The following is a 144,179-nucleotide window of genomic DNA, read 5'->3' as shown; positions in this document are numbered from 1 at the left end:
ATACAACAAAAGACATGTGTCCTAACAATATGTATTATAAGTGCTGTCAGATTTATATATTTTTTCGGGGCCTCGGTGGCCGAGTGGTCTAAGTAGTCGAACTACTGTATCACTAGCCTGTCAACACCGAGGTTGTGAGTTCGAATCACGCACGGGGCTTGTGTACTCAACTCTTATCTTTATTGACTAGGATTGTCAGTTTTCCAACCGAAGGTCGGTGATTCTCTCCAGGCACTCCGGCTTCCTCCGTCAATAAAAACTGACCGCCACGAAATAGCATAATAGTGTTGAAAGTGTCGTTAAACACCAATCAATCAATCAAATTATATATTTTTTCAGCCAGCATTGTACACGAAAAATCAAGTATGAAATAGAAGGAGAATCAGATGAGAATTATACGTCAATGGAACAGCAGCCCAACGACAGAAACGAATAAAAAAAACCATCTTGATGTATACATACAGTCTTCGACAAATAAATATTCTCTAAATAAAAGGGGGGGGGGGGAGCATGACGATATAAAATACGACCAATAACGAAAAAGTTCCTTACTGACGTGGGACACAGACACGTTTACGAAAATAAAATGTATCGGGGTTAAACTAAAGTCTTTTGTTTACATCTCAACCATCCACCTTATATCTTACAACATTACTAGGAGAGAAAAGGGAAAAAGTTACATCTAAGATTTAATCCCGTCGCCTCAGTGTGCGTACGGGTTTCACTCAGTCCCAACGAGGGCTAAGTTCCCAACAGAATAGACTGTAATTACTAGACTGCGGTTAGATTAGATATTTTGCGTTGAAAACTTATATGTAAAAATTGATTCATGAAAAAGGTATAATAATACGGAATTATTTCAAAGTTTTGCAAAATTTGTCTTTGTTATCAGGAAGAAACCATGATAAAGACTCGTTTTATCATTGAGTCGTTGTTTAAATTTTTTTGGCACTATTTAATTTTAATCTGTGCAGATCACAACTTCAAAAAATACGAAAAATGCCAAAAACCCTACAAACGTATATAATACGTATATAAACGATCCAGATCTTTGCCAATACCTTCTCTGAGGAAATTTTGCAAATTGTGTACTATAAAAGGGTTTCAAACCCTATACATCATATGCTAACCTCTGAAAGAAGTAGCTTGTTTTGTTTCGTATTATGCATGGAAAACCTTTTTTTGTGTTTTTTGCATTGTTTCGTGTTTTGATTTTTCTTTTAGAAAAAAGGGGGTGCCGTGAAATAGATTTGTTTTTAATGTAAAACATTAGCTATCAAATGAGATAATATTTTCAATGTTTAGTAAATAGGTAACAACTTTTTGACACATCAAAAATAAAATATGAATAGAAGAAGATGCAAGGTATACATCAATAAAACACCTACCCAACATCACACAACTGAACGGCATGCAATTCGCTGTTTCTACTGTATAATATTGTCAGTTCAAATATACACCACTTTTCGCGTGCAAGGGGTTGAGTTTTGGTTATAACGGAATTATAGTGAAGTATATTAGTCAAAAACTTTGATTTTTAGCGCGTGACTTTCTTCAGCGCAGGCTTACGTAAAATAGGCGATCGCGTTACAGTGTTGTACAGTGCCATTAATCTGAGTAGATGTACATTTTATATCACAGTATAATATCGGCAACAGACGAAGCATCAGCATGATTTCATCGTATACGATTAAAACTGCTAAAGTCTGTTTTCAGTCGAAGTCAGAGTAACACTGGCATAACCGTTCCGTGAGGGAGAAAACAGTCGTAAGACGATGTTGACATCACAATGGTACCAGATTTAACTGGAATGTGGAGAAACAATCCACTAAGTTGACGTCAATTTACAGGGAGAAGATGTGAGAAATCGGTCTACACTGCAGTATAAGAGGAAGAATTAACAGATAACACTGCCGAAGAAGCAGTTTAAGTGATAGCACCCAGACAGACTATTACAGAACAAAGACAATTGCATATTGAAAACGGCTCTTTTTAGAGCCACACAATCATTTCAAAAAGAGTATGACTATTGTTGATATGAAAATATATAAAAACAAAAGAAGGAATTTTTTTTTTCATTCCCTCTTCATTTACATTTTGCTTGTTTGAATTTGTCTCCAGAAAATTAGTAAGACTTAAATAGAGCGTGTAAGGACGTTTGTGCTATTTTCCTAAAATGGTTTGTGTGTAAATTCTTTTATTTTGCGCTTGACTTGACTACCAGAAGGTATAGAACGACTAATTCGGGGCCGGTCACAAAGAACATACAAGAAAGTAGTACATATGTTTAACAAAATAGTTCCTACGCATAACTGCAGTAACTTTGTCACAAAGTACAAAAACATGGGTAATTTTGGTATCAAATGATGCTCAAAGTCTTGGGATTACTGTAGAACTCTTGAAGAAAGTTTCTCATGAATAATAAAATACATATATGAAATTATGATAGAGGACATATTTGCCCTGTTGCTCACATCAGAAGTACCTGTTTTTTTATTAGCCAACTTCCGGGAACCAGTGCGCTCTAATATGAAAATAAAGAAATGTTAAATTTGTCAGAACAAGTCAGGATTACGTAAAGTTTTACTATGAAATGATTGCCACTTTATTTGAACTTAAGACAGAATAGCTTTAAAGGCTTAAGAGTGCCTAATAGAAAGTAATGGGCTATGAATTAGTGGATTTATTCCAGAAAACACATTTGAAGCAAGTGCGTATGTGCGTTTCAGGAGCATTCTTTCTTTCTTCGCTCAGAAAATACCAAAACAAGAAAGCAAATAAGTAGACTAGACACATTTGTAATAGCTTTACGATTTGATTTCCTGACATAATGGCTGTAATATGCATGAAATATTTGCTACAAGACTTTAAGTAGAAAACTTTCAAATGAATCCGCTATATTTGATATAAAGCAAAACTGGCAATGCTATCAGATTTATATGATAGTATATTTTTTTCAGCCATCTGCGCACACGGAAAATTAATTGATGCACGAATAAAAGGAGATGTGAGGTACTAGAATACGTCAATGAGACAGTAACCCAACTACAGAAATAACCGAAAGACATCTAGAGGGAGACGTGTAATACAACAAAAGACATGTGTCCTAACAATATGTATTATAAGTGCTGTCAGATTTATATATTTTTTCGGGGCCTCGGTGGCCGAGTGGTCTAAGTAGTCGAACTACTGTATCACTAGCCTGTCAACACCGAGGTTGTGAGTTCGAATCACGCACGGTGCTTGTGTACTCAACTCTAATCTTTATTGACTAGGATTGTCAGTTTTCCAACCGAAGGTCGGTGATTCTCTCCAGGCACTCCGGCTTCCTCCGTCAATAAAAACTGACCGCCACGAAATAGCATAATAGTGTTGAAAGTGTCGTTAAACACCAATCAATCAATCAAATTATATATTTTTTCAGCCAGCATTGTACACGAAAAATCAAGTATGAAATAGAAGGAGAATCAGATGGGAATTATACGTCAATGGAACAGCAGCCCAACGACAGAAACGAATAAAAAAAACCATCTTGATGTATACATACAGTCTTCGACAAATAAATATTCTCTAAATAAAAGGGGGGGGGGGAGCATGACGATATAAAATACGACCAATAACGAAAAAGTTCCTTACTGACGTGGGACACAGACACGTTTACGAAAATAAAATGTATCGGGGTTAAACTAAAGTCTTTTGTTTACATCTCAACCATCCACCTTATATCTTACAACATTACTAGGAGAGAAAAGGGAAAAAGTTACATCTAAGATTTAATCCCGTCGCCTCAGTGTGCGTACGGGTTTCACTCAGTCCCAACGAGGGCTAAGTTCCCAACAGAATAGACTGTAATTACTAGACTGCGGTTAGATTAGATATTTTGCGTTGAAAACTTATATGTAAAAATTGATTCATGAAAAAGGTATAATAATACGGAATTATTTCAAAGTTTTGCAAAATTTGTCTTTGTTATCAGGAAGAAACTATGATAAAGACTCGTTTTATCATTGAGTCGTTGTTTAAATTTTTTTGGCACTATTTAATTTTAATCTGTGCAGATCACAACTTCAAAAAATACGAAAAATGCCAAAAACCCTACAAACGTATATAATACGTATATAAACGATCCAGATCTTTGCCAATACCTTCTCTGAGGAAATTTTGCAAATTGTGTACTATAAAAGGGTTTCAAACCCTATACATCATATGCTAACCTCTGAAAGAAGTAGCTTGTTTTGTTTCGTATTATGCATGGAAAACCTTTTTTTGTGTTTTTTGCATTGTTTCGTGTTTTGATTTTTCTTTTAGAAAAAAGGGGGTGCCGTGAAATAGATTTGTTTTTAATGTAAAACATTAGCTATCAAATGAGATAATATTTTCAATGTTTAGTAAATAGGTAACAACTTTTTGACACATCAAAAATAAAATATGAATAGAAGAAGATGCAAGGTATACATCAATAAAACACCTACCCAACATCACACAACTGAACGGCATGCAATTCGCTGTTTCTACTGTATAATATTGTCAGTTCAAATATACACCACTTTTCGCGTGCAAGGGGTTGAGTTTTGGTTATAACGGAATTATAGTGAAGTATATTAGTCAAAAACTTTGATTTTTAGCGCGTGACTTTCTTCAGCGCAGGCTTACGTAAAATAGGCGATCGCGTTACAGTGTTGTACAGTGCCATTAATCTGAGTAGATGTACATTTTATATCACAGTATAATATCGGCAACAGACGAAGCATCAGCATGATTTCATCGTATACGATTAAAACTGCTAAAGTCTGTTTTCAGTCGAAGTCAGAGTAACACTGGCATAACCGTTCCGTGAGGGAGAAAACAGTCGTAAGACGAAGTTGACATCACAATGGTACCAGATTTAACTGGAATGTAAAGAAACAAGCCACTAAGTTGACGTCAATTTACAGGGAGAAGATGTGAGAAATCGGTCTACACTGCAGTATAAGAGGAAGAATTAACAGATAACACTGCCGAAGAAGCAGTTTAAGTGATAGCACCCAGACAGACTATTACAGAACAAAGACAATTGCATATTGAAAACGGCTCTTTTTAGAGCCACACAATCATTTCAAAAAGAGTATGACTATTGTTGATATGAAAATATATAAAAACGAAAGAAGGAATTTTTTTTTTCATTCCCTCTTCATTTACATTTTGCTTGTTTGAATTTGTCTCCAGAAAATTAGTAAGACTTAAATAGAGCGTGTAAGGACGTTTGTGCTATTTTCCTAAAATGGTTTGTGTGTAAATTCTTTTATTTTGCGCTTGACTTGACTACCAGAAGGTATAGAACGACTAATTCGGGGCCGGTCACAAAGAACATACAAGAAAGTAGTACATATGTTAAACAAAATAGTTCCTACGCATAACTGCAGTAACTTTGTCACAAAGTACAAAAACATGGGTAATTTTGGTATCAAATGATGCTCAAAGTCTTGGGATTACTGTAGAACTCTTGAAGAAAGTTTCTCATGAATAATAAAATACATATATGAAATTATGATAGAGGACATATTTGCCCTGTTGCTCACATCAGAAGTACCTGTTTTTTTATTAGCCAACTTCCGGGAACCAGTGCGCTCTAATATGAAAATAAAGAAATGTTAAATTTGTCAGAACAAGTCAGGATTACGTAAAGTTTTACTATGAAATGATTGCCACTTTATTTGAACTTAAGACAGAATAGCTTTAAAGGCTTAAGAGTGCCTAATAGAAAGTAATGGGCTATGAATTAGTGGATTTATTCCAGAAAACACATTTGAAGCAAGTGCGTATGTGCGTTTCAGGAGCATTCTTTCTTTCTTCGCTCAGAAAATACCAAAACAAGAAAGCAAATAAGTAGACTAGACACATTTGTAATAGCTTTACGATTTGATTTCCTGACATAATGGCTGTAATATGCATGAAATATTTGCTACAAGACTTTAAGTAGAAAACTTTCAAATGAATCCGCTATATTTGATATAAAGCAAAACTGGCAATGCTATCAGATTTATATGATAGTATATTTTTTTCAGCCATCTGCGCACACGGAAAATTAATTGATGCACGAATAAAAGGAGATGTGAGGTACTAGAATACGTCAATGAGACAGTAACCCAACTACAGAAATAACCGAAAGACATCTAGAGGGAGACGTGTAATACAACAAAAGACATGTGTCCTAACAATATGTATTATAAGTGCTGTCAGATTTATATATTTTTTCGGGGCCTCGGTGGCCGAGTGGTCTAAGTAGTCGAACTACTGTATCACTAGCCTGTCAACACCGAGGTTGTGAGTTCGAATCACGCACGGTGCTTGTGTACTCAACTCTAATCTTTATTGACTAGGATTGTCAGTTTTCCAACCGAAGGTCGGTGATTCTCTCCAGGCACTCCGGCTTCCTCCGTCAATAAAAACTGACCGCCACGAAATAGCATAATAGTGTTGAAAGTGTCGTTAAATACCAATCAATCAATCAAATTATATATTTTTTCAGCCAGCATTGTACACGAAAAATCAAGTATGAAATAGAAGGAGAATCAGATGAGAATTATACGTCAATGGAACAGCAGCCCAACGACAGAAACGAATAAAAAAAACCATCTTGATGTATACATACAGTCTTCGACAAATAAATATTCTCTAAATAAAAGGGGGGGGGGGGGCATGACGATATAAAATACGACCAATAACGAAAAAGTTCCTTACTGACGTGGGACACAGACACGTTTACGAAAATAAAATGTATCGGGGTTAAACTAAAGTCTTTTGTTTACATCTCAACCATCCACCTTATATCTTACAACATTACTAGGAGAGAAAAGGGAAAAAGTTACATCTAAGATTTAACCCGTCGCCTCAGTGTGCGTACGGGTTTCACTCAGTCCCAACGAGGGCTAAGTTCCCAACAGAATAGACTGTAATTACTAGACTGCGGTTAGATTAGATATTTTGCGTTGAAAACTTATATGTAAAAATTGATTCATGAAAAAGGTATAATAATACGGAATTATTTCAAAGTTTTGCAAAATTTGTCTTTGTTATCAGGAAGAAACCATGATAAAGACTCGTTTTATCATTGAGTCGTTGTTTAAATTTTTTTGGCACTATTTAATTTTAATCTGTGCAGATCACAACTTCAAAAAATACGAAAAATGCCAAAAACCCTACAAACGTATATAATACGTATATAAACGATCCAGATCTTTGCCAATACCTTCTCTGAGGAAATTTTGCAAATTGTGTACTATAAAAGGGTTTCAAACCCTATACATCATATGCTAACCTCTGAAAGAAGTAGCTTGTTTTGTTTCGTATTATGCATGGAAAACCTTTTTTTGTGTTTTTTGCATTGTTTCGTGTTTTGATTTTTCTTTTAGAAAAAAGGGGGTGCCGTGAAATAGATTTGTTTTTAATGTAAAACATTAGCTATCAAATGAGATAATATTTTCAATGTTTAGTAAATAGGTAACAACTTTTTGACACATCAAAAATAAAATATGAATAGAAGAAGATGCAAGGTATACATCAATAAAACACCTACCCAACATCACACAACTGAACGGCATGCAATTCGCTGTTTCTACTGTATAATATTGTCAGTTCAAATATACACCACTTTTCGCGTGCAAGGGGTTGAGTTTTGGTTATAACGGAATTATAGTGAAGTATATTAGTCAAAAACTTTGATTTTTAGCGCGTGACTTTCTTCAGCGCAGGCTTACGTAAAATAGGCGATCGCGTTACAGTGTTGTACAGTGCCATTAATCTGAGAAGATGTACATTTTATATCACAGTATAATATCGGCAACAGACGAAGCATCAGCATGATTTCATCGTATACGATTAAAACTGCTAAAGTCTGTTTTCAGTCGAAGTCAGAGTAACACTGGCATAACCGTTCCGTGAGGGAGAAAACAGTCGTAAGACGAAGTTGACATCACAATGGTACCAGATTTAACTGGAATGTGGAGAAACAATCCACTAAGTTGACGTCAATTTACAGGAAGAAGATGTGAGAAATCGGTCTACACTGCAGTATAAGAGGAAGAATCAACAGATAACACTGCCGAAGAAGCAGTTTAAGTGATAGCACCCAGACAGACTATTACAGAACAAAGACAATTGCATATTGAAAACGGCTCTTTTTAGAGCCACACAATCATTTCAAAAAGAGTATGACTATTGTTGATATGAAAATATATAAAAACGAAAGAAGGAATTTTTTTTTTTCATTCCCTCTTCATTTACATTTTGCTTGTTTGAATTTGTCTCCAGAAAAATAGTAAGACTTACATAGAGCGTGCAAGGACGTTTGTGCTATTTTCCCAAAATAGTTTGTGTGTAAATTCTTTTATTTTGCGCTTGACTTGACTACCAGAAGGTATAGAACGACTAATTCAGGGCCGGTCACAAAGAACATACAAGAAAGTAGTACATATGTTAAACAAAATAGTTCCTACGCATAACTGCAGTAACTTTGTCACAAAGTACAAAAACATGGGTAATTTTGGTATCAAATGATGCTCAAAGTCTTGGGATTACTGTAGAACTCTTGAAGAAAGTTTCTCATGAATAATAAAATACATATATGAAATTATGATAGAGGACATATTTGCCCTGTTGCTCACATCAGAAGTACCTGTTTTTATATTAGCCAACTTCCGGGAACCAGTGCGCTCTAATATGAAAATAAAGAAATGTTAAATTTGTCAGAACAAGTCAGGATTACGTAAAGTTTTACTATGAAATGATTGCCACTTTATTTGAACTTAAGACAGAATAGCTTTAAAGGCTTAAGAGTGCCTAATAGAAAGTAATGGGCTATGAATTAGTGGATTTATTCCAGAAAACACATTTGAAGCAAGTGCGTATGTGCGTTTCAGGAGCATTCTTTCTTTCTTCGCTCAGAAAATACCAAAACAAGAAAGCAAATAAGTAGACTAGACACATTTGTAATAGCTTTACGATTTGATTTCCTGACATAATGGCTGTAATATGCATGAAATATTTGCTACAAGACTTTAAGTAGAAAACTTTCAAATGAATCCGCTATATTTGATATAAAGCAAAACTGGCAATGCTATCAGATTTATATGATAGTATATTTTTTTCAGCCATCTGCGCACACGGAAAATTAATTGATGCACGAATAAAAGGAGATGTGAGGTACTAGAATACGTCAATGAGACAGTAACCCAACTACAGAAATAACCGAAAGACATCTAGAGGGAGACGTGTAATACAACAAAAGACATGTGTCCTAACAATATGTATTATAAGTGCTGTCAGATTTATATATTTTTTCGGGGCCTCGGTGGCCGAGTGGTCTAAGTAGTCGAACTACTGTATCACTAGCCTGTCAACACCGAGGTTGTGAGTTCGAATCACGCACGGGGCTTGTGTACTCAACTCTAATCTTTATTGACTAGGATTGTCAGTTTTCCAACCGAAGGTCGGTGATTCTCTCCAGGCACTCCGGCTTCCTCCGTCAATAAAAACTGACCGCCACGAAATAGCATAATAGTGTTGAAAGTGTCGTTAAATACCAATCAATCAATCAAATTATATATTTTTTCAGCCAGCATTGTACACGAAAAATCAAGTATGAAATAGAAGGAGAATCAGATGAGAATTATACGTCAATGGAACAGCAGCCCAACGACAGAAACGAATAAAAAAAACCATCTTGATGTATACATACAGTCTTCGACAAATAAATATTCTCTAAATAAAAGGGGGGGGGGGGGGCATGACGATATAAAATACGACCAATAACGAAAAAGTTCCTTACTGACGTGGGACACAGACACGTTTACGAAAATAAAATGTATCGGGGTTAAACTAAAGTCTTTTGTTTACATCTCAACCATCCACCTTATATCTTACAACATTACTAGGAGAGAAAAGGGAAAATGTTACATCTAAGATTTAACCCGTCGCCTCAGTGTGCGTACGGGTTTCACTCAGTCCCAACGAGGGCTAAGTTCCCAACAGAATAGACTGTAATTACTAGACTGCGGTTAGATTAGATATTTTGCGTTGAAAACTTATATGTAAAAATTGATTCATGAAAAAGGTATAATAATACGGAATTATTTCAAAGTTTTGCAAAATTTGTCTTTGTTATCAGGAAGAAACCATGATAAAGACTCGTTTTATCATTGAGTCGTTGTTTAAATTTTTTTGGCACTATTTAATTTTAATCTGTGCAGATCACAACTTCAAAAATACGAAAAATGCCAAAAACCCTACAAACGTATATAATACGTATATAAACGATCCAGATCTTTGCCAATACCTTCTCTGAGGAAATTTTGCAAATTGTGTACTATAAAAGGGTTTCAAACCCTATACATCATATGCTAACCTCTGAAAGAAGTAGCTTGTTTTGTTTCGTATTATGCATGGAAAACCTTTTTTTGTGTTTTTTGCATTGTTTCGTGTTTTGATTTTTCTTTTAGAAAAAAGGGGGTGCCGTGAAATAGATTTGTTTTTAATGTAAAACATTAGCTATCAAATGAGATAATATTTTCAATGTTTAGTAAATAGGTAACAACTTTTTGACACATCAAAAATAAAATATGAATAGAAGAAGATGCAAGGTATACATCAATAAAACACCTACCCAACATCACACAACTGAACGGCGTGCAATTCGCTGTTTCTACTGTATAATATTGTCAGTTCAAATATACACCACTTTTCGCGTGCAAGGGGTGGAGTTTTGGTTATAACGGAATTATAGTGAAGTATATTAGTCAAAAACTTTGATTTTTAGCGCGTGACTTTCTTCAGCGCAGGCTTACGTAAAATAGGCGATCGCGTTACAGTGTTGTACAGTGCCATTAATCTGAGTAGATGTACATTTTATATCACAGTATAATATTGGCAACAGACGAAGCATCAGCATGATTTCATCGTATACGATTAAAACTGCTAAAGTCTGTTTTCAGTCGAAGTCAGAGTAACACTGGCATAACCGTTCCGTGAGGGAGAAAACAGTCGTAAGACGAAGTTGACATCACAATGGTACCAGATTTAACTGGAATGTGGAGAAACAATCCACTAAGTTGACGTCAATTTACAGGAAGAAGATGTGAGAAATCGGTCTACACTGCAGTATAAGAGGAAGAATCAACAGATAACACTGCCGAAGAAGCAGTTTAAGTGATAGCACCCAGACAGACTATTACAGAACAAAGACAATTGCATATTGAAAACGGCTCTTTTTAGAGCCACACAATCATTTCAAAAAGAGTATGACTATTGTTGATATGAAAATATATAAAAACGAAAGAAGGAATTTTTTTTTTTCATTCCCTCTTCATTTACGTTTTGCTTGTTTGAATTTGTCTCCAGAAAAATAGTAAGACTTACATAGAGCGTGCAAGGACGTTTGTGCTATTTTCCCAAAATGGTTTGTGTGTAAATTCTTTTATTTTGCGCTTGACTTGACTACCAGAAGGTATAGAACGACTAATTCAGGGCCGGTCACAAAGAACATACAAGAAAGTAGTACATATGTTAAACAAAATAGTTCCTACGCATAACTGCAGTAACTTTGTCACAAAGTACAAAAACATGGGTAATTTTGGTATCAAATGATGCTCAAAGTCTTGGGATTACTGTAGAACTCTTGAAGAAAGTTTCTCATGAATAATAAAATACATATATGAAATTATGATAGAGGACATATTTGCCCTGTTGCTCACATCAGAAGTACCTGTTTTTATATTAGCCAACTTCCGGGAACCAGTGCGCTCTAATATGAAAATAAAGAAATGTTAAATTTGTCAGAACAAGTCAGGATTACGTAAAGTTTTACTATGAAATGATTGCCACTTTATTTGAACTTAAGACAGAATAGCTTTAAAGGCTTAAGAGTGCCTAATAGAAAGTAATGGGCTATGAATTAGTGGATTTATTCCAGAAAACACATTTGAAGCAAGTGCGTATGTGCGTTTCAGGAGCATTCTTTCTTTCTTCGCTCAGAAAATACCAAAACAAGAAAGCAAATAAGTAGACTAGACACATTTGTAATAGCTTTACGATTTGATTTCCTGACATAATGGCTGTAATATGCATGAAATATTTGCTACAAGACTTTAAGTAGAAAACTTTCAAATGAATCCGCTATATTTGATATAAAGCAAAACTGGCAATGCTATCAGATTTATATGATAGTATATTTTTTTCAGCCATCTGCGCAAACGGAAAATTAATTGATGCACGAATAAAAGGAGATGTGAGGTACTAGAATACGTCAATGAGACAGTAACCCAACTACAGAAATAACCGAAAGACATCTAGAGGAAGACGTGTAATACAACAAAAGACATGTGTCCTAACAATATGTATTATAAGTGCTGTCAGATTTATATATTTTTTCGGGGCCTCGGTGGCCGAGTGGTCTAAGTAGTCGAACTACTGTATCACTAGCCTGTCAACACCGAGGTTGTGAGTTCGAATCACACACGGGGCTTGTGTACTCAACTCTAATCTTTATTGACTAGGATTGTCAGTTTTCCAACCGAAGGTCGGTGATTCTCTCCAGGCACTCCGGCTTCCTCCGTCAATAAAAACTGACCGCCACGAAATAGCATAATAGTGTTGAAAGTGTCGTTAAACACCAATCAATCAATCAAATTATATATTTTTTCAGCCAGCATTGTACACGAAAAATCAAGTATGAAATAGAAGGAGAATCAGATGGGAATTATACGTCAATGGAACAGCAGCCCAACGACAGAAACGAATAAAAAAAAACATCTTGATGTATACATACAGTCTTCGACAAATAAATATTCTCTAAATAAAGGGGGGGGGGGTCATGACGATATAAAATACGACCAATAACGAAAAAGTTCCTTACTGACGTGGGACACAGACACGTTTACGAAAATAAAATGTATCGGGGTTAAACTAAAGTCTTTTGTTTACATCTCAACCATCCACCTTATATCTTACAACATTACTAGGAGAGAAAAGGGAAAAAGTTACATCTAAGATTTAATGCCGTCGCCTCAGTGTGCGTACGGGTTTCACTCAGTCCCAACGAGGGCTAAGTTCCCAACAGAATAGACTGTAATTACTAAACTGCGGTTAGATTAGAAACAAATGGAAGTTTTTAACGACCTTGACTGGATATACATCCCTCGCACGGTCGGCTCGGTGCCCGAAGGCGTTTGGTGAGCGTTTAAATAATTTTGTGCCATCGGTCAGGAACAGGTGGAGGACGCCATTTTGGTAGGCCGCCATCTTGGTTTTGTGAGTTGTTTTGGTTTTTCTTTTGTTGACTATTTTGATGTTATGTCTTCACAACGGCTGCTTTCAGGGCCAGATTGGTCAGCTTGGCAGCCCGCTAACCTCGATGATGGAGTACTGGTAGATGAGTCTCGGACGTAGTAATAACGATGACAGGAAGCATTATCAGGACCAGAGTCGTGAGACAGTGAAATGGCGGTCCATCATCTAACACCTAGGATACAGCCCTCGGACGTCACTCGGCATACCACTCCCCCATCCATAATGGGTTTTGGAGTGTATGTTGACGCGGGAATTTGCCCCTACGCGGATTATAGCCTAACGTAGTCTGTACAGCGTTGGATTGGTTTCTGTCATCGAAAGTAGTAAGTCGTTGATCCATCTAACTGTAAACCCTCATCGAAGATAGCGGGTAAAGGAGAGCTGACCCAGCACGTCCGTTCAGTTGTAATGACAGACGTGACTGTGTGTAATGATTAGATTAGATATTTTGCGTTGAAAACTTATATGTAAAAATTGATTCATGAAAAAGGTATAATAATACGGAATTATTTCAAAGTTTTGCAAAATTTGTCTTTGTTATCAGGAAGAAACCATGATAAAGACTCGTTTTATCATTGAGTCGTTGTTTAAATTTTTTTGGCACTATTTAATTTTAATCTGTGCAGATCACAACTTCAAAAAATACGAAAAATGCCAAAAACCCTACAAACGTATATAATACGTATATAAACGATCCAGATCTTTGCCAATACCTTCTCTGAGGAAATTTTGCAAATTGTGTACTATAAAAGGGTTTCAAACCCTATACATCATATGCTAACCTCTGAAAGAAGTAGCTTGTTTTGTTTCGTATTATGCATGGAAAACCTTTTTTTGTGTTTTTTGCATTGTTTCGTGTTTTGATTTTTCTTTTAGAAAAAAGGGGGTGCCGTGAAATAGATTTGTTTTTAATGTAAAACATTAGCTATCAAATGAGATAATATTTTCAATGTTTAGTAAATAGGTAACAACTTTTTGACACATCAAAAATAAAATATGAATAGAAGAAGATGCAAGGTATACATCAATAAAACACCTACCCAACATCACACAACTGAACGGCATGCAATTCGCTGTTTCTACTGTATAATATTGTCAGTTCAAATATACACCACTTTTCGCGTGCAAGGGGTGGAGTTTTGGTTATAACGGAATTATAGTGAAGTATATTAGTCAAAAACTTTGATTTTTAGCGCGTGACTTTCTTCAGCGCAGGCTTACGTAAAATAGGCGATCGCGTTACAGTGTTGTACAGTGCCATTAATCTGAGTAGATGTACATTTTATATCACAGTATAATATCGGCAACAGACGAAGCATCAGCATGATTTCATCGTATACGATTAAAACTGCTAAAGTCTGTTTTCAGTCGAAGTCAGAGTAACACTGGCATAACCGTTCCGTGAGGGAGAAAACAGTCGTAAGACGAAGTTGACATCACAATGGTACCAGATTTAACTGGAATGTGGAGAAACAATCCACTAAGTTGACGTCAATTTACAGGAAGAAGATGTGAGAAATCGGTCTACACTGCAGTATAAGAGGAAGAATCAACAGATAACACTGCCGAAGAAGCAGTTTAAGTGATAGCACCCAGACAGACTATTACAGAACAAAGACAATTGCATATTGAAAACGGCTCTTTTTAGAGCCACACAATCATTTCAAAAAGAGTATGACTATTGTTGATATGAAAATATATAAAAACGAAAGAAGGATTTTTTTTTTTCATTCCCTCTTCATTTACATTTTGCTTGTTTGAATTTGTCTCCAGAAAAATAGTAAGACTTACATAGAGCGTGCAAGGACGTTTGTGCTATTTTCCCAAAATGGTTTGTGTGTAAATTCTTTTATTTTGCGCTTGACTTGACTACCAGAAGGTATAGAACGACTAATTCGGGGCCGGTCACAAAGAACATACAAGAAAGTAGTACATATGTTAAACAAAATAGTTCCTACGCATAACTGTAGTAACTTTGTCACAAAGTACAAAAACATGGGTAATTTTGGTATCAAATGATGCTCAAAGTCTTGGGATTACTGTAGAACTCTTGAAGAAAGTTTCTCATGAATAATAAAATACATATATGAAATTATGATAGAGGACATATTTGCCCTGTTGCTCACATCAGAATTACCTGTTTTTATATTAGCCAACTTCCGGAAACCAGTGCGCTCTAATATGAAAATAAAGAAATGTTAAATTTGTCAGAACAAGTCAGGATTACGTAAAGTTTTACTATGAAATGATTGCCACTTTATTTGAACTTAAGACAGAATAGCTTTAAAGGCTTAAGAGTGCCTAATAGAAAGTAATGGGGCTATGAATTAGTGGATTTATTCCAGAAAACACATTTGAAGCAAGTGCGTATGTGCGTTTCAGGAGCATTCTTTCTTTCTTCGCTCAGAAAATACCAAAACAAGAAAGCAAATAAGTAGACTAGACACATTTGTAATAGCTTTACGATTTGATTTCCTGACATAATGGCTGTAATATGCATGAAATATTTGCTACAAGACTTTAAGTAGAAATCTTTCAAATGAATCCGCTATATTTGATATAAAGCAAAACTGGCAATGCTATCAGATTTATATGATAGTATATTTTTTTCAGCCATCTGCGCAAACGGAAAATTAATTGATGCACGAATAAAAGGAGATGTGAGGTACTAGAATACGTCAATGAGACAGTAACCCAAAACAGTCTCCGGGACAAGTTTGCACTTCCGCTGAGTGCAAAAGTTGTCACCTTAATTTTTGGAGTCAAGTCAAAATGAAGTTGATAACTTGGTTGGTATTGGTTCCCTGATATTTGTCCTAAAAAATTTTGGCTCTAGCACCACTGTTGAAAAATTTATGCCCCTTTTTTCAACAATTTCCTCAGAGGAAAAGTAGTTTTCCTCAAGGGAAATCAAATTTCCCTAAAGGAAAAATATTTTTCCTCAAGGGAAAAAGATTTCCCTTAGGGAATTTGCTGCATTAATATTTCCTTTGAGGAAATTCTATTTCCTGTGAAGAAATTTGCGGCTTCAAATTTTCCTTTGAGGAAATTCTATTTCCTCTGAGGAAATTTGAGGCTTCTAATTTTCCTCTGAGGAAATACTTTTTCCTGTGAGGAAATTTGCGGCTTAAAATTTTCCTTTGAGGAAATTTTGCCAACAGCAATTTCCAGAGAGGAAATTTTTGACAAACACTTTTCCTTGAGGGAAAATTCAAGACCACAAATTTCCTCTAAGGAAAACATTGTTCTCCAAATTTCCTCTATGGAAATTTTTGTTATTCAATTTTCCTCTATGAAAATTTCATAACAGTTAAAACAGTATGAATATAATTTTTCCTGAGACTGAATAATTGATACAAAATATAATTAAAACTTTAATAAAATTTTCACTGATGAGTAACATGACATACAAAAACAATAGGCTAGCTGTTTGAGACAATACAATAATAAGCAAAACGCTATGAATATCATACTATTTGTGATGTTATTAATATTGTGCTCATATTTGCAGATTAAATAAAATAACCACTTTTCATGTTAATTTAACTTTTCTTTTGTTTAAGCTGCTGCATACAATTATTCAATCCCCTACATAACAGTTCAGTGCATAAATAATTCCATCCACCAGACATCTTCCTTCAATTGGTAGAGAATACATTAATTTTTTGCAATTTGTTCTTCAAACATCTTCCTCTGTATATTTGATGTGACAGAGCAATGTACATGAATGGATAAAGCAGGTGTTTATTTCGACAACAAAAAATACTATTTTTTCTACATTTCTCCATAATCCTTCAGTGAATATGTAGGTTGTTGCAATTACACAATTGTGTTCTTGTGCATCTATGATTGTACTCCATTTTGTTTACAACCATTTTGTAGAAATTTCCTATTTTCTTTTTCCAGGTAAGCACACATTTCATTTCACATTAATCCAATTAGCACACAATGTAGAAAAGTATCAACCTTAAGTTTCCTCTTCTGTATAGACCTGTTGATGATCATGAAAACCAAGAAGTCTCACCTATAAATACACAAAATATAAATTGAGAAAAAAAAAAAAACAGCAATATGAAATAAGCTTATTTTATCATGTTTAATATGAACATTTTGAGAAACTTAAATTTGATATTCTTACTAATCATGATTATGAGTTCTGTTATTTCAGTGCTTTGTGTCCACGACTTAATATCAGTCGTTTTAGTGCCTTGCAGTGATAATGAGTTGAGCCACTTGCAACAGTTTTTACAGTTTGTTCATATGTTGTGCTATTTGAACCACTGTCCTAGATTATGGTTCCGTGGAGTGCTCACAGACATGATTTTTTTATTAATTGTTATTGGCTTTGAACTAATTTGGATTGTTTAATTTTTTCATGTTGGGGTCTTTATTGGCTGAATTATAAGGTATGGGTTTTCTCATTATCGAAGACCGTCATTGGTCTTTAATTGCTTGCATCCACTTCATTAAACTCTGGTGGATAGATAACTCATTTACCATACCACATCTTCTTATTTTTATAATAGTCATCATTCAAGGGCAATCACTTTTATTATATAGGAGTGGTCTTACCATTTAGGCCTTGTTGTCTTCTGTTTATCTTGTTTTGCCGATCATTTCTACTGTACAGTTGTAATTGTTTATATTTTTCTTTATCTTCTATATTTCTTGCCCTAAACTTAAAAAAGGTAAAAACTATAATTTAATGACTATAACTATTATTATACATCAGTATGTGTTTTTCTATATACCATGATATAAAAAAGGAATGAAATATTTGTGCTATTTCATTTCACAAACTATTTGCCAATCAACAGTTTCAAAGACATAACCATGGTCAATAGTTTAACAAACAAACATTCCTGTACTTTTTCATCGTGTTCATACTAATTTTTCAATGGACAAAAATGACGTGATTAACTATTCTTCTATGATTTGTGTGCTTGACAACATTAAACTCTGAAATATTGTTAACGGTATAATCTGTATGTGTCAGTCGTCAAAATTTCAAATTAATATATTACTTACAGAAGCAATTAAAACAAGAGGCTCACAAAATGAATGTGGTCTAAGAACTTAAATATTTCAAATTTACCTATTCAAACCATATCATTATTATTTGCTTTTATATATAAATCAGAATTAACCAATTTAAAATGGAAAATTTTAAAGAAAACAAAAGGAAAAAAAGGAACCCCCCCTAAATTTTTTGAACCCCCTTATGATTCATCACCCCCAAACGCAATCCCAGCCTTCCCTATGTGGTATGGTACCTTGCAGTACAATTTCAGAGAGATCCATACACTTGAACACAAGTTATTGTCTGGTAACTAGAAAAATGATTGTTTTTTTTGCCCCTTTTTGGCCCCAAATTCCTAAACTTTAAAGGCAATTGCCCCCAAACTCAATCCCAGCTTTCCCTTTGTAATATGGAACCTTGTAGTACAATTTCATAAAGATCCATACACTTACACACAAGTTATTGTCCTAAAACTAGAAAAATGCTTGTTTTTTGCCCCTAATTCCTAAAACTTTGAGGCAATTACCCCCAAAATCAATCCCAGCCTTTCCTTTGTGGTATGGGACCTTGCAGTACAATTTCAGAAAGATCCATACACTTGAACACAAGTTATTGTCTGGAAACTAGAAAAAAAACTTATTTTTGGCCCCTTATTCCTAAACATTTTGGGCAATTACCCCCAAAATCAATTCCAGCTTTCCCTTTGTGATATGGAACCTTGTACTACAATTTCAGAAAGATCCATAGACTTAAACACAAGTTATTGTCATGAAACTAGAAAAATGCTTCTTTTTTGCCCCTTTTTTGGCCCCTAATTCCTAAAATTTTGAGGCAATTACCCCCAAAATAATTCCCAGCATTCCCTTTGTGATATGGAACCTTGTGGTACAATGTCAGAGAGATCCATACACTAACACACAAGTTATGTCTGGAAGTTACAAAACTGCTTATTTTTGGCCCCTTTTTGGCCCCTAATTCCTTAACTTCAGACATACTAATATTTGATCTTTTCAAACTATACCAAATCACTACTTAAGGATGTTCGCTACTCTGTTTCAAAATAACAAGCTTTTAAAAGACTGTTATAAATTGAAAGTATATGAATAAAGGAACTAAAAAAACAGAAAAAATGAAGAGTCTGTGTGCTTGTTTTTAAGATATAAGCCATTAAAAATTTGGCGGGAAGTGATTCTCTCTAGATTTTTCATACACTTAACACTGGCACCTTTTTCTTTCAAAAGCTATGGAAAAATAACAAGGGTTTTATAAGATTTTCAAATATGGCTATTTAAACTACGTTATAAAAATATGAAAAGAAAAGTAGGGGTTTGCGGCCAAAATGTTTTAATGGCACTGCATGGATAAAACCAGAGGATTCCGAAAATTCAAAATCAAGAGGAGTGAAAATCCCTAACCTAAAAAAAATTGCCACATTTTTTTCCAATGTAATTTCATCCGTAATATTTAAAGCAATAAAATTTGGAAGGAGTATGAAAATAAATTGCAAGTTATACACTATCCACACTAGACACCTAATAGAGTAGAAATACTAATTTTAATCAAACTTGGCATGAACTAAGATTAGGGAATTATAAGACAGTTTACCTAGTTTCATGGCAATAGCATATATACATTAAAGACTAGAAGTTCATTCTCATGTTTGAACTTTGGGTGTTAATTTTTTGCCGTTTAAAGTTTAACGTTTAACTATCAAGATTTGGGCCTACATAATTTGCAAAAAATTGCTTTTTAAATTGTCTTTATAACTATTTATATATAATTGTGTATGTCACATGTATGTACATGATGTATTTTAATGTAAAGCAGCTGAATACTCATTTGCTGTCTCAGATTTATTTCAATTCATCAAAAGTCGAATTTATATGAGCCTATGTCTGAAAATAGAGATTTCAAATTAAGGGGGTGGGGGGTGGGGGGGAGGAGGCTAATATAAAAATTCTTCATGTATATTTAAAAAGTTATTTGTATTTCAAAAGGAAAGAAAGTGACTTATCTGCTTATAGCATACCACATGAGTAGAACAAGGTCCCATTAGGCCATGCAAGACTGAATAACATTTAACTTAAGGTCAATATAGGCAGTAACACATTCTTACATGTATATGAAAAGGCATACACATAAGCTAGAGGAAATAAAAATGTGTTTCTTTTTGGTAATTTGTAGGCTGAGCTAGGTGACATCATACAAGAAGTATGAGTGATTCTCAAACTAAAATAAAATAATTTCATCCCCCTACTTGACGGTACTTCATTGTACTTACTTTTTATGCATAAATAATATAAATAAATAAATTTTGAAGTAATACATGGTCCACACTAGGGAATCTTTTTGTAAAAAATGAAAATCAATGGATGATAACTGTGTACTTGGACTAACAATTAAGATTTCACATGCTGAAATGTCTCGTCAGCCTAATCTCAATCAGTGAAATAAATTATTGTTTGTTTTTTTTAAAGTCATATGAAAAGTAGTCCAAATAATTATGACGCATTGCAAGGCTTTTTTTTTTCTCTGACGCCGTAGGAAGGAGAAGTGAGTTGACATAACATATCATGCAAAATCAACAGTAATGAGTATACCTATGATTGTCATCGTCACTGCAAATGGATCATTAATACTAAAAACATCTCGTGAGATTTGAAGTGTGAAGACGTACTTTTGGTGGCGGGATAACATTTTATGAAACATTGTGTTTTATCAGGAATTTTTAAATGCCACAGCATTTTATGTGACCAATTGACTTTCTTAAAACCATATATTAACTTTTAGTGCGAAATTTTATGGTTTTAAATTGATAAACTTTGTATCACTGCCAACAAGCATGGCGACCGACCAATGAAAAAATGGCCGCCATATTTTGAAAAATATTTTGACCGTCTTGTGCTGAGTCCCAAACATAACCATCCAGCTTATCTACATTCATATTAGTATTCATATTGAGTGACTGAATAGTAAATAATAACATTTTCTGTCTGCAGTAACAATAACATTGCTTTTCCGCTTCATGCATATATAGTACGCCGCTTCATGCATACAACACTAGCTATGCACGCATAGATATCTGAAATATATATATATAAACATTTTAATCTAACATATAGTTCTTAGTCATCAATATTCATCGTACTTAGAAAGCTTTAAACTGTAAAATATATATGTCCGAGACAAATTAGTAAAGTATCTTCAGAGACCTATTGCACCTGTCAATGGTAGTTTAAAATACACACCTGTAATCTTAGCAGATAGCAAAGGATTTTGTTTAAGAAATCAAGTCACAACTCCAGAAGATAGACATATAAAATGGTGGTGTAAAAGTGGCTCCAAAATTCAAGACAGTTATAGCTGGCTCAATAACAACATTCATAGTAGAATTAAAAATATTGGGAAAATTCACATCTATATTTGGCTAGGCACCTGCAATCTAACTACTAAATGCAAGAAAAAGATTACACTGAACAGTCAAGGAGATCAAACAGTTGATTATATTGTGCAATACTTTAACAAATTTATTGAACTGTTAAGTCAATATCCAAGCTCAAAGTTAACATTTTTAGAAGTACCAGTATATTCTATAAAAGGGTATAATAAATCAACAGATAACAATCTAATACAAGAATATAAAACATTAGACAAAGAACTTGAACGCCAAATATTTGTGCTCAATGGACATATAAGACATTTCAACACCCAACTTAACACAAGCTCCCCTAATTTCTCCATTCATCTGAAGGTTTCTTCGAAACGTCGTACTCGCTCTCGTACGGAAACAGTCCATTACTATAACTACTCATTATACAGTGACGGAATCCATCCAAAACAAAATTTAGCATTAGTCTGGCTACGTGAAATCTCAGAGAGAGTCAAAACTGACTGCTGGTCGTGAACAGTGGAGTAATAAGAAATAGCAACTGAATAACTGCCGATAGTGTTTCAGTACAGTCTGCATGGGAACTCCAAGCTAACTGTATCTGAACACACATACTCAAAATCAGTTATTATGGCGCTAACTACAAAAACTCCCAATACCAACACTAGTAACAAAGTTATTGATCACATACACGACTCTGACACCATCACAAAATGCTACAGCTTGAATTTTGAAAAAGCCTTGAAAAAGAAACTTGATGCTACAAAACGCACAGAAATATCTTATGAAATAACGGGCGGTGGTCTGACCGCTGAGCTTGACGCAATATCATTTGAGCTTCTTCTATTTGCTTGCAAGACTCTTTACAATGACATGTCAAATGTTCGCATTGACATAAGCAAAGATAAAGGTGGCAACATAGTACAATATACATTCATGGTTAAAGATGACAATAATGGAGGTTATACAATCAATCTATATACAACTAGATGCTCTATGTTAGTCAATGGCAAAAAGACAAATTACTTTATTCAGGAAGATCTTGAAAAAATCCATACAATCATGAGGAAAACAAATCTGAAAGGCATAAAAATAGACAAAGATAACCTCAATAAATTACTGGCAGATAAGCTTGAATATATCCTAAGCAATGTAGAGGCTAACAATACAACTTCTGTTGACTCTAACCCTGTTAAATGCTTGAAATGTAAACGTAATTGCAAGACTAGGGCAGTACAGTGTATAAATGGTCACTGGGTACATTACTCTTTTGAAAAATTATCCCTCACAGAAATTCAAAACCTACCACATATTGACTATTGTTGTAAAACATGTAGCAAGCAACCTATCACTGTACCGTATGCTATCACGGCTGCTGTAGTTTTATTAAGAGAGGAGACGATAGATGATGAAAAATGTCTAGTGTGCAATGATGAAATGACGGTTGACAAACAAGCCTGTCCAACATGCAACCACATTTCTCATAACAAGCGCTTTAACATAAACTCTGATCAATGTTACAGCTGCCATGCAATAGAAGAACAACGAACTCTTAGTGTAAATCAAACACGGGTAGAAAATAAAAGTAATATCGACGAATTTATTGACCACCAAACAGATGTAAGTCATGATGACACAACAACCATTATAGCATGCAATAACAACTTCTGCAGTGGCCTACAACAGACTATACAGACAGCAAGTGACCAAGTGAACAATACACCACAAACAGTCACATCAGAGAAAGAAAGTATATCTACTACGCCAATGTTAACCAACAAGCAAGAACAACAAATTAAGCAAAAAGAATTAAAGCAACAAGAACTTAAACTGAAAAAAAGAGAGGAACAACTACGTTTAAAAGAAGCTGTCGTAAATGATCAACCCAAAGACAAAACTAGACTGTACGACATGATACATAAACTTGAAGCAAGAAATAATGAGCTTGAAAAAACAGTCAAGTCCCTATATCACAAGATCAACAATGAAGACAACACAATGAACAGAAACAATGTAACACAAGAGAGTAGTAGGTCAGACTCAAACTCAACAAGAAGCAACAACGATAATCTAGCCAATGCTATAAAGGAAAAAGTCTCGGGCTATATATTAAGAAAGGTAGACAAAGAAATAGATCATCTAATAAGACTAGAAGAAAGTGTAAACAATACTCCTGCTGAAACATACAACTATGGATACTATGACTATCCCTCTATTCCTACTCATAGTCAACAAGACATTTACTATAGCAGTCAGCAGCAGAGTTACCATTACCCCTATTATCAACACGATAACTGGTCATACAACCATCACTACTATCCTGATTGTAATGAATATCAAGAATATCAAGAATATAGTAATAATAGCAACCTCATAACAGTACAATTAGAACAAGAAATAGGAAATATTGATAAAGGAAGGAACCATTCACAACAACAGAACGAAAGAATCAACAAGCACAAACTCAAAACAACTCAGAACTCCACACATGATCATAATATACAAACAGCCCGTCATTCAGAAACTCCACAGTGTGGTTTTACAGGATTTAACAAGTACAACGCTCTACATACCGAGGGACAACCGATTTTTTACAGAGACCAAAGCAAAAATCAGAAAACAAATTTAGAACATTTATTAAACCAAAAAAGCCTCAGACACCCGCCATTCTGATAAAAAGTAGCGAAGATGAAAAGACAGATGTAAATAGTAAACAGTGCCTGAATGTTTTATCTTTTAACTGTAAAAATGTAAATACTTGCGGACTATTATTTAATGATGTAAATAAAATTGCGGATATATGTTTGCTACAGGAAACATGGCTATTTAGCTGTCAAATGGATATGCTTAATGAATTGAACCAAGAATATATTGGAATTGGTAAAGCCGTCGACTCAAAAGATCCAATCCCACCAACACATATGCCTAGAGGTCACGGAGGTGTCGCAATCATGTGGAAAAAACAACTTGATAGTTATATCACACAACTTCCAGATGGGAATGAGCGTATACAATGCATTGAATTCAGGGGAGCAGAACCACTTCTAATTATTTCAGTATATCTGCCTTGTAAGGGGTCATCAGACTGTATAGAAGAATTTCAGGAGTGTATAGATCTACTACACGAAATATACTCAAAATTTAAAGATACTCACATCATACTACTTGGAGGAGATTTAAATGAAAATGCAAACCAATTTTCTAATAGTAAAAGATCAAAACATCTTCAGGAATTTATGAAAGAACATAATCTTTTAACTAAAGACCTAGGTCCGACCTTTATACACCCAAATGGTTGTGACTCGACTTGCATTGACTTCTTCTTATATAGCGAAAATTTCAGCAGGAGTATTGTTAAAATCATCAAGCTTGAAAACATACCTGGAAACATCTCAGACCACTACCCTATCGTAGCAAGAATTAAATATGACTATTTTATACATAATAAACCTAACAAAAGGGTATGTCCGACTCCGAAAATCAACTGGGACAAAGTAGATATTGAGAAATATAATTCAACAATAGAAAGTGGCATATTAGAATTGAACAAAAACCTCCAATCTATACAAGATATTGAACTTGCTTATATAGACTTAAATCAACTATTATCTAAGGCGGCATCAACTTCAGGACCAACCAGACGAATAAGGAAGAAGAAACCAAAACTACAAGTAATGACACCAGAAATTCGTAAAGCTATAACTGACAAGAAAAATGCATACTTTGATTGGAAACAGAACAACCGACCTAATGATCCCAATAATCAGTGGTTACAGAAGAAAAAAGTAACAACTTGTAACCTAAGAAAAGAGTGCAGGTTAACACTAGCAAAACAACAGCTAGAAAGGAAAACTGAACTGATTAATGCTAAAAGTAACAACTCCAATTTATTTTTCAAACTTATCCGACGTCAAAGAGGAAGATCTAGTATGCATATTGATGAGCTAAATGTAAACGGACAAAAATACAACACTGAAGGGGGAATCTTGGAGGGCTTTAGAGAACACTTTGCAAATCTAGCTGAACAAAGTGATAATAGTCAACTCGACCAAACATATATTGAACAGGTAGACAACGAATATGCTACTATTATAGATATATGTAAACATGACTTCAAGCACATTCCAGTGAAGAAGCAAGAGGTCAAGGATGCCATTAAAAGCCTTAATCGAAACAAGACCCCAGATACCTATGGAGTCACTGCTGAAAATTTAATTCATGGTGGAGAAATACTTGCCTCATATATACAAACTCTACTAAACAGCTCCTTTAAATTCTGCTTTATACCTGATATTATCAAATTTGGAATATTAACACCAGTCTTCAAAAATAAAGGCAACAAGAATGACGCAAAAAATTATAGAGGCATCACAATAACTCCAACTCTATCAAAAATCATAGAAACTGTACTTAAATTTCGCATCAACCCCAAAATTATCTGTCTACAAAATCCACTCCAGCGAGGCTTTACCAAAAACGCATCTCCTTTATATTGCTCATTAATTATGGAGGAATTTCAACGAGAGAACAAAGATCTGAAAAGAGAAACAATATTTGTCATGCTAGATGCTAAGGCAGCCTTTGGCGTAGTAAAACACTCAAGCCTTATACGTAAATTATTTCATATGGGACTCACACCGCAAGAAGTACTCATGATTGATGATCTATATAAAAATGCAAAATCCAGTGTCAAATGGAACGGTGAACAATCCAATGCATTCAATATTGAACAAGGTGTTCGACAAGGCGGCACACTTAGTGCCGACCTTTACAAAGTTTATGTAAACGATCTATTAAACGAAATATGTAACACCGGTTTTGGGGGACATATTGGAACGATCAACTGTAGTGCGCCTACTTGCGCTGATGATCTTACCATAACAAGTAACTCTCAGTTCGAAGCGCAAATACTAGTCAACATAGCTAACGACTACAGCAAAAGAGAATCATATATTATACAACCTACTAAAAGCGTTGTACTACCTATACAAACCAACACCATCACCCACAATGATATGACACTCCTTATGGATGAGAGGGAAATGCCTACGGTTGATAAAACCACACATATTGGGATACAAAGATCAAACTGTAACACACAACTAGTAACGGCGGAGGAAAATATTTAGAAGGCAAGAAGAGCATTATACAGTTTAATGGCAAGTGGCTTGCATGGAGAAAATGGACTAGACCCATCTACATCTATATCCACTTTCAGAACCTATGTTATGCCCATCCTACTATATGGACTGGATGTTATAATGACCAACAGCAAATCTTTGAAAATATTACAATCTTTCTACAAGAAAATGATTAAACAAATCTTATCTTTACCAATATCAACTGCAGACCCAGCTATATATTTATTATCTGGATTACTACCCATAAATGCTGAAATAGATATTAAAATTATTACATTACTTGGAAATATTCTATGTTCTGACAAATCAACCGTTGAATGGAAAATCGCCAATCGTCAATTAAAAATTAAATCGTGCAAAAGCAACAGCTGGTTCATAGAGGCAAAGAAAATCTGTATTAAATACCAACTAACAGATCCTGTAGAATTTTTGGATACTGTAACAACTAAATAAACATGGAAAAAAAACATGGTCAACAAAATTAAAACATACTGGCATAGAAAGATCTTGGATGAGAAAGAAAATTTCAATAGCTTACAATACTTAGCTCCAATATACAGACTTGGTCATTGTCATCCGTTGGTCAGTATATCCACTTCTGACCCTAAACTAGTACAAAAATTGCCACCGCGAGTGAAAATCGCTACAGGAGGAAACATCCTACAATCCCAAAGAGCCAAATATAATTCTAATGTAGTGGACCCAACATGTCAACTATGCAAAAATGGAGAAGAATCATTATCTCATTTCCTGCTTACATGTGTAACTTTAGATGCTATAAGAAAACCCATATTAGAAAGAATAATGATAACGGCTAGTAGAATTTTCTCTCAGAACAATAGTGTCAATAACATAGAACTACTAAGACTGGTTTGTGATCCTTACAACTACTGCAATAATAACAACGATCAAATTTTGGATAATATTTCGAAAATTCTTGAACCGCAATGCAGGAAAATGATCCACCTACACCATACAACAAGATATAGACTACTAGGTTTGGGCAGTAAACAACCGAAAAAGAGAAGGAAAGTTTAAGACTGTTAGTTAAAGTGTTGTGTAAGTGACTCAGCTTAAGACGGTCCAAATTATCAATTCTTATTTAGATAATTTTAGATTTTAAAAATTAACCTATTGCGTATATTATAAACTGACAGTTTATGTATATAATACTCTGGTGGATGGAACTTTTATTTGTGTGATATTTATATATATTCGTGTTGGTGGTGGATATCACTCCAGCTAGACTTGGAGGTGTGCCTTGACTGGCAGAATTTATTATACAGATTACAGATTACTAGGGGGAATGGAACCAATAAATTGATCGGATCCATATGAAGTTCCCAGTAACGGAGAACCTCTAACTTTGAGGTAATATTATTAGTGTCGGTGGTCTCACAAATGAATCAGGGTGAATTGCAGGTACATTAATTAGCAGAGAATAGACAATTATTAACTTTTTATTCATTATCTCGCAGTAATTTACGGTTAATTAGCTGTATATATCCCAAAACAGGTGTTCGCAGCTAGTACTACTACTAGTCTATGACTTTTAGTAACAATTATATTTATATTCACACTCAGTGGCGGATCGAAGGGGGATGGGATCCGGGGTTTTGACTCCCCTTTTTGTGAACGATCAATGCATTTAATGGAAACATATATTTGGACCCCCTTTATCCTGGCTGGAATCGCCCCTGATATTACATGCAAATCAAGTCCCGGGTTACTGTTAGCATAATAGCATAACAGTAATCACAAAGAGTGTGGTAATTTTATAAAGGACGAGGATTTATAAATATACAATTCTTGAAGAGGGGGAGAGTGCACTTCACGATGATCGAAAAAAAGTGCCTTGCACGTTATTTTCTAGTCCTATAATATATGAACTCGGGGGCATTATTTTCTATTTCTATTTTCTTTTTACTGATTTTGCTATTTTTCTTTTTTTTTATTATCAATGTGCCACCCAAAAAATAAAAAATGAAAATATCTGCATGAAAACGTTAAATAGTGAATATATAATGCGAAGGCATATATTATAGGACTAGTTATTTTCATCATCTTGTCTGAAACAGTCTGAATAATGAGCTTCAAGGCGAAGCGCGAAAACAATAAGTCATGTGAAATACTAACGACAAACACGTTGTACGGACAAACCCTTAAATCCCTCAATGTTATGTCAAATGAATTATAGCGAGGAAAGGTAAATTTAATTTAATACCAAAACTAAATATTTGTTATATTTCTCAAGAAATCATAGAATCAATAAATGTATAAATTTTAATGATGCATGTCTGTGTGAGATCCATTTCATGAGACCATGGTTCTATAAAATCCTTGATGGGACCCTTTATATATACAGTTTTCTATTTTCCCCGGAAAAATTAAAAAAAAATATAACCTTTTGGGAAATAATCCGATTTTGTTGAATTATTTCTCTTCATAATTATGATAAATCCCTTAAGTTCTTCAATTTTAAATTAAAATAAATATTTCATTTTGATCTAACGACAACCTTTTTAAATTGTAGTGGCATGGTCAGTCAACTGATTAGTTGCATGGCTGATTACCAGTTTACTGGTGAGCCAGTAATTTTCCATATGACAGTGGCGTGTACCCTTGGGGTGTGTATAACTTATTTTGAATACCTTAATTTTCTGGGGAACATCCTGTCCACGTGTAATACTTAGTATATATTGCAACAGATGACATTAAACAAATTTTCTTTGTAGCATCGGTGTCCATTTCATGTTCAACCACTCAAAATTTTCACAAAAAAGATAATATTATAAAATCATTAAAAAAAAAGATTAAAAAAACTCTAGCTAATAAACTTCGCAATGAGTAAACGGGGATTTGTGTTTTAAAGGGCTTATTTCCAGTGGATATATTTCAATACTAGATAACTAGACCTGAGATAACTTTTTTGTAATATATATTTTATTATTTTCCTATCATTCTCAAATCTCGATCATCTTAAATAAAGATGTACAAAAAATAATTTTGTTATAACTCATAAATATATGGTTAATCATAATTGTTACAAATTATAAAATGGCAAGTCAATGACCGATGTGCCGCCGTCTGTTGCAAAACTACGATTTAATCTTTTAAATGAAAGACGTGCACTGCCTTCAGTCGGAACAGAGAAAAGTCCACCTAGTGTACATTAAAGAGTTGTATCCGTTTATTATGCTGAAAAAAAAGAGATCATCATAAACTATTTAGTAAAAAAAAAAAACTTTTAACTGAATTAAAAAAAAAATTATCAAACAAAACTCATTAGAACACTCATAGTAACATTTTGTTTAGACCTGAAATAACTTATAGTAAGACAGTAAGATTATTTATATGTCTCTGCTATAATGAACAAAATTTTGAACAGCTTCAAATATATGGCCTTATCATTGGTAATATATCATATTTGTATCAGTTATTGCTGAACGTGTAACCAAATTAAAATGAAGAAATAGACTCGAAACCGCATTTTTTAAAGATATTTTTTTCAATCCCAAAATAGATAATAGATATGCAGATTAAAGTCCAGATGAGAAGATTAACTTTCTTTTCTACCGAAGTAAATATATTAACAAGGATTTAGGATATCAATAAATTATTAAATTCATCAATAATTTATTAAATTTGAACATGTAAACCAAACAACGAAAAAAATAAACGGGAAATTGGCTATACCTTTTTGGTATTAGCCATGCAGCCATGTATGTACCAGCCATTTTAACTTATTGTTTTCTTAACCTTTAAAGAATACATTTTAAAATGAACTACTTTATTTATAGTAGTTCAAGAAAAAAAAATTATATATATATATATATATATATATATATATATATATATATGGTTTGAACGTTGTTTTCAATATAGACTTGTATATATATATATATTAGATAACTCTTTCCTTTATATTCAATGGAACAAGAAGCGAATTCGTTAGCGAACTAGAGTAACTATAGAAATAGCGTCGTTACAGGTCTTCTTCTGACCGGCAATAAATCCTTAGCTGTAATGATAGTGGAACGTCCATTCGGCTGTGCTCAGCCACGTCCGAATGGGGACGTTGAATCCTTGTAACAACTCTTCGAGTTGACAGTAAGTAGCCTGGTATTAGGCTAATTTTCTGTCCCTCCTTTTTCATTGGCAGTCGAAATTTTCCGACCGTATCACGGGCGGTCTCAATTACAAGACCTACATGCACCTATCATATATTATTCCGTACGTCAGACACACTCAACACTAATCAACCAAAAACTCAATATTTTACAGTAGGGAATGAATATCTCCCACGTTCACTTGTCCCTTGAAGGATCAATATTGAATTTCTTCCATCGCCCCCCCCCCCCTTTTATAAGATTACATTATGACGTATGTTTTCTTTTTAATTTTACGAAAGACCAACAAATCGACTTTTATCACCAAATTTGTCCTTTGCTGAGATTAACACTAAAAAAAGTATAACAAAACGTAACGATTGAAAACTCACAGTTCAGTTTTTAAGATATTTTTTTCTTTGGAAACTAACAGACTAATTTTCAAAAAGTTTTTTTCTTGAACCATTATTTATTAAAACGACTTAATTTTGTAAACAAAAGTTATTCTTAAATATTAATTATGATCAATGATTGTAAAGAAAAAAATCCATCATAGTAGTTTGTTAATTTACTGGCTCCATGGTGTTAAACATGTCACCTTTCTTTTACAAATAACTGATTAAAAATATGAAGCCTTTACTGTAAAATAAATCATTCTAATAAAAATAAATTCATCCAGATTTTTCGCTCATAACCTTTTAACAGTTATTGTAAACTAATTTGTTCGAACTATAATAGTCCTATGACTTGCTGTCCGTTTACCAATATTTATACTTTATAAAGTGTTTTCATATTCATTGATCATTAACTTCATCAGAGACATATAATACAATATTGTATTATATGTCTCTGACTTCATGTTTTGCGAATACTTATATAAGGGGGTAATTATTATAGCCAGTATAATAGCTAACAATTTATCTAAAGAAAACGAGATGCTATATTCAAATTCTGAGATATAAATCTATAGTGTTCTTTAAAAAAAAAATTCTCAACAACAAAATTCTACACTTTCATTTATCTGGGTCTTTTTGTCTCCGCTTCGAAGCCGCCATCCCGTACCAAACATATCTATTCGTTTGGCAATATACAATCATGTAAGCAATATACAACAGGCAGTAGATCTGAATTTGTTAATTGTTATTTTGGATTTTACCTGATTAGGACGTGTCTCGTTGAATTTTCTAATAAACTTACACACACATAATCTGTCTTTTAATCGTAATGTTATGAGATCTATAAGAACATAGAGCTACTGTATAGGCCTAGTTGCATGCAAGTCTTTACAAATTATATATTTTGGTATGCTATAGTTTGTTTTTATAGACTATTTGTCATTTGGTCGGTTTTTTTTTGTTTTTTTAGTTTTTGACATGGCGTTGACTCGAGTTTGATATATTATGCATCTTTTGTGCTGTACTTTAACAATTATTTACAAGCATGCTGCATGTTTACACATTCATCACTATACCGCACCTAAATATAGCTTTATTGTAAAAAAAAAAAAATAAGGAGATGTAGTATGATTGGTGATGAGACAACTATCAACCAGTATTTAAAATACCTGATATAAGCAATTGTGACTTACTTTCTTTACTCAGAGTGGAGGGGGCGGACAGGAGGGTACGTTTCTCCTTTCTCCCGCCCCTTCTCTCCTTTCTCCCGCCCCCTCTCTCCTTTCTCTCGCCCCTCTTCTCCTTTCTCCCACCCCTTTCTCTTGTCTACCGCCCTAAAACATGAAAAACTAATGTATAGGAAGCTCATTTTCATAAAAATCGATCAAATATCTTGGTTTTATGATGGCTCGTCCCTGTCTTATCCTTTCATTAGATAGAAGTGTTGTTTTTTCGCTGCAAGAACCTCAATAACTTTTTCACTGACTGTTAAGCTGTCTGTTTGCATTGAATATGTAAGTCTGATGCACGCCGTTTCCAGATGATTTATTTTGTAAGTATAAATCTAATTATAGCAACGCAGGATAATGTTGAAAATATGGTGAATTTTTGTGCCACTCTTAATGCAATTTCGTTAAGAAACCAATTTGTTTTAAAATGGTTGCCGAAAAACGCTGCTTGCAAAATAGAAAAATAAAATTCATTTGGAAAAGAATATGGGATTTGATTTAGCAAAAATGCATAGTTCAAGCAGCCGTGGAAAATAAGGCAGAAAATGGTTTGTCGGAATGGAATTGACAAAGAAGAATAATTAAATTGTCGTTGAACTTGTCTTTTTTGCCGCACAACTTTCCCTATGTTCCAAGTGTAACTGGCCAGTTTCGGAATACTATTAAGACTGTACAGGAAATATGGTTCCGGAAAATGTAAAATATAAATTGCCAACACTGTAATCGTATAAGCGCAGTTTACACGGGACAGCAACATATCTGAATGATGAAAAAGTTAACGAAGGCTCGACATTTTGGGAGTTCAAATAAGAATGTTTAACTTTCGACGCACACAACCCACACGTTTACATCATAGAGTATACTAGTATACTGTATTAAAAATATATATGTATTATTTTATCTATCATTTTTACAACTGACGGAATGATTTTTATTAGTAACCTTTTTTTAATGGCTGCATTAAAAATGTGTCTTTTAGACACAACTATTTCAAATTGTATTGTATCGTTCTGAACATGCTTGAGATATTTGCCATCGGACATTTTGCAACCTCAAATCAATCAATTTAAATTGAACTTGAAAATCACTGTTTACTTAATCAAATTTTTGAAGCACTTTATTCATGCATGGAAGTAGCGGTGGCATTACCTTTGTCTAGTTTGGTAGGGTTAAGTTAAAGATATGTTTTTTTTCTAAGCTGAATGTGCACCCAGTTAGTTCGAAATAAAATTAAATCATTAGAATTATTAGGAAATTTACGAAACCAGACGGGGGAAATGAAAACAAAATAACAAACACCATTCAGATCATCCTGTTACATATTTTTTCAATACCTCTGAGTAAAAATTACGTTACTCTGTATTCAGTCACGTCATCCTTTTTCTGCAAAATTATATATATATATGCATATCGGTCAACTTTAAAGCAACTTATCTAAAAAACAAGGATGGTGACATGTGTCTCTATGCCGTATACACGGACTCCCTATAAAATCCTGCAAAACTTAGTGTTTTGTCTTTCTTAGTTTATAAGAGATCGTAATGAATTAGTGACGATGCTCGGAGTATTTATGAGGTCGTTTTCATTGCTATGACATTTTATGGAATTTTATGCGACTGTCATACAAGTCAGAGGTTTGGCTAGCTATAAAACCAGGTTTAATCCACCATTTTCTACATAAGAAAATGCCTGTACCAAGTCAGGAATATGACAGTTGTTATCCATTCGTTTGATTTTGCCATTTGATTACGGACTTTCCGTTTTTTCCTTGAGTTTGGTATTTTTGTTATTTTATTTTTTGTTAGCACTTTCTTGAAGCTTTATAACTTATTTGATAAAATAATTGTTTTCCAGCTACATTTTAATAATTTTGATATGCATGTTTGTCTCCCCTTTTTACTCCATTTCTCCTTTCTCCTGCCCCTTCTCTCCTTTCTCCCACCCCCTCTCTCCTTTCTCCCTCTCTCCTTTCTCCCGCTCCCTCTCTCCTTTCTCCCTACCCCTCTCTCCCAGTCGGCTCCCTTTACCCTGTCCGCCCCCTCAGAGTGATCGTAAATTAATCAGATAAGCCGGAGGAGGGGTGGGGACTTCATATTAAAAGAAAAGAAATTAGCATTAGTTTTTTGTGATAAATATATAATAAACTCACAGTAACAGAAATAGCTCTTGAAAGCTCTGTCAGATCCCGGCACTTTTAACTGTTTTTTGACGCGTGCTAGAAAATGCAGCACCTGGTTACAGGGGCTCATTTGACAAATTATCATCTTTCGTAATTTAAGTTATAAAATCTAAATTTTAAGTGATCCAAAATGTTCATGACTAACGAGTATTTTCACTTGTACGATTTTTTCAGTGAAATGAGTCTAAGAGTATATACATGTATATCGGGATACTGACTGCATAGTAAAATATTTATGTACCTATTAGTTGCGGCTCATTTTGGTCTTTTAAGTAAGTTTCCTTCCCCGCATTACTTGATCGCTTTTGTAAAAAAAAACCAGCACAACAACAACAGCACTCGACGTCAGCAGAGACATATATGTGTATATATGTCTCTGACGTCAGTATTGTACCAAAAAATGAAAAATATATTCAGAAAGAAGGCTCATAAAATTCAAATATTGGTAAGCACACACACTAACTTGTCACTACAGACATGATCTTTTTGTTAATGCGCCAAACTCGTTTCTTCCACAGGACGATGTCGATGGTGGGGAAACATAGTCCAAATAATTATGACGTCTTGCAAGGCTATTTAGGCGTCCCAGAAAAAAATTAAAATAGGCATGCTAGGGAAAACCCAACAAATCATTAGTTCCCCAAATGAGTATCCTCATTGGACCCCACTGGAAATAAGTTTTACTAACTTTTGTGGGTCATCCTAAGATATTAGGCTACAGTGTAAAATCTAGTCAAGTTAAATTTCACTCATTTTTAATCTAGTCTAATCATATTACCAAAATATCATGAAAATTTTCATAATTTTATTTTTTATTTTCTTAATTTAAAATTTTTAGTAAACATGTATATCATTTTAGTGTCTATAAACTATGAATGTCTAGTGCTGTATCTATGTCTTTGTAATATTTTGTATCTGTCAAATTCATGTCTTTTATCTTGAATAAATATATATATATATATATATCCTAGTTTAAAGGTTTTTTTAATATATACATGATCTGGGAACAGTATATCCAGAGACATATAATACAAGAGATTGTAACTCGGCGAAATCCCGTAAAAACACGGCCACTAGTTAAACCTCGCGAGATCTCCTTAGGTAATAAAGTCATGAATACAAGTATTAAAAGTACTTGAAGTAAGGACGAATGTTTAAGCATAACATAAACTGTTTCAGTGTTAAATTTATCATAATTAATTAAATAATTTGAGTTCATATATAATTATTTATTTTAATGTAAATTCTGAATTTAATTGTATTATATGTCTCTGGTATATCTAACCTGACATGATATAGCTATTTCATATTGGAATGGCACATGTTCATGAAAAATCAACAAATGATCTGAAAGTCGGAAAGATGAATATAGTCCTCTGACTTCAAAAACTTGGAAACAGTTGTGATGTTGCTTCGCTGAGCTATAGATAACTGTACGACCATCAACAATGAGCAAAATTCACACCATATAGACATAGGTGCTTGAGGACAGGAATCGAGGTTCACGTTGATAGTAAACATGCATATTAAGAGAAAAATATGGTATACTAGTATATATATGGTACAAATAAGTGATATATATTGAAAAATCTAAGATTTATGATAATAAGGGGGAAGGGGAGGGGGGGCTCAAAACAGGATCCTGTCCTCGAGCACCTATGCATATAGAAAGCTGTAAATATAATAAAAGGCCTCGAAATGACAAATGTAAAACAAATCAACAATTAAGAAGCCTAACATTTATAATAAAATTTAAAATAAAATTGAAAATAGCAATGGGAATGTGTCAGAGAGACAACAACCCGCAAATAACAGTCGAAGGTCACCAATGTGACTTCAATGCAGCGAGAAAATCCCACAACCTGAGGCGTGCTTCAGCTGGCTCCTAAACTAAAATGTATACTAGTTCAGTGATAATGGACGTCATACTAAACTCCGAAATATATAAAAGAAACTAAAATTAAAAATCATTCAAAACTGACAAATGCTAAAGGCTCCTGACTTGGGACAGGTGCAAAAATATGGTGGGGTTAAAAGCCTATATACTGTAAATTTCAGAAATTATTGCATGCATTTATTAATATTGACATAATCATGATAATTTCCCTTTCAATTTTTAAAAATTCTAATTTAAGTTTTTGTTGTATATTGGGACTTTGGATAGTCTCAAGAATGCTTTCACCAATTTTTATGAAAATTTGGTGAATTGATTTTATATATTAACATAAACTCCCTGTTCATTTTTAAGACCCATTGTGGGTCAACCCTTGACCATCTGTCCGTCTGTCCCAAAGTCTGTCCCAAAGTCATTGGTTTTTGTTCTCTAATTTAGTTTGCCTCAACCAAATGTTATGAAACTTTTACAAAAGCTTATTACCACAATACTCAGATCAAGTGTGAATTTTGGTGGTGTCAGTGTTACCGTTCTAGAGTTATGCCCCTTTACAAATGGAAACATTGCTGAATTTTTGGTTTCCCGCTCTCTAACTTTAACTTTAGTTTGCCTCAACCAAAGTTATGAAATTTGCACACAATATTTATTACCACAAAAAAAAGTTTGAATTTTGGTGGTGTCACTTTTACTGTTCTAGAGTTATGTTCTTTACAAATGGAAAAAATGATAAATTTTTTGTTTCCGTCCTCTAAATTAAGTTTGCCTCAACCAAATTTTATTAAACTTTAACGCAATACTTTTTACCACAAAATCAGATCAAGTTCAAATTTTAGTAGTATAAATTTTACCGTTCTTCAGTTATCTTCCTTTATAACTTTATATGATATGCAAGCCGGAGTATCATCCCCTATTTATTTTTATATAAGATGCAGAGTTATGGAATATTAGTTGTCCGAAAATTGTTTTTTTCACACTTTTGAAGGTTTTAGAATTGTATTTGTTCAAAAATCACGGCCTTAAACTTATATACACTTGCGATATCCCTAATGGAGCCAAATTGTTTTCATGTTTTGTTTCAATGAATACCACTCTTTGTGCATGTCCTTTTTTAGCTCACCTGGCTCGAAGGCCAAGTGAGCTTTTCTCATCACTTGTCGTCCGTCGTCGTCGGTCCCCTTTGTTAACTTTTTACATTTTGAACTTCTTCTAGAGAACCACTGAATGGAATGGAATCAAACATGGCATGAATGTTCCTTATGAGGTGCTGACCAAGAGTTGTTACTTTGTTGCCGATCTATCATCCAAGATGGCCGGCAGCGGGGGACTTAGTTTAGGATAGGACCCTATAGGAAATACATACAAATGTCTTCTTTTAGAGAACCACTGAATGGGATGAAACCAAACATAGCATGAATGTTCCTTATGAGGTGTTGACCAAGTGTTGTTACTCTGTAGCTAATCCATCATCCAAGATGGCCGCCAGCGAAGTAGGACAATATTTAACCAAATATGGCCTCAATCATTATTAAAGTATCTGTTATATGATTTCAAAAACCCAAATAGAGTCAGGTGAGCGACACAGGCTCTTTAGAGCCTGTACTTTTGTTTTTTTTTAGTTACACAGTGCTCACAGTTTTTCTATAATGTAGTTGATCATTAAAATTCATTTATAGCATAAACCCAAGCTTATCAAGCACTCATGGTACAGCTTTTTATTAAACACGCATTGATATATTCATTAAACAGCAAAATAATTATTGATGCAAGATGTCATTAAATAATAATTAAGTCTCCCAAACGAAGTTTGGGAAGACTTATTGTTTTTGCTCAGTTCTTATTATTATTATTATTCTTCTTCTTCTTCTTCTTCTTCTTCTTCTTCCGCCGCTTTTAAATTTGAACTTGTCCGCACCCGTTCTCCAAAACCGCTTGTCGGATTAACTTAGGGTTTCACAATATGTTAGACTAACATGTCTAGTGGTGCAATCAGGGTTTTGTTTTTGCAATGGGGTTTATAAAGGGGTACTTTGAGGGGCAAAAAGAAAAGAGGGTTTTACTATAGAACCCTATGGGATTTTATTTTTTTAAATTTTCAAATGATTATAAATTGAAAACCGTTCGTGATAGACACAAACTTTTTAATTGAAAATGTTCTAAATGATAAAGCCCATTAAATGAAATACAGGGTTAGTCCCCAGGGGTCACCCCCACCCCCTGCCATTTAAGAAAGTTCTAATACCTTGTAAGTGGTCAAGATCCCCACCCCTAAACCATATATATTCTGGTTTGTCATGCTAAGATGGTTTGAATGATATACAGGGTTAGTCCCCAGGGGTCATCCCCACCCCCTGTCATTTGAGAAAGTTCTAATATCTTGTAAATGGTCGAGATCCCCACCCCTAAACCATATATATTCTGGTTTGTCATGATAAAGCACATCAAATGTAATACAGGGTTAGTCCCCAGGGGTCACCCCCACCCGCTGCCATTTAAGAAAGTTCTAATATCTTCTAAGTTGTCAAGATCCCCACCCCTAAACCATATATATTCTCGTTTGTCATGCTAAGATGGTTTGAATGATATACAGGGTTAGTCCCCAGGGGTCATCCCGATCCCCTGCCATTTGAGAAAGTTCTAATATCTTGTAAATGGTCGAGATCCCCACCCCTAAACCATATATATTCTGGTTTGTCATGATAAAGCACATCAAATGAAATACAGGGTTAGTCCCCAGGGGTTACCCCCACCCCCTGCCATTTAAGAAAGTTCTAATATCTTTGAAAGTGGTCAAGATCCCCACCCCTAAACCATATATATTCTGGTTTGTTATGCTAAGATGGTTTGAATGATATACAGGGTTAGTCCCCAGGGGTCATCCTGACCCCCTGCCATTTTAGAAAGTTCTAATATCTTGTAAATGGTCGAGATCCCCACCCCTAAACCATATATAATCTGGTTTGTCATGATAAAGCACATCAAATGTTATACAGGGTAAGTCCCCAGGGGTCACCCCCACCCCCTGCCATTTAAGAAAGTTCTAATATCTTGTAAATGGTCGAGATCCCCACCCCTAAACCATATATAATCTGGTTTGTCATGATAAAGCACATCAAATGTTATACAGGGTTAGTCCCCAGCGGTCACCCCCACCCCTTGCCATTTGAGAAAGTTCTAATATCTTGTAAATGGTCGAGATCCCCACCCCTAAACCATATATATTCTGGTTTGTCATGATAAAGCACATCAAATGAAATACAGGGTTAGTCTCCAGGGGTCACCCCCACCCCTTGCCATTTAAGAAAGTTCTAATATCTTGTAAATGGTCAAGATCCCCACCCCTAAACCATATATATTCTGGTTTGTCATGATAAAGCACATCAAATGTTATACAGGGTAAGTCCCCAGGGGTCACCCCCACCCCCTGCCATTTAAGAAAGTTCTAATACCTTGTAAGTGGTCAAGATCCCCACCCCTATACCATATATATTCTGGTTTGTCATGCTAAGATGGTTTGAATGATATACAGGGTTAGTCCCCAGGGGTCATCCCCACCCCCTGTCATTTGAGAAAGTTCTAATATCTTGTAAATGGTCGAGATCCCCACCCCTAAACCATATATATTCTGGTTTGTCATGATAAAGCACATCAAATGTAATACAGGGTTAGTCCCCAGGGGTCACCCCCACCCGCTGCCATTTAAGAAAGTTCTAATATCTTCTAAGTTGTCAAGATCCCCACCCCTAAACCATATATATTCTCCTTTGTCATGCTAAGATGGTTTGAATGATATACAGGGTTAGTCCCCAGGGGTCATCCCGATCCCCTGCCATTTGAGAAAGTTCTAATATCTTGTAAATGGTCGAGATCCCCACCCCTAAACCATATATATTCTGGTTTGTCATGATAAAGCACATCAAATGAAATACAGGGTTAGTCCCCAGGGGTTACCCCCACCCCCTGCCATTTAAGAAAGTTCTAATATCTTGAAAGTGGTCAAGATCCCCACCCCTAAACCATATATATTCTGGTTTGTTATGCTAAGATGGTTTGAATGATATACAGGGTTAGTCCCCAGGGGTCATCCCGATCCCCTGCCATTTGAGAAAGTTCTAATATCTTGTAAATGGTCGAGATCCCCACCCCTAAACCATATATATTCTGGTTTGTCATGATAAAGCACATCAAATGAAATACAGGGTTAGTCCCCAGGGGTTACCCCCACCCCCTGCCATTTAAGAAAGTTCTAATATCTTGAAAGTGGTCAAGATCCCCACCCCTAAACCATATATATTCTGGTTTGTTATGCTAAGATGGTTTGAATGATATACAGGGTAAGTCCCCAGGGGTCATCCCGACCCCCTGCCATTTGAGAAAGTTCTAATATCTTGTAAATGGTCGAGATCCCCACCCCTAAACCATATATATTCTGGTTTGTCATGATAAAGCACATCAAATGTTATACAGGGTTAGTCCCAAGCGGTCACCCCCACCCCTTGCCATTTGAGAAAGTTCTAATATCTTGTAAATGGTCGAGATCCCCACCCCTAAACCATATATATTCTGGTTTGTCATGATAAAGCACATCAAATGAAATACAGGGTTTGTCTCCAGGGGTCACCCCCACCCCTTGCCATTTAAGAAAGTTCTAATATCTTGTAAATGGTCAAGATCCCCACCCCTAAACCATATATATTCTGGTTTGTCATGATAAAGCACATCAAATGTTATACAGGGTAAGTCCCCAGGGGTCACCCCCACCCCCTGCCATTTAAGAAAGTTCTAATATCTTCTAAGTGGTCAAGATCCCCACCCCTAAACCATATATATTCTGGTTTGTCATGCTGAGATGGTTTGAATGATATACAGGGTAAGTCCCCAGGGGTCATCCCGACCCCCTGCCATTTGAGAAAGTTCTAATATCTTGTAAATGGTCGAGATCCCCACCCCTAAACCATATATATTCCTATTTGTCATGTCTTGAACATTTGAATGACGTATACGGTCAGTCCCCAGGGGTTCCCCCCACCCCCAATGTTCTAATATCTTGTAAATGGTTGAGATCGCCACCCCTAAACCATATATATTCCTGTTTGTCATGTAATGAACATTTGAATGACGTATAGGGCCAGTCCCCAGGGGTTCCTCCCCACCCCCAATATTCTAGTATCTTGTAAATGGTTGAGATCCCCACCCCTAAACCATAAATATTCTGGTTTGTCATGCCAAGATGATTTGAATGATATACAAGGTTAGTCCCCAGGCATCACTAATGCATATAACTTTACTGGACCAAACCAATTTTCAATGGACGTTGCCCAATGTCAGGCGACCCTGGGAATTACGAATTATGGGAGCTTCGTTTGGGAGACTTCGTAACAGCATCCTGTTACAATCATTTCTTGTTTTTACTCTTTTTATGTGTAGGACAAGAACTATAGAAGATACAGAGAAATTATAAACAGCAGAAATGATAGGCAATTTAAAATTTGCAGAAGTCAACAAAACCTAAATGGTAAGTAAACTCATCATAGATACCAGGATTAAATTTTGTATTTACGCCAGACGCGCGTTTCGTCTTCAAAACATTCATCAGTGATGCTCGATAAGACTCAGAAGGCCACTTATAAAAGTTATTGCCCTTGAAAGATGATTATCATGATTATTATAAAAATAAAAAGATGTGGTATATTAAATATGAAAACTATTGATCATAGCTCTAACAAAGCAATTATAGGCCAGTGACGGCCTTCAATAATGAGAAAATCCATGCCCTATTGTCAAAGTAGTCAGCTATAAAAGGCCCTCAGATGAAAAATTGAAATAATCCCAACTGTAGAACTAATTGCCTAGTTTATAACAAAACAAATTAAAAAAAAAAAATATGACAGATATGAAACAACAACCACTAAATTTTAGTGTCAGAATAAACTACAGGCGCCGAACTTGGGACAGATACAATCAGAATATGGCAAGGTTACATGTATATAAAAATAAGAAGATGTGTCATGATTGCCAATAAGACAACTCTTCACCAAACAACAAATGACATACCGGTAGATTTCCTGCAAAAAAATAATCAGTCTGGACTAAGCAGGAAATTTATACCTTTCCCTTTATCGAAAAGACACAAAGATCTGTTAGTACTCACAGTTACTGACAGCTAGTTAAAAATCAATAAAAACTAATACATGTAATAAAAAAATCAGGTTTGTGAGCACTCAACCCTACCTTAACTTTGGACAGTGGTTTAACAGTTCAACATATAAAGAACAAACTGTAAAATAACCGTTGCAATTGCCTCAACTCGAAAGATTGATAAAATGCACAAAATCAACTAATATAAAAACCCATAGAAAAAAAGCACGGAATAAAGAGAACTTACAAGTAAGAAAGGAAATATTCTTAAAATGTTCATAAACATGACAAAATAAGCTTTTTTATTGCTGTTTCTCTCTCCATTTATAACATTTTATTTGTTTATTTTGTGTATTTATAGGTGATCAGACATCTTAGTTTTCATGATCAATAGGTCAATACTGAAGAGGAAACTGAAAGTTGATATCTATCTACATGGTGCGCTAATTGGATTAATGTGAAATGGAATGTGTGCTTTCCTGCAAAAAAGAAATAGGAAATTTCATCATAATCACATGATAATGGCTATAAACAAAATGGAGTTCTATCATAGATGCAGAAAAACACAATTGTATAAATGCAACAACATATTATATATATTTGTCAAAAGAAGGGAGAAATGAAGAAAAAAATAGTATTTTGTTGTTGAAAGGAACACCAGCTTTATCCACTCATATACATCGCTCCCTCATATCAAATATACTGAAGAAGATCTTCGAAGAACAAATTGCAAAAATGTTTTCCCTAAGAATTGAAGGAAATTGTTAAGTGAATGGAATAATTTATGCATTAAACATTTACGTAATGGATTGCATAACTGTACACAGCAGCTGAAACAGAGGAAAATTAAAATTTACAAGAAAAGTGTTTATTTTATTATTTAATTTGCAAATATGAACGCATTCTTAAGAACACCACAAATGGTATGACATTCAAATTGGTTGCTTATTAATGTGTACAATTGAAACAATAACAAAGAAAACAGAATACTGTGCTACAAAAAATATTTTATAAATCAAAGTTAAAGTCATATAAAGTATGTACAATACCTTGACCTAAACAGTCAGACTCACTGTATTGTTTTTGTATGTCATGGTAATTTTGAGTCAAAAATTTATTAAAGTTTTAAATATCATTTGTATCATTTATTAAGTCTTGTAAACATTATGTTCATACTGTTTGTATAGTGAAGAAATTTACAATGAGTAAAAATAGGGGAAAACATTTCCTACAGGGAAAGTTGATGTACAGAAATTTCCTTAGAGGAAATTTGAAGAACAATGTTTTCCTTAGAGGAAATTTGTGGTATTGAATTTTCCCTCAAGGAAAAGTGTTTGTTAAAAATTTCCTCAAAGGAAATTGCAGTTGACAAAATTTCCTCAAAGGAAAATTTTAAGCTGCAAATTTCCTCAGAGGAAAATTTGAAGCCGCAAATTTCCTCAGAGGAAATAGAATTTCCTCAAAGGAAAATTTGAAGCCGCAAATTTCCTCAGAGGAAATAGAATATCCTCAAAGGAAATATTAATGCAGCAAATTCCCTAAGGGAAATCTTTTTCCCTTGAGGAAAACTACTTTTCCTCTGAGGAAATTGTTGAAAAAAGGGGCATAACTTTTTCAACAGTGGTGCTAGAGCCAAAATTTTTTAGGACAAATATCAGGGAAACAATACCAACCAAGTTATTAACTTCATTTTGACTTAACTCCAAAAATTAAGGTGACAACTTTTGCACTCAGCGGAAGTGCAAACTTGTCCCGGAGACTGTTCCAACTACAGAAATAACCGAAAGACATCTAGAGGGAGACGTGTAATACAACAAAAGACATGTGTCCTAACAATATGTATTATAAGTGCTGTCAGATTTATATATTTTTTCGTGGCCTCGGTGGCCGAGTGGTCTAAGTAGTCGAACTACTGTATCACTAGCCTGTCAACACCGAGGTTGTGAGTTCGAATCACGCACGGGGCTTGTGTACTCAACTCTAATCTTTATTGACTAGGATTGTCAGTTTTCCAATCGAAGGTCGGTGATTCTCTCCAGGCACTCCGGCTTCCTCCGTCAATAAAAACTGACCGCCACGAAATAGCATAATAGTGTTGAAAGTGGCGTTAAACACCAATCAATCAATCAAATTATATATTTTTTCAGCCAGCATTGTACACGAAAAATCAAGTATGAAATAGAAGGAGAATCAGATGGGAATTATACGTCAATGGAACAGCAGCCCAACGACAGAAACGAATAATAAAAAACATATTGATGTATACATACAGTCTTCGACAAATAAATATTCTCTAAATAAAAGGGGGGGGGGGCATGACGATATAAAATACGACCAATAACGAAAAACTTCCTTACTGACGTGGGACACAGACACGTTTACGAAAATAAAATGTATCGGGGTTAAACTAAAGTCTTTTGTTTACATCTCAACCATCCACCTTATATCTTACAACATTACTAGGAGAGAAAAGGGAAAAAGTTACATCTAAGATTTAATCCCGTCGCCTCAGTGTGCGTACGAGTTTCACTCAGTCCCAACGATGGCTAAGTTCCCAACAGAATAGACTGTAATTACTAGACTGCGGTTAGATTAGATATTTTGCTTTGAAAACTTATATGTAAAAATTGATTCATGAAATAGGTATAATAATACGGAATTATTTCAAAGTTTTGCAAAATTTGTCTTTGTTATCAGGAAGAAACCATGATAAAGACTCGTTTTATCATTGAGTCGTTGTTTAATTTTTTTTGGCACTATTTAATTTTAATCTGTGCAGATCACAACTTCAAAAAATACGAAAAATGCCAAAAACCCTACAAACGTATATAATACGTATATAAACGATCCAGATCTTTGCCAATACCTTCTCTGAGGAAATTTTGCAAATTGTGTACTATAAAAGGGTTTCAAACGCTATATATCATATGCTAACCTCTGAAAGAAGTAGCTTGTTTTGTTTCGTATTATGCATGGAAAACCTTTTTTTTGTGTTTTTTGCATTGTTTCGTGTTTTGATTTTTCTTTTAGAAAAAAGGGGGTGCCGTGAAATAGATTTGTTTTTAATGTAAAACATTAGCTATCAAATGAGATAATATTTCCAATGTTTAGTAAATAGGTAACAACTTTTTGACACATCAAAAATAAAATATGAATAGAAGAAGATGCAAGGTATACATCAATAAAACACCAACCCAACATCACACAACTGAACGGCATGCATTTCGCTGTTTCTACTGTATAATATTGTCAGTTCAAATATACACCACTTTTCGCGTGCAAGGGGTGGAGTTTTGGTTATAACGGAATTATAGTGAAGTATATTAGTCAAAAACTTTGATTTTTAGCGCGTGACTTTCTTCAGCACAGGCTTACGTAAAATAGGCGATCGAGTTACAGTGTTGTACAGTGCCATTAATCTGAGTAGATGTACATTTTATATCACAGTATAATATCGACAACAGGCGAAGCATCAGCATGATTTCATCGTATACGATTAAAACTGCTAAAGTCTGTTTTCAGTCGAAGTCAGAGTAACACTGGCATAACCGTTCCGTGAGGGAGAAAACAGTCGTAAGACGAAGTTGACATCACAATGGTACCAGATTTAACTGGAATGTGGAGAAACAATCCACTAAGTTGACGTCAATTTACAGGGAGAAGATGTGAGAAATCGGTCTACACTGCAGTATAAGAGGAAGAATCAACAGATAACACTGCCGAAGAAGCAGTTTAAGTGATAGCACCCAGACAGACTATTACAGAACAAAGACAATTGCATATTGAAAACGGCTCTTTTTAGAGCCACACAATTATTTCAAAAAGAGTATGACCATTGTTGATATGAAAATATATAACAACGAAAGAAGGAATTTTTTTTTCATTCCCTCTTCATTTACTTTTCGCTTGTTTGAATTTGTCTCCAGAAAAGTAGTAAGACTTACATAGAGCGTGCAAGGACGTTTGTGCTATTTTCCCAAAATGGTTTGTGTGTAAATTTCTTTTATTTTGCGCTTGACTTGACTACCAGAAGGTATAGAACGACTAATTCGGGGACGGTCACAAAGAACATACAAGAAAGTAGTACATATGTTAAACAAAATAGTTCCTACGCATAACTGCAGTAACTTTGTCACAAAGTACAAAAACATGGGTAATTTTGGTATCAAATGAAAGCTCAAGGTCTTGGGATTACTGTAGAACTCTTGAAGAAAGTTTCTCATGAATAATAAAATACATATATGAAATTATGATAGAGGACATATTTGCCCTGTAACTCACATCAGAAGTACCTGTTTTTATATTAGCCAACTTCCGGGAACCAGTGCGCTCTAATATGAAAATAAAGAAATGTTAAATTTGTCAGAACAAGTCAGGATTACGTAAAGTTTTACTATGAAATGATTGCCACTTTATTTGAACTTAAGACAGAATAGCTATAAAGGCTTAAGAGTGCCTAATAGAAAGTAATGGGGCTATGAATTAGTGGATTTATTCCAGAAAACACATTTGAAGCAAGTGCGTATGTGCGTTTCAGGAGCATTCTTTCTTTCTTCGCTCAGAAAATACCAAAACAAGAAAGTAAATAAGTAGACTAGACACATTTGTAGTAGCTTTACGATTTGATTTCCTGACATGATGGCTGTAATATGCATGAAATATTTGCTACAAGACTTTAAGTAGAAAACTTTCAAATGAATCCGCTATATTTGATATAAAGCAAAACTGGCAATGCTATCAGATTTATATGATAGTATATTTTTTTCAGCCATCTGCGCACACGGAAAATTAATTGATGCACGAATAAAAAGAGATGTGAGGTACTAGAATACGTCAATGAGACAGTAACCCAACTACAGAAATAACCGAAAGACATCTAGAGGGAGACGTGTAATACAACAAAAGACATGTGTCCTAACAATATGTATTATAAGTGCTGTCAGATTTATATATTTTTTCGTGGCCTCGGTGGCCGAGTGGTCTAAGTAGTCGAACTACTGTATCACTAGCCTGTCAACACCGAGGTTGTGAGTTCGAATCACGCTCGGGGCTTGTGTACTCAACTCTAATCTTTATTGACTAGGATTGTCAGTTTTCCAATCGAAGGTCGGTGATTCTCTCCAGGCACTCCGGCTTCCTCCGTCAATAAAAACTGACCGCCACGAAATAGCATAATAGTGTTGAAAGTGGCGTTAAACACCAATCAATCAATCAAATTATATATTTTTTCAGCCAGCACTGTACACGAAAAATCAAGTATGAAATAGAAGGAGAATCAGATGGGAATTATACGTCAATGGAACAGCAGCCCGACCACAGAAACGAATAAAAAAAAAACATATTGATGTATACATACAGTCTTCGACAAATAAATATTCTCTAAATAAAAGGAGGGGGGGGGGGCATGACGATATGAAATACGACCAATAACGACAAAGTTCCTTACTGACGTGGGACACAGACACGTTTACGAAAATAAAATGTATCGAGGTTAAACTAAAGTCTTTTGTTTACATCTCTACCATCCACCTTATATCTTACAACATTACTAGGAGAGAAAAGGGAAAAAAGTTACATCTAAGATTTAATCCCGTCGCCTCAGTGTGCGTACGGGTTTCACTCAGTCCCAACGAGGGCTAAGTTCCCAACAGAATAGACTGTAATTACTAGACTGCGGTTAGATTAGATATTTTGCTTTGAAAACTTATATGTAAAAATTGATTCATGAAAAAGGTATAATAATACGGAATTATTTCAAAGTTTTGCAAAATTTGTCTTTGTTATCAGGAAGAAACCATGATAAAGACTCGTTTTATCATTGAGTCGTTGTTTAAATTTTTTTGGCACTATTTAATTTTAATCTGTGCAGATCACAACTTCAAAAAATACGAAAAATGCCAAAAACCCTACAAACGTATATAATACGTATATTAACGATCCAGATCTTTGCCAATACCTTCTCTGAGGAAATTTTGCAAATTGTGTACTATATAAGGGTTTCAAACCCTATACATCATATGCTAACCTCTGAAAGAAGTAGCTTGTTTTGTTTCGTATTATGCATGGAAAACCTTTTTTTGTGTTTTTTGCATTGTTTCGTGTTTTGATTTTTCTTTTAGAAAAAAGGGGGTGCCGTGAAATAGATTTGTTTTTAATGTAAAACATTAGCTATCAAATGAGATAATATTTTCATTGTTTAGTAAATAGGTAACAACTTTTTGACACATCAAAAATAAAATATGAATAGAAGAAGATGCAAGGTATACATCAATAAAACACCAACCCAACATCACACAACTGAACGGCATGCATTTCGCTGTTTCTACTGTATAATATTGTCAGTTCAAATATACACCACTTTTCGCGTGCAAGGGGTGGAGTTTTGGTTATAACGGAATTATAGTGAAGTATATTAGTCAAAAACTTTGATTTTTAGCGCGTGACTTTCTTCAGCGCAGGCTTACGTAAAATAGGCGATCGCGTTACAGTGTTGTACAGTGCCATTAATCTGAGTAGATGTACATTTTATATCACAGTATAATATCGGTAACAGACGAAGCATCAGCATGATTTCATCGTATACGATTAAAACTGCTAAAGTCTGTTTTCAGTCGAAGTCAGAGTAACACTGGCATAACCGTTCCGTGAGGAAGAAAACAGTCGTAAGACGAAGTTGACATCACAATGGTACCAGATTTAACTGGAATGTGGAGAAACAATCCACTAAGTTGACGTCAATTTACAGGGAGAAGATGTGAGAAATCGGTCTACACTGCAGTATAAGAGGAAGAATCAACAGATAACACTGCCGAAGAAGCAGTTTAGGTGATAGCACCCAGACAGACTATTACAGAACAAAGACAATTGCATATTGAAAAAGGCTCTTTTTAGAGCCACACAATTATTTCAAAAAGAGTATGACTATTGTTGATATGAAAATATATAACAACGAAAGAAGGATTTTTTTTTTTTTCATTCCCTCTTCATTTACTTTTCGCTTGTTTGAATTTGTCTCCAGAAAAGTAGTAAGACTTACATAGAGCGTGCAAGGACGTTTGTGCTATTTTCCCAAAATGGTTTGTGTGTAAATTTCTTTTATTTTGCGCTTGACTTGACTACCAGAAGGTATAGAACGACTAATTCGGGGACGGTCACAAAGAACATACAAGAAAGTAGTACATATGTTAAACAAAATAGTTCCTACGCATAACTGCAGTAACTTTGTCACAAAGTACAAAAACATGGGTAATTTTGGTATCAAATGAAAGCTCAAGGTCTTGGGATTACTGTAGAACTCTTGAAGAAAGTTTCTCATGAATAATAAAATACATATATGAAATTATGATAGAGGACATATTTGCCCTGTTGCTCACATCAGAAGTACCTGTTTTTATATTAGCCAACTTCCGGGAACCAGTGCGCTCTAATATGAAAATAAAGAAATGTTAAATTTGTCAGAACAAGTCAGGATTACGTAAAGTTTTACTATGAAATGATTGCCACTTTATTTGAACTTAAGACAGAATAGCTATAAAGGCTTAAGAGTGCCTAATAGAAAGTAATGGGGCTATGAATTAGTGGATTTATTCCAGAAAACACATTTGAAGCAAGTGCGTATGTGCGTTTCAGGAGCATTCTTTCTTTCTTCGCTCAGAAAATACCAAAACAAGAAAGCAAATAAGTAGACTAGACACATTTGTAATAGCTTTACGATTTGATTTCCTGACATAATGGCTGTAATATGCATGAAATATTTGCTACAAGACTTTAAGTAGAAAACTTTCAAATGAATCCGCTATATTTGATATAAAGCAAAACTGGCAATGCTATCAGATTTATATGATAGTATATTTTTTTCAGCCATCTGCGCACACGGAAAATTAATTGATGCACGAATAAAAAGAGATGTGAGGTACTAGAATACGTCAATGAGACAGTAACCCAACTACAGAAATAACCGAAAGACATCTAGAGGGAGACGTGTAATACAACAAAAGACATGTGTCCTAACAATATGTATTATAAGTGCTGTCAGATTTATATATTTTTTCGTGGCCTCGGTGGCCGAGTGGTCTAAGTAGTCGAACTACTGTATCACTAGCCTGTCAACACCGAGGTTGTGAGTTCGAATCACGCTCGGGGCTTGTGTACTCAACTCTAATCTTTATTGACTAGGATTGTCAGTTTTCCAATCGAAGGTCGGTGATTCTCTCCAGGCACTCCGGCTTCCTCCGTCAATAAAAACTGACCGCCACGAAATAGCATAATAGTGTTGAAAGTGGCGTTAAACACCAATCAATCAATCAAATTATATATTTTTTCAGCCAGCACTGTACACGAAAAATCAAGTATGAAATAGAAGGAGAATCAGATGGGAATTATACGTCAATGGAACAGCAGCCCGACCACAGAAACGAATAAAAAAAAACATATTGATGTATACATACAGTCTTCGACAAATAAATATTCTCTAAATAAAAGGAGGGGGGGGCATGACGATATGAAATACGACCAATAACGACAAAGTTCCTTACTGACGTGGGACACAGACACGTTTACGAAAATAAAATGTATCGGGGTTAAACTAAAGTCTTTTGTTTACATCTCAACCATCCACCTTATATCTTACAACATTACAAGGAGAGAAAAGGGAAAAAGTTACATCTAAGATTTAATCCCGTCGCCTCAGTGTGCGTACGGGTTTCACTCAGTCCCAACGAGGGCTAAGTTCCCAACAGAATAGACTGTAATTACTAGACTGCGGTTAGATTAGATATTTTGCTTTGAAAACTTATATGTAAAAATTGATTCATGAAAAAGGTATAATAATACGGAATTATTTCAAAGTTTTGCAAAATTTGTCTTTGTTATCAGGAAGAAACCATGATAAAGACTCGTTTTATCATTGAGTCGTTGTTTAAATTTTTTTGGCACTATTTAATTTTAATCTGTGCAGATCACAACTTCAAAAAATACGAAAAATGCCAAAAACCCAACAAACGTATATAATACGTATATTAACGATCCAGATCTTTGCCAATACCTTCTCTGAGGAAATTTTGCAAATTGTGTACTATATAAGGGTTTCAAACCCTATACATCATATGCTAACCTCTGAAAGAAGTAGCTTGTTTTGTTTCGTATTATGCATGGAAAACCTTTTTTTGTGTTTTTTGCATTGTTTCGTGTTTTGATTTTTCTTTTAGAAAAAAGGGGGTGCCGTGAAATAGTTTTGTTTTTAATGTAAAACATTAGCTATCAAATGAGATAATATTTTCAATGTTTAGTAAATAGGTAACAACTTTTTGACACATCAAAAATAAAATATGAATAGAAGAAGATGCAAGGTATACATCAATAAAACACCAACCCAACATCACACAACTGAACGGCATGCATTTCGCTGTTTCTACTGTATAATATTGTCAGTTTAAATATATACCACTTTTCGCGTGCAAGGGGTGGAGTTTTGGTTATAACGGAATTATAGTGAAGTATATTAGTCAAAAACTTTGATTTTTAGCGCGTGACTTTCTTCAGCGCAGGCTTACGTAAAATAGGCGATCTCGTTACAGTGTTGTACAGTGCCATTAATCTGAGTAGATGTACATTTTATATCACAGTATAATATCGGCAACAGACGAAGCATCAGCATGATTTCATCGTATACGATTAAAACTGCTAAAGTCTGTTTTCAGTCGAAGTCAGAGTAACACTGGCATAACCGTTCCGTGAGGGAGAAAACAGTCGTAAGACGAAGTTGACATCACAATGGTACCAGATTTTACTGGAATGTGGAGAAACAATCCACTAAGTTGACGTCAATTTACAGGGAGAAGATGTGATAAATCGGTCTACACTGCAGTATAAGAGGAAGAATCAACAGATAACACTGCCGAAGAAGCAGTTTAAGTGATAGCACACAGACAGACTATTACAGAACAAAGACAATTGCATATTGAAAAAGGCTCTTTTTAGAGCCACACAATTATTTCAAAAAGAGTATGACTATTGTTGATATGAAAATATATAACAACGAAAGAAGGAATTTTTTTTTTTTCATTCCCTCTTCATTTACTTTTCGCTTGTTTGAATTTGTCTCCAGAAAAGTAGTAAGACTTACATAGAACGTGCAAGGACTTTTGTGCTATTTTCCCAAAATGGTTTGTGTGTAAATTCTTTTATTTTGCGCTTGATTTGACTACCAGAAGGTATAGAACGACTAATTCGGGGCCGGTCACAAAGAACATACAAGAAAGTAGTACATATATGTTAAACAAAATAGTTCCTACGCATAACTGTAGTAACTTTGTCACAAAGTACAAAAACATGGGTAATTTTGGTATCAAATGAAAGCTCAAGGTCTTGGGATTACTGTAGAACTCTTGAAGAAAATTTCTCATGTATAATAAAATACATATATGAAATTATGATAGAGGACATATTTGCCCTGTTGCTCACATCAGAAGTACCTGTTTTTATATTAGCCAACTTCCGGGAACCAGTGCGCTCTAATATGCAAATAAAGAAATGTTAAATTTGTCAGAACAAGTCAGGATTACGTATAGTTTTACTATGAAATGATTGCCACTTTATTTGAACTTAAGACAGAATAGCTATAAACTTTTTAAGGCTTAAGAGTGGCTTATAGAAAGTAGTTTTTGTTTTACTTTTGTTTTACTTTTTGATTTGCATTGTTTCGTGTTTTGATTTTTCTTTTAGAAAAAAAGGGGGTGCGGTAAAATTATACGTCAATGGAACAGCAGCCCGACGACAGAAACCGGCAAAAACAAATGCCAACAATAACAACTTGTTGGCTTTTAATGTGTTTTCTGCATTTATTTCAATTGTTCATCATCAATTTCTTTGTTTGTTGAAACGTTTCACATTTTTTCTCAACGCCGTGTTGCTTTTATAAAGAACTTTACACCCACTACTAACTGTGTATTAGAATAAGCCCCGCCAACTAACCCCATATGAAATATACACGGTCTCCACGCGGTAGCTTTTAACCAATGATATTCATAGAAATGTATAGGAGGTAAGATAAAAGCTTATACATAACACTGATAAAAAGTTTTTATAAGGACATTAATATAAGATATTGTGAAGATTTGAAATCTGGTATAAGGCAAAACGGAAATATATGAATAGAATTTAAGCCAATTTAGTCGCCTTATTTGCAGCTTTATTCCAAAGATGACTACACTTAATGTTGGGTTGAAGTAACTGTATATAAATTTGGGAATCAAACCCCAAGCTGGTAAATCATCAGAGACAAATTAGAATCAGTGAGTGAAGGAAGGTGGATGTCAAAATGAAATTTGATCAGTCATAATTTCTCCGAGTTTGTGCCACCAGAGTTTCCTTTTTTCTATTTCATATACATTTGTGTTGTACTCTTTTCGTCTTGTATAGCGGTAGTTCGATTTCGAAGACTGCCTCTGATATTAGTACTCTACATTTCTCTCCTGTAATCCCGTCATATCATCGAAACGACAACACAAACATTTGAGATTTCTAGTCCTGTCGATCTGAACTGATGGCGACAGAAGTAACAAGACATGATATCACAATACAACCATAATATATATTAAAACATTGTTGTGACGGCATTCTATTGTTGTACCCGTTCTTTATTTCAGTGTTTGGACTATCATTTACCTATAAGAAACCATTATGTTACCTTTAACTGTCCAATACTTTTAAGAATAGCCCTCCTCTTTCTTAAAAATATTGGACAGCTGAAGGTAGCATAACTGATTCTGACGGGTAAATTATAGTCCAATCACAGAAGAAAAAAAACCTATCAATTCCGCCAATTTTTTCTTCATGTGAAAAAAAAATACAACCAAAGAACAAATGACAATCACAAAAAAAAAACATTTTATTAAAGTCACCTTCCAATACAATAACTTTGTCACTCATCAAAACGGTTTCTTGAGAAAAAAATCCCTTTCAAAATGATTTTAACAGTACCAATACTTATATCACAGCCATGTTTCTCATGTTTTTTTTTTTGGGGGGGGGGGGGGGGGGGGCGTATGACATTTGCGCCGATTTTATAGATTTTCAATCTTTCATTTGCGCCGATTTGGTTGTTTGATTTGCGCCGTTTCAATAATTTCAAGTTTCATTTCTCCTTTTTTGCATTTTATTGCTGTGCTTTTTTCATGGCGTAAAGAGGTTTTATTGTCCTTTGATATTTTAAAGGATGTAAATAGATTTTTATATCATTCGATATTATATTGCGTTACTCAGTTATTTTAGTGGATGTAAACAGATTGCTTTTAACCTTAAAATTGACTTGTTTTGCTCGAAATCCTACTTCCACCTCCCCATTGTGGACGGGTAACAGTTATATGCATGTTTTAATTGATAATTCATAACACATGTATAACTGGCTAGTGGAAGAGGTTTATAATGATAAATAAAAATAGTTTTCGCCTGTAATTTACCTGTAAAACAATCGGCGCAATTGAAAGAAATAATCGGTGCAGGTGAAAGAAAAAATCGGCGCAAGTGAAATGCAGATCGGCGCAAATGCAAAACGCCGGTTTTGGGTTGTCTCCTTTAGCACTAATTCATTTGGTTGATAAAGCTCGTTATAAGTCTTATTTTTGTTGCTTTTATGTATTTCTTTTATCAAAAGATTTATCCTCGTCCGTCTTTGGTTTCAAAATTGACCTCTAGTGTTGCTACAATTAAAATGAAAAACAAACAAAGTAATGCTTCTAACGTTTGATAGATCATGCGGTAATACAAGGACCACAAACAACCTAAACCTCATCCTGTGTACACAGTCCAAATCTAGAACTTGCTTCATGAACTAGGGACTTCAATAGTTTTTATAATTTTCAATTTGGCGTTGATTTACAAGTTGTTGTTTTTTAAGTCTGATATTATTGCTTGAATATGAATATAATGCAACAATTCGCTTATGAACGACAATGAATATGGGAAGCAGAATAAAGGAAGACGTTACCGCAGGTTATCTGTTAAACAAATCAATCGTGTGTCCGATTCGCACTTTGTTTGTAGTGATCGTTTTGTGTTATAAAAGAAAATAAGAGAGTTTTTTTTACAAAAGGAAATAGAGAGACAACATTATGATTCGGTAACATTAAAAAACACACAAGGGACATCAATACACAACTAAACGAAAAAAGAGCGACACGACCATGCAGAAAAAGGAAAAAAAAACCCAGAAAAAATGGGAGATATTCAGGTGGTACCGTTTTGGTAAACAATAACAGTCTCTTGAAAATTCCGTTGAACAACAAAAGAATTTAAAATGATTGCACGTTGTTATTTCTACATTTCTTCATATTAATTTATATATTTGAAACAAAATCGACTGCGGTACACTCGATATGGTTCAATGTGAACCTGTCTTCACATGTTTTTCTTTTTTTCTCATTCACCTAGTAAGAAATAAAAACCCCAGAAGAAACAAGAAACTAATAGGAGAGGACTACATTTTGAAATATAATAAATATAAAACTTGCCATTATTAGCTACTATATATGTATCCTCTTTGTAATCCATACTGAAATCGAATATATCTGAATACACATTTGATTTTAATCCAAAGTTTGAAACAACACAATCCCGACACTGATAACGACATCACTTTCTTCGTTTTTTGCATTAAGAATATACTTTTATCATCTTTATCCATTTTGAAACACAAAACGCATGTAAAGGTATTCAAGGAAATTATTCAGAGTTGTGCTTGCGCACGCAAAAATCATGATACGCATACGCTGTGTCTTTATCTTCATGTAGCAATACATGTTGTTTACCTTCAGCTGTACTTTCTTTTTGTCTATTGTTTAAGTTGAGCTACTGTTTAAAGGGGGCAACATGTAGAATAAATTTTAATGTAAAGAAAGTTTATTCCCAAAACAATTTTCACACTTGATGAAAATAAATCTTACCAAAAGTTTGTATTTGCTTGCATTTTTTCACCTTTTTGACGTGTTAAACAATGTTTTAAGTAAGATATAAGCCTCTAACAGTCCATTCTGTAAAATGTTGAACAGGTCTGGGGCCGCTGTCCAATATTTTACAGAATGGACTATTATCGGCTTATATCCTTTACTTATATATATATATATAAGTCTAAATTGAAAATAACGTTCAAACCTATGATTGCGTTGGATAAAAACCGCAATTTTTATACGTGTGCATGCAAAACAAATTTCTTGGTAGAAGGGTCTAACTACAGCACAAACAACATTTTCCAAAAGACCAAAATTGTGAAAAAGTATATTTAAACAAAACGCATTTGACTAACAGGTCGAACAACGGATGTTCTTAAACCCTGCTGACTGCCATTGGCGATTGCCAAATAAACGGATTACAAGATGTAACAAAATGGATCTTTATTATTAATTTAATACCAACCAGAAAACAATAAACTTGCGGAAAAGATGGTATAATGCAAACATGAGGTGCAAAAATTTGTACACCATATCCGGATTTCGACAATTAATATTCATCTATAATTACTATGGCAATATGCTGCAGTTCTTGGCTATATAAATGCATTAATATATTTTTTAATTGTTTCATATCCCTTTTCTTATACTGATATGATTTAACAATATCATATCCTTTATTTCGCATGCATATTAAAAAACCAGATGTGGTATGATTGCCAATGAGAAAAACTCTCCACTAGAGACCAATCAGAGGAGGATTTCGGGGGCCTAGGGTGCCCGTCCCCTCTTATGGAGCTTCATTTACGGTTAATCCCCCCTCATTTTCAAAATCCTGGATCGGCATCTGCCAAATAACGTAGAAAATATTAAACAGCTGTAGGTCACCTTACGGCCTTTAACAATGAGCAATACCCACACCCTATAGTAAATTATAACAAGCCATGAGATTACAATAGTAAAACAATTCAAACGAAAAAACCAACGATGTACTGTTTGATCGTCATATTTAAATCCTACACTCTCTTTCTTTTACGTGTTGCATACTGTTCCAAGTAGTTCGACACTGAGGTTATTATAGTAATCGCAGTTCAACATACTAAAGTAACAAATATTAATTTAAATATATTAGTATATTGACGTGTAAACTCAGAAGACTAACTCACGAAATGAATCAGGTACAAATGATATGTTGTTCGTTTATGAGTAAAGAACCGATACACTTCGTAAAAAATAATGGAATAGAATTTCTACCTAAGATTCATACTTTACAGCAAAGAACAATACAACGTATTTAGTTTGAGACTTGAGTGTAGTGCAACCGATTTGCCATCGTTGTTCAACGTACTTGAATGACAACATACAAGACAATCGCGAACTTATTTATTTAAATTGTTGGTTCGCATCACTTTCTTTTAATGTGCAAATCGGTGGTCTCGTCCTTGTTTTGATACCTGAATTTTGCGAGTCCTCGCCCTAACGATAGCTAAACCAAGTAAGTACGTTCAAATGGAGTTTGTTCTGCTTCACAACAAGTAGGCGGCATTTGGGAGTAAGAACAGACTTGATGTCGATGAGTACGAATAATTTTTCAAGGAAGAGTTACTAGTCTTCCTGTAACCTTGTGAGCTAGCACATTAAACACCCGGTTCAGAGTGTCAGTCTCTTACAAAGCAGTGTGAATTTATATCTCTTTAACATTAATATGCCTGCATTCATCCTTACGATGTTCAGCAAGTACATCAGCTGTCGGACATGCATTGCATGTTTAGCAGTTCTTATCTATATATTATTGCAGAATAGTAATCTCATGTTCTGTATCCATTGAACAAGTTACAGCTTTAGTTGTTTTTTAACATTCATATCTCATGGACCAACTATTCTACTAACATACCACCTTTGTTTTGTGGAATACAACCAGTAGATGAATATGCAAAAAATAGTAATATTTAGAATTTACCTTATGAATAAAGTATCATAAAAAAAAATATTTATAGATGTGTCATCATTTTTTATGACTTGTCCTGATAATGCTTGATAATTTAATCTCCAGTACATAATACACTAGCCGAGACAACACGAATGCCCCGTAAACTGCTAAATTCAAAGGAAAATCCCCGGGAAAAGTACGAAATGTACACTCGAATATGTAGCTCAGCGTCAAATACTAATAATTATCAGCTCAATAACTATAGCAAAAAACTAAAATTTTAAATCTGGACAGCAGTTAGAATTAGGAAGGTCAGAATGACATACATATGTAGCACTATACGTCCATTCAACCGAAGGACGGGCCCATAAAAAAAGAAAATACAAGCATAACAAAACCATAACAAGAAAGACCGACAAAAAATGAACAAAACACTTTATAAATTTCATATGGTCAAATAACAAAGATGATTGTCCTATAATATCACAATTCAGTTTGATACATCTCTAGATTTCTAAGTTCATACTCGGTTGTCAATGTAATTATATTCGTGCGAACTCCCAGCATATAGATCCTGATAACGTTTATTTAGCTGTAAATTATTTTCCGATTCTTTTTTAGAATAGTTAGATTTTTTATCATCCATTTCTGTTGAGTATATATTATCCTTTGTTTTAGTTGATTTGTTCTTTCTTCGCCTCCCTTTTCTCCTCCTACTTCGATTTGTACATTTATGACCTGCAAATGCACAGCACTCGAAAAGCAGTTGTACAACTTCGAACATACTTAAGAAAGATAATCCAATCCAAAGGCCTACTGCACCACCTACATCTGATGCAAACTGTGCATTCTGAAATAAGAAAAAAATCTCGACCTTTTTAATATTTACGAAAATTAATTCTAACATTTGTTTCAATGTCATGTTAACCAACAGACATCTTTTGTTGAAGCAATTACAAAATACTATTTTTCTTGAGGTTTTGGTTGTTGTCGCCGTTGGAAGCATCTATCTATTGTTTAACCCCGTCAGAACAAGTGTTTAACAATTGTGACATCACAGAATTATAGACTTAAACACACGATGAGCAGGATCTTCTTACCTTTCCTGAGCACCTGCGATCACCCTGGTTTTTGGTGGGGTTCGTGTTGCTCTGTCTTTAGTTTTCCATGTTGTTTTGTGAACTGTTGTTTGTGTGGTCGTTTTTTTCTGTTTTTACCAGCGCTGTTTCAGTTTGTCGTCGACTTATAAAATTGAACGTCCCTTAGGTATCTTCTGCCTCTCTTTTTTTCATGGATCCTTAATAAATCCCAGTTATCAAGTCTTTCTTGATATAGTGCTAAACGGGTAGTTTTTTTTAATAAATTAAGAAAGGAAAATACACAAATAACTAGTCGATGCATGTATAACTTTGCAAATACTCAGAGCAAAGTTTTGACAACATGATCAGCCATTATGGTAAATTGTGAGAGTAGTATGAAAAACACTAGTCATTTTCTAAAATCACACAACTCAATACAATATTAATACAGTCGCCGTAATAAAAATTATATTTTTGGATCTTTATAGACATTTAACCCGGAACATTTTTGCGCCTGTCCAAAGTCAGAACCCCTGGCCATTGTAAGTCTTGCATGTTTTTTTTTTTTTTTATTTCGGTTCATTTATATGTTTCGGAGTTGTGACGTCCATTTCCTATGAACTAGTACACAGTTTTGTTTAGGGGCTTGCTGAAGTCCGCCTCCGGATTTTCTCGCTGTGTTGAAGACCCATTGGTGGCCTTGGGCTGTTTTCTGCTCTTTGGTCGGGTTGTTGTCTCTTTGACACATTCCCCCTTTCCATTCTCAATTTTATTTATACTGCACATTTTAAGTAAATTATGACATTTGAACATAATCATATCATAATCACCTCAATTTCCGGAGATTCTACTATCCTCTCAAAATTCAGATCTTCGTAATAAATGTTGATTTTAACATAGTTCAAACTAAAGTAAAAAGTAATAATTAAATGCTATATAATAACACACATACTTTACTCCCGGTTTTAGTTTCAAAAACTAAGAAAAGATATTCAAAAGACATTTCATTCACATTTTTATAATGGTTAAATCTGTTCATATTGTCTTCCACTGACCCTCTAAAAAGGCATGAATGCTAAAATAAAGCTTGTGTTTATTGTACGTGTTACCATTACATTGGTTTACTCTTTCTACAAGCAGAATTTGCTAATTTGAAATATAATAAAGCTTTTAAAAATTCGATGTGTAAGTATCACATCAACTGACATAATACATATAAACTCCTGAGAATTATCCTTACAACTACTATTGTGTGTTCGCTCTGCAGACATGGACCACTTTTTTCTTAATGTTTGGTATTGTTACTTTACATTTATACCACTTCACATAAATAGATCAGACCATATCTAAACACACGCAATATCTGCATGTTAGTTGTCAGGAGTCTGGACGGAATTAACAAGTACTAGATGTAGGCTTTTAATATCTAATGGGCGTTAACCCTGAAATATGAGACAATTACATCTGATTTACATAGAAGAAACAAATATTATAATTAGTTTATCTTTTCTCTTGTTTTAAAAAAAAGCAATTGGTTTTGATAAAACATGAATAGTGTCATTATCTTAAATTTTCCAGATGCAGTAACACTTTCAGAAGATGTTTCATAGGTATAGATTTGGAATGAAATCTTAATTGCCTCTGTTTTTCTGCCATCTAATTGATACCTCATCAATGTGTTTGTAAGGCAATATGAATCGCTGTATTATCTTGTCTTTTTCTGGTTTAACTGCCAAAACCTGAAATTTTTGCTGATAAATGATAACACTTCTATGTAAAGGGAAATAAAATACCACACGGAAAAAGTAAAATCACAAAAATACTGAACTCCGAGCAAAATTCAAAAAGGAAAGTCCCCAATCAAATGGCAAAATAAAAAAAAACAAACACATCAAACGAATGGATAACAACTGTCATATTCCTGACTTGGTACGGAAATGTGCATAAGGTAACTGCAGAGAGCACACAAATCTACGAACTCCGCAAAATCAAAAAAGATTTCTAGTAATAGGAAAGTGTAACTTTTCTTTCTTCCACCCATCATTTCGCTTTGAATTAAAAATATTCCGTTTTTAAAATATTTGGTTATATAAATCTTTAAACACAATGAGAGAATGGGACATAAAAAAACAGGGAAAATATTTCAGGTTTTCTTTGAGATATTTACTTAAGGAATACCTAGTCATGACAGGAACTTCAAAGAGTGACGATACAGCCTCATCTGAATATAGACATAGCTCCGTGTTGAAGGCCGTACTTTGACCTATAATGGTTTACTTTTACAAGTTGTGACTTGGATGAAGAGTTGTCTCATTGGCACTCATACCACATCTTCTTATATCTATCTATGACAGACATGAAAGATATTTTTTTATCTCTGTCTAATAATGTAAACCAAAAGTTGACATTTTTGCATGTTGCTCAAAACTTATGCCTAACCTTTTAAACGTTCAACTGATGTGTGGTATAGACTGTTAAGTGTACAGAAAATAAATTACTGCATGTTACATGGGAAAGAAGGTTTTGAGAGATTACATATCAATATATCTTAAGGGTTTTTAAGAAACATGTGTATACCTTTTCCCGTAGAGTTCAGTTTGCCCATATAAATCTGAAGCATCTTGGCATTGGTCTGGAATTCTATCACATACACCATCTTTTAAAGTAAACTGGAAAAAAATATGATGAACGATTGAAATAAATGCAGAAAACACATTAAAAGCTAACAATATATACTGTAGTATATTTTCATAAACCCATCTGTTATCATCTATCATTATTGCTGCCTTAAACGATTTTCAAAAATATTGTGAGGAGATGTTTTGCATCTTGCCTGGTTTTTTTTCCGTAATGGAAAAGAAGGGACATTCACGAACTGTTAGATTTCGATATCGCAACATCTGTACATCTGATAAAGAATAATGTTAACAAATTATTTTAAACTCTGATTCCAATAACAAACACACTGAAGTGTAAATTATCAAAGTTCTGGACTATTAAATAGGTTTTGATGATTTACAGCATTGTGTAGGATTTTATGGATTGCTAATCTAACGGACAGCTTGTAATCAATTAGATCTAATTGTGCTCCCTTGTTCACAGACTTGTTTTTCTACTCACATTGTAAAATTTATCCACAATTTATCCTACAAATATAGTTATTGTGTTCTCCAAAAGAATTTTATAAGCCCTGTTATATATAAAACCTATTGGACCTTAATGATTTGTATTCAAACATCCTTTGGTGTCTATTGATAGTTGTACATACAGATCTGCACAGAACTCGTTGTTTCTGTGGATTTCTGTATATTTGATTCATTGGGGGTTAATTAGCTAAAGATAAACTTTTGAACTTATTTTATCAAACGGAAGTATATCTATAAATCTTACATGAAGGACTACGTGGGCAAACAACACCTATAAACAACTTTCAACCAAATGAGAGGTTATGCGAGCTATAAAATAGGTATAACAGACAATTTTTCTTTAGAGAATTCCTGTACCTAGTCAGGAATATGTTGTTTTCTATTCGTTCCGTTAGTTGATATAGGCGAACGTTTGGTTCTGTCAGGTTTTATGGACATTTCCATTTTTAATTTACCTTGGAATTCCATTATTTTTGTAAATATTTTTTTTCCATTCCTGAATAACTTTTAAAATGGATTTTACTAACCATATAATCTTCAGTGGGCCAGTTTCGGTAGCTAATGGTTTTCAAAAATTGATGTTCCCTGAAAAGACAAACTACCAATGTAACTTATCTCACTCCGTTTGGAATGCATACAATTGTACTCGTATACAAAAATTCCACCTAAAGATTTTTATGCATCTTTATTAAATGGAACGTAATGTTTAGGTCATGGTGACTTACTTTCGAGGTGAAGCTATCAGTTTCAGTGAAACAGTGAAGTCACACGACTAAAAGGAAACAAATATTTAAGAACTGACGTGCAGATAAAACATTACAAATTGACCAAAACGAAAAATCTTGACCAAAGAAGAGTACAATTCATATACGTAATGGAAGGCTGTTGACACATCTTTTAATTCAATATCGTTATCAAATTTCCAGTTGTTAACTTCCTATTTCTCAGCAGTAACTCTGCTCCTTCGTATGTCGTTTAAATATTTCAGTTAATACATGCCCTTGTGCATGATCACAAATAACGGACTCGATTAACAAGGTTGTGCTCCTTAAATACATAAAAACTGCTCCACCGTCTTAATATCCTTAGGAGCGAAACGTTCACCAGCAGTGGTATAGACTCAGAAGTTGTAAATACTCATCAAAGATGCCAGGCATTTAATTTGTTACACCATAAGACCCATCAGTGGCACTCGAATTAAAACAGTCCAAATAAAAAAAAAGTTGAAGAGTATTGGAAACCAAACATAACGAAAAGTTGAGTCAAATACGACTAAGGCGATCTATGCCTTAGGGTAGTGAAACCTAATGCTTCGAATAATCTAAAATTTTATTATCAGAAAATATAACCATATCGTGGATATTTTTTGTCAACACAGGAAGTCCAGAATACTGTGCTGGCGATACCCTTGAGATCGAAACATGCGATCATTTTGACTGGAGTTATGGGTCTTAGTCTATTTTTGGAGTTATGTGATATTAACATTTTGTGAACACAACTCCTCTGAGACCATTTGACAGAAAGCTTTCATACTTAGTACTGTTGTTTGCCATCATGTGAAGTTGACCGTATAATATTGTCATTTTGATCCGAACATTTTTACGGGAGTTATGAGACTTCGACCAGTTTTTGGCATCAATATACGGCAGCCGGTACGAGCACAGAACCGTACAAATGCAGCACCGGAATACGTCTCCAGAACCATTCAAAAGTCATGCGCAGCAGTTGTTAGCTAATTACCGACAAACAATTATGACCTGAATGTACACCAATAATCACGACATATATATTGATCTACTCGGAGACATATATTATATCTGAGACTACTATAACACAGTAGTCTTAGATTATATACACTTTCAGTTTGTACAATGTCTCTGATTTAATGATAAAGTATAGAAATTAAAGACTTCATTAATTGCATGTTAGCCGGTGTTTTGGGTTCAGTATGTAAAATTTAATGTTTTGAGATGCGTCCTTAATTAGATAACTTTATATTTTATTATCTTTGTCAGTTATATATTAGAAACATCTGTTATTTACACTTCATGATCTATTGGTCCCAAGAGACATATTTCAATTTGGTTTTATGTGCTAGATAGTGTATCCTACAATAAAATATGATTATTATACAATTAGTTTCTTAATCTTTGGTTAATTTTCTTTCTAAATATTTTTGTCCGAATTTACACGTACAATTTTTCTTCGAATACACTTGTTTTCTTAAATATGGAATAGGGAGTCGGTAAGATAAACAAATTAAAACATTTATGTCACATTATACAGCTGTTATAAGGGAAAATAGCTTCTCGATAAATTTGTACGTCTATCCATTTTTGCTTAGTTTTAGCTGTATATTTAACAATTAAAATTTTTTTTCATTAACTCATTACATAACTTGAAAAATGAGTATGTGAAAACTGACAATATAGAGCATCGCAACCGCTGAATTTTCACTTCAAAAATAAGTAAAAAAATGGTTGGTCATAAGGAGGTAACAATTTTTAATAATGAAAACAATTTGGTTCTGAGAAGGTTTTGTTGAATTACCAGAAATATTAGTTGGTTCTAAGGAGGTTTCGTCCTATATTTTAAATACAGAAGTAGGTTCTTACAGGGTGTATAATTTACTGTAAATAATGATTGGATTTGACTTATATTATTAGGGAGCTACCATTTGATTTGTATGGGGGGGGGGGGGGTAGGATGAAATTTGAAGAAAGAAGGCAGGACAAGAGTTTTGAGTAAAAAAAATAGGCAGGGTGAGCAGCTTGGCAAAAAAAGGCAGGATGACAATTTATGTAAAAAATGTCAGGATAAACTAATAAAAAATCCCCCCCCCCCCCCCCCCCATAAAAATCAAATAGTAGCTCTCTAACTTTAGTTTGCCCCCAACCAAATGTTATGAAACTTATACACAATGCTTATTACCACAAAACACAGATCAAGATTGAATTTGGGTGGCGTCACTTTTACCTTTCTAGAGTTATGCCCTTTACAAATGGAAAATTGTTAAAATTTTCGTTTCCGTTCTCCAACTTAAGTTTGCCTCAACCAAATGTTATGAAACTTATACATAATGCTTATTACCACAAAACTCTGATCAAGTACGAAATTGGGTAGCGTCACTTTGACTGTTTTTGAGATCTATATACAAGCGGGCCGGGGACATCATCTGTGTCCCATAGACACATTCCCCATTCATTTTCATTGAGATCCTAAAAAAGTACAAAAGTTGGTTCTTGCAAGGTATATACAGTTGAATTTAATGTATATAATGGTTGGTACTGAGCATGGTACGTTTCGTGTCTCAAATAAACAAAATGGTTCTGAGGAGGTAACGACCTAAAGTCGATAAAAAAATCGGTTCTGACAAAGTTTTGTTGTTTTTACTGTAAATAACGATTGGTTGTGAGGAGGAACCAACCTAGAGTCTACATAGATAATTTAGTTCTGACAAGGTATTGGTGTTTGTACTGTAAATAACGGTTGGTTCTGAGAATGTACCGACCTAAAGTTTACCTAGGAAATTTAGTTCGGATAATTTATTGTTGTTTTACTGTAAATAACGGTTGGTTCTGAGGAGGTACCGTCCTATAGTCGGTACCAACATTCAGTTTACTCAGAAAATTTAGTTCTGACCAGGTATGGTTGTTTTTACTGTAAATAAAGGTTGGTTCTGAGGAGATACCGATATAAAGTTTAGTTATATAAATTCGGTTCTGACAAGGTATTGTTGTTTTTACTGTAAATAACGGTTGGTTCTGAGAAAGTATCGACATAAAGTTTACCGAGAACATTTGTTCTGAGAAGGGATTGTTGTTTTAACTGTATGATATAACGGCTGGTTCTGAGAATGTACAGTCCGACATAAAATTTACATTCAAAATTGAGTTCTGACAAGGTATGGTTGTTTTTACTCTATATAACGGCTGGTTCTGAGAATGTACAGTCAGAAAAGTTACATTTAAAATTTAATTCTGACAAGGTCATGAAGGTATGATTGTTTTTACTGTAAATAAAGTTGGTTCTGAGGAGGTACCGATATAAAGTTTAATTTCGGTTCTGACAAGGTATTGTTGCTTTACTGCAAATAACGGTTGGTTCTGAGAAAGTATCGACATAAAGTTTACCGAGAATATTTGTTCTGAGAAGGGATTGTTGTTTCAACTGTATGATATAAAGTCTGGTTCTGAGAATGTACAGTCATAAAATTTACATTCAAAATTGAGTTCTGACAAGGTATGGTTGTTTTTACTGTATATAACGGCTGGTTCTGAGAATATACAGTCATAAAAGCTACATTTAAAATTTAGTTCTGACAAGGGCATGAAGGTATGATTGTTTTTACTAAAAATAAAGGTCGGTTCTGAGGAGGTACCGACATAAAGTTTAGTTATATAAATTCGGTTCTGACAAGGTATTGTTGCTTTACTGCAAATAACGGTTGGTTCTGAGAAAGTATCGACATAAAGTTTACCGAGAACATTTGTTCAGAGAAGGGATTGTTGTTTCAACTGTATGATATAACGGCTGGTTCTGAGAATGTACAGTCATAAAATTTACATTCAAAATTGAGTTCTGACAAGATATGGTTGTTTTTACTATAAATAAAGGTTGGTTCTGAGGAGGTACTATAACATAAAGTATACATATACAATTTAGTTATGACCAGGTATTGTTGTTTTACTGTAAATTTTTATTAATAACGGTTGGTTCTGAGGAGGTACCGACAAAAAATTTAGTTTAAATAAATGAATATGACTTGTATAAACATACCGTACATGTAGCAGTGACTTTTAAGAATAACATATCTAACCCAGGCCTACCTTCCTTAATCGAGATATTTAAAATAGACCCCTCTGAGAACATACAGAATGTCATGGTTCTGACAAGGTATTTTTTTTTTTTACTGTAAATATAAAGGTTGGTTCTGATGAGGTACCAACATAAAGTTTACATAAAAAATTTAGTTCTGACCAGGTATTGTTGTTTTTACTGTGAAAAAAAGGTTGGTTCTGAAGAGGTGCCGACATAAAGTTGAATGAGAAAATTTAGTTCTGACCAGGTATTGTTGTTTTTACTGTAAAAAAACTGTTGGTTCTGGGGAGGTACCGACATTCAGTTTCCTTTAAAAATTTGGATCTGGTAAGGTATTGTTGTTTTAACTGTTAATAACGGTTGATTCTGAGGAGGTACATCCATTCAGTTTACTTTGAAAATTTGTTCTAAGAAGAGATTTTTGTTTCAACTGTATATAATGGCTGGTTCTGAGAATGTACAGCCATAAAAGTTACATTTAAAATTTGGTTCTGACAAGGTATTGATGTTTTTACTATAAAAAAAAAGGTTGGTTCTGAGGAGGTACCGACATTCACTTTACTGACAAAATTTGGTTCTGATAAGGTATTGAAGTTCTTACTGTAAATAAAGGTTGGTTCTGAGGAGGTACCGACATTCAGTTTACTTAGAAAGTTTAGTTCTGACAAGGCATGGTTGTTTTTATTGTAAAAAAAGGTTGGTTCTGGGGAGGTACCAACATAAAATTTACTTAGAAAATTTAGTTCTGACAAGGTATTGTTTTTACTGTAAATAACGAATGGTTGTCTGGAGGTACAGACATAAAAATTACTTAAAAAATTTGGTTCTGACAAGGTATTGTTGCTTTTATTGTAAATAAGATTGGTTCTGAGGTGGTACCAACATAAAGTTTACTTAGAAAATTTAGTTTTGACAAAGTATTGTTGTTTTTACTGTAAATAACGGATGGTTCTGAGGAGGTACCGACATCTAAATTACTTAGAAAAAAATTAGTTCTGACAAGGTATTGTATTTTTTTACTGTAAATAAAGGTTGGTTCTGAGGAGGTACCGACATGAAGTTTAACGAGAAAATTTGGTTCTGACAAGGTATTGTTGTTTTTACTGTAAATAACGGTTGGTTCTGAGGAGGTACCGAGATAAAGTTTACTTGTAAAATTTGTTCTGAGAAGGGATTGTTGTTTCAACTGTATATAACGGCTGGTTCTGAGAATGTACAGTTATAAAAGGAGGTACCGATAAAAAACTTACTGAAAAAATTTGGTTCTGACAAGGTATTGTTGTTTTTACTGAAAATAAACGGTTGGTTCTGAGGAGGTACCGACATAAAGTTTACTTAGAAAATTTAGTTCTGACAAGGTATTGTTGTTTTTACTGTAAATAAAGATTAGTTTGGAGGAGGTACCGACATAAAGTTTACTGAGAAAATTTAGTTCTGACAAGGTATGGTTGTTTTTACTGTAAATAAAGGTTGGTTCTGAGGAAGTTCCAACATAAGTTTACATAGAAAATTGAGTTCTGACCAGGTATTGTTGTTTTAACTGTAAATAACGGATGGTTCTGAGGAGGAACCGATAAAAAATTTACTGAAAAAATTTGGTTCTGACAAGATATTGTTGTTTTTACTGTAAATAAACGTTGGTTTTGAGGAGGTACCGACATAAAGTTTACTTAGAAAATTTAGTTCTGACAAGGTATTGTTGTTTTTACTGTAAATAAAGATTAGTTTGGAGGAGGTATCGACATAAAGTTTATTGAGAAAATTTTGTTCTGTCGAAAAGGTATTGTTGTTTTCACTGTAAAAAAAAGGTTGATTCTGAGGAGGTACCGACATTCAGTTTACTTTGAAAAATTTAGTTCTGGCAAGGTATAATTGTTATTTTACTGTATATAAAGGTTGGTTCTGAGGAGTATCGACTTAAGGTTTACTTATAATTTTTTCTGAGAAGGGATTGTTGTTTCAGCTGTATATAACGGCTGGTTCTGAGAATGTACAGTCATAAAAGCTGCATTTAAAAATTTAGTTCTGACAAGGTATGGTTTTTATCTTGAAAAAAAGGGTGGTTATGAGGAGGTACCGACATAAAATTTACTGAAAAAAATTTGTTCTGACAAGGAATTGTTGTTTTTACTGTAAATAACGGTTGGGTCTGAGGATGCACCGACATTCAGTTTACTTTGAAAATATGGTTCTGGCAAGTTATTGTTGTTTTTACTGTAAATAACGGTTGGTTCTGAGGAGGTTCCGACACTTAGTTTACTTAGAACATCAGATCTGATTAGGTATTGTTGTTTTTACTGCAAAAAAAGGTTGGCTCTGAGGAGGTACCGACATAAAGTTTACTTAAACAAAGGTTCTGACAAGGTATAAATGTTTTTACTGTAAATAAAGGTTGGTTCTGAGGAGGTACCAACATAAAATTTACTTAAGAAAATTTAGTTCTGACAAGGTCTTGTTGTTTCAACTCTATATATCGGCTGGTTCTGAGAATGCACAGTCATAAAAGTTACATTTAAAATTTGGTTTTGACAAGGCATTAATGATTTCACTGTAAATTAAGGATGGTTCTGAGGAGGTACCGACATAAACTTTACCGAGAAATATTGGTATTGACAAGGTTGTTTTCAATGAAAATAAAGGGCGGTTCTGAGGATAGACTGACATAAAGTTTACTTAGAAAATTTGATTCTGACAAGGTATCATGTTTTTTTTTACTGTAAATGAAGGTTGGTTCTGAGGAGGTACCGACATAAAGTTTACTTAGGAAATTTAGTTCTGACAAGGTATGTTTGTTTTTACTATAAATAAAGGTTGGTTCTGAGGAGGTACCGACATTTAGTTTACTTAAAATTTAGTTCTGACAAAATTTGGTTGTTTTTACTGTAAATAAGATTGGTTCTGAGGAGGTACCAACATAAAATTTACCTAGAAAATTTAGTTCTGACCAGGTATTGTTTTTGTTTTTTTCTGTAAATAACGATTAGTTCTGAGGTGTAACCGACATAAAATTAACTTAAGAAATTTGTATCTGACAATGTATTGTTGTTTTTAGTGTAAATAATGGTTGGTTCTGAGGCGGTACCAATATAAAGTTTACTTATAAAACTTAGTTTTGACCAGGTATTGTTGTTTTTACTGTAAATAACGGTTGGTTCTGAGTAGGTACCGACATTCAATTTACTTTGAAAATTTTGTTCTGGCAAGGTATTGTTGTTTTTACCGTAAATTAAGGTTGGTTCTGAGGAGGTTCCGACATTCAGTTTACAGAACAAAGGAAAGCATGTAGAACAAAGAAACTCAAGCTAGGGTGATCTGGCAGGGGTGATCCGGCTCAGAACCAAGGAGCTAGGATGTAATAAATAATGACGAACGGACAGACGTACTATGTTATACTATAATATGTATTGACGGGTGTAAAAAAAAAACTAGCAGAAGAAAAACACTTATCATATAATATAAGGTCCAGTATTAAAGTTCATTCTACCATTCAATTTCAATCTCCTTCTTATGCGTTTTTGCACTTTAAGATTCTTTTGTAAGCATAATTTATCGAACAGTTTCTTGATAAGTTCACATAAATTTGAGTGATGATACTAAATGTCGACGAACGGACGGACGTACTATGTTATACCATAATATGTATTTGACGGGTGTAAAAACAAAACCTAGCAGAAGAAAAGCACTTATCTTATAATATTTGGTCCAGTATTAAAGTTCATTCTACCATTCAATTTCAATCTCCTTCATATGCGTTTTCCCCTAACACTTTAGGATTCTTTTATAAGCATAATTTATCGAACAGTTTCTTGATCAACGGTTAAACCTTTGATCAATGCATTTTAAATGCTTCCACTTATTTCAGAAGCTTGTAAATCAGTTATAAATTTTGCTACATTAACGACAAGATAGCTTTTTATAACTCGTTGGTTTCCTTCAGTTTATTCAAATGTCGTTGTAGTAATTTCTTACTCATTATTATGCCATGACTATGTGTCGAAGAGTAAAATTTCGTGAAGTTTGCCAAATAACACAAAACTTTGCGAAATCATGCAAAATTTTTCGAAATAAGGCAAAAGTTAAAAATTTAAAAGAAAAACCCACCCTCCCACCTCTTGATTTTAAAATGTGTATTTTGGCGATATACTGCTGCTGTTTTGATTTATTTTTCAGGTTTTTATGGACATATATTATTTCCGTGTACCCAATGTTGTATGATGATTCGTCAAGGCTCACCAAGTGTAGAAATTCCAAGATGACTCAAGAAGAGATTTAATTAGCTATATTCCGTTCAAATTTTGATCGTTATTCTATAATTGAACTTTCTACACCTTAACTAATGGACAAATGTTGAAATATTTTGACACAGAAGCGTTGGATCAATGAACATTTTCATTCTCTTAAAAATCAACTAATTTTTTTGAAGGACTATCTGAAGAAGATTGGCGGTAAAGCGACACAACGCCAACAATCTTGCACCATGTTCACATAATGGACTATAATATCCGTTACTGAGCTTCTGTTCCCAGGGCCAGTATTTTTAAAGTCAATGTCAGTATTCATAAATGGACAGTAATGATAAAGTGCTCTTTTTGTACAGATGGTTCTAATTGATCATTCTTGATCCATGCTAATGTTATAATTGATCAATCGTGATCCATGCTAAGGTTTTAATTGATCAATCGTGATCCATTCTAATATTATAACTGATCAACAGTGATCCACGCTAATGTGTTGATTTTGATCATTTGTGATTCATGATCATGCTATAATGTTTCATCTTTATTGATGATAATGTTTGATAAATTTGTGAGCCGTGGCCTTTATTTTGCCAATTAAAATAATAATTAATTTATATCTCTTTGGTATTTATTCAAGCATGAATCTTGAGTTAAATCACTCAGCGCTAATATGCGTCCGCACTTTTCCTATATGTTCATCTTCAGTTTGTTTCAAATCTTGTATAGGTATGTGGTAACTTTCTATACTCTCTATAATTCGTAATGGTACATGTATGTATGCCGTTGCTCGTTTATCCGTTAGTTCATTTTTTTCACACAAGGACTATTTTCTAAATGTCCTCAAATATATACTATAATTCGCTGTATTCTAGATTCACATTTATAGATTTTAACAAATTGTTGGCGTATTTTGCGAAAATGTGACCAAATTGTAAATGCCTAAAGATGCACCAAAACAGCAATATTGATAGTTTTGTGTTGTTATTAAAAGATTGGAATCTCGTATTTAACCAAGCCCAAAATTATTTGGACGGTAATTCTATGTGGTCTTTCAGATGCAAATTTAATAATTTTTTGTTAACGATATTTTTTAATGCAAAATTTCACAAAAAAAAAAAATGAAAAATGTGCAATATTGTCTTCACTAGCAGTATTCCCGTAACACTAAAAATAATTTCAATAATTATGTATATTTAAGTTTATGAAATAGACTCCTAATATAAATATTTGAATAGGGTTTAACAACTTTCTGATTTTGACACTGTTAGTAACATACGTACATATACGAGGGAAATTTTCCCCACACCTTTATAATGACATTTGTGTATATATAGGTTTGTGTGTGTGTGTGTCTTTTTAATAAAATTGACTTAAAATACTTGCTCCGAGATTAACTTGGGGAATGAATAATAACTTTATTTGCTTATTTCACCTATACCACGACTGTCATTCGGACATGGATGTCAGCTGAAATTTTGATAGATATTCAGCAGAGAGACAAATTTTTATCTGATTTTAAGACTTCTAAAAATCCTGAAGATTTCAAAAAGTTTAGTAAACTTAGAAATCATGTTCAACGATCATGCAAAACTGCAAAATCTGACTATTACAGCAGTGAAATTGAAGAAAATTGAAATAACCCAAAACAACTTTGGAAAAGTTTTAAAAATTTAGGATATCAAAAAGATCCTAAATCAAATCCTAATATAGTATTAAATATTGATGGGCAAAACTGTCACGATAACAAAAAAATATCAAATAATTTTAACATGTTTTTTACAACTATAGCTGCAAAACTGGTAGACAAACTACCAACTGCAAAGGGTTTATATAGTGCCACTACAAATATTGTTAGATCCTTTTATGTTCAGAGAAGGAAATCAGATATTTTTTTTAACCTAAAGCATGTAGCAGAGGAGTTTGTGTATAAAGAACTATGCAGTTTAAATATAAGTAAGAGCATGGGCCTAGATGGTTTTCCAGCAAGGTTTCTTAAGGATGCAGCCCCAATTCTGAAAATACCCATTACTTTCTTGATAAATTTATCTATCTCTGAGGGTACGGTACCTGACGATCTGAAAATGGCTAAGGTCAAGCCCCTATTTAAGAAAAATGACAGACTTAAGCCTGAAAATTACAGGCCTGTTAGCATTTTAAGTATTGTTTCTAAAATTCTAGAAAAAGCTGCCTATAAGCAACTTGAAAAATTTTTGATTTCAAATAATTTATTATTTGAGTTTCAATCAGGATTTTGAAGTTTATATTCAACTGATTCTTGTCTCATTCACTTGATAGATCACATTAAAGCTCAAACAGCCAAAGGTCTTTTTACAGGCATGGTCCTATTAGACCTACAGAAGGCATTTGACACAGTAGATCACAAGATATTATGTGACAAATTAGAAGTAATTGGGGTTAGATCTATACCTTGGTTTGAGTCATATTTAACAAACAGAAAACAGGTTGTAAGTGTAAATGGGATGATTTCAGAAGTGTGTAATATTACATGTGGTGTCCCTCAAGGTAGCTTACTGGGTCCAATTTTGTTTTTGATCTATGTCAATGATGTTCAAACTAGCATCGACTCAGATTGTAAAGTTTTGATATATGCAGATGATACTGCAATTTTATTTTCCCATATAGACCCTGGGGTCATCTCGCATAAATTATCCAGAATGCTGGAATCATGCCATGATTGGTTAACTGACAATAAATTGTCCTTACATTTGGGAAAGACGGAGAGTATAATTTTTGGTCCTGGTCGAAAACTTCGGTCTTTAATACCGGGTGATTTTGCTATCTCCTGTAATGGTATTAATATTGAATCCAAAACTTTTGTAAAATATTTGGGAATAATAATTGATCAGTTTCTAACTGGTGATTTTATTGTCAACTCTATAGTGAAAAAAGTCAATCAAAGGCTTAAATTTTTATATATAAAGAGTGTCTAAATTTTCAATCTAGGAAAACATTGTGCTCTTCCCTAATTCAATGTCATTTTGACTATGCATGTGCATGCTGGTATGAAGGTATATCAAAACAAATGAAGAATAAACTTCAAGTGGCACAAAATAATATTGTGAGATTTATTCTGCAATTACATCCCAGAAAGAGTGTGACATATATTGAATTCAAGAAATTGGGCTTTTTAAATATTAGTAATAGAGTCAAACAACTAAGACTCAATCATGTTTTTAACATTTTTAACAATATATGCCCAAATTATTTACATACTAATTTTGTTAAAAATGAAACATCTTTCAATACAAGATCTAGTAGTAAAAACTTTTATATACCAGGAATTAAAGGGTGTGAATCAACCACTTTCTTTTATAATGGAATAAAAGACTGGAATTCGTTACCAGACATGATTAAAAGTTGCTCTAAAAAATATAATTTTAAAGTGCAGGTGAAAAAATTTTTGATGGAAAATTTAAATCCATCTTTAATAGTGAATTTGTTTTTTATTAATTATACTGGGGCTTTGACCATTTATCTGTGATAAATTCTAAATGATTTGTGCTTGTATTTTCTATGTATCAACCCTTGGTGTAAACTGGAAGTCTCGATATAAAAGGACCCCACTGGAAATAAGTTTTACTAACTTCTGTGGGTCATCCTAAGATATTAGGCTACAGTGTAAAATCTAGTCAAGTTAAATTTCACTCATTTCTAATCTAGTCTAATCATATTATCAAAATATCATGAAAATTTTCATAATTTTATTTTTTATTTCTTAATTTAAAATTTTTAGTAAACATGTATATCATTTTAGTGTCTATAAACTATGTCTAGTGCTATATCTGTGTCTTTGTAACAGTTTGAATCTGTCAAATTCATGCCTTTTTATCTTGAATAAATATATATATATTATATTGAGAAAAATGATCGTGAAAAATACCTAACGGTGGTCGAAAGCATTGCGATCGGATCGTGAATCAAATTATTTGTAATTCTACTTCAAAATCTATGAAAAATCTGCTGTACTTTCAAAACGCGGAACAAATCCGAAAAAAAATTGTGTCTGTCAAAATGATTCTTAATAATACTGAGGGGGGTTCGGAGGGGTCCTGATCCCGAAATCCCGGGCTTAAAAACATGAAATCCCGAGGTCCCGAATTTAAAGAAATTTAAATACCGACATCCCGAAATTCGAACAAAGAATTCCTGGATCCCGAAAGGATCAACCCCGAAATAACGAGCTAAAAAACACCCGATCCCGACGTCCCGAAAAAGGTCCCCCCCCCCCCCCCCCACCCCCCACCCCATATACTGTGCAATAAGATAAAGAAGATATGCAGTATTTTATGAGAAAACACTTAAAAGGCGCAACACAAGTCTATGTGATTCATTAAGATCAAAACACGTTTTGTACCTATATAAGTCAACACCAATTTGGTTAATAGTTCTTTGGATTTTCTCGCTCCTGTTTTTGAGAAATTGACTTTTCAATAAAAATAAATAATTACCGCTTCCGCCATTTTTTGGGCCGCATGCCGCTCCAAAATTAGTTTATCCTTGATTTGTTTTTCTCTAGGACGTTTTTCTTGTGCACATATTGCTCCGATTGATTCAAACGCACGTGTGATAAGTCGATTTGTAAATAAAAGGTCAAAATCGGGATGCCAACATGAAGTTGTGTCAAATCATTGCCGAGGACAAGTTGAAGTAGTTATTAAACACACAGTTATTTGAAATGCATTTCGTTTTACCTATGAAGACCTGTTCTAGGAGACAAAAATAAAAACAATTTCGTTAGATGACCACGATCACATCAGTACTTGTTAGAACCATTGTCATCCCCGATCATTGACATTGTTTCAACAGACATAGGATGTCATATTCCGAGATTACTCTGACGTCCAACGGTTGTTTTACCAGACATGATGGGGCGCTGTTGTCCCACGGCCCCAGCTTGTCTGGCAAAACAGCCGTTGGACGTCAGAGTAATCTCGGACTACAACAGACATAGATAGAGCTATCTGTCTTGGATGAAATTAATATTAACTTCACATGAATTTAAAAAAAAAAAAAATTGCTTCGCTGAGCGCAGCTGGATACGACCGCAGATGTCCAACCCTGAAAAGTTGGGGCCAAAATGGACACAATATTCACGCTTGATACAGGTCTGAATTTGGATTGTATAATTTCTGAAATCTGAAATGAGAAAAATTGTCCCCCTCCATTTTTTGTCACCTCCCCCCTTTCCCATATTAAAAAAAAATAATTCTTTCCCTCAAGTTATGGTCAGTATCTCAGACAATCATCATTTCTTAATACATAATTTACAAGCAGTGTAAGGGAGGTAATCAAACATTGGTATTCAAATTGATTTTGATTTTGATTTGGATTACCTCCCTTACACTGCTTTTAAATTGTCTCAATTGTCCTTTAACCAGGAAAACCCTTGTTTTCCCCTTTTTTTGCCCCTAATTCCTAAATGGTTTGATCCATAACCCCCCAAAGTCAATCCTTACCATCCCTTTGTAGTATGGAAACTTGTGGTATAATTTCAGAGTGATTCATACACTTTAACACAAGTTATTGTCTGGAAACTACAAAAATGCTTATTTGGGCCCTTTTTTTGGCCCCTAATTCCTAAACAGTTGGGACCATAACCCCCAAAATTTATCCCAACATTCCTTTAGTGGTTATAAACCTTGTGTTAAAATTTCATAGATTTCTATTTACTCATACTACAGTTATTATCCGGAAACCATCTGTCTTCGGACGACGCTGACGACGACAACGTGATACCAATATACGACCAAAATTTTTTTAATTTTTGCGGTCGTATAATGACAGATGAAAACCCCATATCCCCTTGTTAGTCTATTGACATGCAATTAGAACTCTTTTGTAAGGGAAATTTTAAGAGTTCCAACGTTCGAGACCAAAGTGGTGGTATTGTGATTGCAATGCTAATAATAATTAGGGATGAGTTATTGGTGCAACTACTTTCAGTTTGAAATACATTGCAGGTTTCAGGGGCAAAAGGAAAACGTATTTTGCTCAGTCAGAATAATGCATGTGAATGTGGTTAAAGGTATTTTAAGGGAATGTTTTAATACATTGAGATCTACATGCATAGCAATATAACTATCTTACTCAGGATGTTGTTGAAATATTCAGCTCACTCATTATGTTGATCCTATTATGGATAAAAAGTTCCAACTGGATGTCAAACAGCCAATAAACAATCATTATCATTATGATGAAAACAACTATATCAAAAGCTGTTTAATATTTTTCAAGGGCATTTTTTGGAATACATACACATATTTTAATTGTATTCAACACATTTCATTTACCTAACTAACATAATTCCTCTTGTTAAACTGCATCTTCTATGCTTCCTTGATATATACACATGTATGAATTTAAATGAAAATTCACACAGTCAAAGGTTATTTGACGAAAATAATCAAAATTATACTAAACCAAAGCGAACCAGAAAGTAAGATATGGTACAGACTGTACTACAGGCACAAATACATCATATTATATGCATATGAGCATGTTTCTCCTCCTTTTCTTTGAAGTAACTTAGTCGTAATATGTACATAAAATTCTAAATCGCACAATTAAAAAAAAATTATACCGCTCGCTCCACTTGTAGAGCACCCGCCTCAACAAAACTCATTTTCAAGAAATAAATACAATAAAAAAAAATTCGCTCGCTCACCCCAAATATTTTGGAGCTATTGTCCGAAGAACTAAAAATCAAATTGGTGTGGCCTAATGGTCACATTCCAATATATAATAATATATTTGAAACTGGATCTTTGGTGTGTCAGATAGTACAGTAAAATAAAAAGTTTTTTCTCCTTGAAACCGTTCATTTTGTTTTTGAAAACAGTGAATTTTGTTGATTTTTCATCAAAATTGATCGTGAAAGACAGGGCAACGCATTATCTTGATCGTGAAAGACAGGGCGTGACTAGACGGACACAAGACGTTTGCGCTTTTTTTTACCTATAATAGTTTACCTGTAATCTTTATAGGAAATTTACCAAAGTCATAGAAAGATGTTCACGAATTCTTTGAAAGTTCTTCCGAACAAACGACAAAATCAGAAAAAATTATTCGGGTAAACCAGACATCTATACTACTAATGGAAGAGACCGATTTCATTGAGGCGCAACTCCTCTAAGCCATACAAAGTCGGAAGTATTTGTGATATGACCTATAAATATAGTGTTTTTACTTCCTAAATTTGTCTTTGAAACAATCTTTTTTCCTCAGAAAACGACAATTTTTGAGAACATATCCAAATTCGGAGACCGTTATTGATTCGTGTCTTATACGCTTTCGCGCATGCTCAGTCGACGTAATGCCCGCAGAATTTACTTTATATATAAAAAATATAGGACAATGGTGTAGATTAAAAATTACACCATTCCAGGCCCTTTTGTTTTCCACATAATAATTAACAAGTTCCGGGTCGAATCCAATAGTATATGTCACAAAATTACCTGATCCCTGTTACCTTATCTGTACGTTCCGCCTTTGTCAGGCGCACAACCAAACGGTGTCAATGATTCAAGATTTGCTATAAAAACGGGTAATAATCACACCTGAACTTCGTCATTATACAAGGAACAACTGTGCACCTTATAATCAGCGTGACTTTACCAAATGACAATACGAATTCTAAAAATCCAGGCTAAAAATAAGGCGTAGGTTCTTTATTTCAGTCACGGATCCGCGATGTCGCGGGTAAACTATGGTCTAGTATTATAAAAAAAAAATATAATTTCTTGGTAAACGATAGAGAAAACGAAACTTTTATAGATGGAACATTTGAATTTTGAGCGAAATTTTTCAATTAGCTTTCTAATTATTTTAGTAGTGGATTTAGAATTTGAAACTATATTCCTCTTGTACTAGGGGTATAGAGGAGGGTTGAGATCTCACAAAACATGTTTAACCTTGCCGCATTTGTGCGTCTGTCCCAAGTCAGGAGCCTCTGGTCTTTGTTAGTCTTGTATGTTTTTTTAATTTTAGTTCATTTATATGTTTTGGAGTTTGTTGTGACTTTCATTTTCATTGAACTAGTACACATTTTGTTTAGGGGTCAGCTAAAGCCCGCCGGGTGCGGGATTTTCTTGCTGTGTTGAAGACCCATGGGTGACCTTCGGCTGTTTTTTGCGGTTTGTTGTCTCTTTGGCACATTCCCTATTTTCATTCTCAATTTCATCATAGTTTATCTAAGCTTAATTCAATTTTATGAAGACCGAAATTGTATTTTTAAATTACCCGCTGTACATCTTCACTTTTAGAAAGATTCATGTTTATTAAAAGGAATTTACTCCCATCCATCCTCCCGGAGCGTAGTCGTTTTCATCTGACACAAGTATGATGGTGAAAGGTTGATGCTTTTAGTTGTATATAAATATATGAATATTTTGTGTTTTTTGTTTTTTGTTTTTTTATGTTATGTTGATAAAGCACAAATGTCCTTATGAAAAAGCGCAGATGTCCTTTTTTTAAAAAGCGCAAATGCCCTAAAAATTAAAGCGCAAACGTCCCGCAACGGACCAGACTTAATAATAAGAGAAAAATATTTCTCTTACCAATTGATTAACTTGCAACTACTTGAAGCGTGCAGGGACTTTCTATGTTAGTATAGAAAGTCCCTGAAGCGTGTAACTATTTTTTGTTTTTTTTTTATTTCAACACTTTTCCTTAAAAGTTATTAAAATAACTAAAAACGTGTGAAGATAAGTAGATTTATAAGATGAAAGAACCTTCAGGAGCAAAAGTAAAAGAATATATGTATCTATAATGCTTAATGTATCGGCCCTTGAACTATATGCATGTGTACGCATTGTACCCAACTTGGTGGGGAAATTACCAATCCACGTACCTCGATGGTGCATGGTGCCACGCTTGAACTGTAATTCAGCCGATTAAGTTCTATTCTCAATCATAAATTTGTATATGAAATCAAAACTTATAGAGAACGGAAAAATATACTGATATTGCTATAAGGCACCTAAAGTCGGTGTGGTATTATAAGATTATCAGATTAAAAAGCATTGAATGATTATAGCCTTATTCACCAACAAAAGAGAACCGGAATGAGTCATGCAAATCCAATATTTGCTATACCAATTAAAAATATAAGTTATCCTATAATTAAATAATGATTTGAATGTTTTCGTAGAATTAGATCTTTCATGATCCTTTTCACGATCTTCAAAAAGCAGTACGCCATCTTTCACGATCCAAAAAATCAATATTTTGTAAAAATATCTCATTTTTTGCTAAATTTCTTATTATGCTAACACAAAGTAGCTTTAAACTACTGTGACCTATAGTGGTTTACTTTTATAAATTTTGACTTGGATGGAGAGTTGTCTCATTGGCACTCATACAGCATCTTCTTATATATCTATTAAAAACCATTTGAATCATTAAACTGGAATGATATTTTACAAAGAAAAGTTGTTTAGTCATTTGAATTATGAAAAACAACTTGTTTGTTTACATATTTAATGTCATTGAAATGTCGAGGAGCAATCTGCCTTTTGTAAAACTGTTATGTTAAAACGATGTACTTTTAAGGCTTGATTTTTCTCACATACTGATCATTATGTTGAACCTTTTTGACAGACAGTTTTATTTTTTGCAAATTTGTCCGTATAATTCATTACATTAGATTAGTAATTGACCTTGGATATGTCTTCTCGATAAGATTTCCTTCACGGTCCTATACCAGAACTTTCACGATGCAATCGCAGTATTTGACCACCGTTAGGTATTCTTTTACGATCATTTTTCTTTTAAACTGAATGACATCCGTGTATACGGGTCAGACGGAAACAAAGAACAAACATTAACGCAGAAAAAAGAATAACATGATGCCGCTCTATTGTTTCAATAAGAACAGTTGGGCACCTTATATAAACCACTGTTATTGTAAAATCGTATGGATAAGAGTAAGAACACATTAAATATCAGAAATAAGTCAAATATTAAAGAATATATATTTAAAAAATTGAAGAAAAAACAAAAACAGAAAAAGGGGTGTTTATTTTTCGGTTTCAGTACTTTTATGAGATTTTAGTATGACAATGATAAGGATCTATGGCGATTTAAATTTGCTTAATTGGTAGTTTTAGTATTGCATTGATATATATTTTTATTACTGCTATCTTATGCCCCATCTCAGTGCGTTACGAGCTGAAAATGGGGGATTAATGACTAATAAAAGTGTCATTCTAATTAAGCTTCTGTTATTCAAAGTTTGTGAAGATCACAATTAATTATTTTATCTATTTTATTTCTTTGATTGAGCACGGAAGTATCATACTGCAAAGTAAATATTTCAATGGATTTTAGAAGTTAACATAAAAAGTTGCATTTCCGTTAAGCTCAAATTTAGTATAGGTGTAAAATCATACAATAAATATCTTAGGTTCATTGCAGAATTGAATATTTTTCAAAATTCTCTAAGGCTTCCGCGTATCTCGACTGCGATTGTTGCAGTCATAAGTGAAATGTTGACTCAAAAAAAAAAAGATGTTTTCACAATTTTCTCCATATTCTATATCCATTGATCACGGAGAAGCTGGTATGTCGTGCTGGATTTATAAATTTCCAAGAACTTTTTGACAGAGTTATTTTCTTTTACTATATCATCATATGACTTGTTTTATCGTAAAAAAGAATACACGTTAAAAGTTATCAAAATATACGATATTGTGATGAATGAATAAAGCACTTCTTTGGTCCTAATTGGCACCTTAAATCGCAGATATCAACAAAAGCTAGGCTACAACAAAAAGATGTCTGCAGAACTCAAACTTTATTGAAAGAACAAACAACCTGAAAACTAGTTTACAATCCCGACCCAATTGTCGTCAAACATAAACGTTACACTAGGAGTATATGAATGATGTAATTTGCACTAGTGCATTCATTCACGACCATGACGTTGATAATAGAAAATAAAAGGATATGGAGTAAACGTACATGGGACAAAATCGCACACAGTACATAGAAAAAATAAAAAAAATATCAATGAACAGGGCTTTTATTCCCGTTCTTCATCTTGACAGTTGATGTAGGGTCTTCAACAATGAACGAATCATTCATACCCAACAACAAGGTCAAGACGGCCCCTACCGTCGGCTTAAGCGGTCCTATTGATAAAAATAAACCACAGTTCACCTTCTTGCTCCCCACCCGCCTCGGAGTGCCAACTTGTGCGATGCTTATGTACGACGGTTCTCCAGTCGAAAGCACCAGGGATACAAGAAAAGTGCAGTAATTTTGAAAGACATCGATCGCCACTAAAATATGCTCTGAAGTTACACATGTCGGGAGCGGTCAATGAATTACATAATTTATAAGTACGGGCGAGGTTTTTCAACATATATTTGTCATACATTGCCCAACAAAAGGCCAATACATTTGAAACAAGAAATGATAGACAATACATATAAAACTAAACAACAAATGATAGACAGCACTTCCTCAGATCCAACCGTTATTTTCAGTAAAACAACAATACTTTGTCAGAATTAAATTTTTTAAGTAAATTTTATGTTGGTATCTCTTCATAACCAACCTTTATTTACAGTAAAAACAATAAAATCTTGTCAGAACCAAATTTCTTATTAAGTAAATTTTATGTTTGTACCTCCTCATAACCAACCTTTATTAACAGTAAAAACAATAAAATCTTGTCAGAACCAAATTTTCTAAGTAAACCTTATGTCGGTACCTCCTCAGAACCAACCGTTGTTTACAGTAAAAACAACCATACCAGGTCAGAACTAAAATTTCTCAATAAACTTTATGTCGGTACCTCCTCAGAACCAACCTTTCTTTACAGTACAAAAAACAAAACCTTGTCAAAACCAAATTTCTTATTAAGTAAATTTTGTGTTGTTACCTTCTCATAACCAACCTCCATTTACAGTAAAAATATTAAAATCTTGTCAGAACCAAATTTTATAAGTAAACTTTATGTCGGTACTTCGTCAGAACCAACCGTTATTTACAGTAAAACAACAATACCTTGTCAGAACCAAATTTTATAAGTAAACTTTATGTCGGTTCTTCCTCAGAACGAACCGTTATTTACAGTAAAACAACAATACCTTGTCAGAACCAAATTTTATAACTAAGCTTTATGTCGGTACCTCCTTAGAACCAACCTTTATTTACAGGTAAAAAAAACCATTCCTGGTCAGAACTAAATTTTCTCGATAAACTGTATGTCGGTACCTCCTCAGAACCAACCTTTATTTACAGTAAAAACACAATACCTGGTAAGAACTAATTTTTATAAGTTAACTTTATGTCGGTACCTCCTCAGAACCAACCTTAATTTACAGTAAAAACATAAGTACCTTGTCAGAACCAAATTTTATAAGTAAACTTTATGTTGGTACTTCCTCAGAACCAACAGTTATTTACAGTAAAACAATAATACCTTGTCAGAACCAAATTTTATAACTAAGCTTTATGTCGGTACCTCCTCAGAACCAACCTTTATTAACAGCAAAAACAACAATACGTGGTCAGAATTAATTTTTATAAGTAAACTTTATGTCGTTACCTCCTCAGAACCAATCTTAATTTACAGTAAAAACTGAAGTACCTTGTCAGAACCAAATTTTCTAACTTAACTTTATGACGGTACCTCCTCAGAACCAACCGTTATCTTCAGTAAAAACAACCATACCAGGTCAGAACTAAAATTTCTAAGTAAAATTTATGTTGGTACCTCCTCAGAACCAATCTTTATTGATAGTAAAAACAACCATACCTTGTCAGAACCAAATTTCCTAAGTAAACTTTACGACGGTACCTCCTCAGAACCAACCTTCATTTACAGTAAAAAAAAACAATACCTTGTCAGAATCAAATTTTCTAAGTAAACCTTAGGTCGGTATCTCCTCAGAACCAACCTTCATTTACAGTAAAAACAACCATACCAGGTCAGAACTAAATTTTCTCAATAAACTTTAGGTCGGTACCTCCTCTGAACCAACCTTTCTTTACAGTACAAAAAACAAAACTTTGTCAGAACCAAATTTCTTATTAATTAAATTTTATGTTGGTACCTCCTCATAACCAACCTTTATTTACAGTAAAAACAATAAAATCTTGTCAGAACCAAATTTTATCAGTAAACTCTATATGTCGGTACTTCCTCAGAACCAACCGTTATTTACAGTAAAACAACAATACCTTGTCAGAACCAAATTTTATAACTAAGCTTTATGTCGGTACCTCCTCAGAACCAACCTTTATTTACAGTAAAAACAATCATACCTGGTCAGAACTAAATTTTCTCAATAATCTTTATGTCAGTATCTCCTCAGAACCAACTTTTATTTACAGTACAAACAACAATACCTGGTCAGAACTTATTTTTATGAGTAAACTTTATGTCAGTACCTCTTCAGAACCAACCTTAATTTACAGTAAAAACATAAGTACCTTGTCAGAACCAAATTTTATAAGTAAACTTTATGTTGGTACTTCCTCAGAACCAACAGTTATTTACAGTAAAACAATAATACCTTGTCAGAACCAAATTTTATAACTAAGCTTAATGTCGGTACCTCCTCAGAACCAACCTTTATTAACAGCAAAAACAACAATACGTGGTCAGAATTAATTTTTATAAGTAAACTTTATGTCGTTACCTCCTCAGAACCAACCTTAATTTACAGTAAAAACTGAAGTACCTTGTCAGAACCAAATTTTCTAACTTAACTTTATGACGGTACCTCCTCAGAACCAACCGTTATCTTCAGTAAAAACAACCATACCAGGTCAGAACTAAAATTTCTAAGTAAAATTTATGTTGGTACCTCCTCAGAACCAATCTTTATTGATAGTAAAAACAACCATACCTTGTCAGAACCAAATTTTATAAGTAAACTTTACGACGGTACCTCCTCAGAACCAACCTTCATTTACAGTAAAAAAAAACAATACCTTGTCAGAATCAAATTTTCTAAGTAAACCTTAGGTCGGTACCTCCTCAGAACCAACCTTCATTTACAGTAAAAACAACCATACCAGGTCAGAACTAAAATTTCTCAATAAACTTTAGGTCGGTACCTCCTCTGAACCAACCTTTCTTTACAGTACAAAAACAAAACTTTGTCAGAACCAAATTTCTTATTAATTAAATTTTATGTTGGTACCTCCTCATAACCAACCTTTATTTACAGTAAAAACAATAAAATCTTGTCAGAACCAAATTTTATCAGTAAACTCTATATGTCGGTACTTCCTCAGAACCAACCGTTATTTACAGTAAAACAACAATACCTTGTCAGAACCAAATTTTATAACTAAGCTTTATGTCGGTACCTCCTCAGAACCAACCTTTATTTACAGTAAAAACAATCATACCTGGTCAGAACTAAATTTTCTCAATAATCTTTATGTCGGTACCTCCTCAGAACCAACTTTTATTTACAGTAAAAACAATCATACCTGGTCAGAACTAAATTTTCTCAATAATCTTGATGTCAGTACCTCCTCAGAACCAACTTTTATTTACAGTACAAACAACAATACCTGGTCAGAACTAATTTTTATGAGTAAACTTTATGTCAGTACCTCTTCAGAACCAACCTTAATTTACAGTAAAAACATAAGTACCTTGTCAGAACCAAATTTTATAAGTAAACTTTATGTTGGTACTTCCTCAGAACCAACAGTTATTTACAGTAAAACAATGATACCTTGTCAGAACCAAATTTTATAACTAAGCTTAATGTCGGTACCTCCTCAGAACCAACCTTTATTAACAGCAAAAACAACAATACTTGGTCAGAATTAATCTTTATAAGTAAACTTTATGTCGTTACCTCCTCAGAACCAACCTTAATTTACAGTAAAAACTGGAGTACCTTGTCAGAACCAAATTTTCTAACTTAACTTTATGACGGTACCTCCTTAGAACCAACCGTTATCTTCAGTAAAAACAACCATACCAGGTCAGAACTAAAATTTCTAAGTAAAATTTATGTTGGTACCTCCTCAGAACCAATCTTTATTGATAGTAAAAACAACCATACCTTGTCAGAACCAAATTTTATAAGTAAACTTTACGACGGTACCTCCTCAGAACCAACCTTCATTTACAGTAAAAAAAAACAATACCTTGTCAGAATCAAATTTTCTAAGTAAACCTTAGGTCGGTACCTCCTCAGAACCAACCTTCATTTACAGTAAAAACAACCATACCAGGTCAGAACTAAAATTTCTCAATAAACTTTAGGTCGGTACCTCCTCTGAACCAACCTTTCTTTACAGTACAAAAACAAAACTTTGTCAGAACCAAATTTCTTATTAATTAAATTTTATGTTGGTACCTCCTCATAACCAACCTTTATTTACAGTAAAAACAATAAAATCTTGTCAGAACCAAATTTTATCAGTAAACTCTATATGTCGGTACTTCCTCAGAACCAACCGTTATTTACAGTAAAACAACAATACCTTGTCAGAACCAAATTTTATAACTAAGCTTTATGTCGGTACCTCCTCAGAACCAACCTTTATTTACAGTAAAAACAATCATACCTGGTCAGAACTAAATTTTCTCAATAATCTTTATGTCGGTACCTCCTCAGAACCAACTTTTATTTACAGTAAAAACAATCATACCTGGTCAGAACTAAATTTTCTCAATAATCTTGATGTCAGTACCTCCTCAGAACCAACTTTTATTTACAGTACAAACAACAATACCTGGTCAGAACTAATTTTTATGAGTAAACTTTATGTCAGTACCTCTTCAGAACCAACCTTAATTTACAGTAAAAACATAAGTACCTTGTCAGAACCAAATTTTATAAGTAAACTTTATGTTGGTACTTCCTCAGAACCAACAGTTATTTACAGTAAAACAATGATACCTTGTCAGAACCAAATTTTATAACTAAGCTTAATGTCGGTACCTCCTCAGAACCAACCTTTATTAACAGCAAAAACAACAATACTTGGTCAGAATTAATCTTTATAAGTAAACTTTATGTCGTTACCTCCTCAGAACCAACCTTAATTTACAGTAAAAACTGGAGTACCTTGTCAGAACCAAATTTTCTAACTTAACTTTATGACGGTACCTCCTTAGAACCAACCGTTATCTTCAGTAAAAACAACCATACCAGGTCAGAACTAAAATTTCTAAGTAAAATTTATGTTGGTACCTCCTCAGAACCAATCTTTATTGATAGTAAAAACAACCATACCTTGTCAGAACTAAATTTCCTAAGTAAACTTTACGACGGTACCTCCTCAGAACCAACCTTCATTTACAGTAAAAAAAAACAATACCTTGTCAGAATCAAATTTTCTAAGTAAACCTTAGGTCGGTACCTCCTCAGAACCAACCTTCATTTACAGTAAAAACAACCATACCAGGTCAGAACTAAAATTTCTCAATAAACTTTAGGTCGGTACCTCCTCTGAACCAACCTTTCTTTACAGTACAAAAAACAAAACTTTGTCAGAACCAAATTTCTTATTAATTAAATTTTATGTCGGTACCTCCTCATAACCAACCTTTATTTACAGTAAAAACAATAAAATCTTGTCAGAACCAAATTTTATCAGTAAACTATATATGTCGGTACTTCCTCAGAACCAACCGTTATTTACAGTAAAACAACAATACCTTGTCAGAACCAAATTTTATAACTAAGCTTTATGTCGGTACCTCCTCAGAACCAACCTTTATTTACAGTAAAAACAATCATACCTGGTCAGAACTAAATTTTCTCAATAATCTTTATGTCAGTATCTCCTCAGAACCAACTTTTATTTACAGTACAAACAACAATACCTGGTAAGAACTAATTTTTATGAGTAAACTTTATGTCAGTACCTCTTCAGAACAACCTTAATTTACAGTAAAAACATAAGTACCTTGTCAGAACCAAATTTTCTAAGTAAACCTTATGTCGGTACCTCCTCAGAACCAACCGTTGTTTACAGTTAAAACAACCATACCAGGTCAGAACTAAAATTTCTCAATAAACTTTAGGTCGGTACCTCCTCAGAACCAACCTTTCTTTACAGTACAAAAAACAAAACCTTGTCAGAACCAAATTTCTTATTAAGTAAATTTTGTGTTGTTACCTTCTCATAATCAACCTTCATTTACAGTAAAAATATTAAAATCTTGTCAGAACCAAATTTTATAAGTAAACTTTATGTCGGTACTTCCTCAGAACGAACCGTTATTTACAGTAAAACAACAATACCTTGTCAGAACCAAATTTTATAACTAAGCTTTATGTCGGTACCTCCTTAGAACCAACCTTTATTTACAGTAAAAACAACCATTCCTGGTCAGAACTAAATTTTCTCGATAAACTGTATGTCGGTACCTCCTCAGAACCAACCTTTATTTACAGTAAAAAAACAATACCTGGTAAGAACTAATTTTTATAAGTTAACTTTATGTCGGTACCTCCTCAGAACCAACCTTAATTTACAGTAAAAACATAAGTACATTGTCAGAACCAAATTTTATAAGTTAACTTTATGTTGGTACTTCCTCAGAACCAACAGTTATTTACAGTAAAACAATAATACCTTGTCAGAACCAAATTTTATAACTAAGCTTAATGTCGGTACCTCCTCAGAACCAACCTTTATTAACAGCAAAAACAACAATACTTGGTCAGAATTAATTTTTATAAGTAAACTTTATGTCGTTACCTCCTCAGAACCAACCTTAATTTACAGTAAAAACTTAAGTACCTTGTCAGAACCAAATTTTCTAACTTAAATTTATGACGGTACCTCCTCAGAACCAATCTTTATTGATAGTAAAAACAACCATACCTTGTCAGAACCAAATTTCCTAAGTAAACTTTACGACGGTACCTCCTCAGAACCAACCTTCATTTACAGTTAAAAAAAAACAATACCTTGTCAGAATCAAATTTCCTAAGTAAACTTTACGACGGTACCTCCTCAGACTCCTCCTTTATTTATAGTAAAAAAAAATACCAGGTCAGAACTAAATTTTCTCAATAAATTTTATGTCGGTACCTCCTCAGAACATACCTTTATTTACAGTAAAAACAACAATACCTTGTCAGAACTAAATTTTCTCAATAAACTTTATGTCGGTACCTCCTCAGAACCAACCCTAATTTACAGTACAAAAAACAAAATTTTGTCAGAATCAAATTTCTTATTAAGTAAATTTTATGTTGGTACCTCCTCATAACCAACCTTTATTTACAGTAAAAACAATAAAATCTTGTCAGAACCAAATTTTATAAGTAAACTTTATATGTCGGTACTTCATCAGAACCAACCGTTATTTACAGTAAAACAACAATACCTTGTCAGAACCAAATTTTATAACTAAGCTTTATGTCGGTACCTCCTCAGAACCAATCTTTATTTACAGTGAAAACAACCATACCTGGCAGAACTAAATTTTCTCAATAAACTTTATGTCGGTACCACTTCAGAACCAACCTCTATTTACAGTACAAAAAACAATACCTGGTCAGAACTAATTCTTACAAGTAAACTTTATGTTGGTACTTCCTCAGAACCAACAGTTATTTACAGTAAAACAATAATACCTTGTCAGAATCAAATGTCTAAGTAAAATTTATGTTGGTACCTCCTCAGAACCAATCTTTATTTATAGTAAAAGCAACCATACCTTGTCAGAACCAAATTTTCTCAGTAAACTTTACGACGGTACCTCTTCAGAACCAACCATCATTTACAGTTAAAAAAAAAAATACCTTGTCAGAATCAAATTTCCTAAGTAAACTTTACGACGGTACCTCCTCACAACCAACCTTTATTAACAGCAAAAACAACAATACTTGGTCAGAATTAATTTTTATAAGTAAACTTTATGTCGTTACCTCCTCAGAACCAACCTTAATTTACAGTAAAAACTTAAGTACCTTGTCAGAACCATATTTTCTAACTTAACTTTATGACGGTACCTCCTCAGAACCTACCGTTATCTACAGTAAAAACAGCCATACCAGGTCAAAACTAAAATTTCTAAGTAAAATTTATGTTGGTACCTCCTCAGAACCAATCTTTATTGATAGTAAAAACAACCATACCTTGTCAGAACCAAATTTCCTAAGTAAACTTTACGACGGTACCTCCTCAGAACCAACCTTCATTTACAGTAAAAAAAAACAATACCTTGTCAGAATCAAATTTTCTAAGTAAACCTTAGGTCGGTACCTCCTCAGAACCAACCTTCATTTACAGTAAAAACAACCATACCAGGTCAGAACTAAAATTTCTCAATAAACTTTAGGTCGGTACCTCCTCTGAACCAACCTTTCTTTACAGTACAAAAAACAAAACTTTGTCAGAACCAAATTTCTTATTAATTAAATTTTATGTTGGTACCTCCTCATAACCAACCTTTATTTACAGTAAAAACAATAAAATCTTGTCAGAACCAAATTTTATAAGTAAACTTTATATGTCGGTACTTCCTCAGAACCAACCGTTATTTACAGTAAAACAACAATACCTTGTCAGAACCAAATTTTATAACTAAGCTTTATGTCGGTACCTCCTTAGAACCAACCTTTATTTACAGTAAAAACAATCATACCTGGCAGAACTAATTTTTATAAGTAAACTTTAGGTCGGTACCTCCTCAGAACCAACCTTAATTTACAGTAAAAACATAAGTACCTTGTCAGAATCAAATTTTATAAGTAAACTTTATGTTGGTACTTCCTCAGAACCAACAGTTATTTACAGTAAAACAACAATACCTTGTCAGAATCAAATTTCTAAGTAAAATTTATGTTGGTACCTCCTCAGAACCAATCTTTATTTATAGTAAAAACAACCATACCTTGTCAGAATCAAATTTCCTAAGTAAACTTTACGACGGTACCTCTTCAGAACCAACCTTCATTTACAGTTAAAAAAAACCAATACCTTGTCAGAATCAAATATCCTAAGTAAACTTTACGACGGTACCTCCTCAGAACCATCCTTTATTTACAGTAAAAAAAAATTACCTGGTCAGAACTAAATTTTCCCAATAAACTTTATGTCGGTTCCTCCTCAGAACCAACCTTTATTTACAGTAAAACAGCAATACCTGGTCAGAATTAATTTTAATAAGTAAACTTTTAAATTATGTCGTAACCTCCTCAAAACCAACCTTTATTTACAGTAAAACAACAATACCTGGTCAGAATTAATTTTTAAAAGTAAACTTTATGTCGTTACCTCCCTAGAACCAATCTTAATTTACAGTAAAAACATAAGTACCTTGTCAGAACCAAATTTTCTAACTTAACTTTAAGTCGGTAACTCCTCAGAACGAACCGTTATCTACAGTAAAAACAACCATACCAGGTCAGAACTAAAATTTCTAAGTAAAATTTATGTTGGTACCTCCTCAGAACCAATCTTTATTTACAGTACAAAAAACAATACCTGGTCAGAACTAATTTTTATAAGTAAACTTTATGTCGGTACCTCCTCAGAACCAACCTTAATTTACAGTGAAAACAACCATACCTGGCAGAACTAAATTTTCTCAATAAACTTTATGTCGGTACCACTTCAGAACCAACCTCTATTTACAGTACAAAAAACAATACCTGGTCAGAACTAATTCTTACAAGTAAACTTTATGTTGGTACTTCCTCAGAACCAACAGTTATTTACAGTAAAACAATAATACCTTGTCAGAATCAAATGTCTAAGTAAAATTTATGTTGGTACCTCCTCAGAACCAATCTTTATTTATAGTAAAAGCAACCATACCTTGTCAGAACCAAATTTTCTCAGTAAACTTTACGACGGTACCTCTTCAGAACCAACCTTCATTTACAGTTAAAAAAAAAAATACCTTGTCAGAATCAAATTTTCTAAGTAAACTTTACGACGGTACCTCCTCACAACCAACCTTTATTAACAGCAAAAACAACAATACTTGGTCAGAATTAATTTTTATAAGTAAACTTTATGTCGTTACCTCCTCAGAACCAACCTTAATTTACAGTAAAAACTTAAGTACCTTGTCAGAACCATATTTTCTAACTTAACTTTATGACGGTACCTCCTCAGAACCTACCGTTATCTACAGTAAAAACAGCCATACCAGGTCAAAACTAAAATTTCTAAGTAAAATTTATGTTGGTACCTCCTCAGAACCAATCTTTTATGATAGTAAAAACAACCATACCTTGTCAGAACCAAATTTCCTAAGTAAACTTTACGACGGTACCTCCTCAGAACCAACCTTCATTTACAGTAAAAAAAAACAATACCTTGTCAGAATCAAATTTTCTAAGTAAACCTTAGGTCGGTACCTCCTCAGAACCAACCTTCATTTACAGTAAAAACAACCATACCAGGTCAGAACTAAAATTTCTCAATAAACTTTAGGTCGGTACCTCCTCTGAACCAACCTTTCTTTACAGTACAAAAAACAAAACTTTGTCAGAACCAAATTTCTTATTAATTAAATTTTATGTTGGTACCTCCTCATAACCAACCTTTATTTACAGTAAAAACAATAAAATCTTGTCAGAACCAAATTTTATAAGTAAACTTTATATGTCGGTACTTCCTCAGAACCAACCGTTATTTACAGTAAAACAACAATACCTTGTCAGAACCAAATTTTATAACTAAGCTTTATGTCGGTACCTCCTTAGAACCAACCTTTATTTACAGTAAAAACAATCATACCTGGCAGAACTAATTTTTATAAGTAAACTTTAGGTCGGTACCTCCTCAGAACCAACCTTAATTTACAGTAAAAACATAAGTACCTTGTCAGAATCAAATTTTATAAGTAAACTTTATGTTGGTACTTCCTCAGAACCAACAGTTATTTACAGTTAAACAACAATACCTTGTCAGAATCAAATTTCTAAGTAAAATTTATGTTGGTACCTCCTCAGAACCAATCTTTATTTATAGTAAAAACAACCATACCTTGTCAGAATCAAATTTCCTAAGTAAACTTTACGACGGTACCTCTTCAGAACCAACCTTCATTTACAGTTAAAAAAAACCAATACCTTGTCAGAATCAAATATCCTAAGTAAACTTTACGACGGTACCTCCTCAGAACCATCCTTTATTTACAGTAAAAAAAAATTACCTGGTCAGAACTAAATTTTCCCAATAAACTTTATGTCGGTTCCTCCTCAGAACCAACCTTTATTTACAGTAAAACAGCAATACCTGGTCAGAATTAATTTTAATAAGTAAACTTTTAAATTATGTCGTAACTTCCTCAAAACCAACCTTTATTTACAGTAAAACAACAATACCTGGTCAGAATTAATTTTTAAAAGTAAACTTTATGTCGTTACCTCCCTAGAACCAATCTTAATTTACAGTAAAAACATAAGTACCTTGTCAGAACCAAATTTTCTAACTTAACTTTAAGTCGGTAACTCCTCAGAACGAACCGTTATCTACAGTAAAAACAACCATACCAGGTCAGAACTAAAATTTCTAAGTAAAATTTATGTTGGTACCTCCTCAGAACCAATCTTTATTTACAGTACAAAAAACAATACCTGGTCAGAACTAATTTTTATAAGTAAACTTTATGTCGGTACCTCCTCAGAACCAACCTTAATTTACAGTAAAAACATAAGTACCTTGTCAGAATCAAATTTTATAAGTAAACTTTATGTTGGTACCTCCTCAGAACCAACAGTTATTTACAGTACAAAAAATAAAACCTAATCAGAACCAAATTTCGTATTAAGTAAACTTTATGTCGGTACCTCCTCAGAACCAACCTTAATTTACAGTAAAAACAACAATACCTTGTCAGAACTAAATTTTCTAAGTAAATTTTAGGTTCAACTTGGTACCTCCTCATAACAAACCTTTATTTACAGTAACAAAAAACAATACCTGGTCAGAACTAATTTTTATAAGTAAACTTAATGACGGGACCTCCTCAGAACCAACCTTAATTTACAGTAAAAACATAAGTACCTTGTCAGAACCAAATTTTATAAGTAAACTTTATGTTGGTACTTCCTCAGAACCAACCTTCATTTACAGTAAATACAACAATACCAGGTCAGAACTAATTTTTATAAGTAAACTTTATGTCGGTACCTCCTAAGAACCAACCTTAATTTACAGTAAAAACATAAGTACCTTGTCAGAACCAAATTTTCTAAGTAAACTTTATGTCGGTGCCTCCTCAGAAACAACCGTTATTTACAGTAAAAATCAAAATTTCTATGTAGACTTAATATCGTTACCTCCTCAGTACCTTGTCAGTTGTCAGAACCAAATGTTATTAACTAATGTTTAAAGTTTAACCTCCTCAAAACCAACTGTTATTTAAACTAAAAACAATACCTTATCAAAACCATTTTTTTTATTTATACTTAAGATCGTTACCTTATCGGAACAGACCGTGTGTTCCAGTAAATATAACAATACCTTTTTTGGGATAATTTTCTTTCTGTGCAGACTTTCTCATATACCTTTTCAGAATAACTTTGAAAACCAAGAATACCGTGTCAGAACCAAAATTTCTATGTAGACTTTTGGTCGTTTCCTCCTCAGGAAAAAACAGTTATTTTAAGTAAATATTTTAATACTTTTCTTGAATAGTTGTCTTTTAATGCAGACTTTAGGTAGTGACCTGCTACAACTTTTCGTTATATTCGGTAAAAACAAGTATGCCTTGTCAGAACCAACATTTTTTTCTCACAAATAGATAAAAGTATTCTAATCCAAGCAACTGTTTTACACATATGATCAGTATAACTAAAATTATATTTAAACGTTATATCGCTTCTTTTATTACCGTTTGGTATATTAATGAATTATATGTTAGCTCGGCTACAAAAAATGTTGTTTGAATAATTTTCATTGATTGAATAATGCACACTTTTATTGTGATTGGGGTAAAATTCAATGTCACCTAGCTGTGGTATCCATTGACATTAAAATTTAAAAACAAAATATTTTCTACTGTTAGTTCAGGGGACAACACGGAAAAGCCCCTGAAAGGAATTGGAAGAGAAGGTGAGAAGATACTGAAAGAAATTCAAAAGAAACATATTCATGAAATGAATATTTGGAAGTGACCCAATGGCAATTTGAAAAAAATGAAATAAAAATCACTACTTTCATTTCCGGGGGCATCGCTCGCAAATTCGCAAACTGTTGAAGAATACTCTAAATCTTGTACTGAGTAAATTACGAACTATACACTACACAATACATTATACAATACAATACAATGTGTGTTTGTTCCAATTAAGGTTCCCTAGGGAGCAGTGACAACGATATCGAACGGGTGTTTCATGTATCATCCGTGTCAGCTAGTGTGGGGTATAAATACATATTATGTATTTTGATAAAAATAAGAGAGCTATATCATATTGAAATTGAGCTATTTAATGTTGGGGTTATCTATCTTTGATGTTTTTACATGTCTCCTGTTTTTCTAATTAACTTAAATCTATATTTGTAAGATTACAATAGTTTATCGGCTGCTTATTTCACTTAAATACTAATTTGTAATTCATATAAAATTTTAATATATAGCTTATATAACCTCACATGGTAACGTAATCACCACGTAGACATTTTTATTACGCCGGCTCTGTTAATGCAAACAACTTTAATGTTTTATTTCAGGGTCGTTGTTATCTGTCTTAATTTTACGGGAGTGAGATGTCAATCAAAGACATATCTGCGCAAGACTTATATTGGTTCTGAGAACGTACTCCGGTTCTGCACAAGTAATGGTTCTGGGGAAGTGCACCGCTGCCGTACCCTGATCGTTTTTGGAGTATTAGGACAATAACAATTAACTAACGCAACTCTTTTTACACAAATATTCGTTATTTGGCAGGATTCGTTGTCATCATGTGTTATTGACCACATTATACTGTCATATTGATATGACAATTTTTACGAGAGAAATGTAACTTTCTCTTTTTTGTTAGTATTGCAAAAGAGTCACTTTGTTAACGCAACTCCTCTGAGACCATTTGACAGAAAATTCTTATACTTATAGGATTGTTTGAAATTATGTTTAGTTGACCTAATTGTACCATAATTTGTATTTACTGACTTTTACCATATTTGGACTATCGTTTACAAGACACAGCGCGATTGTGTGTGTGTGTGTGGTTTGGGGGGGGGGAAGCATTTGGCTACAACGTAGCAATCTTTTTGTGTATTATCCCATACAGAGAGATATGACTGCAATTCAATCCGTAGCCAGATTTAAACAAATAGACAACAACAAAACCAATAAAAAAACGAAACATAACAATAAAGCCAAATATAAACGACGTGGTGATTGAACGGAACAGTGATCAAAAGAAAGTATCGTGATATGTTTAAGAACAGCCTGGTACAATAAAATATATAAAATAAGTTTTATCCCATTTAGTCATAGTAACTTAGCATACTTATAGTCTTGAATAAACAGTACAGTTGAACCAAATATCAGTATGTTAAACGAAAAAGTGATACTTGAATTTTATGTACCACAAACAAACAAAAAATGTATAATACTTGAAAAAATACTGACGTACCTACAAGGGTTTTTGCAGTCACATTCTGCTTTTTGTTTGTTTTGCCTCGCTCGTTCTCTACTCATGCATTTGATTTCTGTCAACAAAGTAAAATGTTCATTACGGCAATATTGGTTCATATTTTCCCTCTTTATTTTACTTACGAGCCTAATATATACTGACTGAGTTGTTAGTAAAGTAAATGTGAAAAGATTAATGCATAAGATTCATGAAACAGTTAATGTGTGATTTCCGTCATTCTTCAACTATCAAATACAAAAATAGACATGGCATTACAACAGCATTCAAAGTCAATATCTTTTATTACTTCTTTATAACTCATACAGTTTTTCCACGTCTTATTTTCCACCTTTTCAGATTAATTTAGATGAAGATAAAATTGAACGTGAAACCATATTCAAGAAGTACTCCAGACGTCTTTTTGATTTTTTTGTCGTTTGATTGCTGTCTCATTAGACAATATACGTATAGTGTCTTGAAATATGAAATTTATTTGTATGAGGCTAAGAAACGGGGGGAAATGCGAGGTTTACCGAGCATTTTCCCCTGTTTCGTGCCGAATACAAATAAATTTCATATTTCAAGACACTGTACGTATATTGTCTTTATACTGAAATCGATAAAAAACATAAAAATAAAAATAAAATACGTAACAAATTTATTGTTAAAAAAAAAGTGTTTGGAATTTCCCTCTTGGGGTACCATTGTTGTGTATTTCCCTATAAGTAGGAACTCATAAAGTCCAGGCGATAAGACATTGACATTTTTAGGAATAAGAAAGAGAAAATAAACTAATTTAATAATATTTAATAAACATGGTATGTAAATTACGAATTTCAAGACATAACAAGTTTAAATTTACAAAAGTTTGACAATTGTTACTACACGTTGTCATGGTTGTGACGTGACATTGCTGATGAAATACAGTAGTTCCGGTAAGTAGGCGTGGCTAATAGGTTAGTTGAGGTCATTGACGTATAAAGCTAACGTTTATACGTATAGCTTTATCTGTATAGTAAAATAGCTGATTGCAGTATAATTGGGGTATACAACACAGCTTCCTTTTCCAATGCTTTTTATATTTTGGCATTTAACTAGGACTATAAGTCCACTCCTTGACAAAAGTAAAAAATGTCATAAGGATCACTTCCATCATGTGTCAAACTTTCAAGATATTTTGTGGCTGTCTGTATACGATTTTATTAATGTTATCCATTTCCAACATGCAAATTGTATTAAATTTCTTATTTTTGCTTGAATTTCAAGAACCACATACATTAATGAAATCTTTGTTGGTTGGTCGTTACCTTGTCTTGTTTCACAAAATTTTTCGTTTGCTCCGGTGTTAATCTGGTAATACAGTTCCGTCACATCATCTTCATAACAACCACATGTTTTGAAGAACAATTCCTGGGAGCATAAGGTCTGACAAAACTTAAATTATATTAGTACATGCTATTAAATTATGCAAAGAACAACTATTTAAACATGTTTTATTGACAGTCTGAAACAATGCTGATATTCAGATCTTGTTCTTCTTTTAAGTTGATGGGATCCCCTCTCTAACTCAAGCTCTAATATTCAATGTTATTGTTTACTTACATGGTAGGGCACACCTGTATTTTCTGTTTACAGTTCGCTATTATTCTATAGATTTCAGATATAACACAATCGTTTCCGACGGACGCCAAGTGATGAGAAATTAAATGTTTAAGATACGTAAGGGGCATAACTCTTCAAAGGTTAATGTCAAACCTATTTAATGGACCTTGACCTGTATTGGATGATCATGTAGTCTTAACATGGCTATTTAACTTTACAACTGAGTGTTTTGTCGAAAAGGTAATAACAAATATCATGTATGTTTTGTTTTGACATGAAGTTGTTTGTCCTTCGACTTATTGTTTTGGTTGCAACCCCTTATCTAATTCATATTTATAAGCATTTTAACTGATAACAGGTATCGGATAAATGTTATGTACTCACAGATCTTGTATACTTGTATCCATACTTGCGTAAATATATATCATCAGTACAATTTCCGTATGGTTTGTCCTGTCGTTCGATTGTAACCTAAATACATAAGAAGACGTAAACAAAGAAAGCGGGTAATACGTCGAAGAGAAACTGACAATGTCATGGCAGAAACGAAAGACGATGAAAAGACAAACAAGTCCACATTACACTATATACGCCGATTCATAAATTTCCAACAAAGAGACATGTTTCCTATATCTAGTCATTGTTTCAGCTATGATTTATTATGGTCAACAAATCCCTATTCAAAATTAAAGCTAGAAATTGGAGCCATACTGGGGCTTTATTAAATCTACTCCTTTGTCGTAAAATCATCAAATCACTAAAACTTACACAAAAAAGTCATAGACTTTTCTTCAAAATAGATATAGTGTTGACACATACAATAATCATAGGGTCACAAACTTCGTTTTTGATATATATATATCAACCAATAGTTTAGGATATTTTTTTTCAGAAACAAGTGCCTGAGTGGAAAACGTCGAATACGACGTTTTACGGCTTTAAAACGTGTCAACATTACGCTCATTTCTACGTTTTTTTGTATTTTTTTTCACCTAGAGCACCACTTTGACTGATGCAAGCTATGCCGAAAAAACGAAGTTGGTGAACCTTTCATTATTTTACATCAATAAAACAGAAATTATGTATCAACAACATATCAATTTGAAAGAAAAATCTATTCATTGGTTTTGGAGATTTGATAATTTATTAAAGTCTATTTTAAAGAAATCTTTCAACAATACATGAAGGCCGTACCTTGACCTATAATGGTTTACTTTTATAAATTGTAACTTGGATGGAGAGTTGTCTCATTGGCACTCATACCACATCTTCCTATATCTATCTAAAAAAATAGATTAACGCATTATTTTTTTGATCTTCAGTAAGTGTTCAACGTGCCAAAGTTTCATGCAAATTTTGTTGGTTGAAAAGAGAATAAATCCAGAATATGAGTAGTTTATATGAGCGATGATTTGACAAATAATTACACCTTATGTAAGAATCCTGGGTTTTGATTGGTTGATAGCCAGTGTATTTTTCACCAATTTACTTTTATCATATGAATATCGTTCATTTTTAAACAGCGCCAGGGTATATGCAAAAAAGATATGCCTTTTTTACCCTCTCTGCCGTGGTATTTGCCAAAAAATACTCTATCCGACTGGACGCTTGTAATGTCACGATCATCAATGCGTTTTATGTCACGATCATCAATGCGTTTTGTACGTTAACATTCGGTGTAATTAAACAGATAAAGCATGTTCTTGAGGGGTATTTGCGAAAAATACCAGTCTTGAGAATGAATTTCCCTCGCCTTACGGCTCGCGAAATTTAACATTCTCTCGACTGGTATTTTTCGCAAATACCCCTCCTTAACATGATATATCTGTTCAATATTAAACTGGCAATGATTGTGCTAATAGTTCATTTTGATGATGAATGTCTTTATTAATGTATGCCGCATTAATGCATCTGAAAATTTATGCAGAATTTAATCTAGGCTTTTCATAATTGATATAAATTTAATTACATAAACTTAGATTAAAGAACGTACACATACGTACACATATGAATTACAAGAGCTATATGGGATATACGTCAATAAGGCAGGAACTCAACGAAAAAAATAACCAAAAGACATCAAAAGATCATACGATCATCAGTACTGTGTATAAAAATATTTCCCATAGATTAAGAAGAAATTACAAAAATATGCCTTCATCACCGAATGCTCCAAATATGTTCATCTTGTTATAGTAATCCACGGATTTATCAAATGCATCATGTACCAATGCTCAAGATTTTCAACGGTTACATAATTTAAAACACATCGGGAATCTTCTCATATAAGAATCATAATTACAAGAAGAACATTAATATATTATACACTTCATGAAAGACTACAAATAGATATAAGAAGATGTGGCATGAGTGCCGATGAGACAACCCTCCATCCAAGTCAAAATTTATAAAAGTAAACCATTATAGGTCAAAGTACGTTCTTCAACACGGAGCCTTGAGTGAGTAATATTTTCCATTTACTGCATTACCAGAACAATAATTGGCATACAATTAACAATAAGATATTATTTGACTACCCCCATCCCATCCCTCCACACGAGTTTATAAGGCATTCTATAGAATTTATACCTAACCTGGTAAGAATCCATATAAAAAACTATATATAAATGTTAGCATAATGTTTTTATCCTAAATAGATACCAACTTTTTTATTTGTATACTGTCCACCAAAGAATCCCATTTTACATAATTCTTAAATGGGCTGGTACATGTACTTAATATTTTACTTCCATAACCTTGAATGTAATTTTTAAACAATTATTTGAATTATCTGTGTAAGCAATCTAAATAAACATGCATCAATTCATGTTTATAATCAGTACAGCAATTCTCATGGGTAACATTTTCGATTGTTATTGCCACAGAAGACGTGTTTGTTGTCCATGAGGCAACCAGCTATTAAGGAAATTATCAAATATCTTACCATGCGTAAACCTATCTGTGTTTCACTTGCTGATGGTACAAAAAAACCTTCCTCTCCTGGATATGGGTAGGTGTCACGGTCATGGACCTGTATTCGCGCCCCGTATCCTTCACTGATTTGTTTGAGGTATTCTTCTTTGTCCATATATAGAATTAATGAGAGTCCTAAAAGATATATTTTAGTATGTTTTTTCTGTTTTAAAATGTGCTATACGTTTTTACATTGTTTTAGGCAATTTTTCAATGCCATGATCAATTTTAATGACATTTCATACTTAACGATTTCCGTATGTTTTTATTCGGGTTCACTGGGTATATCGTCGAAATTCACTTCTCCCCAAAATTCATTTCCATTTGATTTAGAATTTAAGGACTGCATGTGATATACTCTTTAAAATATATTCAGTACAATGTAAAGTTTACATTATAAGCTATAATAATAGGTTACCATTTGATGGTCCTGCTTTAGTAATCTTTAAACTTCCAGTTTTCAGCGTGTAACAATTACCATATATATCGTGTTGTAGTACCGTGAAATTGCTGTAATATATAAACATATGTTTTTCAGATGGAAATTTTAACATTCAATCTTGTTATTATTATAAACTTAAGGTCACTCTGAGCTCATTAAAAAATAAGTGTACACAATGACATTAAGTGTAGAAAATTCTATGAGGGTTTTTATTGAACTCGAGTTTGTGTTTTAGTGAGGTTGTTGGATACAAAACATGATGCCAAAAGGCAGACAAAATCACAAGTCAAAGAAGTACTGACATCACTATGGTTAATATGAAAATAAAAAGGGAAAAACATTGAATTTCATTTAAACACTTAATGGTAAACCTTAACAGATTTACCAACAATCCTACCAAAATACTTGTGCCTCAAAAAGGTCAACCATTCAAGATCACTACACCATTCTGTAGATATCGCAAACTCTTTAATGTTTTATTATCGCTAACCTCAATAACCATTTGGAACAAAAATAAAATTGGATTTGCATGATGACATTAAATACGAAAGATTTTATAATATTTCTATGAAATTCTATCACTTGTTTAGGAGGAAATACAGATGAAGAACGAACGGATGATCAGACACAATGATCGCTATACACATAGATGTATCTATGCTATACACTATAGCCGGATGACGTAATATTTTTTTTTTTTATATATTTTGCCTTTTTAAAAAATAACAGTAACAAGTGTACCGAGGTTGATTTCAAGCTATCCGACCACTGAATAGGGACTATTTACCCTTTCGCAGCGCCTTAGTTTATCCTTGGTTTAAGTTGGACGATTACTGTCAAGTCTTTAGTTTTTTTTCAATATATTGTAAACTATTGGTTGTCTTTTTATTATAGTTTTTGTCATTATGTTGTCTATCCTTCTTCTAAATATTTGTATTGCTTCACTTTGTATCTTTTTTCAAGGTTTGTCGAATTTTCAGTTTAGTCAGGATCCAACAGTTGAAAGAATTGTATATGTATAAATAAGCAGGCACGCCCAATTGGAATGAGACATAAAAGCCAAATGCCCTTTGATTTGAAAGTGTCGCGTTCTCGTAAGAAAGCTTAAAATAACTTTCAGAAAAACTATTGCTAGACAAAATTACTGATTATAGCAAGATATAGCCTTTTTCAGTGGTATCCAAAATTTCCCGCCATTCATTCCGGACTACCCATATTGCAGGGGCTACCTAACTAATTTGTTGTTTTATTTGTTCTTGACCTTGAACTACTTGCCACCGGACGTTAAGCAACCAATAATTAATCTATAAAAATAATTATTGCAATAAAGGGATTGAGTACCCATTTTGTAGCTCTAAAATATTTCTGCATATTATAATTAACTATAAATCAAAAGACTTATACTTTAATAACATAGTATACTATGTAAAATTAAGATGGGACTATACTTACTATTTTCAGTTGTTGTTTTCAATTGTCAAGGTTGATTTTTAGCTAGTATAACTGACCTTGCAATCATACCACATCCCTCGATTTTTATATTAAAAGGATATTAATTTTGTCCTTCTATTGATTTAATATTTATAGATATTCTGTTATAACTAATAAAAGATATTAAAAAAAGGTATATATATATGTCAGAAGAAGAGGTCTTCTTGTTCTCTCCACAATAGAATCAAGTGGACAGTTCAAAAAGATACACAGTAGCAAAAGCATACATTCTAACAGCGCAAATAATCAATATGACATTCAGTGTAAGCAATTTCATCGATTTCGTTAGAAACTTTTTAATTTGCCTTGCATATCAAATTTCCTCTCAAATATTTTTAAGTGAATTGATAACTAATTGACAATTACATACATATTAATTGAACATTACACATTCTGTATCTAAATCGATGATGTTAACTACATTTCATCAATAAAGGAAAACACAAAAAAAAGGAGGAAAGCATTTAATTTGCTGTTATCGACTGAGATGTCTTTTTAAACATAACTTTTCTGTTGCATCATGAATTTTATTTAATTTAAAAAACAACTTTCTACATCTTCTTTTTCCAATTGGATCACCAGCCCAGTAGTCTGCACTTCTATGTAGACATGAAATATCATTGATATTGTCATATTTATTAATTTGCTGTTTACAAAACTTTGAATTGTTCTAAATACTAAAGATTTTCTTACCCATAAATAGATTACCTTAGCTGTATTTTGCAAAACATTTCGGGATTCCGGATCTTCAGTGCTTTTCAACTTCGTACTTAATTTTGATTTTCACTTTTTAGATTCGAGCGTCACTGATGAGTATTTTGTAGAAGAAACGCATTAAATCAAACTGTTGGAAAATTCTTTTATCTTGTTAAAAATTTACAGAATGTCCCAGATACAGAACAACATACAACAGAACTCCGGTGGATGTTGTCGATATTAAATAAGCTGAACTCATTTTCCAAAGGTATTGTATAAATGGCATGTATATATAAGAAAATTAACCTGAGTTGAAAATTGAAAATACAATTGTACGTGCTTTTAGATTGCGATCATTATTTCATTATCATTTTTAACAATAAAAATGTTTGAGGCGTGATTTTTTGTATTTCGTATATCAGCTAAAGTTTACTGAGTCTAGTATCACCTTGCATAACATTTATATTTTCCAACAGTACACGATATCATCATTTCTTCTATTTGGTGTCCCATTTCTACTTTGTTGTCCCTGTAAAGGAAATGTTGAATTCATTGTTAAGAAATCAAATAATCGCAAATGACTTTGTAATTGATGACTGAGATAAAAAAAAAAAAAAAGCGAAATGTTTTTTTAATTAAAAACAAATTGTGTGGATTTTAACGGTGTTTTTTGTGGACTTTAGCGGAACTTGTTATTGTGGACTTTAACGGTGTTTTTTGTGGACTTTAGCGGAGGTCATTTTGTGGAATTTAGAGGAAAGATTGTGGACTTTAGCGGCGTTATGGACTTTAGCGGAAATTTGTTGTGGACTTTAGCGGTGTTGTGGACTTAAGATGAATTGTGGACTTTAACGGTGCCACACTGCTTAATGTGCATCGGAAAATACACACTAGTATAGTATTCATGAAGATGATATCTCCCGATGCGACAACAGCAATATACTAGTATGCTTTGTGTCGACCTTTTGCTAGGACATCTTGACGAGGGTTTGTTTTTATTACCGGAATCAAGTGACTCATAACAGAGAGTTAATGGACGCGTTGTACAATGTAACAGGTGTTTTCAATGAGGACGGACCGGTTTATCTCAGAGGTACCAAAATTACTTGTCTTGAAGGGTGTAATCTTTAATATTAAGAGATGTTAGTAAAATATATCAAGTCAAAATTCAAATCACAACATAGAACTTTCGGGTCATTTTAGAGAAAGAGGAACTTTTGTATATGATTTGTAAATATAGCAAGTAAGTATCATGTTTTATATTGTGTATCTTCTCTCATCTTTGACATGGTAGATTTACTACCTTAAATTTTAGTTGTTCAGAAACAAAAACAGCTTATTAAGGGTTCACTCTTAAGGCAGAAAACATACGAAAAGGATATGTCATATGGTTTTTTTTTTAATTTTTTTTCTTCAGTTTTATCTAAGCGTTTAAGAAGCTAAACCGGGCATTATTCTAGCCCCAAAAACATTATCGAATCGACAGTCTGCATTGAATTTGAAACAGAAGCTAACCTATCTTCGTCTTTATATAACTCTCTAAACAATGATAAAATCTCAAGTCTTTCGTCTTTTTGGTCGCCAAACTCATAATCATTATCATCATAGTTGTCAAACATTTCATCATAATCAGAAAACGCACTCTTATTTATTTTTGAAAGCTCGTCAACAAACCGTTTTCGCCGTCTGGCACCCTAAAATATAATAAAATGTAAAACAAATTTTATTTGCTCTTGCGAAGGCAGCCACTTCTCTAATTTAACCAAAACATACTACAAATTAATGAAACTACTGGAAGTGATATAGGTAATTGCTATGATATAATAAAACAACCCAAAAGATATCGACCAGGCCATCAATACTTAAAACAGCGCCATAACAATATTCATATTTTCAAAATCTAAAAAATTTTGAGCAAATTCAGTATTCGTACACCAAAATGAAACCAATGTTAGGCTACTGGTATGATGTCTATTGTACAGGTCGTTGTTAACCAATCGAAATATTTTGGTTTACAAATATAACAAAGATTACATAAGATTTTAAGATGGTTGTTTGAGCAATACGAATTAAAAGGCCCTCCGGATATGTTAGTATTTTTTTCTGTTTGTATATTATGCAAAAGCCAGGTAAAAACCACATTTATTATCTAATATTAAGAGAATAGTCCAGTTGGAATTGTCTTGAGAACTAGTTATACTTTAGCATTACAGAGAAGCCAGAATTTCAAACTAAATACTAAACATTCCTACAGAGCAAGTTTCTACTATTCATACCTTCATGATCAAAGCTGTGGTGTTGTCAGTTCTAAAAGATATTCATAGAGCTCTATAGCCATAGAAGGGATCACAAACTCTCGAAATACCAAAACATAAATAAACTGTTAACACAGAGATATGGTTCGCCTTTTTGTAATTTTGATAATGCAAATGTTGAAATTAAAATAGTAATACTTTAACATGTAATTTATGCAAATATTCAAAATCAATGAACCATGACTGAAGGTACATGGCTAAACAATCTCCATGGAAATGAGATGTCCAAATGCTAATACAACAGCATATCAAATTCCATTGACTTATCATAAGTCGTTTCTTTTAAACAAACCTACACACAAACATTAACTTGTAAACTATGTAAAAGTTTCAAAGCCAATGAATCATGATGAGGGGGTGGGGCTATATAATCTCCATGGAAACGAGACTAACAACTGCCAATAAATTTGCATACCAAATATCACCGACTTAACTTTAGCGGTTCATCTTAAACTGATCTAATCACAAACTAATACATGTAAACTAAGCAAAAGTTTCAAAGTCAATAAACCATGACTGAGGGGGCGGGGCCAAATATTATCCATGGAAATGAGATGTGCTAATGCTTATACAACTGCATACCAAATATCATTGACCTACCACTAGTGGTTTCCCGTAAACTGACATAATCACAAACTAATACATGTAAACTAAGCAAAAATTTCATAGTTAATAGATCATGACCAAGGTCAGGGCCAAAAAATATCCATGGAAATGAAATGTGCCAATGCTTATACAACTGCATACCAAATATCACTAGTGGTACACCACAAACTAGACCTTATCACAAACTAATACATTGTTGACGCCGCCGCCGGAATCAGCATACCTATGTCTCGCTTTTTGACTGGGTCAAGGCGAGACAATAAAATCATACTGTTTCATTACCGCGTTTTGATATAGATATGTATATATATATGTAGGACTCTAAAGTGCGATTGGGACGCTAAAGTACGATGGTCACGCTAAAGTGCGATGGTCTGCGCTAAAGTGCGATGCCTCCATACGCTAAAGTCCGATGGTGCGCGAAAGTAAAGACGTAAGAAACGTAGTTGGATTATGACGTTAACAGTCGTTTATACAAACCAAAAATTAACATGCTGAAAGATAAATTAAGAATATTTGATTAACAACTTTTAAACCAAATATCCATGACTTAATTAATTTAAACCTAACCGTGCTTTGTCGGCTGAAGCAAATGAGGTTTTTTTTTCGGTAGCGTGATATACCATCGTACTTTAGAAAACAAACAACCATCGCACTTTAGCGTTAGACACCATCGTACTTTAGAGTAGACCATCGCACTTTAGCGTGACCATCGCACTTTAGGGTTCCATCGCACTTTAGAGTCCTACATATGTTTATATATATATATATATATAAACAAGTCTAAATTGAAAACAACGTTCAAACCTATGATTGCGTTGGATAAAAACCGCAATTTTTATACGTGTGCATGCAAAACAAATTTCTTGGTAGAGTGGTCTAAATACAGCACAAACAATATTTTCCAAAAGACCAAAAAAGTGAAAAAGTATATTTTAACAAAACGCATTTGACTAGCAGGTCGAACAACGGATGTGCTTAAACCCTGTTGACTGCATATATATATATATATATATATATATATATATATATATATATATAGCAAAAGTAAATAAATACGGTGTACAGAATATATATATTAAAATATAAAATTCGCAGACTACATTTCACATCAAATAATAACAGTTCGTTAAAATAATGTCACTAGCGCTTTCATGCCTTCTGGCAATCTCCAGGTGACTGTTATTATTAAAATCTATCCATTTCCCATGGATAGATGCACGCTTGATAAAGCTAGTTTGTCTAGCGAAATATTGCGTTTATTTTTATCGTTTTGTAAATATTTTAAACATTCTAATATTTACATACTAAATAGTGTGTTAAAATTACATTGTTAGGCAATCTATAACTTTAATATATATATATTTCAAAATTCAAGAGTCTATCCTAAATTGAGGTAAATTATATGGCCTTCCAAATACCGTTTCGATTCCTAACATCACTGAAGAGACATTATTTGTCGAAATCCGGATATGGTGTACAAATTTTTGCACCTCATGTTTGCGGTATACCACCTTTTCCGCATGTTTATTGTTTTCTGTTTAATAATAAATTAATAATAAGATCTATTTTGTTACATCTTGTGATCCGTTTATTTGGCAATCGCCAATGGCAGTCAGCAGGGTTTAAGAACATCAGTTGTTCGACCTGCTAGTCAAATGCGTTTTGTTAAAATATACTTTTCACTCATTTGGTCTTTTGGAAAATGTTGTTTCTGCTGTATTTAGACCCTTCTACCAAGAAATTTGTTTTGCATGCACACGTATAAAAATTGCGGTTTTTATCCAACGCAATCATTTATACTATGGCTTTGTTGCTTAGTTGAAAACCAATTATCCATGCTGGAAAACATTTTATCATTCTTGTTTATTTGTCTTATATATGTAAATATGTTGATTTTGGCAGGAGTTGTTAAATCAAATCCAGGCCCTGCGAATACAGTTGACATTTCAGACCAAAGTATATCAATTTTACACTGTAATATACGCAGTTTGAGAAACAAACTGGATTATTTTTCAAATGTTATAGAAGAGTTTCGATATCATATTTTTTTCAGAAACTCATCTGGCCCCTTTTATTACCAACGAAAAAATAGCACTCCCGGAATTTGAAACACCAATAAGGAAAGACAGGAACTCCGATGGAGTCGGAGTTATTTTGTATTATAAAAGTAACATTAAAATAAAGCGGCGCCTTGATTTGGAGCATGATAGTCTAGAAATTATGTGGTTTGAGCTGAAAACAAAATTGCACGTGATATTGATAAACATTACTTATCGATCTGAGCGCTTTTCACTGTCCCAATTTTTGGTCGCTATACGATAGGATGTTGAAAAGGACATTAGACGAAACTAATCATAATATTTGTTTGGGTGATCTAAATAAAAATTTCCTTCTCAACCTACCTAACTGTATCAGTGATATACTAAGTATAAATGGTCTATTTAATACAATTAACGATGCTACTCATTTTGATTCACGAACTGGTTCAATCGTTGTCCTTATTAGACCCAATATTAATAACTGATTCCATTCAATTTATTGACTCGGGTATTATACCTATCAATAGAGACATAAGTGATCATGAAGGTACTTACATAACAGTCAGAAGCGGGTTCAGTAACTCGAAGAGTTTCAAACGTACAATATGGGACTATAAAAGGGGGGATTATAATTTAATGAAACAGATGGTTTCAGAGGTCGAATGGAATAAATTACTGGATAATGATATTAACATCCATGAATCTTGGAATATATTTACCGACGAATTTTTGAAAGTGATTGAATCTTGCATTCCGAAAAAAGAAGTAATTATTCGATCTAATGATAAAATCTGGTTTAATTCAAATCTCCTTAAAGAAATAAGAAAACGAGACAGGTTTCGGAAAAATTAAAAAAAAAATAATAGCACTACAAACGAAAAGAAATTTAAAAACCAAAGGAATCGAGTGAATAATTTGAAGAAACAAATTAAACAAAATTTTTATGAAAATATTAATGAAAACTTAAATGAACTCAAGCAAACAAATTGTAGAGTATATTAGAAAATCATAAACTCCTTATTAAAAGAAGACAGATCTTCAAATGATATTCCACCGATGCAAAACCCTAGTAATAATTTTGAATTTTCTTATGATGCAAAAGAAAAAGTTGATATTCTAAATAGATATTTTTGTTCAATAGCTAGTCTAGATGAAGAAAACAAAAATTTGCCTGACTTCGATGATAGAGGTATTAACGTTTTGTCAGAAATTACTGTAACTTTAGAAGACGTTACAGATGTTATTTCTACTTTAGATCCAAATAATTTGAAAGCTATTGGTCCAGACAAAATCAGTAATAGAATGCTCATAACAGTAAAAAATGAAATTGCACTTCCCTTATGTATTCTTTTTAATAAATCGCTCTCTCAAAATATATTTCCTAAATATTGGAAATTGGCATATGTTATTCCTTTATTTAAAAATGGAGATAAGTCAATGCCGTCTAATTATAGACCAGTATCGCTTCTTTCTTGCGTGAGCAAGGTACTAGAACAAATAATATATAAACATATGTTCAATCATTTAGTTTCTAATAAACTTTTGTATAAATTTCAGTCTGGTTTCAAACCCGGCTACTCTACTTTTCATCAACTAATTGAGATGCACCATTCTATCGTGTATGCTTTAGACAAAAAATTTTATACAAGTTTAACTTTTGCTGATGTAAGCAAGGCTTTCGATCGAGTTTGGATAAGGAGCCTACTTCACAAGTTAGAAAGATATGGTATAAAAGGCAATCTGTTAATATGGCTTGAAAGTTACTTAACAAATAGAACTCAGAGGGTAGTATTAAAAGAGGCGACTTCAGAATTAGGTAATCTTAAAGCTGGTGTTCCACAGGGTTCGGTACTGGGTCCTCTTTTATTTCTAATATTCATTAATGACATTGCAGATGACATGATTGGATTAAGTAGAATGTTTGCAGACGATACATCTATTGGACATACTGCTCCAGATGAAACTACTCTTCAATCTATGATAAATATCGATTTACAAAATATTAATTCCTGGGCAAATGATTGGCTAGTTAAATTCAATCCAAATAAAACTAATATCATGTTGTTTAGTAACAAAAATTCAAAAAATAACTTGATTTTTGATTTTGGCGGAGTTTAGGTAGAAACAGTTACTAGTCACAAACATTTAGGTATATTGTTTAGCAGTGACTGTAAGTGGACCAAGCATATTGATTCTTTAATAGAAAAGGTATAAAAAAAAAATGTTCTTAGACGTTTGAAATTCCGACTAAAAAGGGAAAATTTAGAAAAAATATATTAAACTTTTATTAGGCCCGTTCTAGAATATTCTTCTGAAGTTTGGGATAATTGCGGACAGTTGAATTCTGAAAGATTAGAAAAATCACAACTGGAAGCAGCACGTATTGTCACTGGTTTAACAAGCTAAGCTAGCACTCAATCACTTTATTTAGAGACGGGATGGGAAAAGTTAAAGATTAGACGGGAAGTTAAGAAATTAACTTTATTTTACAAAATTATGAAAGAGGACGCTCCAGAATACTTATTAGATTTAATACCCCTACAGTTGCAGAAACAAACAATTACAATCTACGAAACAGTCAAAATATATACCAAACCTCTAGCAGACTGTCCCTTTATCAAGAATCATTTTTCCATCTAGTATTTAACTGTGGAATTCGCTCGATTTAAGTATTAGAAATGAACTGTCTTTAAATATGTTTAAATTAAAATTAAACAGAAATATTATAAAAACAAATCACCCCCTACATATTTCACTATTGGCGATCGATATTTAAATGTTTTGCACGCAAGATTAAGAAACAAATGCAGTGCCCTTAACATGGATCTGTATCACGCAAATATTAAACCTAACGCAATGTGTCAATGTGGTTATTTATATGAAAATGCTCAACATTATTTCCTTTCATGTAAAATTATACAGCTCAAAGGAATATCTTATTTTTTGAACTTAGAAAAGAAAATATACCTACTGACTTGGAAACTTTAATGTACGGTAATGGTATTTTTAATATGAACATAAACACGCTAATTTTTACAAAAGTGCAGAATTACACCAAAGAGACCAATCGCTTTCATAGTGTATAGACATTATGTTAAATATATAACAATAATAATGTAATTACTTTTTGTTGACTTCGAATGAAATTGTTCATTTTTTCCAAAGACATGAATCATCAATTTGATTTTATATATAAAATCCTATCAGTTGACAACAACAATTTAATTTAATTGCTTTAAAATAATAACTTACCTTTATGTAATTTATTTTGTTCGGTTATTTATTATTTGTATGTAATGGAGAAGACGTTCTAAGTTGCAAAACTTGTGTCTAATCCTATTGTCAATGTTTTTGGACAATAAAATATGTTTAAATATAAATCATAGGTTTGAACGTTGTTTTCAATTTAGACCTGTTATATTTTTTCGTTTGGGCTTGTATTATATTTGCCTTCGGGTTTATATGATCCGTTTATCCTATTTTGACTCCTCAAAATTCAGGAGTCGATCCTAAATTGAGGTAAATTATTTGGCCTTCCAAAAACCATTTCGATTCCTAACATCACTGAAGAGACATTAATTGTCGAAATCCGGATATGGTGTACAAATGTTTGTACCTCATGTTTACGGTATACCATCTTTTCCGTAAGTTTATTGTGTTCTGTTTGGTAATAAATTAATAATAAGATCTATTTTGTTACATCTTGTGATCCGTTTATTTGGCAATCACCAATGGCAGTCAGCAGGGTTTAAGAACATCAGTTGTTCGACCTGGTAGTCAAATGCGTTTTGTTAAAATATACTTTTTCACTCATTTGGTATTTTGGAAAATGTTGTTTGTGCTGTATTTAGACCCCTCTAACAAGAAATTTGTTTTGCATGCACACGTATAAAAATTGCGGTTTTTATCCAACGCAATCATAGGTTTGAACGTTGTTTTCAATTTAGACTTGTATATATGCATGAGTTCGAATCCCGTTGAGGGAAGAACTAAAAATTTGCGAAAGCAAATTTACAGAATGATCTAACATTGTTGGGCTGATGTTTAGACGAGTTGTATATATATATATGGTGTACAAAAACCTTTGCACCTTTTGTTTGCGGTATACCATCTTTTCCGCAAGTTTATTGTTTTCTGTTTAAAATTAGTATTAAATTTATAATTAAGATCCATTTATTACATCGGTGATCCGTTTATTTGGCAATCGCCAATGGCAGTCAGCAGGGTTTAAGAACATTTGTTGTTCGACCTGTTAGTCAAATGCGTTTTGTTAAAATATACTTTTTCATTTTTTTGGTCTTTTGGAAAATGTTGTTTGTGCTGTATTTAGATCCCTCTAACAAGAAATTTGTTTTGCATGCACACGTATAAAAATTGCGGTTTTTATCCTACGCAATCATAGGTTTGAACGTTGATTTCAATTTAGACTTGTTTATATTTTTTCGTTTGGGCTTGTATTATATTTGCCTTCGGGTTTATATGATCCGTTCATCCTATTTTGGCTCCTCAAAATTCAGGAGTCTATCCTAAATTGAGGTAAATTGTATGGCTTTCCAAATACCGTTTCGATTTCTAACATCACTGAAGAGACATTATTTGTCGAAGTCCGGATATGGTGTACAAAAACCTTTGCACCTTTTGTTTGCGATATACCATCTTTTCCGCAAGTTTATTGTTTTCTGTTTAGTATTAAATTTATAATTAAGATGCATTTATTACATCGGTGATCCGTTTATTTGGCAATCGCCAATGGCAGTCAGCAGGGTTTAAGAACATTTGTTGTTCGACCTGTTAGTCAAATGCGTTTTGTTAAAATATACTTTTTCACTTGTTTGGTCTTTTGGAAAATGTTGTTTCTGCTGTATTTAGACCCCTCCACCAAGAAATTTGTTTTGCATGCACACGCATAAAAAATGCGGTTTTTATCCAACGCAATTATAGGTTTGAACGTTGTTTTCAATTTAGACTTGTTTATATTTTTTCGTTTGGGCTTGTATTATATTTGCCTTCGGGTTTATATGATCCGTTCATCCTATTTTGACTCCTCAAAATTCAGGAGTCTATCCTAAATTGAGGTAAATTGTATGGCTTTCCAAAGAAAGAGGCTTAACTCATCAGATGGATAAAAATACAAATACTACAAATACAAGTAGACGTGGTCGGGTACTTGTACATCCAAACAACAAAAAGACACTAAGTACAGATCTGAGAGTACTCGCAGTTACTGACAGCTAGTTCAAAGCCACTAAAAACTAATAAAAAAAAGCATGCATCTAAGACTAAATTATCAATCCGTACACATCCAACATCAAATGGATTTAGTGTAAAGACGTCATAAACAGTCAGAGAAAAACACGACCTTGTGCAATGCCAAGATACAGGTATCAACAGATTGTAGATCCATGAATGTGTATATGTATATAACAATAATATTTAGTTTGCTTTTAATTTACTGATAACAAAATCAATATTAGTACCAATAAAAACAATATTTAATGATCTAATTACAGTGTTGAACAATATTCAAAGATCTTACTACTGTGTTAAATTGATAACCTTTTAGAATATGTTTTGAAACAATCAAATAAGTCCAAATGAATCGTATCTAAATTTACGAACACTTCAACCAACATCCTCATTATAATTAGCAATAGGTTTTCTACATTACTGCAAAAATATCGTTACCAAATCTTTGTATATATAAAAGATTTTTCCTAGGTTTTATGATTTATTGAATGTTGTTTTTTAACTCCACTTTCAGCACTCTTTGCTTTATCATGGCGGATAACTTTTATTGGCGAATGAATCCAGAAATATCCAAACCGTAAGAAAGGGCCAAAGGATCATCACCGTCCAAAATAGGAAAATTTACAATAGAAAACTCAATCGTCTCTTGTGTCGTGAATGTGTATATGGAGTTTTCCTCTTACATCTATTATATCCAAAATCAAGAATACATACAACCTGTCGATAAACTATTGTGCTTAAACGAACATAAATGTTGTCAGTGTGAAATTTGACAGTTTTACACATTTCATCACGGTTCTAGTCAAATTGTATGTGTAGTATAAAGTGCTATATATATATGCGAGTTCCAACAAATAAATGTGCAATCAGATTTTAAGAAGGACCATTTGGTTATGTAATAAACCTTCTGTTTGATAAGATTATATCGTTTAGAAATTCGAAAAGAAATTGAAACTAGAGGCTCTAAAGAGCCTGTGTCGCTCACATTGGTATATGTGCATATCAAACAAATGACACTCTCCAACATTGTAGACGAGAATAGACAAAAATCTCTATTTTGTTGATCTTGTATAATTGATCTTTTAGTCCTTTTAGTTTCTCTCTATCTTCTTTAGTTTTGCTCAAAACACAAAAGAGGGTAAAACAAATCCTCATTTAAGGGCAATCGCTCCTATGAATAGTGACAGTCTACTATCTATATCGGCAAAATTTGACTTCTTAATAGATCTTGCCTTGCTGATCATTTTTGTGATTTAAAGTGTTTATTTATCTATTATGATTTAATATTAAGGCATAACGGAAAAAAAGATTATCTCTTAATATCATAGTTTTCATGATAATAGGTAAAATTTAAAAAAAAAAATGGTAAAATTTGTCATTTATGGGCAATAACTCCTATAAGAATTTTTCTAACAGTTTCGACGTATATAATGGACAATTGGTAGAGCTCATCATTCTGAACGTTTTTGCTCCTTTCAGATTTTTTCTATTTATAACGGTTCAAAAAATAATAGACAAAACTTGCATTTTACCACTATGTCCTATTTTTATGTCGGCCATGTTGGTTGGTATAGGCGGGGTCAACGGACATTTTTTTTAAACTAGATACCCTAATAATGATTGTGGCCAAGTTTGGTTAAATTTACCTCAGTAGTTTCAGAGGAGAAGATTTTTGTAAAAGATTACAAAAATTTACAAAAAATTGTTAAAAATTGACTATAAAGGACAATAACTCCTTAAGGGGTCAATTGACCATTTCGATCATGTGGACTTATTTGTAGATCTTACTTTGCTGTACGTTATTGCTGTTTACAGTTTATCTCTAACGTTATCTCTAACGTTATCTATAATTATATTGAAGATAATAACCAAAAACTGCAAAATTTTCTTAAAATTACCAATTCAAGGGCAGCAACCCAACAACGGGTTGTTTGATTTATCTGAATATTTCAGGGCGGATAGATCTTGACCTGATGAACAATTTTACTCCATCATATTTGCTCTAAATGCTTTGATTTCAGAGATATAAGCCAAAATCTATATTTTACCCCTGTTCTATTTTTAGCCATGGCTGCCATCTTGGTTGGCGGGTCGGGTCATCGGACACATTTGTTAAACTAGATACCCCAATTATGATTGTGGCCAAGTTTGGTTAAATTTGGTCCAGTGGTTTTAGAGGAGAAGATTTTTGTAAAAGTTAACGACGACGACGACGACGGACGCCAAGTGATGAGAAAAGCTCATTTGGCCTTTTAGGCCAGGTGAGCTAAAAATGACATTGTTTTCATATGCTTTATCATAAAAAGTCTTTAAACTAGTTTCCATAAATAAATTTAGAAAATGAAAACTAAAAGATGTTGCATATTAACAAACGCTGTAACAGCCCACCAGAGAGAACGAACATCCGCACGTGCACACTTTACGAACTTGAACGATGGACAAAAGCCGTAACATGCTGTAGGATTTGAAAATTCAGCTGCAATCATTTAACGTTCATTATAGGAACTAAACTGAATCAGGAGAGAACAGTCAGAATCTGTTTTAATGTAGAACTTCAAAAACTGTTCCAGGGTAGAACTTTCAGAATCTGTTCTAGTATAGAACTGTCCAAAGCTATGCTGGGGTACATCAGCTTCTGATTGAAAAGGTTTGGTTAAGGTGTCAGGTGAACTGTTCTAAAGACTATCCTGGAACGGTTTTCTTGACAGTTCCTGAGAAATTTAAACAATGGTTAGAACTAGTCCTATCTATACTAGAGACATAAAATATCCATTAGTTTTTCATTATTATATATACCTGTGTCGTGGTTTCGTCGCTCTGTAAATTAGACCATTCTAATTGCTGGACAAGTGACTGGATTTGTTGGGAAGCCATACCTAGTTTACTCATACGAATTGGATTCACGTTACAAATTGTCACCGCAGGAAATATAAGATTACTAAATCCCAATTCAATTTTTGTTTGTACAGGGAACTGCATGAATTGATTAATAAGATAGTACAAGTGTAAACCCATCCCTGCTGTACAAGTGACGAGAAGAAATGTCCATATGACCTTGGCGTACCATACTTTAGCACTGTTTATGTAGGCTACGCCCTGCATAGAAGTCTTCTCTGCAAATCGTTCAAGGAGACGTCTGAAAGACTTTGTTTTCCCTGTTGAATCCAAAGATTCTCTGCTTTTCTCATCCTAAAATAGACAATATAATATTTATAATTTAGAATTGCTCCACAGCCAAACCTAACTTTCATACCGTATTATTCAGTTAATATGGTTATAATTTTTAAATCCCTTAATATTTGTCATGCAAAGCTGACAAGTTAACCGATTGAATAGATCTGCCTGGAAATAAGACCATATAAAAAAGGAGATGAGGTATGCATGATATGATTGCCAATGAGACAACTATCTACCAAAGTTCAAATAAAATGGATGTAAGCAATTATAGGCAATCGTACGGCCTTCAACAATGAGAAAAACAAATACCGTATAGTCGGCTATAAAAGGCCCCGACATGAAAAATATGAAACAATTCAATAGAGAAAACCTACGGCCTAATGTATAACAAAACGGTTGACGAAAAACAAATATGACAGACATGAACCAACGATAACCACTGAATTACAGGCTCCTGACTTGGGACAGGCACATAAAGATTGAGGCGAGGTAAAACATGTTTGTGGGCGCTCAATCTTCCCCCTAACCTGGTACAGTGGTGTAACAGTACAACATAAGAACAAACTATAAAAATCAGCTGAAAAAGGCTAAACTCATCAGATCGATACAAAGAAGAAAAACCTCAAACATAAATGTCATTTTTACATACAATATTGTAAATTGTATCCGTACGATATTTAATCCAGGGACAAACATAAGGAATTTATTTGTATCTGAAGTTCAAATTTAAGTTAAAATTATTACTGTAATCTCTGAGATAAATAAAGTGTTAAAAGAGGAATTCAATACATATATTCAAATGGAAATGGCAGCTAATATATACAAATATATATAGTTAAATTAACTATGAACAGACGTGTTATCTAAACAATACAGATATTAATTTAAAATATTTTTCTAAATTCATAAAAATATAGCTATATTCTTTAGACCTTAACATTACATACTATAAATGAAAATAATCCATAATTTAATATACAGATGGATAGTTGTATAATATGTTGGAATATACTGTATTCTAAGAGATGACACTTTTTAACATTGTTACATTTTTTTTACATACAAAAAAGTAGTGGTCTTTATTACCTATTTCAGGTGTAATACCACCAAATCATAGTATGTCACATCCGGTTTAATTTTCATACGAAAAAGGCTCGAAAAAAAATATTCCCTTGAATTTTAAAGATGTTATCCCTGCATTTCCTTGCAGAAAAAATTTTCTGACTCATAAACATATATCTTGGGTGTTTCAAAGCACCAATCCTGTTTTATTTGGTGTTTCTATAAAATATTTTGGAAACTTGAGGTTACATAGTTACTAAAGTTTTTAAACAGGAAAAAAGGAGTGAAACTTTGATTGGTTAACTTCCAGTGACGATTATTATCTTATATGCAATGAAATGTTATGTGAAATTTTGTCTGTAGTACTGGACAGGATAAAACTTTACTCATGCCAAGTACATGTATTTCTAGTTTGAACCAAAGATAAATTCTGCACAATTTTTTTCAAAAGTGCCAATTTTACAAATTCTAATAGGGGAAAGACAATAGTGGTTTTACTCCTCCATTCAAGTTCATTGAATAACAAAAATCTTTGGTTTTGATTTGGAATATCCTTTTTATTTATTTTAAAATGATATTCGAAAATAATGAAAATACATAAATGTATATGAAAATATAGCTTTAAGACATCTTTTAGCTTTTTTGATTTGACGACATTTTTATAGCCTAAGGGTATCATAATGCTAGAATTTCTAAGTACACACATGAAGCTGTTATAGTTTAAATGTTTGTAAAACTTGAATGGCTTTGAGAATTTGCCTTAGTTTTTACACCCTAAATACTGCAACAATTAATAAAGTGTTCTACTGCATGTATGCAAAAGAAACTAAAGAATATACACCAGACAACACTTTCAATTAATACTAAGAAACATTCAATATATCAAAGGAATAGTGCTTTGTTGGTATTCTTTATGTTGACAGTTGTTTATAGGAGGCTTTCAGTATGTCTAACAATAGACATTAGAAGCTATTTGACACAATTAGTCGGTTCTGTTTAACTGACATTAATGATTCACGTCCTGCAAAAGGCACGTTTTTTTTGTTAAAACTCTGTGATAAGTACCTAGGTCAATGATTATCTATTAATCAATTTACACCATAAGTTAAACAAATAGTCTGGGTTAAAGATGAAATGGAGGGTGATCTTCTTTCAACTGGAACCTTTTATCTCCTTACATTATATTATAAGATTGTAGATTTTTTTATTCGGACGTAAAACTTAACGGTAGTCAAAAGTTCTGACTGTCCTTTTTTAGTAGCTGACTGATCTGTGTATTTAAAAACCGACCTTTCTTTTTAAAGTTAGAGTCAGGTTAACCTTGGAATAAGGGTTGTGTGACATTCACCCTACGTTACATATACGATGTAAAGAAAGAGTAGTTAAGTTCTTTCATACATTTGATCTATCTTACATCAATATTTTACACGTCTGCTACAAAATACAAAAAAAAAAACACTAAACAATAAAGTCGGCCAACATCAATATGCACGGATGCACAAAGTGAAATCAAATATCATATATATTTAAAAGCACTTGTCGCAAATGCACGGTTCTATTCAACACTAAATTTTAAATTAATTATCACGTTTCAAATTTAAACTATTTATATTATAAGTTCAAAACATGATTCATATAAGCAATAGACATCATTTCGTAAGAAGGACAAAGGTTTATTACTTTTCTTTAGAAAAACTTCATCTTTTCGACGAGTGTGTTTCTTTATCTCGTCTGTACTTCGAGGCCGTTTTGTGAGCATAACATCATAGTATCAAATACAGACTATGTGTCATTAACTTGTATGTCATTTGGTCTCTGGTGGAGAGTTGTCTCATTGGCAATCATACCACATCTCCTTATTTTTATCAATAAATTTTTGTAACTTTTTTCTATTCGACTTATGAGTTTTAATGTCAGCCTTTTTTCTCTCAAAAACTAAAAAGCATTTTTTGAGAAGATATTGTCTGACATATAAGCCTCGTATACCGACATTTGAAATCATTTAAACCAAAGGGAAATATTTCAATTTCTTACTATCTCGAAGATAAGCCTCGTATAAGATAACGGTGTACGTAATTCCAGCATTTAGATAAACGTTAGTTGAAGTATGCAGAACACTCACAGCAGTTGATGTTACCCGGCCTGTTCTACGCTTAAACAATGAAATATTATATTAGGCATCTTAGCTGAAAGTATAAATAGAATTGCGCTTTTGCATGAACAAATGTTTTAGACTTCGTTTAGCAGGCTTTAATATATAATATTATTAATATATTTCATATTTTACCATATAGTTATGTTAATATTAGCATTTTCTGTTTGTTTTCTTGTTATAATTAATGGTAATTAACGGGCTGCTATTATAAAAAAAAATATTGACACCTTAAAAATGTGTGTACAAAATAAAATAACCTCTGCGTCATTTGGCATCTAGTGGAGAAACGTCTCATTGTCAATCATACCTCACCTTCTTATTCTTATATTAAGTTAGCAAGCTCACATACTCAACACCCACTGTACAGGGGAAATGATGTATTGACCTGACGACATCTAGTGTTTTGCATTATCTTAAAGGTATGATTCTTTTCCGTTATGATTTCAGACCGTAAAGTTGTATAATATTAATCTTTTTCAGTAACTTTGACCTTAGACATATTGACCTAAAAATCAATACGGATCTTTCTCTTATTATATGAGACAATATATCCAAGTAATTTTAGCTTGCAATCCCAGTATTTGATTTAGCATCCGGTTAACACTTTTCTGTACAAATTCCTGAACTTAGATGTTGTGACCTCAAAACAAAAGGGATCTTCCTCTCATTATAATGACCATATATCCTAGCATGGTGTCAATCCGGTATAAAGTATTTGAAATAGCATCAGGAGACAAAAATGACTGACGGACTGATTGACGGGTCAAAGACTATAAATTCCTGATACTTCGTAGCGTGGGGTACAATGACATAACGGTACATTACAGTTCCGCGATAAATCTATGTATAGTTTAAGATTTGTCAGAGATTATATTTATTATTCTAATACGTAGAAATATATAAAAAAAAAAATGAAAGAAAACGTCCAAAATTATGATTTTTATATCAAAGTTATGTAGATAGATCAAATCGCTACTTATAGAGATTGAGAAATGCCAAGTTGGAATAAGAAATGGCAAAATGGAAATGACAAATTGCAAAAGTAGATTGTCCCTACCAAGCTTTTGTACGAAACTGACATTTGAAGCTCCTTAACTGAAGACACTTCTACCTGGAAGTTTATTATGTTATTTTACTTTTAGTTGTTGTTTGAACATAACATTTTTCTTCGCGTGATGAATTAGTGAAGTGCGACTCAACGTCGAGCCGCAAATATTCAACGTATTGTCAAGACCAATTTCAGTCACATGCAGAATTCATATCCTTTTTGTTCGTGAAAAAAATAACCACGGAAAATGTCAAAATTGCTCTTCTGTCTATATCATGTGAACAAACTTACCTCTTTGTTATGTCTATCCATTTGATGTCCATAGTCTGGTGGAGGATCTCCTGGCCAAAATTTATTTTGAAATCCAGAATTATTACGTGAATTTTGTCGCTGGTACATTTTTTACACTTTCCACACTTATATAGTGGGGTTAACATTTAATAACATTTAGCTTGAGTCTGTTCTGCCTCACTGGTTAGTATTCTTTCTTTTTTTGTCTCTTAAGTGACACGATTCTCCTATATGTTGACATTTAAAAATATGAAACTATGAATGATTAAGTGATACAAATATTTAAATGGATGATTGAATACATAGTTTAAATAGACTTAGTGTTAATTATAGATTTGTTCTTTCTATACGTTTACCATCTTCATCGTCCTCATGCTGAGTACAATTGTTTGGTTGGTATTATTACTTTAAACACTTAAGTCTTACTACCGAAGGCGTATCCGAAGAGCCGAGAGTTTTAATGTTCACTTAACCGAATGTAGAAGATGAACATTATTACAACATTTGAAAATTCGATTTATATCGTAATATTTGCTTTCCCCGATTAAACTCTAGTAAGAAATTGCCGCGATTATTTCAGAATTTTTGGAAAATTTCATATTCATTTAGAACCATAATCATACATAGATGACCTATAATTGCTTGTAGTATCCGAGAAACTGACTAACCACGAAAAGTTATCATTGGCTAACGAACCATGAAAATATGTTCAAGGTCTGATGATACATGCCAAACAGATTTGGGATGGGAGCCGATAAACGATTTTCTTGATAGACATAGGGTGTCTTATTTTGCTAGGATTCAAGGCCTAGACACAAGTAAATATATCGAATTGTATTTGAAGAACTAAAGTACCTAACACTTCAAAAGGGGTGGGATTATTCACAATATATATGATCAATTTGTTTAATATGGTTAGTCTGGATCACTTTTACAACTCGAATGTTAACTCTAATATATTTAAACAGTTTCTTGGAAGGCTTGTTCGTAAAAGGTAATATCAAGTAATAAATAATAAAAGCAGTCTAGATATTTTCTCTAAATTTAATGTTGCACAAGGAAGGTTGCCCTATCTGAAAAGCTTTGTTCCAAAGTTTTGATTTCATTCTCCAACTTGGCTCGCTTGCAGCATCATCAACTTTCGGAAAACGCTTTGTATTCACCGTATTCTCGTTAACTTTTTAAATTACAGTGGAATTTTTATATATTATTAATTCACTTGTTTATTTGCAAAATATACTTTTTCTAAATGGCTGATCGTGTTGGTATACACTCAGCTGAAAGTCGTGCAGACTTATCGGACGATAGCGTCCAAGATGGCGATCCAAGCAGTCGATCGGCCGCGTCCCCTACAAGTTCGAGTAAGAACAAGGATAGAAAAAGGAAACGAGTTATAAGTTCCTCAGACAGTTTGTCAGAAAGCTCGTCTGATAGCTCCGATTCAAGTAGCAGTGAATCAGACAGCGAAAGTGATACTGACTCGTCTTCGAGAACAAAGAGAAGTGTTTGTTCCGAGAAGGTATCCGCCATTACGACTTCTGAACGTTACAACCCGACTGCAAGTAGTTCAGCGGGAAAGGTGATATTGTCAAAAGAACGTTTGAAATATGCCAAAACACAATTTTCAACGTTCGTGAAACACAAAATTGTTGAAAAGAACATTCTGGAGCACGCTCCGATCCCCGACTATCCACATTTTCAGTGTAAACAAATAGACGAGTATGTCTATCTATAATGGACAAATTAAATGCCGATTTAGATCGAGGCGCTGAAAAGGGCATTCAAGGAGTCGAAAAGCGTATCTTCTGAATAATGGGCCCACTCTCCCAACTTTGGGAGATGTCTGATTCTATCAGAGAACATTCCAAAGAAAACCCAACAGTGAACAATGTTGACATGATAGCACACATGTGTCAATTAGTTGAAAAGACGGTTTATTGTGTCGGTCAGGCAAGTGTGGCTGTAGATCGGCAAAGGCGAGTTAACACTTTACTGAAAATGACTGAAGATTACAAAAAAGGCAAAGAACTTTTGGACAAAAACGTGGATGTAATCTCTCAAAGTGGAAATTGTTTATTTGGGGAAGGCTTCAAAAAAGTCCTCAAAAAGTCAAGTAAGACCTGAGAAGAAGCCTTAAAAATCGCCTTCAGTCTTAAAAAAGGAAGAAAAAAGAAAGGTGGTTTCAGGAAAAAGAGTCGAGGGGGATATCACCAAATGAACTATAACAATTACGACCACGAATCAACTCATGGTTCAAAACACAGACATGCCAATCCAAGGAGGGAAAGAGAATCGCCCTTTCAAGATGGGCTCTCAGCACGAGGGAGAGGAGATGGGGGCAGAGGCATGGCAAGAGGACATGGTAGTTCGTACAGAGGAAGAGGATATTAGAATGTCAGTATCCCTTAAAAATAAATCCATGTGTAATGAGAAAGTCTAGATTCAGGGAATCTCAATCAAGATTCATATCATTTACTGTCAATAATCAAGACAAATGTACCAAAAGTAATTCTGGACAAAAATTTTCAAATTTCACAAATTCAGTGCAACCAACTCATAGCAGGAAGGTTAAAATGGTTTTTAAAAATTAAACCGGCAAAAAATAACAGATATTTTTATTCTCGAAATAGTTCAAGGTTACAAACTAGAGTTCTATACCCTGCCATTACAAAGGCAACCTCTTCAATATCCAATGTTCAACAGAGAGCAATAAGATTCTCTAAATCAGGAAATTCAGAAATTGCTAGAAAAAGGAGCAATACAATCTGTTCACCAAGAACAGACTCAATTTTTAAGTTACGTGTTTCTGGTTCCAAAAAAGGACGGAGGAAACCAGTGCACCAAGAATTTATACAAAATTAATGAAACCAGTTGTAGGGTTACTTCGAAAAATAGGGATTCGTCTGATTATTTACCTAGACTACATCCTACAAATGGCAGACTCAAAACAAAAATTGATAGAGGCAAGAGATTGTACTCTTTTTCCCCTCATACATCTAGGTTTTTTTTATCAATTGGGAAAAATCAAAACAAATTCCAAGCCAACAAGTAGAGTTTTTAGGCTTTCAAATAGATTCTCAATAAATGCTTTTCACACTTCACCAAGTGAATGTTGTCAAGATAAAACAAGAATGCCATCAAATTCTAAATCTTCAATCGGTAACTGTAAGACAATTGGCAAGAATAACAGGCAAACTAGTTTCAACAATGCAGGCTATAATTCAAGCAAATCTACAATGCAGATATCTGCAGTTATTACAAATAAAATCTTTGGTAGATGGCAAATCTTACGAAACAAAAATACAACTTTCAAAAGGGGCCCAAGAAGAATTGGGATGGTGGATAAACTAGATCGATCAATCAAACGGTCGGGCTATCATATCGGCCACCCCAGACATGGTTATAACCACAGATGCACCAAACAAAGTTTTGGGGGCTGTTTGTGAAGACATAAGTACTGGGGGACTATGGGGTCTCCAAGAATTAAAGTATCACATAAACTTAGAAGAACTCTTAGCAGCATTATTAGGGCTAAAGGTATTCACCAAATCTGCAAAATGTTTAGCTGTTCATATGAGAGTAGACAACACTACAGCAGTAGCATATATAAACAAAATGGGGGGGGGGGGGGCACAAAATCAGGCACCTTAATACAGATGGTGAAAGAAATTTGGAAGTGGTGCAATGAAAGGGAGATTACTCTAACAGCAGAGCATCTCCCAGGCAAGTTAAATCACCTTGCAGACTGGGAATCCAGAAATACGTCAGACACATCCAATTGGATGCTGGACAATAAGATAATAAAAAGTCCTAGGCAATTGCGAAATAGACTTGTTTGCAAATCGCTTAAATTATCAAGTAGAAAGGTACGTCAGTTAGCGACCAGACCCAAATGCTGTGGCTACAGACGATTTCTCTCTAATTTGGACAGATCTAAAAGGCTTCGCTTTCCCTCCATTTTGCATAATAGGGCGATATTTGGCAAAAATACAAAAAGAAAAAGCAACAACTATTTCAATCACACCAATTTGGCAAGCTCAGCCATGGTATCCCATGCTATTAATGATGACGATTGCAGACCCAATCCGTCTACCCAGTTTTCCTCAGATTCTGAAATCTTTGACAGGTCAATTCCATCCACTGGCCCTGTCAGGGGCCTTTCATCTGGCAGCTTGGAAGGTATCGGGGGACACACAATTACAGCAAATTTATCAAAAGCAGCTGCAGAATTATACTCCAAAGCATGGAGAGCTGGTGTAATTATAGGGAAATTAATCCATTTCAGACATCTGTGGAAAATATAATAGAACTTTTAACAACACTATTCAATGAGCAAAAAAACAATATCGCACTATTAACACATATCGCTCTGCAATTTCCAGAGGTCATAACTTATTGAATAGTATTTCAGTGGGCAAGCATCCGGCTATAATCCATCATATGAGGGCACTATTCAATGTTAGAACACCTTTACCAATCATCTTGGGATGTTGACAAAGTTCTAAGTTGTATTACAGAATGGGGTGACAATTCCTCCCTTTCTATGAAAATATTAGTTCAAAAGTTGACATGTTACTCGCTTTAACATCTGCAGGGAGGGTTTCTGAAATCCATAAATTAAATTTAGATTTCATGTGTGATAAAGGTGATCATATTATTTTCAAAATACCTTCCCTCACTAAAACAGGTAGGCCAGGTAAAACAAAACCAGAATTAAAGTTTTATAAATTTGAAGATAATAATCTTTGTGTGGTAGAATGTTTAAGAAAATATTTAGAACTGACTGAAAAATTCAGGGATACCAATGATAGAATAAATAGAAATTGGTTGTTATTAAGTTTTGTAAAAACCTCATCATCCTGTAACCACTAGTACATTAGCTCGATGGTTAAAGTCAGTCATATGCTCAGCAGGCATTGATACAGCAAATTATAAAGCTCATTCAACAAGATCAGCTTGTACATGTAAAACTTTCATAGCTGGTGTGTCATAATCGGAAATTATGAAACAAGCTAGATGGTCAAACCTCACAACTTTTTCTAGATTTTATTGTAAACCACTGGCAGAAAGTGACTTTCAAAAAGCAGTTTTAATCAGGTAATAAATATGTATATTATCATGAAGCTTTAAACTAAACACTGGAATATCTTGTCGGAGGTTATGAAATAAAATTTTAGATTGCATAAGCACACGAAGTGTGCGTAATGGAATCCTAATTTTATGAATAACCGAAGACAAGATATGAAAGTGTTCCCGCCCTCCCTTCCCTATGCGTAATTTTATAGGGAGCATTATTCATAAAAATATGTATAAACATTTATAATCTTACACTGCTTGTCTTCGGTTGGATATAATTCTTATAAAATCCAATTTTATTTTCAGATAAGTTTCCATTGGTGGATTTCATTATACAAAAGATCAAGCTCTGGTTGCTAAAACATATTCCCGCCATTCTTTGTTGTGCCAAAAGACACTAACTGTTACATTTATTTGTCAATTTACACTGTTTTTATATCTGTTCAAATGGAAATTTATTATTTACATGTATATAAAGTTTTGTACTTTCGTATCATAGTATTTATTTTATTATACATAGACAACTATGGTTATATAGTTTTTGGGAAATTCAAATCTCCTTCAGCTGGTGGTGCTTAAGCTCGCCAAGTTGAAGAATGAAATCAAATCTTTGGAACAAAGCTTTTAAAGGGCTACGGTGCTGCCATCTATCGACGGCCAAGGGGAGTAAACACTTTCATGTCTTGTCTTCGGTTATTCATAAAATTAGGATTCCATTACAAGTGTGCTTATGAAATTTAAAATTGTTAACACGAACAAACTGTTTACCTGTGAACCAAGTCTGATATAGGATGAATCTTAGCGAGAGTCCCATTTTCCAAATGTGTTTATGTAAATCTGACGAGTCTGGTGAACACTTGAGTGTTCTGGATTTTCTTCTATCCGTAATAAATACTTTACTGATATAAATGAATATCTAAGATCTACTTTCCCGGGCCTCTGTTTCACAGAGTTATCGTCCTACGATAAAATACAAATACTGATTGGTGATTATTTTTATCAATTTGATCCCTATACTAGACTAAGTATTAGTAAAAATATGGACAGTTTTAGTAAAAAAAAATGTTGAGCGAAATGTACTCTCACAGATCATTGGTTTTGTAACCTAAAGTTTAAATGTGATTTGTTTATGCAATATGATTTACGTAACTCGTAGTTTAATTTATATTTTCATGTTGTACATAATGTCTATTTCTTTTATGTAAGCTGTCTTATTTTATAATGTACCAATTTTTAACTCTGAAAATGACATATGAATACTTTTTTACATCGCGATGACCTTGGGGTCATTCAGATGTATTGCTATCGCCTAGATTTCCATTATGTAAATTAGTTTTGGGTTTGTAACCGATCTATAAACATGATAAATATGCGCACATAAACGAATGCAAAATAACATTCCTTATCGTTTGATATAAATACATCTCTTCAATGAATACTGATAAAAATATTTTTGTTTACAAAATAAATTAATAATATGAAAATGTTTTGTAGTTAGATATATATATATAAGTAAAAAATCCTTGATAATATCAATGCAGACGTACCGAAAAATTGTGTTAAAGCATGCGGAAGAATATCTCAGAGAACTTTTTGCGAGGACCGGTAACTCTGTAATTGTTTTTGCGGGAAAATATGAATGCCTACTCGTATCCAATCTTAGAAAAATCGAATTTTTACAGAAAAGTGTCCACCATGTATACTGATTTGTATCACTACAATATAATAGTTATTACGGTGAAGTTGAATTTCCTGTCATTTATTCATCATCCACGTACGAACTTGTCTCAGAAAAAAATATATCTCTGTACATTAACCTCAGTTTCAGGTAAAGAGATATGTTGTTTTTTTCTGAGACAAGTGCTTTTGACCATCCTCAAGAACTTGTGGTCATCCGATGTTCAGTACTTCAGTACTTTGATTTTACTTGTCTGTATATATTCATTGCATATGCTGTTAGACGCATTTGTGGATACCCCGTCCGCTAGTGCCCCCATTGTAAAGTGGTAGCTTCTAAATATATATTTATATATATATATTGACCAATGAACCATGAAAATTCGGTAAAATTCAGATGATACCTGCACAGCCACTTGTCTTAAAAATATATTTATATATAACACGGTACCCAACTCGCATTTTTGAGTAGTGTCACTTGGTCGCGATTTTTCGTTATATTTCGATTTCGCGGTTGGTTATTCCACTGAAACTTGATATGTCGTAAATCTACATTTAATTATCTACAAAATGCTGTATGACACGATTATTTCTGTTGTGCGAATCATTCGTACCAGGCTTCCCAAGTAGGTCAACCGTAAATTAATTCGTCTTTTCTCAGCGAGATGGCAATGTTAATTTCAAACTTATGATTTTTGTATTGATCCTGTGAATGTGGTATATTTTCTCTCTCTTTACATGCATATGATGAACATGAACTCTGCCCTGCCCTAGACCGACATGCTAACGTGCTGGTTCACAAAATAACAATCCGAACGAAGGCATGTCTCCCTACCCTAACACATTACTTGACTCTGATCCTTTGCTCTTACTACTGAATGTCGCGTACTTAATGGAGAAACAGCAAATACCAAGTTTTAAGCGTTTCGTTTAACACGGTAGGAGATCGAACTCAACACCTCCCGCAGACGAGTAGCTACCACAATACCACCGTTATGCAGTTAAACTATAACTCGAAAAGGCAATAATCTGAGCCTATTTTTCAGGCTATCAGTCTAAACGCGTAAAACATGTAGGTTGTCATAAAAGGGCATATTTATTATAAGGTTAAATCCTAACTGTCCTACTGCCTATCGTTACTTTTATTTTGGCATTGCACAAGTCACGTCCTCTTTGACTGTTCATGGCGTTAAAACACTAAATCCCTGTCTGGGATGTGTTTTAATTGATTTTAGTGTCTGATGCATGATTTTTTATAATTAATTGTTTTTGGCTTTTAACTAGCTTTCAGTAACTGCGAGTACTCTCAAATCGTACTTCCGTGTTAATTTGACATGTTGACACAATTTGTAATGCATTTCTGTTATTCAATGTTTACTTATTTTGTGTTATATCTTGTCTTACTATTTTTAATATTTACCACCTTTGATAAGTATTTAGTATGACGAAAAAAAATTCACTTTTTCATTTTTTCATTTTATGCACCTGTCCTAAGTGAGGAGCCTGTTGTTCAGTGGTTGTCATCTGTTGGTGTGGTTCATAGGTGTTTCTAGTTTCTCGTTTTTTATATAGATTAGACCGTTGGTTTTTCTGTTTGAATTGTTTTACACTAGTATTTTTTTTGGGGCCCTTTATAGCTTGCTGTTCGGTGTGAGCCAAGGCTCCGTGTTGAAGGTCGTACTTTGACCCATAATTGTTTACATTTAACACATTGTGACTTGGATGGATAGCTGTCTCATTGGCACTCATACCACATCTTCTTATTCATATGAATCACCATACGTATTTGACGTTCTCGCATTACAAGTTTCTCCGAATAAAAATCGGAATTGTTAACGTCAATGTGACTCTGACTTTAATAATGAACTATAAACTTAAATCTACGCTATTTGGACTCTGTTGGATAGTTGTCTATTTGGCATACCGCATCTCTTTATTTTATATAGACTTGTTACATCCTTTTCTTTCGGTCTCTGGTGGATAAGTGTCTCATTGACAAAACTACTAGATCTTCTTGTTTTTATGTAAATATCTATACAACAAGTCAAGTGTAAATTTTTCCTAGTCGATGCAAGTGTAAATTTTTCCTAGTCTTTACAAGTGTAAATTTTTCCAAGTCTATGCAAGTGTAAATTTTTCCTAGTCTTTACAAGTGTAAATTTTTCCTAGTCTATACAAGTGTAAATTTGTCCTAGTCTTTACAAGTGTAAATTTTTCCTAGTCAATGCAAGTGTAAATTTTTCCTAGTCTATACAAGTGTAAATTTGTCCTAGTCTTTACAAGTGTAAATTTTTCCTAGTCTATGCAAGTGTAAATTTTTCCTAGTCTATACAAGTGTAAATTTTTCCTAGTCTTTACAAGTGTAAAATTTTTCATAGTTTATGCAAGTGTAAATTTTTCCTAGTATATACAAGTGTAAACTTTTCCTAATCTTTACAAGTGTAAATTTTTCCTAGTCTTTACAAGTGTAAATTTTTCCTAGTCTATACAAGTGTAATTTTTCCTAGTCTTTACAAGTGTAAATTTTTCCTAGTCTATGCAAGTGTAAAATTTTCCTAGTCTTTACACGTGTAAATTTTTCCTAGTCTTTACAAGTGTAAATGTTTCCTAGTCTATACAAGTGTAAATTTTTCCTAGTCTTTACAAGTGTAATGATGCCTAGTCTTTACAAGTGTAAATTTTTCCTAGTCTACGCAAGTGTAAATTTTTCCTAGTCTTTACCAGTGTAAATTTTTCCTAGTCTTTACAAGTGTAAATTTTTCCTAGTCTATACAAGTGTAAATTTTCCTAGTCTTTACAAGTGAACATTTTTAGCTCACCTGGCCCAAAGGGCCAAGTGAGCTTTTCTCGTCACTTGGCGTCCGTCGTTCGTCGTCGTCCGTCGTCGTCGTTAACTTTTTACATTTTGAACTTCTTCTAGAGAACCACTGAATGGAATGAAACCAAACATGGCATGAATGATCCTTATGAGGTTCTGACCAAGTGTTGTTACTTTGCAGTCGGTCCATCATCCAAGATGGCCGCCAGCGGGGGACTTAGTTTAACATAGGACCCTATGGGAAATACATACAAATGTCTTCTTTTAGAGAACCACTGAATGGAATGAAACCAAACATGGCATGAATGATCCTTATGAGGTGCTGACCAAGTTTTGTTACTTTGCAGTCGGTTCATCATCCAAGATGGCCGCCAGCGGGGGACTTAGTTTAACATAGGACCCTAAGGGAAATACATACAAATGTCTTCTTTTAGAGAACCACTGAATGGAATGAAACAAAACATGGCATGAATGTTCCTTATGAGGTGCTGACCAAGTGTTGTTACTTTGCAGTCGGTCCATCATCCAAGATGGCCAACAGCAGGGGATTTAGTTTAACATAGGACCCTATGGGAAATACATACACATGTCTTCTTTTAGAGAACCACTGAATGGAATGAAACAAAACATGGCATGAATGTTTCTTATGAGGTGCTGACCAAGTGTTGTTACTTTGCAGTCGGTCCATCATCCAAGATGGCCGCCAGCGGGTGACTTACTTTAACATAGAACCCTATGGGAAATACATACAAATGTCTCCTTTTAGAGAACCAGTAAATGGAATGAAACCAAACATGGCATGAATGTTCCTTATGAGGTGCTGACCAAATGTTGTTACTTTACAGTCAATCCATCATCCAAGATGGCCCCCAGCGGGGGACTTAGTTAAACATAGGACCCTATGGGAAATACAAACAAATGTCTCCTTTTAGAGAACCACTGAATGGAATGGAACCAAACATGGCATGAATGTTCCTTATGAAGTGTTAATCAAGTGTTGTTACTTTGTAGTCAATCAATCATCCAAGATGGCCGCCAGCGGGTGACTTAGTTCCACATAGGACCCTAAGGGAAATACATACAAATGTCTTCTTTTAGAGAACCACTGAATGGAATGAAACAAAACATTGCATGAATGTTCCTTATGAGGTGCTGACCAACTGTTGTTACTTTGCAGTCAGTCCATCATCCAAGATGGCCGCCAGCGGGTGACTTAGTTTAACATAGGACCCTATGGGAAATACATACACATGTTTTCTTTTAGAGAACCACTGAATGGAATGAAACAAAAAATGGCATGAATGTTCCTTATGAGGTGCTGACCAAGTGTTGTTACTTTGCAGTCTGTCCATCATCCAAGATGGCCGCCAGCGGGTGACTTAGTTTAACATAGGACCCTATGGGAAATACATACACATGTTTTCTTTTAGAGAACCACTGAATGGAATGAAACAAAACATGGCATGAATGTTCCTTATGAGGTGCTGACCAAGTGTTGTTACTTTGCAGTCTGTCCATCATCCAAGATGGCCGCCAGCGGGTGACTTAGTTTAATATAGGACCCTATGGGAAATACATACAAATGTCTTCTTTTAGAGAACCACTGAATGGAATGAAACCAAACATGGCATGAATGTTCCTTATGAGGTGCTGACTAAGTGTTGTTACTTTGCAGTCGGTCCATCATCCAAAATGTCCGCCAGCGGGGGACTTAGTTTACCATAGGACCCTAAGGGAAATACATACAAATGTCTCCTTTTAGAGAACCACTGAATGGAATGGAACCAAACATGGCATGAATGTTCCTTATGAGGTGTTGATCAAGTGTTGTTACTTTGCAGTCAATCCATCATCCAAGATGGCCGCCAGCGGGGGACTTAGTTTCACATAGGACCCTATGGGAAATACATACAAATGTCTTCTTTTAGAGTTAACCACTGAATGGAATGAAACCAAACTTGGCATGAATGTTCCTTATGAGGTGCTGACCAAGTGTTGTTTCTTTTCAGTCGGTCCATCATCCAAGATGGCCGCCAGCGGGTGACTTACTTTAACATAGAACCCTATGGGAAATACATACAAATGTCTCCTTTTAGAGAACCAGTGAATGGAATGAAACCAAACATGGCATGAATGTTTCTTATGAGGTGCTGACCAAATGTTGTTACTTAACAGTCAATCCATCATCCAAGATGGCCCCCAGCGGGGGACTTAGTTAAACATAGGACCCTATGGGAAATACAAACAAATGTCTCCTTTTAGAAAACCACTAAATGGAATGGAACCAAACATGGCATGAATGTTCCTTATGAGGTGCTGACCAAATGTTGTTACTTTGCAGTCGGTCCATCATCCAAAATGGCCGCCAGCGGGGGACTTAGTTTACCATAGGACCCTAAGGGAAATACATACAAATGTCTCCTTTTAGAGAACCACTGAATGGAATGGAACCAAACATGGCATGAATGTTCCTTATGAGGTGTTGATTAAGTGCTGTTACTTTGCAGTCAATCCATCATCCAAGATGGCCGCCAGCGGGGGACTTAGTTTCACATAGGACCCTATGGGAAATACATACAAATGTCTTCTTTTAGAGAACCACTGAATGGAATGAAACAAAACATGGCATGAATGTTCCTTATGAGGTGCTGACCAAGTGTTGTTACTTTGCAGTCAGTCCATCATCCAAGATGGCCGCCAGGGGGGGGGACTTAGTTTAACATAGGACCCTATGGGAAATACATACAAATGTCTTCTTTTAGAGAACCACTGAATGGAATGAAACCAAACTTGGCATGAATGTTCCTTATGAGGTGCTGACCAAGTGTTGCTACTTTGTTGCCGATTTACTGTTCAAGATGGCCACCAGGATATTTTATTAAATAACGGGACCAATATTAAACCAAATTTGGCCTCAATCATTATTTGGGTATCTGTTATGATTTTTATCTATCTTTACATGATTTCTAAAACCAAAGTAGAGTCAGGTGAGCGACACAGGCTCTTGAGCGCCTCTAGTTCCTAGTCTTTACAAGTGTAAATTTTTCCTAGTCTTTACAAGTGTAAATTTTTTCTAGTCTATGCAAGTGTAAATTTTTCCTAGTCTTTACAAGTGTAAAATTTTCCTAATCTATGCAAGTGTAAATTTATCCTAGTCTTTACAAGTGTAAATTTTTCCTAGTCTTTACAAGTGTAAATTTTTCCTAGTCTACACATGTGTAAATTTTTCCTAGTCTTTACAAGTGTAAATTTTTCCTAGTCTAACAAGTGTAATTTTTTCCTAGTCTTTACAAGTGTAAATTTTTTCTAGTCTTTACAAGTGTAAATTTTTCCTAGTCTTTACAAGTATAAATATTTCCTAGTCTATACAAGTGTAAATTTTTCCTAGTCTTTACAAGTGTAAATTTTTCCTAGTCTTTAAAAATGTAAATTTTTCCTAGTCTTTACAAGTGTAAATTTTTCCTAGTCCTTACAAGTGTAAATTTTTCATGGTCTATACAAGTGTAAATTTTTCCTAGTCTTTACAAGTGTAAATTTTTCCTAGTCTATACAAGTGTAAATTTTTCCTAGTCTTTACAAGTACTAAATATATTAACCGGAGACTTTCAAAGAACTACCACCAAATGCCGAAAAGAATAGTTACATCAAAATATAAGTAAAGACACTCATTTGCGATATTATGACTTACGATAAGTGCATGAACATGAACCCGAATTAAAGTAGTATTGTTTATATCCATTTAATTAACGTTACATAACAATTAGCACGAATAAAAATGTAAATTCAGAAAACAAGTGCTTAACTGTTTGGTATACGAGAGTTGACTCGACGAACAATTCCTTTGCATGAACGTTGTTTGATACGGTTAGTTATAGCTGGACACAGTTCTTTGTGATTTCTGATTGAATTTCTATCATTTAACAATTATTTTGTTCTTTTATTTATACATCACATTTAGCATCATATGAACAACTTTACTGTATGTATCAGATTGTTATTACGGCATTTGTTATTTTCCTTTTTGGTTCCGTATTTGGTTTGAAAAAAATATCTGATTTGAAGTTTGTTTTGATACAAATTGAAGAAAAGGTGTTTTGTAAATTTGTACTACTGACTTGGTCATGAATAATTGAAAAAAATTTCTACACTGCGATAAGATTTGGTTTTTAATACATTTGTCAAATATCATCATAAAGTTATGTATATATTGACTCTAATCCTTTCTTTTTGTATATACACACAATATCAATATGTATTTTAATGAATTGAAACGCTAAGCTTTATTAAAGCCAACAAGGTTAACTGTTCGATATCATGACTTATTTAGATTTATAATAAACAAAACATGTAACAACAAAATACCAAGGGATTTCTTTTGAACGTATTGAAGTTCAATGATTATCAAATAAGGTTAAACTCGAGATCTAACCGGGCCTTAGTAAAAACCTTATTTTCGAGAAACTGAGAGCTGCTACTTTAGATTCTAAAGCATTCTAGTGATAACTTGTTCGTGGTCGCCGTTAGTGCTAAGCCTTGTTGTCATCAGCTATGACTTGTCAAGGTCACTTACATCTGGTATTGTACGAAATATCTAAACAGATAAAATGCAGTAACGTTTAAATCTTGTGAAGTCTCATTTAACTAAATGAACAATTATAACATTTATGCAGCTCTCCCCAATAATGACCTTCGGCGAATTCGATTATTTTAACATATTTTGTACATTTGTACTGCTAAATCCAAAATTTAAAAAAACATGGGGGATCCTCGTGCTTGGTTTTTCTACTGGAAGGGTTGACCTCATTTTGAAACGTTTTCAGCCTTTGAATAATAAGAGCTCTTAATTTCAAATTCGAAGTTTTGTAAAACAGTGTCATTGTGATTATTCAAAGAAAATAAAATTCAAAACTTTAGCCTTTCTTGCAGTTGTTCAGCTAACAAGGAATTTTGTTTTAAGATTTCTGACCAATTCCAGTCATTGACAAATTTCAGTTTTGGCCTAAAAATTCCTGTAATTCTGGTAATCTTATCTATAGAGAGAATAATTTTTCTTTAATTTGGCGCAAAAATCGAACGGATAATAGAGTTTGACAGGGACTAAATAAAACAATTTTGCTCTTTATTGTCTAAAAATACAACAGAGCAGTCATTGACTTTGTTATACTAGTACATAAATATATTCAAACCAGTAAAAAAAGTCTTGTATTTTTAGTAATAGAATGTTTATTTTACACACAGATAACAGTTAAGTAGCTCGGCACTAACCATTGATCTGTTGTTTTTGCGGAGGGGTTTGGATATTTTCCAAGGACAAGTATTCTTTTTCAAATTTGATAAAAAAAAACATTTTTTTCAAAAACATTCAGGTCAGGGACAAGAATTTTCAATAAACTACTACAGACTAGCTCCTGATTTTTAAAACTAATATTTTGATCATTTTCTTTCTGAAATATACTCTTTGATTACTAGTGTTTCATTTAAATTATTTATTAAATTTTTTTCCAAGAATTTTAATATCAATTTAACCCCACCCCCAGAATATGAATGGCTGGTGTTTTTAATATCATTTAAAAGGTATTATATCTTGCATTATGAATAAGTAGTTTGTTGTTTGATTTGTTTTGCTTCGTTTTTTTATGAGAGTAAGGGCGGAGATACAAGACTGTGTAACACAATTCTAGACCGAATATATGCCCCATTAATGAAATTGAGAATGGAAATGGGGAATATGTCAAAGAGACAACAACCCGACCAAAAAGCAGTAAGTTTCTCCAGAAATTGTTTCCTTCCAGTATATGCAAAATTGTATAAAAAATTCCCAATTTTATCACAGGCACCTAAAAACTGATGTATATGTTCCAATAATTTTCAAAATTTAGGCATTTCATAAAATGCCTTTTAGATTTAGACTTTTTTCTATAGATAGACTAATTTTTCAGGCATTAAAAAAATGATTGGAACTATTGCTTACAAAATGCCTGAAATTATGATAAAGAAGGAAAAGTATTGAACAACACGGCAGTTTGTTCTATGATAAATTCTGAATTCAACAACATATCTTTTTCCTGTGTTCCTAAAAGATTCAAATTAACATAAGCATGATTAAGCGTAGGTCTAGTCAAAGGGTATTGTATTTATTATAAGCTTCTGAAATATTGCAGGACCTCCATAATTCGAATTCAGGATATCAATAAATCAACGAGGACCTCTTCAGATATATCAGGACCTCCAAAATTTAATTTCAGGATATCATCAATTTAAATCGGTTTCAGGAGATATCATTAACTCAGTTTAGGGATAAAAAAATTATCATTAAATCGGTTTCAGGATATCCTTAACTCAGTTTAACTCAGGATATCGAATTATTGAGGTCCAGGAATATATGACCATGGAGCTCCATAAACATTAAGGATATTCTTAAATATTTAAGGTCCTACTGAAATAAAGCACTTTTGACCGATTATTTGTGGAGGTCCTGAAATATTTCAGGTTATTTTATTTGCGAGATATTGGGTTTAGCATCTTTTTGGTCATGTATATCAATGCTATAATTTTTCTACATACTACCCGACCCCGAACAGGCAATTTGCGAATTGTGTTTAAATATTTCTTACAATGACTTAAGTATAGTATTTTCCTTACCTGTCAAGCTTAGGCATTTTATAAATTATGAAAATTCAGGCATTTTACAAAATGCCTGTAACATATACAGAATATCGAGTCATTTAAAATTGGAAGAAGAATACATAAAAAGACAAAAATCTCCATGGCATAGGTAGGTTTTGTTTTAATTTTGTATTTCTTTTTAAATTGGAAGAGATAGTTCCACAGCGTTCAAACAAACAGTGGATAGGTGTCTTATTGGCAATCATAACGCATCTCCTTATTTTCATATAGTTCATACTGATACAAAATAAAACAACTTTTGGATAGCTTTGGAAAACGGAAGCATAGCTACACATTTTTCTTTATTAAGATACCAGTACTGCGGCTTTAATGGTAAAACGTCAAGAAGAAAAAAAAATTGCAAACACTAAGAGCAATACATGTAAACAAAAACCATTGTGATTGAAAAGGGTTACGCTGTGGGATAGCTAGCTTAATCCCCTCTTTTCCCCCGCCTGCTTTTATCTTTTCCCAACAATTTACAAAAACATCTATTTTTTTTCAGAAGAGATTTAAAACTATTAGAAAAAAATTACGAAATCAAAAACTACTATCTTCAAATTGTGCTGCAAAAAATGTTTCCATAAAATTTTAATTGTGAAAAATAGAGAGCGGCAAAATCAAGAGAACCGTATTTGTTCACTCTGCCGTCTTTATTTTTAAGTTTTGTTTGTGTTGATGACCCCAGAACATAATGTAAATTTTATGACTCATTGCATGCACTTATAAAGCAGTCACAGACAATTGAAACTTTTCCAATGAAATTAATAGAGGTGGTGAGTTTCTTTTGTTGTTTTAGTATATTTCAATTATTAAAATAAGAAAAAAATTAACTCCCCTAAAAAGATTTTTGGCATACAATTTTGCTATTTGTGCAATTCTTTCAACTTTGATAATAAATTATGCTTGAAATACATTATCTACTTTGTATTGAATATATGTTGCTCGTTCGAATGATAAATTAATACTCAAATTTGCAAGATTTCCGAACAAGATGTCCAGTGAAAAAGGCTCGATCTACCTTGATTACCTCCAATTATGATCATGGAATATACTTACGTCACATTTTAATGATGATTTAATGTTTGACGTCATAAAAAAGATATGTTGACGTCATATTGCTCGTGAATCAAATATGAAATTGAGAATGGAAATGGGGAATGTGTCAAAGAGACAACAACCCGACCATAGAGCAGACAACAGCCGAAGGCCACCAATGGGTCTTCAATGCAGCGAGAAACTCCCGCACCCGGAGGCGTCCTTCAGCTGGTCCCTAAACAAATATGTATACTAGTTCAGTGATAATGGCCAACTCCAGTGATTCTGAGCAGTTTTCTGACGGGGAGAGTGATAGTGATTTAGAAGTTTTAAGCGGTAGCTCAGAATCGGAAGATCAGATGAATGAAGTTCCTATGAATGCGAATCCTTGGTTTCGAGTTAGAACTCCGGAGATTGACTATTTTCACGACCAAAGATTTGTAGAGAACAGTGGCCCTCAGAACTATTCCTGCTGCCGACGCTAAACCTATTGATTACTTCTTGCTGTTCCTGACACTTGATTTTCTATCACATATTGTCAGAGAGACAAACAGGTAAAAATTTACATTTACCTGTAAAGTTATATGTTATATTTACCATTTTTGAAATAGTCAGTAGTTTACTCAGTACGGTATACATATGGTCTATTCTTATGTACACTCTGTGACTACCGTAGGAAGTTTTGCCGTATTATTTTCCTACGAAAAATACACATCCGCCCTTTGCCTGGCCGGGTCAAACCAAAGACTTTAAAATTGGTATATAATTTGCTGCTTCGCTTCTCCGCTAAGCACGCGGCATCAAGGAGTAAGAGCAAAGGGAAGGGGTGATAGGATGACAGAGAGTTATAATGATGGACGAAAAACTTTAGAAGTATGGAAAAGGGTACTTTTTAATCTCATGCACCGTATGGTTATCAATGCATATATTTTATACCAGCAAAATACATCGGATAACCCTAAACTGTCAAGATTAGCTATCACGCAAATCTCGCCAAAGACCACGTGATGCAAAGAAACGAAAACCAAGACATTAGATAAAATAAGAATAAGAAACGGAATCAGGAAGTTGCCCGGTCATCGAGAGAAGATTGTGATGTATGTTCAGACAGGAATGGTTACGGGGGTCGAAAGAGGAGTAGGACAGTTTGTCGAGTATGCAGTAAGGGGGTGCACCGTGCATATGGCAAAATCCTATTCAAATGATTTGCACCGCGTGACTTTGGCCCTTTTGATTAAATTACTTCCCTTAGCTGTAGATTGAAAATATAAATTTTATCAAATTTGCGGATATTCTAGTCTTTTCCCGTTTTGGAACTAAAACTAACGTGTCTTTGAAAATTTCCTTTGGCGGATATTTACAAATATTTTGAATGTGTAATTTGAAGGACAAATGATTAAAATTTGACTATTTACGGAATGAGAAGGGTGAAATCATCATGTTTTCAAAAGAATTTGGCCGAAAACTTATGAAAGCAGGTGAGATAAAAGTTATTTAACCTGAAAATTCAACCTGCAAGGTGTTTCCCTATATGCGGACAAATCATGAAGAGTGCCTTCTTGTATCTTTATTTCTACTTTGAATCTTGCTTTTTCACGAAAAATCGTTATTTCAGATAGCAATTATACTACGGTTACCCTTCCGATTTTCAAACTGAAAAGGCCGAAAGTTGTCAAAGTAGACAATGTTCGTTTGTACATGAACAGAAGGCAAACAACATGTACAATCACCTATATGCGGACAAATTGTTGATTCGACTTGGGAATCGGCATATTTGCATTTTAATTTAGGGGCATATACAATCCTATTGTAATGGCTGCCGTCAAAATAAGGATATATGGCCGCTATGCAAATTAGCAAAGTACCCCAAATTTTGCCATATGCGGATTGTAAAGATAATCATTTGTGTGTTGAATCTTGATTACAAATACATTCTTTGTTTCTGATAAAAAAAAAAAATTTCTGAAATACCAGGTTTTGTTTTAGAATGGAGAAGTGAGAACATAAGACAACCCACTACACCTACATGAATAAATGATTGATAATGCATCAAATCCCCACCCCTTCCCATAAAGATGGCTCTGTAGGATCACCACAAGCACTTTAATTATTCAACTTAACTTATCCCTATAAAGATGGTATTTTTTAATTGATTTTTTTCGGTCATTCTGATATTTGAATTCGCTCTTCGAACGTTTTAGGCTTGTTGTTTGTTTAATAATTCCATAATTTCGATCCGGAGCACTACTGAAGATTCATTAGTTGACAAAACGTGCACATACAGTGCATCAAAATTGGTTCAAGTAATTGAACATTTCGACTGCTATCATTAATTAGTGAAACTTCTCCATTAATATGATTTTTTTTAATATAAAACAAAACAGAAAAATCAGCAGAAAGTCCACAAAATGAAAACAAATTTAAAATTGCGTAATCCATAAAAGTACAGCCGACGCAACTAAAATGAAAATTTGAAGGCACTTTGCATGCATAACGTTATGTTTTGTTACGGCACAGTTCTTCGTCTTTGTAGCCACTCCCATAGTACACAAAAGCGGCAACGTCACTAAAGCTATTGTTCGACGTAAGGAAAGAAAACCTCGGCCGAAAATCGACCCGTGGCAGTCAACGTAGTATCTACAAATCGGCCTAAAATCGATATGTGGCACATAAGACCTGCCGAGTTATTAATTTTCAATAAAGGTCAGGTCATTTATTTTCAAACTACCACAGAACAAACCATTCATTTTTGTTGTTATCAAGGCTGATTTATATATTTTCAAAATCCTCCTGCCCCCCCTCCCCCCAAAATATCAAATGGTCGTCCCCTAACTAAGGGGTGAGCCGCCATGTTGACTTGCTGAAATCCATGAATGTGCGAATGATGCAATAGAATAGAAAATGAAACAAAATTACCTGAAAACTCCATTTTGATGCGATATTATGCGAATGTAGAGCGTACACGTAACGGAATAATCTTCAGCTTTTTTCATAGTTTTCATTCGTATGACGTTATGTTTTAACATGACGTTAATGCACCAAGATCATTCATGAAACCAGGAATATATATATATATATATATAAACAAGTCTAAATTGAAAACAACGTTCAAACCTATGATTGCGTTGGATAAAAACCGCAATTTTCATACGTGTGCATGTAAAACAATTTTCTGGTAGAGGGGTCTAAATACAGCACAGACAACATTTTCCAAAAGACCAAAAAAGTGAAAAGTATATTTTAACAAATCGCATTTGACTAACAGGTCGAACAACTGATGTTCTTAAACCCTGCTGACTGCCATTGACGATTGTCAAATAAATTGATCACGAGATGTAACATGGATCTTAATATATATATATATATATATGTTAGATATACTGTTCCCAGATGAAACTTCGCGGAATTTTATTTTATTTTGATTTTATACATTTTTTAAGATCTTATGCATTAATTCTATCTGTTATGCATTAGATTAGAATAGGAATAACGGTTCTGTAGTTCCTTTTTCGATTTCAATTTGAACATAACAAAATCCACACAGTGTTTGCACCGCATAGGTTACGATACATGTGGATTTACGTGGGAGGTAAATAGTAACAGCCATTAATATGTACATCCCTGAGTCTGCGCTAAGTATAGACATATCGAGAATTTTATCACGCTGTTGTTTACAAAGCGAAAGAAGCACGTCATATTAGAATTCTCGATAAGCACCTACTTTACACAAGAATGAACAACGCGTATATTTTCTTTTCAAGATAAAGAAACAATTAAACCACGTCCCAAGTCAGGAGCCTGTAGTTCAGTGGTTGTCGTTAGTTCATGTCTGTCATATACGTTTTTCGTAAATTGTATTGTTATAAATTAGGCCGTTAGTAGTTGAAATGTTTCATATTTTTCAGTTCGTGGCCTTTGAAAGCCGACTATACGGTATCGGGTTATTTCATTGTTAAAGGCCGTGCGGATGCCTATAATTGCTTAATACATCCACTTCATTTGAACTTTGGTGGATAGTTGTCTCATTGGCAATCATACCACATGTCCTTATTTTTCTACACTTTGCATGTTTATAACTAATATTTATTTTGTTGTGGAAAAGTAAACCTTCCGCATTCGCATCGCTTTGTTGACATCAGTGCTCTCTGACACTGACACGTCAGCGTCAGTATGCTTCAAAATTATTTCTGACAAGGCCCTCAGATATTGTATCTTAGGAAAAGAGCAC

At 33.6% G+C, this 144,179-nt stretch overlaps 1 protein-coding gene and 2 long non-coding RNA genes across 4 annotated transcripts; 1 reads left to right on the top strand and 2 right to left on the bottom strand.

Moving 5' to 3' along the window:
* Positions 1–17,038: 17,038 nt before the first annotated feature.
* Positions 17,039–20,981, bottom strand: LOC127709155 (uncharacterized). Its single transcript, XR_007985516.1, has 3 exons — positions 20,941–20,981; positions 17,893–17,998; positions 17,039–17,344 (listed from the first exon to the last, which is right to left on the bottom strand). It is a non-coding gene; the product is annotated as an uncharacterized LOC127709155 (long non-coding RNA).
* Positions 20,982–35,193: 14,212 nt separating this feature from the next.
* On the top strand, positions 35,194–43,615 carry LOC127709163 (uncharacterized). Its single transcript, XR_007985528.1, has 3 exons — positions 35,194–35,226; positions 42,100–42,187; positions 43,172–43,615. It is a non-coding gene; the product is annotated as an uncharacterized LOC127709163 (long non-coding RNA).
* Positions 43,616–59,101: 15,486 nt separating this feature from the next.
* Positions 59,102–122,945, bottom strand: LOC127709124 (amiloride-sensitive sodium channel subunit alpha-like). 2 transcript variants are annotated; one of them, XM_052214476.1, is made up of 13 exons: positions 122,677–122,940; positions 117,740–118,132; positions 106,249–106,427; positions 105,182–105,262; positions 102,523–102,614; positions 102,076–102,239; positions 99,516–99,602; positions 98,837–98,963; positions 97,530–97,605; positions 63,436–63,493; positions 62,340–62,431; positions 60,593–60,668; positions 59,102–59,533 (listed from the first exon to the last, which is right to left on the bottom strand). In XM_052214476.1, exons 1-13 carry the CDS (start codon positions 122,782–122,784, stop codon positions 59,204–59,206), a joined length of 1,863 nt encoding a protein of 620 aa, XP_052070436.1. In that variant the 5' UTR covers positions 122,785–122,940; the 3' UTR covers positions 59,102–59,203. The 2 variants fall into 2 exon arrangements, with proteins under 2 accessions (XP_052070436.1, XP_052070438.1); XM_052214478.1 differs by lacking the exon at positions 59,102–59,533 and having other exon boundaries at positions 60,594–61,501; positions 122,677–122,945.
* Positions 122,946–144,179: the final 21,234 nt, after the last annotated feature.

Source organism: Mytilus californianus, unplaced genomic scaffold, assembly GCF_021869535.1.
Source record: "Mytilus californianus isolate M0D057914Y unplaced genomic scaffold, xbMytCali1.0.p SCAF_7, whole genome shotgun sequence".
NCBI lineage: Eukaryota > Metazoa > Mollusca > Bivalvia > Mytilida > Mytilidae > Mytilus > Mytilus californianus.
Note: the sequence above shows the minus strand (reverse complement) of the source record. Positions and strands in the feature narration are given on the sequence as shown.

Coding starts and splice junctions, on each gene's coding strand:
- LOC127709124 (XM_052214476.1), bottom strand. CDS start 122,784: ATGTACCAGCGACAAAATTCACGTAATAATTCTGGATTTCAAAATAAA. Junction 97,606..98,836: donor ATTTTGTGAAACAAGACAAG/GTAACGACCAAC, acceptor CTTTGTTGACAG/AAATCAAATGCATGAGTAGA. Junction 60,669..62,339: donor ACTGAACTCTACGGGAAAAG/GTATACACATGT, acceptor TTTTTACTTTAG/TTTGAACTATGTTAAAATCA.